We start from the raw sequence: 116,274 nt of genomic DNA, 5'->3' as shown, positions 1-116,274 counted from the left end.
GGGTGTACGGTACAACCAAGTAATTTACTCATTAATTTTTGCTCATTCAAAAAAGGAGCAGAATTTTTTTGCTCGTTTATTAAATGAGCAAAATTAATGAGCAAATTACCCGGTTGTAGCGTACACCCGGGTGTATATAACAAATTCTAAGAATGTTATAGGGTGGTCTTGGGCATTCTAGACTTAGGAAGTGTGTAGAACCTCCTTGTATGTAGTTCCTTTGGAGGTGAGAATGTTCTATTGAGTTGTTGAGAGTGGTAGCGTATAATCTTCTATTGGATGCCTATAAATAGGTCATCTCATTCATTTGTACACTTAAGCCAATATCTTTTAATTGTAAGATCTCTCAAGTAATCAAAGCTTTCCTTTGAAATCTTTTGTGAACATTTTTCTTGACTAGGAAACTAACGGATGTTGTCAACTAGTGGACCGCGTGCAAGGGGACTTAATTAGGCAAATAAGTCAGCATGTGACAACACGCATTTTATTAATATAAATTAGCTTATTTTTACTAAATTAAAGTATTTTTTATTGTAATTAAATGGAGTTAAATAAAATAAGCATAAGTAGTGAAATTTCAAGTGTAAACAATAAGTTTTGTATTTACATTTAATACCGGAGGTGTTCGCCACGTTTTGTTATTTAATCGTTTTTATTTTTATAATACTTGGGATTGACCCTCGTTAATCAGGAATCAAATTCATATTGTAATTTCATTTTTTTTTTAAAAAAAAATCCTATTGTAATAGACACGTGATGTCATATTAACCAAATAATTAAGGAATTAAGTTTTGCTAAGAAATTTATGTTGCCTGACATGCAACTAAATATGAAATTAGTTTTGGTTGCACAATAATTGATAAGTGAGAAAATTGGTAAGATTAAAGTATTGTATAATGTATATGACACTGTTATAGCAAATTAAAGTAGCGGCATTTTTATGTCATTCATGATATGAACCTATGAATCAAAGAATTTCAAAGGAATGAAGAAAGTATTATGATATAATACCCATGCTAGTTTTAAACCCATGCATCAATAAAGGAGTCGCTTTGAAATGAGGTACTGATTTTAAACATAATTAAAGTACAAATAAGATATAAAATCAAATTAAGTTCTCATGGACCCATTTAGAGAGTTTGGTATCTCATCTAGTCTAGTTCAAAAGTAGATGAGAAATTCTCAACCTCTAATAATTTTAGTAGTCAAATAACAATTGTTGATATTAAGTTATATTTAAATGGTATCATCTTAATATTAACAAAGTATTTAATTGATACCAACAAACCTTACATTTAATTATAATTATGCGTTTTTTTTTTTTTTTTTGGTGCAATATAAAGTATTTTTATAATACGGTGATATCACTTATTCACATTTAATATTAACGGACATTATTACGGGCTTTAGCTAGTTTCACTATGAATTTATTCGAATGGACAAGCAACATATTCCTCAAAAGCCTAATCTTTATTGGGAGTAAAATTGAACTTTATAATCCACTCCTCAACTAAAGTTTGCAAAAGACAAACATGACTTTCATTTAGGAACAAAAGATGTGTAATTTAATTCTGTAATCTGTAACTACACATTATAATACAACAAATTAACAACATATTATATAACTTATTATTGTAGATATTGAATTAAACACAAGTTCTAAACTCCTAATGTCTCTAAGAACTTTATTGCAGTGCTATGCAGAGGTCAAATATGTCATATGATAAAACAACTGATTGTATGCTAATCCAATCCTTAATGAAGCCATCTTTATCTCTAAATCTAATAAACAATGTGAAGTTTAAATGTACTCACTTTTTTGTTCATTATATATTTCCATCTTTAAGGGCTTTTGCAATTCTTGTAGAAATGCAGTAAGCTGTTGATTCAATAGTAATCATAGGATTAACTCCTAAAGCAGTTGGCAGAACACTTCCATCACATACATACAGTCCTTTGGCCTCCCAAGTTTCTCCATTTTCATCCACTGCCCCTTCCTCCTCGGACGCCCCCATTCTGCAACTGCTCATCTGATGAGCATTCCCATATATTGTCCACTTCTCGGTCCTAGACCTTGCACCCCCTGGTGCAATAACCGAGTCCAGAAACTCTTCCACCTCCTCGTCTTTCACCCCATCACATTTTAACCTTTGCCCATCACTTCTATATGTTCCAACTTCAACAGCTCCTGCTGCTATTAGAATCCTGATGCACTGTTTTAATCCTATCTTCAGATTTTCCTTGTCAAATTCGTTTAAGCGATACTTAACTCTACCTTCTTTTTTAACTTCACCTGTACTCTGATCTCTGACTAATGAGAAAAGTGTAGCTGTTCTTCCATATTTTACCATCCTCTCTTTAAAATCAAGCCCTGAGACCCATGGCACTAAGGCGGAAAATGCTGCAGGACCTAGTGCAGACGCTTCTATGATAGCATGAACATTGTAATTTTCAGAAACTACCTTATGTAGTGAAGTAATGATTCCTCCTTCATAGCATTTTCCTTTAAAATCCGGAGTAGATTCAGGAAAGTAACCCCAGGCTAACAGTGTAGGATGCAGGTGGAGGTTTGTGCCAATGTTCGAGTTCTGCAGACCACTACGTATCAATAGAGGGGGTGTTGAGAGAGATCCACAAGCTGAAATCGAGACTTTGGCCTCAATAATAAGCTTCTTTGATACATTATTGCTCAATGGAGTTGCTAGGACTCCAACACATTTCTTTCTTCCTCCATTTTCATCCTGTTTTAATGTGAACTTGTCTGCTTTGCATCCTGTCAAAATTATAGCACCTTGATTAACTGCATCAACCAGCCAAGTAGTATCGGTTCCTTTCTTGTCTCCGGTTCTACATCCATAACAGCATGAACCACAATAATGATCCTTGGATGAATTCCTTGGCACTCTCTCAGCTTTCAAGCCTAGACCTTCACACCCTTTTCGAAGAATTTGATTCTGAAATCCTTCTTCTGAACAATCTTCTGTAACTCCTATTCTATTCCACACCTCATTCATGGCTGATTTGTAATCAGGGCTGCCAAAAACAGGTAACTTGTGATTCACTGACCATTCTCTGAGGACATTATCCGGTGTTCTTATGGAAGCTGACCAATTCACAGCAGACCCCCCACCAACCGTTGATCCAGCAAAGATTGTCATTTTCCCATCAAGAGTCGTAAGCAATCCTCCTGACATGTATAGTTCATCGAATGATGGTCCCTCCAAAGACGAGTAATCACCTGGAGCAAAGTAGTTCCCTCTCTCAAGGACTAATACTTTATGGCCTTGACTTGCAAGAATGGCAGCTGCAACTCCTCCTCCGCAACCAGAACCAACAATTACAGCATCACATTGTATCTTTAAAACTCTCTGGCCTACATCCTCTTCAACTTTTAGGCCTTTTTCTTCGAGAGCTTTAACAAGAGTAGAGTCATTCATCTTCCTACACTCAACTATTCCCTTCTGAAGTGGTCTTCGTTCTTGGGAGTTCACCAGTGGCTCTCTAGAGTCCACCTTGTAACCGATGGCTTCCCATGTTGGATTTTCAGCCTTTTCATCAGCCTACAAAATTACAAGAAAAAGAAACGCATGGGTTCAGATACGACTTGTAAAACAGAAGAGTATATGTACACAAGGTATTAGAAAGATTAATATAGTTTCATGCCAATAAACACAATCAAACCAGTGATTTATCCAAATCTTAACAAGAAAATCGCTTGAATCCTCAAAAGAAAAATACATTAATGAGAAGTTAATCATTATTTACATTTGTTCATTTTTCTACAATATGAATATAGTCCGAGGTTCAGATGAATGGGCTGTCAGAGGATGTGATCGGAGCTTACAAGTTGCAAAGACTGCTCTAACAATGTCCTACATTTCGGATACTAATATATCATGAGAAAAATACTTCACTCTATCTGCATTTCCAACAATCATCATTATGGTTAGCATACCACATCTAAGAAGTACCAAGCCCAAAGATCTGAAGATACTATTCTCCTGTTGTTATATATTGGTTAATCTTTTCATTAGTGAGTAGTGACCTTCAGTTTGTGTAAAATAACAACAAAGTAAAAGGTTGATATAGTGTGACAACTAATTACTTCAAATGGTGGAAGATTAGGCATATAGAGGTATATAACTCGGGATTAAGTTGGCTATAAGGTAAAATTCAATGATTGCTAAAGACAACCCAATGATGCAGATGATATTTCACCCCAGTTTCTTAAGTCTCGGATACCACCCTCCAAAACTTTAACCACCCAAGCAAGTTGACAGAATTGCGTAGCATTAAATCAATCATCCTAAACTAATCAGAATATACCAAGGTATGAAAAGACAATTAAAAAGGACAATGAACCAAGAGTATAAGAAACATGGTGGCATGAAACTGTCAGTCTGTTGTTTTTAATCTCTTCAGAGCACAAAATAACAGAAGGTCCTTCCTTTATCATTCCAAACCTTCATCTTATCTTCCCAAACCCATACCCCATTGTTAATTTGTAACGATTATCAATCTTATACACAAGCGTAATATGAACTATAGGTTCATAAATTTGGCATAACAATCCTTCTTTTAGAAATATAATGCTAATGATCTAAAGTACATTAGAGGTATCTAAACTTATAATCAATAAAATTAAAAAGTCGAAATATTGTTGTTTTACACTCTTTCTCAACAAAGTTCACAATATTTTTCACTTGCATTGCTTGTTTTCATCATCTTTAAAATTCAGCAAAGAGACATAATGTTAGGTAAAATGTTTCCATTTTACAATTGATTAATAAATGTATACTCTTTTATTGAACCACCCAATAACATTAGCATAAAACCATTGATTTTCAAAACATAATGCCACATACAAAAAGTACTAATTTTTATGACAGTAGTCATTTTGGTTCATTAATTAAAATAGCAATTACACTTCACTTAAATTTATTTGTGCCAAATCGTTTTCGTGTGATTTATAAAGAAGCATAAAAACTTCATAGGAAAAAAATATACAAGTTATACAAAATAAGAAAGCATAAATTAATCTCAATTCAACATATAGACATGTTCAAACCCACATCTTTCGTACAAAATTAAGACTTTACTTGTTCAAAATCTAGTTGTTTATTGTGTTTAAGTAGACTTGCGTACTAAGTTATAATTAAACTAACAATTTCCCCTCTTTCAGAAAACATAATATGCCTACTATCAAGGGGTAATAAACTAAAAACTATCAAATCAAATCAATATTTACTAACTACTTTAGGTCTTTAGGCTTTTCTTTCGGGCTACCATTTGTTTAATTATTCTCTAGACTAATGGTATGATGGTTAGAGTTGGTTTTGCTAATTTAGCTCCATCACCTAACTACTACTCCATATGTCTCCAATAATACGCACTTATCAGCCCATCTTGTGTACCACTTATAAATAAACAACGTAACTCCTATAACACAGAGCAAATAACCCCAGTAAACTGACAAAGTAATGGTTATAACATTGACCAAGTAACCCTATAACACTAACAAAGTAACTTCTTTAACACTGATCAAGTAACCCTTATTACACTAACAAAGTAACTTCTTTAACACTGATCAAGTAACCCTTATTACACTAACAAGGTACAAATGCATGGTTCGTGCAGGCGGATGCACGATCCACATGGTGTATCTCTTAAAAAAAAACCCGAAAAGAACATTGCATAAAAATATAAAGAACATTTAGTTTAAGTGAAAAGAACATATTATAGAATTGTAAAGAACATTGTATAGAAATGTAAAGAACATTCCGTTAAAGTGCAAAGAACATGTTATAAAATTGTAAAGAACATAACGTGCAGTTGAATAATGTTCTTTATCTTCATGTTCTTTGATTATATTGTCAGAATAATGTACTTTTATTTGTGACATATGTTAATTGTTTATTTTGAAATGTTCTTTGAAGTTTGTCTTTAGATTATGGTGGTTGAATAAAAATAATGTTCATTACATTATATTATCATTAACGGTGATAAAAAATTCGGGTCGGGCTGGGCTATAACATAATATCTCGTGTCCAAAAAACCCGAAAAATGTAGTGGGCTTTTCGGCTTTTTTTTTGGACCAAGTTTGGATTTTTTTAACTAAAAATGCATTTTTAGCCTTGTCTAAACCCGCCCTATTTTCGGGTTGGATCGGGTCGGGTCGGGTTTGGTTGGGCCGAAGTTGATCACCTCTAATTATCATGTTTTTAATTAATATTACGGATGTTCTTTAGACATATATAAAGAACGTGAAGTTGGATGTTTTTTTGTACAAAATAGGTATATGTTCTTTATAAAACAACTATATGTTCATTACAATACAGTTCTAATTTGGATTTTCGACTTTTTTTTGGGTCGAGTTTGGATTTTTTTAACTAAAAATGCATTTTTAGCCTTGTCTAAACCCGCCCTATTTTCGGGCTGGATCGGGCTGGGCTGGGTCGGGTCGAAGTTGATCACCTCTAATTATCATGTTTTTAATTAATATTACGGATGTTCTTTAGATATATATAAAGAACATGAAATTGGATGTTTTTTTTACAAAATAGGTATATGTTCTTTATAAAACAACTATATGTTCATTATAATACAGCTATATGTTCTTTACAGAACAAATGTATGTTTTTTACTGAACAACGAAAAGTTCATTCCGCGTTTTTAAAGAGAAAATGGATGCACAGAGCATCGTGCATCCGCCTCCATAGAAAAAATTTCAACAAGGTACCCTTATAACAGTTGGCCACATAATATGGCTAGTCACATATAAGAATTTGTGTTCATATATTATCTCCGTTTCTTTTTAGTTGACAAGTATTCATTTTTAGGAATTTTTTTTTTTTTAGTTGACATGTTTCCTTTTAGGGTAACTTTTTTACCTTATATTTACAAGCTACCCACTTGATTTTACATTCTCTCTCACTCTCTCTTCTCTCCTTAATATATGTGCCTAAATCAAACGCGACAATTAAATAGAAACGGAGGAAGTATATGTTTCTATCGTGCTCCCATCATGTATGAGTACTATGTGGTAACATATGAGATATGAAGTACGAAGTAATTTGTAACGCATTACAACAATACTCGTGCTATATTAGGAAAAAAAACAACTAGTTACATACAGACATAGTGACATACGTCCAAAAACAACAGCTGTAGATGTAATTATCTTCTCCAAAATATCTGTTGCAATTTCACTCACTCTGATCACATTTATCACTAATGCATAAAAAAAGTACTCCTTAATTGTTATTTTGTACAGTAATATATTGTTGAATTAGTCTTAATGTCTATATTACAACTATCGATATATATTTATGGTCAAACTTATGCGCACCAACATATGTATTAATCACAGTGTTATTTTGAAACAGGGGATTGATTAATTTCAAAGATATGACATTTTTTAACTAGAAAACTACAGTATAAAATTGCAAGTAAGAATAAGGAGCATTACCCGGGAGAAGAAGACAAAGCAACAAGCAACTTTGAGGAAAAGAAATACAACTTTTAAGGAAGTCCAATAACTTTCTTTAGACCAAGTTTGTAGCAATTTCTCTCTTTTCTCCAAACTCATTTCAGTTAATTTGTGAATAAAAGGCCATTTCCATTCCAAACAAAGCCTCCCACAAATCAAAAGTGTTCCTAATCTTGTTGATAGCAATTTCATCACCAATTTCATTAGAAGTACTGCTTCTTTTACTCCTCTTTTGGTTATCAACTCAGCCACCTGCAAATTTGAATATTTGATTTACACGAATTCGCTTATTTAAAGATACTATCGCAAATTCACAATCCTTTATACTATCTCCGTTTCTTATTATCACAAATTTGGGGTATTATTTGTGAGATATAAAATATTCCAAAGTTGTAACTAATAAGAAACGGAGGTAGTAATTTTTTTGTTCTTCCCACTTCGAGGTATCAGAACATACTTGTTTAGCATAAATAATACTACATCCGTTAAATGTTATGTGCAATTTTGAAATATTTTATATTTCACAAATAATACCCCAAAGTTGCACATAATATTTAACAAAGGTAGTAGACAATTTACATTTGAAAGTGTAATGTTGGATTCTACCACCACTACACCAATCTTTATTAGAGGTAGATAAACCTGATATTTTTCGTTTTTCTCTATTAATGAATTTTTTTAAAAGGCAATCAATAACTAATTGTTGCATAATCTAAACCACTAAAAATGATGGCTCATAGGTTATCAAAGGTCAATGTTTTCTAAAAGTTGATGATTAAAGTCTAAGAACAAAGCATATGTAAAATAATAAACAAGATTCAATCTATGTCAAATAAAAATTCAAACTTTGGTACTAAGGTGTTCCAATTTCAATTTGACCACATATATTGTATTTATATTCCACTATACCGTGGTTAGTAGGGCGGGGTGAGCACCGGAGTAGCACTACGTCGCAGTAACACAATTTATGTCAAGGTTGGACCCCGGGGATATAGCCTAACGGCAAAAAACTGAATGTACATATTGTACAATAACTTTCTTAAACCAACTGGCTACTAGCTAGCATGAAAGAGACATGGAGGAATAAATTCTTCAAATAAATTATTCAACCATTATTATTTACTTTGTACTTGTATATTTTGCTGAAATTAAAATGGGAGGGTCCAAAGTCAAATTATACGGGTTAATTATTGCAAAAAAAAAAAAACTAATTTAATACCCCTAAATTAATATTACTCCGATAAAATTATACAAAGTACTATTTGTTTTTGCTATTTTTATTTTTGTTAGAGGGTTACACTAACACGGCAATCGTTCTACTATAGAACTTCTATTATTTCTTGACGCGATATATATTAATTACGAAATCAAAAGTCATCCACCAAGATAACGAAAGAAGTGGACACTTTTGTGATCTTTAATGTTTAATGTTCCAATTCCAATAGAAAAATTGGTGGTCAATAGTCAATACACTCAATACTTTCGCAAGCAGCATCACAAACATACAATTAAATTAAAATATCTAAACAGTACATAATCATTAAAAAATCCCAGAAAATATCATGCTCCCTCTTTTTAGAGGTGATCAAGATTAGTCTGACCCGTTAGCCTAGCCTGACCTGGTACGATTTTGGGCAAGTTTAGGCAGAATTTTTCGATTATCAAGTTGGGTACGGCTTGAATTTTTTTTTTTTTGGACGGGTTTGAGAATGCGTTTTTATGTATATTTAGTTGATTTTTTAAGCTTCGCCCGAAAAGTCCGCACAACCCGTCCAAAATGGACGGGTTTAGGCACCAATTTCCGACCCAAAGCTTAACCCGACCCGGACCGAAAACTGGGCTTAATTTTTTAGCTCCAGCCCGCCCTACCCAATGATCACCTCAATATTTTCACAATTTTCAACATACATATTTGAGTATTTGACCATTACTCTGTAATTTCTTAACTTGTACCCCATATATAATATTAATAAAAAAAATTAACAATTTGGATATTTGCAAAGTAAATATAAAAACAAATTCACGTGACAAGCGATGAACTATACGAGTATAAGTGAGAAGAACAGTATGAAACGGAGGGAGATATATTACCTCATCAGGCACAGTAGGCTGAGAAGCAGAGGCAGTAAAAAAGGTAAAAACCGCTTCTTCAGAATTAACAGACCGAATTTCATCAGTAACAGCGGTAGGTGGGAGTGAAGGGATAAGAGCTTCAAGCAAAGCACCCAATGTTTGGATTTCAGATGCTGTGAAACCATGCTTAAACCCACCACCACCACTGCTGCTGTTGTCGTCGTTGTCGCCGCCTCGCTTCTTCCCTCCTTTCAACAAAGGATGACAATCCATGGCAGCAATGGTGGGTGCTCAGATTTGATAATTAACAAATATGAGTAATTATCAGCAACAGATTTGATAATTATTAGTAACAGGGTTTGAATGCAGGAATTGTAGGAAAGTTTGACTAGTTATGATTTTGAGTGTTTTTTTTGGTGTGGGAGTTTGTTTAATTGGTTGGTTTTCCCTCGTTTAAATAGAAAAAAGTTTGTTCCTAAAAATAAAATTAAAAAAAAAAAATATTTTGGAGATTTGAAGGTGACGTGGCCGTTAAATAGCAGAAATCATATTCCAACTGTATATTCACTGCACTGTATGACTACTAAATAGATTAACTACTTCCCTACCCAACATTGAGATAGTGTGTTCAATTTAAAGAGCCTATTTGTAACTTGTAAATGAATAATTAAAAACCTGACTTTTATTTAAAGTAGTTTTTTTTTTAAAAAAAAATAAATAAATAATAATTTTGAGGAGTATATATAGTTTGTACTGTATTGCAGAGTAACAGAAATAGTTGGTTGAAATTAATTAGTATATGGACAAAAAAAAAAAAAAAACAGTATATTTTAGTTTTTGAGTTGTGATGGAATTTGGAGTTTTTGGATAATATTTTGTAATTAAGAGATCATAAATAAATTAGAGTTTCTTTCAAAAATAAAATAAAATAAAATAAAATAAAATAGAGTTTTAAAATAATGAAACAATTGACTACAGAGTAATTATATTGCTTGTGGAGTGTATAAGATAACACATCAACAATGTTACTGTAATATGCATAATTTCTTTGTTGTTTGGATTTTGAAGAAATAAATAGGCATAACTACTTTCCAAGATTCTAAACCAGCATAGTGTCAAGAAGTTGGGATTGAATCTCAGCAATGAAGGCCAGCAAAATTCAAATTTTAAGATGACTTTTTTATTTCTTTTACGGCCAACAAGGGTAACTCACTAATCCAAAATCTAGAAAGATGACTCAAGATCTACTTCAAATACTCCAGAATTTGTTAGGCTAACCATAATATCAATGAAAACTTTCCAGGGAAGGTAATATCTTTTTTATGCTGTATGTACAAGCTCTTATTAGTCTGTGCGTGTGGATCATATGCATCGGTGTGTGCAGTTATGACGCAATACAAGTATGCCACATAGATTGACTTACTTGACAGAGCACGAGTTGCGTTTGCAAGCAGCCAAGCAGGAGCACATAAGGGAGCGAGGGTGTAGCCGTATAGCTGCTCTTCTAAGCATGAAGAACCTCAATGTAACATCAGCAATTGAAAAGTGCATGAGCAACCTCAATCAAGAGCCACCATCTCAATAAGATAAATAATTCTACGCGCCTTAAAATTCTCATAAAGCTAGAGTTATATTACATAATGCAGATTCAACTATTCAAGGAACTCGGTTTTAAAAAAAGTAACAATTGGTAAAGATTCAGAAATCGAACCCAAAGATGTTCATGAAAACATAACAATTGTAAAAGATACGAGTGAATGAGTGATTATTGATTTAACAAATGCAGTGGCTTTCAATTTCCATAATTTCACTTATTTCACACAGATTTTTTCTGAATCCCTGTTATTATTATATGCTCATACATATCAATGACTTCACAAGTAAAAACGTCATCAAGTATCTTCTTTTCAAGCAAGGCAGAAAGTTAACAGCTACTATAGATGGAAGTTCAAACAGAAGCACCAATAGTTATCAGTCTTATCATACTATGTCGAAGAAGAACAGACATCAGCCACAAGGTAATGCAGCTGTTTTCGCACGTGCAGAATCTGCAACAAATCAAAAGCGCACAAAATTGCTGAGGCTGCCTTAGAGGATCTTGGAGAAGGAACATACTAAATAGCAGGGTCCATAAACAACACTAACAGTAATAACTGAAATATATCAAGTTAAAAGGCTTCTACACTGTTTAAGGAGATAAGAGGCAAATGACTTTTACAGCACAAATTGCCAAAATGGTAGCAAAAATGTCCTAACACAAAATATTTGTCATTTCTTATCATATATCAGTAACTAACGTGAACCTTAAACAAACAAGACATTGACATAAATTTTCAAATAGGGGTAGGGAGAGGGGAGGAAGAAGATGGATGGTGGATACATAATATTTATTTCAGGTGCAGATTTATATTTGTTTTTGTTTTCCATTTGGCAATGATAGTTGTACCCTTCTACTTAGTGGAGAATCTAATTTTATGCAAACAGCCTGATCCTGCTTTCTTAAACCATAAACTTCAATTGTATTACATACTTTCTTCATCTTCCTTCAGAACCAACAACAGAACACTACAGAAGATATGTTTTTTCGACATAGCATTACATATTTGCATGTGTTTGTGTCATGATAATGCTCCTCCTTAATACTCCCTATAATACCATGTAAACAAGCTTAAATATCCAACTCACAATTTTCATTAATTTTACTTCTAAAAGTGAAAAGTTAAAATCTTATGGGTTTTCCAAGTTCCTCAAGCCCTATACCAACTCTATATTCTCTTTTTGCATCAATAAGTCTACAGTCTACACAAGTTCCAGCAACTTCGAAGTTAAAAGAGAACACAAAATACATTTATCTAGTAACATTAACTAACCTCGTGTTGGAGTAAGTCCGGGAGATTGTTGGTGAGCACTATACTACAAAATTCTTCTCGCAGCTTTGGATTTTTAAGATGATACCATGTATCAGGAGGCAGGGTCAAAATTAAAATGGTTAGAGCATCAACCACTGATGGATGGTGCCTATTACAACAACCAGAATTTCTTTGACAGTACGGGACCAGCACTTCTACTCCACATTCAGAATTTTCCACAATCACTTTGCCAGAAATTACAGTGGTAGACTCAACAATGTCACAGTCTGAGGAACTCAATTCTGTTGTTCTACAGCAAATTGCATTGCAAGAGCCAACCTTGCCACGGAAAACCTTAGCATCGTGACAGCACACTTCGGAAGCAACTTTATCTATAGAATTATGACCATCCAAATTTGCATTGCACACGAATTCTGCTCCAGATGAAAGCCATACTATGATGTGTTTAAAAAGTTCTGTTTCCTGTAGTTGTTTCAACACCTCTTCCTGAAACCAATAAAAATCATAGAGGAAAATTGATAGACAGTGAAAGAGAGTGAAAAAGGGCAAAGGTTTAAAAAAAGTTCTACCTTGATGCTCAGCCTTCCTCGTTCCTCTTCACTAATAAAATTACTCTCATCCTCTTTTCTTCGAACTTCAGCAACCCAATGTATGATATAACTCAGATATGAAGGAGATGATGTGAATATAACTGATAGTATATCTTGAATGCTATTGATTTCTTCAGAAGTTACAAGCTGTGGGACCTCTTTAGTCAAGTACATAGCTGTAGTGTCCCAGCCATCATGACGACAACTCTGCCAAAAATCTAGATGTTTAGCGCCTCCAATACTATGATAGACCAGCAGAACACCAATTTATGATAATTTGCTAAAAGACAACATATTTCCGCTCAAATTAATCATTTTTTACACAAAATAATTACATTCTGTTGTGATGGAAACAATGAATTAGGTCATATTCGGTTCTCCTTTTTTCCACTTGTTTCAAGAAATATAAGCTAGAGTTAGAGAAAAATAAGTTCAGTTAAGTACAAGAACAATAAGGACTGCCCAATTTCAACTTAAAACTATAGTAAGTTCAAATAAATGAAAAACAGGTGAAATAAATGCACCCTTAAAGCTCATGTTGAAACAATTACATGTAATTTTCACAAAGTTCATTTATTATATTGTACATATGCAAAGAAAGTATTATAAGTTTCATGAAACAAAAATAGGACATAAAGGATGAAAAAAAAAAAACAAAACAAAACAAAACAAAAAACAAAATACCAGAGTATACAGAATTGATGATGCTCTCTCAGGCCTTGATAGAAGCATGAATCTGACAACAGTGTAAGCTAAATTTTAAAAATGCCAAAGTAATCAATCAAAATTTCAACAATGGTGAAATAACTAAATATGAACTAGAGATCCTCTTCCTTTACTAGGTACTCGTTTCCTTTCCATTCATTTCGTTTTTTGGCTTGTGTTGAGGGGCCAATGAGGATATTGAGAAGGGTAAAGTGTGAGGATAGAGGAAGGTACCAGCACATAGAGGTGAATTACCTAAATATAGGAAATGGGGAATAAATCCCCGAGACTGTTGAAACTATATACTTTGATTCAATCTCCCCCTACTCCTCATAGGTATCTACCCCACACCAATATATGATTATATGTTTCTCCATTAAGACTAACATCATACATGCAATCAGAACAAGCAGGTTATACAGCAAATAAATGGTTGATATTCATTATTATGAATGAGTCAGCAGGATTAAAGACTATAGGTTTGACAATATGACATATGTGTTCACACTTCACATACCCCCTATAAAATCCAGTAGCTTCATCAACTGTGTTCATAGCATCCCATAAAAGTGTGAGGGGAACCCAATGAGGAGGGTACTTGAATCGAGCAACATCTAAAATAAGAACCATATCCTTTCCAGCATGGTAACCACCAATTGGAGAAAAATGACCACTTCCTGTCTGCCAAACAAAATTAAGAAATGCCATTCTTTACCAAGTTCAGCATGACATCACAAGTAAACTATACAAACATGGCCAAACATGTGATAGTGAATTTTCTCCTCAAAATTCATACCTCTACTGGAAGGGATCTGCTTTGTTACAATCCCGATAACCCAAACAGTTTGAATAACCTTCCATTTGGTGTACTAGAGAGTGTAAACAATAGTGATTTATACACAAGGTCAGATGTACACTTGATGTACATTAGATTCCCTTTCTCATTATTCTAAATATACACTAAAATACTATTATCTGGCAGGGAAGCATATACTATTTCAAGGTGACATTCAAAACAGCACAGGTTCAGAAATAATTACTTCAGTTAACTAATTTAGTACTGCTTAGGGAATCTAATAATAAACATTTATATTTTATTACGGAATAATCACTTTTAGTTCATGTAGCCGACCCTACTTATGGGATTAAGGTTTTGATTGATTGATTGATTTTTTTTTCAGCTATCTCAAAGAGGGTCCAAATTCAGCATTTTTCTTCAATTGTTAGATAAAATTGGAGAATATTAATTAGTAAGAAATTCAGCACAGAGTATGAACATTAATAATAATACTTTTAGGATTAAGCCCAGAATTTTGACGATTTTATACAAGAGGGTGCTTATGATTATGCTGCAGTATTCTATGGGAAATGACAATAAACAATAAAAGAGACTTGCAGTTTATGATAGGTCAGTTAATTCGGAAAAGCTACGCTGCTACTATAGTTTATTGAACTTATTATATCTTACAAGATTGTATCTAACAACCAAATTTGATAAATAAGCTGTAATGAACCCCGGTACAAGGAGCAACAACAGAAGACAAAATTATTTAAAGAAGCACTAGGGACTGTGGCGACATAGGACTGAATTCTGATCTCTTGAGCAGTAGAGGACAAACGATATTAATGTTAGGTTACTTTGTAGTTTTGCTTGGTTATATAAGGGTAGTAGTATAGCAGTAGAGGGCATGAGATTTGTATTGAGGAATATGAGAGAGAATGGTAACTTCAAGTTACTAGGAGAGTGATAACCTAAAGTTATCAAGGAGAGTAATAGCCTAAAGCTATTAACCTATCACCTTTGTATCAAATTCTGCCATTGTCTGTCAAAATTCCAAGCTTTCATCTTATTATCCATATAATATAAAAATCAGATTAACAGTTTATTACATAAGCTTTAATCATTAGCTACATGTGTTTCAAGGCTTTAATCAAGATAGTAAGGAGTGACTATTAAATACCTGCTTCAGAATTGTTCTGTTGTAAGAGACGATCATGTGAAAATTTCCAGAAGAAGAACTAGAAATCACATAGCTCCGGAAGTTGTCTATTGCACTATCATTTGTGTGGAATGCTTCTACTTCTGCTCCATTACAATGAGCCAGGCATGCAACTTTGCTAAAAGTGATACCATTAGCCTTAATTTTCTCCACAGGCTCACAACAATCTAACATAGAATCATCAAACCATCTCCATGGACCTAAGAACATATAACCCATCTGTGAAGTAATTTAATTATATTAAAATTAAAAAAAAAAAAAAAAAAAAAAATTTTGAGAAGTTCACATCAAGAAAAAGCAAAAAAAAACCGAAAGATGATTCACGAAAAGCAGCATCTATCTTCTTAGAAACTTATGTTGGTTATCACTTATCAGATACTGAGAATCTGAGATACAACAGGATCATTAGCAAAGCAACATAATGTAGTACAGTCACTGACATAGCAGATGTATTATACGAAGTATCGTGTTTTTAAAAAGTGTACAGGTTGTCGATTATTTGCTTTTTGGGAATTAATCCAAAAACTCCTTATGAAAGAACAATGTTAGAAAGAACTAGTGAACATAGATCATCTCAGAATGCCCTTAGCGCCACAAGTGGCCAATAATTATGTCAAGAGTCGAACAAGCCTTTAATTGGAAAGGGAAAAATAATTCAAATTCAGTGCAGTGAGTGAGTGTAGCTGAAAAGTTGAACGGAGCAGATTTAGAACATTCTCTAAGCCCACAAATTCTACTCCAAACCAGTTTTAGAATGTAAAGTTCACCTTTCCACTTCCTCCTGGGGTCAATTGCAAGGGCATTTAAAACCATAGCAAGGGTAGCCAGCCCACAATATGCAGGTTCTGATTGAGTCTGGTAATATGACACCAACTTAAAAAATCCTTCCATATTTCTTTCCAGGAGAGCTTCTGAAAAGAGAATCTGCAATTTTGAATAACTCAATAAAGACAAAAATGAGAGGAAAAAAAAAAAGACAAAACTTAACTAATACAGGTATATGAGGAATTTCATGTAGAGATAGTCAGATAGCCAACATTTCTACAATTGCACAAGTTCTTACCAATCAATGCAGTGAAAGAACGACTATTGACATGAATGATAGCATCAATGATATACATCACAAACTCAAGCACCACCCACTGTGAGAGGCTATGAGCTATTTCCCAGGACAATCTTCAGCACAATGAAGGTTAATGGATAGCAAATATATGATTAATATCTAATTTTACCCTTAAATGATCAACCAGTAAGGATTTATACGTTGTATGAATTTTATACATATTGTACATTTGCAAAGAATACGGGGGCAAGTTTGCTAAGTTTACAATAATTTATTCTAGAGCTTTGCAAGCTGTATATCAAATTTGTACAGATGAAACTATAAGACATGCTTTAATGAACTTTAGCTTACATTTTCAGCTCTAAACTCTACACAGGAAACAAGGAGAGATCCTCTCAATTCAGCAATTGCACAAAATGAAGGTGTAGGAAACAATGCAATCAAGCATTAAAAATGATATGCAGTCTCTAGTCCACTTACTTCCCAATTTCACCTATCTCCCAACTCTCTATCTGCTTAATAGCTGACATAATCAAGCAAATATCTTACAACATATTAGTGTTTGTAACATCATATAAGACCTTCAAAGTCAACATCATAGCGATTTGGAGAGCTCATTCTCACCTATGGGTTTTTTTATTTACTCCATACAAAACTATCTTTTTTGTTCAGAAAAATATCATGTCTACTCTCTTTTATAATTGCTCCATTTATTTTACAAGTCAATTTGTATATAGATGGCCACACCCAAATCGAATTGTTCAAAGGAACACGAGCAGTAACAATATGAACAAAATAGGTTCATTTTATTCACCTTTCCACATACTCTCTTTATGAGTTGAAGATCAAGGCCCTTAACAACTTGTTATTATTCAAACCCTAGCCAAATTTAGCATGTAACCTTTGAAGACCTAAGGTCCGTTCTGATTTAGTGAACTAAGCTGAACTGAACTAAACTGAACTGATTAGAGTCGAAATGAACTGTTTATGAGAGAAGGAAATTAGGAACTAAACTGCAATGATTGGAGCTGAGCTGAACTGAACAAAACTGAACTGAAATTAAACTGAAGAGAACAAGCCCCTAGACCCATCTAACTAATTAACTATAAATCTATAATTATAAACTAGTTTTCATTCTCCCATTAAATATTTATGATATACAAAGTTATACCACAATTAGGAAACTATCCTAAAGATTATTAGAAAGACTATTCACAAAATTAATCTACATGGATGACAACTAGCTTAGTTGCTTAAAAAGTCTTAGGGTTATATACAAAACCCAAGATCAAATCACAATTGACCAAAAATTTCATAAATGAGGGAGAAACTAGTTGTGATAAAAGTGATCATTTACATAATTTCAGAGTCACTCAATCAAAGCAAATTCCACAAATAATGATAAAAATTAACGAGAAATTGTATAGAGGAGAGAGAATTAAACCTTGCCTTCTGAAGAAGCAAATTCAATGGCAGGTGAAGGAAGCGATCTTCTGTAAAATCCAGCCACTGCCGCCATTAATTATCAATTTTTAATCGGCAATTGCAGTCCTCACTATTAGTTTCTAACTGATTGAATTAGAAATTTGAAACAATTTTGAATTTAGGGTTTTTAAATTGGGGGATTTGATCAGCTTTTGAATGGAAGCTTGTTCAATGTTCACTTTAAAATGGCGGGTAAATGTTGACTTTTTATATATTTTTTCCTTTTTTTTTTTAAACTGATTTTTTTGAAGTAAAATGTACGAAGTTGATCAATTATGGGGTGATTGAATCAACTCAAACAACAATTAGGGCACAAAACTTAATTTTACTAGTAGGACTCTCTCCAATGGTTAGAATTTTTTTATGAAAGAGAGTATTTTTTGCAATGTATACCAATAAGTTGGTATCTAAAACTTAGCAACTCCAAACAGTTTTAGATACTCAACTTTGAGTATGGTTTTACAAAAATGTGGGACCTTGTCAATATTCTAATAAATTTTATAATTTATTTAACTTTACTTTTTTTTATTATATTCTAAATATTACAATACTTGATACTGTATTTAAAAAAAAATGGATTTAGTGGACTATGAATTGAAAGTAACATTTGTATATTTTAGAGAGTCTCACCATTGGGAAATTAGACTTCACATGAGTTGCTAAATTGAGAAGTGGGTATGGTATCACCATTAAAGGTAAAAAACAACTCATTGTGTATTTCAATACTCAAACTTGAGTCTCACCATTAAAGATGGTCTAAGAGCATTCTCACTATTAGACTTTCCTAACTTTTCTCTCTTCTAACCTCCTTTCTCGACATTATTTTTCACTGGTGCCTAAAATTGTCATAACACTATTTTTTCTGCATTATGCACCACTAAATATAAAAACTATTACTACTTAGACCCGCCTTGTAAATTTAATTTAATAATAATTCACTAAAAATGTAAATACAAAATAAACAGTTTCAATGCAGTAGAATCAGTTGAAAAAAGCGTTAATAATATGTGAATAACATTGAAGTGAGGTTGAGATAGTGGAGGAGTGATATTACATAATATTCGGAAGCAACACCACGCGATTAACTTTATGTTGCTTTGGATGATCCCAAAACATGTAGTCCAAAGATGTTTTTTTGATAATTAATATAAGCCTATTATCACCAACTCAATTAGATTATTGTATTACAAGTGTAAGATGGTTCTGATTTTTCGCTAATACATACATAATCTGTTTAATTGTTTTATTCTTTGATGGATGTGGAAACTGAAGCATCTGCATTTAATCAGCTGGTGAGTACTTGGCGTTATGTTAGCAGGATATGATTTCACAATAATCAATCAATTGGTTGTGAAGAGGCTGGTATCAGCGGTGGCAGCGGTCGTCGAGGTTTGCGTTCAACAGAGTCTGCCATATTGAAGAAAGAAGCTTATACGATGAGGTAAGGATCCGAATGAGGAGGAGAGAGAAAATGTGGGAAAAAAAAATGGTGATGAATGAAGGATTGTAAAAATGGAGGAGAGAAAAAAGGGAGGTGGTGTGTTCGAAGGGATAATAAACTAGACTCACGTGAGTCCGTTCTACTCAAAACATTCTCAAATTTTATTAATCTATATTGAAAGTAGGGTTTAATGGTTTATGCGAGGATAACAAATCACTAACGCTTCACTTTTAAAGTGCCACATCAACAGTAGCGTTATACCATATAAGAAACAGTTATGTTTATTACACTTTGAGTAACATACCAATCAACAAGAATCAAATAACAATCATCTTCAATCAAGTAACAAGATTTCAATATTTTTCCTTATGCAAATTGGTACATTTCGTGCATTGACACATATGTAATCTAGTATTCAAGACCAAATTGACAAGTGAAATTTGAATATTTTGATACTCCGTATCAATTATGCTAGAATGGAGGTAGCAGAAAATGAGGCAGTGAGCAAACCACTTGTCAGCAAATGAATGGTCAGTAAGTAAAAGGGGAAAAAAAAACAGAATTAGTTGGGGGGCTTTTGTTATGGAAGGGTGCCCCATAAATTCATAATCTCAACCTCCCCAATCATTGGAACAGTTTTTGAGTATGCTCTTAATGAGTAACTGCACCTGTTTTACAAAATTTATGTCATTATGAATTTGTTATCAATTATAAATAATTGAATATAAATACATGTCCACAAAAAATTGTTACAAAAATAATGTTGAAATAGCATATTCAAGAAGCAGTTAAAGTCAAGATATCCATTGATGGCTTGTTAAACCATTTAATTGTATCACTATACTAGCTGCCCCCCCCCCCCCCCCCCCTTTTATTCATTATCGCACTTCGTATTATGTTAATTGTTATGGTTTTAATTTGTAACACGATAACAATTACATGTTCGAAAGAAAATTTGGAAATAGACAATTTTCCATTGTTATTTTCTTAGAATAATTAAAGACATTAGAAAGATCAAAGGGAGAAAAACGAATGATCGAGGACCAGGGTATAGGTGTTCTCATATTAATGAACAAATTTCATACTTTTACTTCAAAATATTTGTTTAGAGAAAAACCCTATTTTATTGCGAGGAATTGTAAGGAAAATCAGATGAAAATATCCCTCCACATTTTACAGCTACACCAATTTCAAAACCTCAATTTGTTGCGAGGTATTGACAGGACAATCAGATGGGCATTGCACCAGCAACTTCAATACATTTTGGAGCAGATGAGTATCTGTATACAAAGAGTATGCTTCTTGATGTAACAGTGCTTCTGAAGTTCTTATTCTTATTATGTCCTGCACTTCACACAAAATGTATACAGATGCTTCTCCATGTGATTTAATGTGCAGCGATATCAGTATCTCCAAAAGCAAACTTCATCAACTCTCAGTTTCTATCATGCTAATTGCCGACTTAGATGCCAAGTTTATGAAATCCCCAAAACTCATCATATCACGTCGAAGAACAGCAGACATCAGTCACAAGGAAATACAGCTGCTTTCGCAAATGCAGTATCTGCAACAAATCACAATCACATAAACACTGTTGATACTGCTTAAAAATGAACCTGAAACCTTAAGAAATCAGAAAGTTCCAATTACTGAAAATTTTTAAAGGAAAATATAAAGCAGCCATCTTGCAAGATCGTAGTTACCTCCTGTTTGAGTAAGTCGGGAAGATTTTTGGGGGATATTATACCACAAAATTCTTTTAGGAGCTTTGCATCTTTAAGACAAGACCATGTATCAGGAGGCAAGGCCAATAGTAGTACAGTTAGACCATCAACCACCGATGGATGTTCCCTATCAGAAGTATTCGAACCACATTCACAAGGATTACCAGGGCTCTTTTGGCAGCTTGGGACCAGTATTTCTGCTCCACACACTGAATCTTCCACAACAACATTGGCAGATACTACCGTGACAGACTTAGCATTGTCACAGTCAGAGGATCTTAATTGTGTTGTTTTAGAGCTTATTGCACTGCAAGAGCCAACCTTGCCGCAAAACAGTTGAGCACCTTGACAACATACTTCAGAAGCAATTTTTTCTAGTGAATCTGTACCATCCAGAATAGGTTTGGGCATGCAAGATGATCCAGATATAAACCATCTGGTTAGGTGTTTGAAGAGCTCAGTCTCTCGCACTTGCTGCAACACCTCTTCCTGGAACGAAAATAAATATATAAAAACAATTTTTAAAATTAAGGAATAATGTATGGGGAAAAGCACAAAACTACAAAGGAGTGAGCAAGGGCAAAGGTAAGAGAAATTGTCCAACCTTGGTAACCAACCTTCCCTGTTCCTCTTCACTCACAAGATTACTCCCATTCTCCTGTTTTCGAACTTCAGCAACCCAATTGATGAAATTACTCAGATCTGCAGGAGCTGATGCCAGAATAACAGATAATATATCCTGAATATTGTGAATTTCTTCAGAAGATAGGAGTTGTTGAAGTTTTTTACTCAAGTACTTAGCAATAGTGTCCCAGCCATCATGACGACAACTCTGCAACAAATTGAGATGTTCAGCTCCTCCAATGCTACAATAGGCCAGCAGAGCACCACAAAAAACAATAGACTAAAGTCACAACATAAGGATAACAGTGACTTTAGACTGTTAGAGAAGCTATGATGATTTTCAATATACTATATTCATTGGCTTGAGCCTGAGCAGAAAAATTAAAAAATTATACCTATTGTGAATGTGTGATGGACAGTGAATTAGAGTTTCTGTTGAGCTAACTACACAAATTTTGCACAATATCCATAGTTTGTAGTTTAACAAACAAGAAAGTTGTAAGAGATTCATGAAATATTAAAGGAGAAAGATTATAGAGACAAGATTAAAAAAAATATACCAGAGTATATAGGATTGATGATGATGCCTGAAACCTCGTTAGAAGCATAAACCTGAAACAATAATATAATATTCATAAGGTTTCAAGCCTTTGAAATCAAGCTGAATTAATTATATTTCAATAGTGATAAACATTGAAGATATCCACTCTTTTACTCTTTTTGCTTATACTTGGCTTGGAATGAGGGACATGGTGGGTAATTAAGAAGGCAGAGTTTGAGGGTTAAAACATGGTACTAACACTAATATGGGAAGAAAAGGGAAAGAAAAACCCCCAAAGACTTAAGTATTCAAAGGGTGATCAAATCAAATCAAAGAAATTTCATACAACCAGTTAGAAACTTCCATCCATAGATAATGAACATGGGTATGACAGCTAAAACCTTGCTATTGACCAAACGAGAAACATTCCGCCAAAAGAAAACCTCTTACAAAGGACATTGTGTATGACCAGTAATGAGCTACGCCTTTTCATTTCAAGCATAATCAAGATTCTGAGAAGAGTGAGAACATAAGCTTAAGTCCTATGTCAACTCATCAGTAGGATGAGGATTGGTTTGTGAAAAAATTAGCAATAGACAATTACAGCAAGAGGACTACTTACAGAAACAGCCCACTGGTACAGTATGTATTTGAATAAATAATATCCAACAACACTGATGTATGCAAGTGTAATATATTAGAGCAATAAATATAGTGAATTGAAGAAGAATAATATTTAGGAGAGGGTATATATTTGGTTGCAATTTAACGCAGTTAATATCATATTGGGTATAAAATCCCAGATCTTCAATTGCTGGCCACTACCAACTTACCAAGAGTACCAACTAGAGCTAAAACAAAGTAAATTCACACAACAATTTTCTGATAAAATTTTCTCTCCCCAATCCCTCTATATATAGATTCCTGCATTTAAGCCATTAAAAAACATAAAGAGCAGGCATTGCACATACCCCCTGTAAAATCCAGTATCTTTATCAACCGTGTTCATGGCATCCCATAGAAGTGTGAGGGGTACCCAGTGAGGAGGATACTTGAATCGAGCAACATCCAAAATAAGAACCATATCCTTTCCAGCATGGTAACCACCAATTGGAGAAAAATGACCACCTCCTGTCTGCCAAAAGAAAAGTATGAATTGTTATTATTATTATTTTTTTCAACAGGTTCAGATGAAATCACAATTAAACTGTACAAAGATGGCAAAACAACTGAATATTCTTAGTTTTCTTACTCCAGGCACAAACCTACCTTAGCAACAATCTGATCCATCATAATTCCAATACCCTACTAGACTCGACAAATGGTGCTTCACAAAATATATTATGCACACAAGAAATTGGAGCATACAAAAGAAAGCCATGACTCAAGCATGCTCTTGGGTGCATAAAATCAGTAAATAAAAAAAAAGGTGGGTCCAAAGTAATGTCAACTACATTTGCATCAAAATGTGTAATAGAGACAGTACGGATTGAGTACCTGCTTCAGAAATGATCTGTGGTATGAGACGATCATGTGACAATTTTCTGAGGAAGTACATGAGATTACATAGTTTCAGAAGTTGTCCAGGGTACTTTCATTTGTATGATATGTGTCAACTTCTGCTCCATTACAATGAGCCAAGCATGCAACTTTGTTAAATGAGATCCCGCTGACCTTAACCTTCTCAAGGGGCTCACAGCAGTCCAACATAGAATCATCAAACCATCTCCATGGACCTATTAATAGTTTAATATGTACCCACATGATTTGGTTTATAGTAATTATACAAAGCAGGAAATACATATCATCTTATAAACTTCAGTAAATTATCAGATATGACAAGAACATCAACAAATAGTTACAAAAAATGTGACGTGGAAAGAAAATTTCACAAAGCAGCAATGCATAACCACTGACATAACAGCCGTATCATTTCATATTTCTTTAAAATAATAAAGGTTGCCAATAAACCAATAGCATCCTTTGCTTTGTGGGTTACAGTCCAAAATACCTTGTGAGACGACAAAAAAAAAAAAATGAAACAACCAGTGAGCGTAGGTTATTTTCAAATGCCCTTAGCATCACTAGCAGTAAATTGATCATGTCAAAGGTCAAGAGTCTTGAGCAAATTAGCACTAAGTAACTAAATTTCTTTCAATGGAGTGTATTGAAGTAGTTGAAGTAGAAAGAACATTAAACAACATTTAAGCATTCGGTCTTTCATAATTTCACTTCTGGAATACAAAGGTCACCTTTCCACTTTCTTCCAGGGTCAATTGCAAGGGCATTTAAGACCACAGCAAGGGTAGCCAACCCACAGTATGCAGGTTCGGATTGAGTCTTGTAGTATGAAACCAACTTGAAAAAGCCTTCCATATATCCTTCCAGGAGAGCTTCAGAAAAGAGTTGCTGCAAATTTGAACTACTGATGAAAGATATACCAAATTTCTTATAAAAGCAGCATAAGAAATTCCAGATAAAGACAACCATGACTTTGCTGTACATTGCACTTAAATCTTAACTGTCACTAGTCACTACAATGACCAGTGAACCCCATAATCAAATGAGATATGTCAGACTCATACAGCATCTCACAGATTCAGATATATATTAAACACACAATTGACTAGCAAAAATAAAATAATAAAATAAAATTACTAGTTTTGAACCATATAATCAAATGCTTCATTAGTAGTTCAGCTTTTCTCTAGTAAAATTTTAATTTCTTCCACCATTGATAAACAAGGCACTTAGGGTAGATTGCACATCTATTAAGGCAATCATGACATTGCTCAAGATGCCATGAACCCCTTTTTAAACTTTGTACTTGTAGGCGCCATTATTTGTGAATGCTCCCTCCAATGATTGTGCTCCTTAAGTTACACCTATATGAATGGAAGTAGTAGATTCTAGAAGCCATGAGATGACTCAATAAAGTCAAGTACGCTCCCTCCACCACATAATCATTCATCTTCATCATTGATTTGCTTAAATCAACTTCAAAGATGTCCAAGCATAATGTATCTAATGTTAATAGCATATCTAAAGATAACGTTGGTAATGTCTATTGTGATATGTGTGGTGCATATTATCATCCCCTCTTCTCAATGCTAATTGTTAGAAAATGTCCCTCCTAGATCCATGAACAATGTAAAAGCTTTAACAATAGACATCATGACCTTTATTCCAACACTCTATATCAGGGTAGGAGACACCACCCCCACCTCGGTCGTAAAATAAATCATCCTCAAAAGTATGGGGATTTGCAAAACCAAGGGAGTTTCTTAGGAAACACCCGGAATCATGCAACTTTCCATAACAAGGGAACTTTCAAGCTCAAATTGGGCAAGTTAATTATGAAAGTCAAGCCAATCTTAATGGCCAAGGCTACCACAATAACCAAGGCCTATTTATTCTTTAATCAAGAATTCCATAGTCACAAGAATTTAGAGACCAAATTTGCCCAACAAAGCACATCTCATTCAAAGCAACCCGGATTGTATCGTAAATAAATAACATTCATATATTAAGACTCGATTTGTTAGTACCCTTGTGAAAATTCACCAAGGCTTTGTTCTCCTCTACTAATCTAGATAAGTTTTAGCATAAATAAGTTAAGTATCATAAAATTAAATTTAGTTCAACAAAAATAAGTTAAATTCAACCAAAAACATCAAATTTAAGTTAACTTCAACAAAAACAAGCTCAAATTAGCAAGTATCAGGTCATGGATTCATGGTGACATGGTAACAACGACCAATTGGCAATTGCCAATTCAAGTATAATTTTTTAATGATGATCAAAGCATGTATCGGGATTATGGAAAACCCGCAAATAAAATGGAGGAGAGAGAAAATCAAACCTTGCCATCCATAGAAGCAAATTCAATACAAGGTGGCGAAGGAAGCGCCCTTCTGTAGAGTCCAGCCACTGCTGCCATTGTTGTTTTAGCCAGATAAAAGTGTCGTAGTCGGTCGAATACTAATAATTCAAACCGATGAAAAACAAGAAGGAATACTATTAACTCCCACTTTCTGTGGTAATATGTACGCATGTATCTTGTATTCATGTACGATCTTGACTTTCTGGTAAATGCTTTTTATAAGCGGACTTGTAGACTTGGCTCCACTTATGGAAAATAATTAAAAACAAAAAACATGTGTTTTTTTATTTTATTTTATTTTATTATTTGGCGGAAAAAATAAATATTCATATTGTGTATTCGTAAGTTTTACGGGTTGTACGATTTTTTGAAAGTATGAAGAATAATCTTGTTGGATCAAAACTCATGACTTTAAGGTATAAGGTGAAATCCCTATCAGTTCAATTCAATTCAATTCATTTTAGTTCTGTTCAGCTTCCAATTTCCTTCTATTATAAAATATTCAGTTCAGCTAAATTCAGTCTATGAGAATAGGCCCTAAATAATAAATCCGTAGATGTATGAATACAGTAGACAGTAGGATTCAAACTTTCAAAGCAAGAGGCAGGAACATTGAAATTTGAAAGGTAGTTTAGGTGTTGAACAAATTGTATAATCCCAAGTAGTATTAGACAAGCAGTTGCGAAAATGCGTCTGTATATGTTCATCAGAAAGCTTGCCTTACTTTGTGGCATGATTGGATTCATCATACATGAAATCTTCCTGCTTGTCATATTTGTCATAGGACCCCTGGAAATGCTTTATGGGAATGTATCTAGTTGGTTTTGGCAATCAGCATGAGGGTTTTGATGAAGAAGTTTAGTCAGTTAATAGTCTCAGCACACAAATTCAACTCAGATATGCGCGTCTTGTTACAATTAGTACCTGCTTACTGATAAGTAGTTTTTGCATCCTACTAATTATTGTGCAGAGCTTTACAGCATTAGCGCTGTAAAGGAAAAAATAACAAAGAGACAAAGGCAGCAGATCAATATTACTCTCCTTGTTTCAAAGCATCAAAAAGTAAAAGTTTTGTTGCTCTCTTTGATGTTATACACCACCACACCCAGTAACAGGTATAGGCGTATAGCGAATTCTATGATAAAGCGAGTTACTGCAGGTGATGAAACCATTTCACTGAAAAGAAAACAATGATGCATGGCCTTTCAAATATCATCTCTTTCTCATAAATTAACACAAAGTACTTTACAAAGTTTCAATCAGCACTATGACTTCAGCTACCTGTGCTTAATCTCATATAATGATCATTATGAAAGGGATTTCAACCCATAGAGACCACCTAACTTTAAGAGTCAGATGAATAAATACCTATTCCCAAGTTCAATAATTTATAGACGTTGTTTGCTTTCCAAAGTAAATGTGAGATGTTAGAGAAGAATGTACATTACACGGTAGATACACTAAGTTGGCCATCCACCTCATTATCTTGACATTGCTTGAGAAGAATTAGCTGACGTCGCAAGTGCAATACCTAACATACCAGATAGCAAGGATGAGATTCTTTAATTAACTGAAGCAATTAAACTTGCAAACTTGTAAGGAACAGATAAAAAGGGTAGCTGGTCTTTTTCATGAATTTACCTTCATTTCAAATTAATAGGCTATTAGAATTCTGTTATAAAAACTCGTTAATTTTGACCACTAAAGGAATACATAATTTACGAGTAAAAATGTAAAGGTGTCATTGATGCAATTATCAGAAAAATGTGTTCATAAGATTGTTATTAATTTATACTCTGTAGTTTTTACTATAAATTACTGCTCACAATTGACTAGGTTTTCACCATAAATATCAGATGTTGTGCAATTTTTTGAAACTAGGGGTGATATTAAAACAAACCAAAGTAGCTATTAATTTCATTGTACATACAAGGATGCAATCCTGCATCATCAGATACCCCAAGTAAGTCTTAAGTACTGCTCTTCTACAAGAATTGAGAACAGCACAAAACATATACATGTAGTATAGCTGATATTGTTTAAAAATAAGAAATATACTCCGAATGCACGGGGTAATATCAAATTTGCAAAGTTAAACAGTGTTGGCGTGGAATTGCACAACAATTAAGGTTATGGGTTTGGAGACATTCGCATTTATATAGGATGTCCCCAGCTCATGTGCGATTGCTGGATAAACAGATTTGGAGATATGTCTCCAGACTATGTGAGACCGACCATAAAACCATGAAGTTAGAAATTTGCTAAGAGCCTAGGATAACACTTCGATGTTGACCTTCATAGTATGAGAAGACACATATAATACCAGCACTCCAATGAATAGTGGTGATTGGTGAATCAAATGGTTGCTCACATGACTCATCATTAAGAAAAGTAGTAGAATTAAAAGATTATATTTCTTACCTCCTCCTTGAGTAAAGTGGGAAGATGTTCAGTAGAAACCAGCCTTGTCAAATCTTGGACAAGCATTTTATCCTTGATACCAGACCATGTTTGCATTGGTAGTGCAAGCAAAAGTACAGTTAGAACATCATTTCCAGCAGGGTGCATCCCAGAACAGTTTGGGTCAGAGCAGCAATTGGATTGTTGTTGAGTTACAGGGACCAAAATTTGCAATCCTTGCTTGCTTGCACCATCCTTTACTGTTCCTGAGACAAGAGTCACAGGCTTGCCACCATCACCCCTTATCTGTTTCACACATGTTTTCTCACAACAAAATCCACCAGAAGATCCAGGCTGACCAGTTAAAAGCTCTGCTCCCTCGCAACAAACAGCCGCTGCAACATCAGATAAACTGTGCTCATGACCCAACATGTCACTTTTTCTGGAACACATAAATAGTGAGGCTAGAAATTTAGTCACTTGCTTATATAGACCAGTATCGTGAACTTGTTTGAGTAGCTCTTCCTGCAAAACGAATTTTCAGGTCTGCAGTAATGCAATATGAAATGGGATGTAAATTACATTTTAATGCTGCAGCTACAAAGTACAAACCTTTAGCAAATGCCTTTTCATTTCCTCCTGGCTTAGACTTTGACCATCATCTTCATGCCTTCGAACTTCAGCTACCCACTTAATAAAGTCCCTAAAGTTTGAAGGTAAAGACATGCAAACAGCAGAGATGGCACTCTCTATGTCCTTCACATTCCCTAACTTTAAAAGAAGAGGTACATCCTCCATTAAGTACTTCGCTATACTAGCTCTGTTTTCATGCTTACAGCTCTACAAAGAGATAATCTGAGTAAAATTTCTATATTGGCAAATGATATGGTAAAAGAATTAAATTCTATGCAGTGTCACATTGTGTTTACCACATCTGGAATATTTTTGTGATAAACAAAATCTGTACAAAAAAACTGTATTTCATGCTATCTAGAGTTCTAGGAAGAGGTATCAATAACTAGTGTTGTTACTTTTTACACGTTTCACAGCACAATTTATGAGCAGGTTAATGAATTAAGCAACAATGTCACAAAGCTTTTTATCGAAGTGGTTGTTTAAGAGGGCATGAATGTAATGTCTAATAAGCTTGTAAGAAGATCACATTTAAACTTGTAATACTAGACACCATAAAGGAATTCTCCAGTGCTTTCTTAGTCAGATGTCCTCTAAAACTCTTGCATATTGTAAAGTTAATATATCAGTAATGTGTGGTGTTGTCTAAGAACAAGACATGAAATTAGTGCTAAAAATTGTAATAATCTGAAACAAATTATCATTCAGCAGATCAGACATGGAAAGACAAAGGGGCATTTAACATTAAACAGCATTTAGCCATTAACTATCAGGCAACTAAAAAAAATACCACACGTGGTCTACAAACCCCACTACACTATAGGTATATCTGGTCAATTGTCTCTATACAGAACCTAACAATCTCATGCTGAAAGAGTTCCTTATCTTCACTATATACAAGGACAAAGGGTGCAAAAGATTTATTAGCACAGAGCTAATTTGTTATATCCTAGTGCATAACATTGTTAGCTTAGACCATCATACGCACAATATCAGAAGACAATTTTCAACATAATTCTAGGAAAGAGAGTTTTCCTATAAATCATCTTTCACAAGAAATACTCACTGATGTGAATACAGGCATCACGAAGTCAAAACCCATGGTTCATAGTATATGCAGCCAGCATATCATACCAAGGTATAAAGAAGTCCTGGCTCATGCTGTTGTCTTGATACGAGTACATACCTGGAAAACAAACACTTCAATAGTAAGAAGAAAAGGTTACTCAAGGGTTAGGGGATGAAAAAAGACGAATGCGCCAAAGTACATCTCGATAATTATATTTTAACAAAAAAAAAAAAATCCTGTTGAAAAATGACTGTTGGTAGATAAAACATTATCATCCTCCATATTAAGATACATGTAACATTAGAGAAGGATTTGATATGGAGGATGACAATGTATCAACTACCAACAAAATTTCAGTAGGAAATCCAACGTGAACAACAGGCAGTGCATTTCCAGTCAACTATCTCTAGCTTTCTTTCCCAAATCAAGTATTAGAATAACCTTAAATTGGTTTGCCCCTTAAAACTACCCAGCATAAGGAGTCTTATTTCCTAGGTCATTAACCAAGCCTACTCATATATGTTGTATTTCCTTAAGATCAATAAAAACAGACTCTGCATGTGCTCAAAGCTAACACATTTTTAGTGAACCACATAAATCTGTGTGTATTGTGCGTCTTCTTTGTTGTTCTTCGTCAGTCCTTTGCATCTGCTACAACATCAAAATTAGACACTAGCAATACAAAACCAGCAACATTATATTTGCTGCTTTAATTTCATAAGCCTATTTTTATTTTAGTAGTGGCTTTTTAACAATAACTATGTCTATATTGAAGAGAGATCAACAACCTTAAAGTCTCCTCCTATATAGTTACTAAGAATATATTATGAGACCCCTTAAAAATACATTAATGGATCGAATTGTAGAATGTCATACATTGATCAGTCTCAATGTACATGATTCATTCTAAAAAAACAACCTAGTGCACATATTGTTCACCTTTGTAGGCTATTTCCACTATATTCTATTTTCTTAATATATTCGTTTCTTTCTTACTTGTGTCAAATCCTTTATCTTTCTGCATGAGTATACAACTAAGGGTGTGTTCTTTTCGCCTCAAATTTACTCAAATTGAAGTTATTTGAACTTATTGGAACTCATCTTAACTAATCTGGACTTATTTGGACTTTGGCAGCCCTTTTTAGAATTTATATAAACTTTATTGGCCCTCATCTGAATAATTTCTTCTATAATCAGTTTTTGAAGGTAAAAAGAACAGAGCCTAAACTATAGACAAAATCAACAGTACCTTATCTGTGGAAAGCAGAATGAGTACAAGAATGCAATTTGTTAATCGATAATCTAATCTGAAAGCTTTAAGCCTTTAGCACTGTGACAAAAATAATGATTTATATTGAATCATATTTTGAGAGGGGGCAGAGAGTTGGGTATAAAGTATTTGATAAACAAGTAGATTGTGGGGAAGGAGGGAAGTACAGACAAATTCCTACCCTCTGCGTTGGCCACTTGCTTCAACAACCGTATCCATGGCTTCCCAAAGAAGAGATAAAGGGACCCAGTGAGGGGGGTACTTAAAACGTGCAACATCCAGAATCAGTGCCATGTCCCTTCCACCATGATAACCACCAATAGGAGAGAAGTGACCAGTTCCAGTCTGAGATTGTTGAGTAGTATGATCAATTACAATTTATACATTAGAGAAAAAAGAACACGTAAATCTGTAGAAGTCATATCATATATTCTTATATAAAGAGAAATAAAAAAAAATCCTACTTCATCGCTATGCTGACATAGTGACATGAACAAAGTCAGTAAGTAAAAAACTGAAAATTGGTAAGAAAAATTAGAGGCCATAATTCTTACTCCGTACTGTTTATGCAATTATGCCACTGAGCTAATTTTAAATACTTGGTTTTTACTTCGCTTCTTATGCTTCTTTTATTTTTATTTTTTAATTTGTGATGATCAGTTTGTTAACAGATTGGTTTAAATTGCAGATGATTTCATAAGTAAATAGGCATTCTTCTCTTTTAGGGGAGGATTAAGAGTTGGCTATCAAGATCATCCCTAGAAAGCCATGCAATGTTGAAAGACACATTCTACAACAATTAAATAAAAAGTTTTATAATAATCATCAAGTGACATAAAGTCAGATAAACACACACGCACGCACAAGCACACCAAAAAAGAAAAAAGCAAATAACAACTCCTTGATATGAATCCTGCACCAATAGCAAAACTAAGCCATCAATAATTGCAAAATATGTAGAGAAGCACACTTTGAGTTTATTATTTTATTAATACCTGTTTGAAAATCCCCCTATGGTAGGATGAGATGACATGACACTCATCTGAGATGGAGCATGCCTTGACGTAATTTCTAAACTCACTAATTGAACTCTCACTCGTACGAAAAGCTTGAACATTTGCACCAGCACACTGAGCCAGACAAGTGAGTTTCCCAAAGGGAATCCCTTTAGATTTAACTTTTTCTAGAGGCTCGCAACAGTCTAGCATTGATTCATCAAACCATCTCCATGGTCCTATAGAAAGAAGAAATAAAAATAGATTTGGAAGTTAATAAGAAGTGAAAAGTTTAAGTGTCAAAGCTTCATTAAATTTTAGAAAAATATGGATTCCTTATGTTGAAACCTATGACAGAAAATCTATCTTTTCATATATGATTTTATGTTAAATAAAAGGAAATGAGAAGCACACTTTCTTTCTATCCAATAGTTCATCAAAAATTCAGGGGAGACACGTGAGTTCATAACAATACCATACCTCATTACATAATACTGAATCATATTTACAAGTTAGAACAATAGAGAAACTAAAGACAAACTACCATGTAGTAGTAAAGTAATAACTTTGGTTCAGCTTCTACAACTGTGCCCAGTTCTAAATAACAAGACACATATTTATTTCAAGACATCCTGAAATAATACAAACTAGGCCACTGATTTTTTAAGTTGAATTTGACAATTTTCTCATAATAGTATAATACCCAAGAATATATAATTCATCATGAATATAATTGGGAACTTCAAAGAGTGAAGGATTACCATATTCAAATTATTAAAACTAGCCCTAGATCAAATGTGGCCTGATTAGAGACATTCCATATTTACATCCGATTTTAAGACCTCCTTCCGAGTTCCAATTTCCATATTTCACATTTATGCTACTCAGATAAGCCTTATGTATTTATTCTAAGATAGTCTGATATCATAAAGCTACTGCCTGTCTGACTTTGAAATGTTCAGCTTACTTTAAGGAATGTATTCATCTTACTTTAAGGAATGTATACTAATAAATGTTCAGATAATCCTCATTCAGCAAACAATATAATGCTTAAACAAATTAACCTTGTAATTTCCCTTGTGGGTTAATGAACCCTTATAAGATGTTGCCTTCAATCATGCTTCAGATTTTCAAAATTCTACAGTATATTTGTATTCACCACAAATGACAAAAACCTTAAAATCTAAATTAAACATCAACTGCAAGGCAACTACAAAGACAAAGAGGAAACGAGGGTGGTAGAAAATGTATCTACTATAAGTTCAAGCAAGTATGCAAAATGTAATTCTAGTAATAGTATTGCACCTTTCCAAGTCCTCCCAGGATCGATAGCCAACGCATTTAAGACCATCGAAAGGCTAGCTAATCCACAATAAGCAGGCTCGGACTGCGTTTGGAAGTAAGAAATCAATTTGAAAAAACCTTCCATTGTTCCATCTTGAACAGCTTCTATGAAAAGTTTCTGCATTACCATATAAATTATAAGGACAAGCTGAATATACAAAGGCCCAAAAATCCTATTAACATTCAAAACTAACAATCATATCCACTCGAGTAATCTAACACGACGAAACAGCAACACTTTAGAGAAAGGCAAGCCCTTGTTTCTAATTATGCACTTCAAATCACTAAAGAAAAACATGTAAACAATTTCTTTCTGATTTTCTGAATTTAGGGCACAAAAATTTGCAAAAAAATTAATCAAACTAACACATTGACTACAATTTCAGGAATAAAGGGCTTCAATTACAGGATCATGACCCAATAAATTGACAAAAACTTAGAATTACATAAAAATCAAGCATCAATTTAGCCAAATCAAACACAATTTAACTGTGATTGCAACTAAAAATAAGAATTTTGAAGATGAAATATTGAGCACAGAATTAGTGAAAAACCTAACCTTGCCTTCAGTAGAAGCAAAATCAATGGCGGGAGGTGATGGAAGAACACGACGATATAATCCAGCTGTCGCCATTGTTGTTGCTTGTGAATTCTCTCCCTAATTAGGGTTTAATGCGGGTTTAAGAAAGATCCCCGCCAAATCTTTTGTTTCGAAAAATACTGACTTTTTTTTTTCCCCAATTTAAGAATTTAGCCATTCTTACATTACTTGCTTTTAGTTACTTACCATAGTTTGAAAGTTATGTCGAGTCAAATTTTTTCGCGATATCCGAAAATTATAGTGTTTTTGGAGAAAATAAGTACGGATTTTAATTTAAGTTGAAAGGTAAGTAATTGCGTAATGTAAGATATACAACGGTTGTATTGGATATTTTCTATCACACAGACCTTGTTTGGCAATTAGCTTTTAGCTGTTAGTTGTTTCGTTGTTTGTATGACTTTTTTTATTAGTTGATTGTAATTAGTTGTTTTGCATAATACTACCTGTTTTACCATTACTCCGTAGTTATTAGATGTTTTAGTGTATAAAGCACAATAAAGCTAAAAAGCTTTTTTTTTTCTCTCTTTCAAAATAGCTCTTAACCAACACCACTAATAGCTTTTAAAATGGTTAGACACCTCTTGTTACCATAGAAACTATTTATTTTTCCCAAAAAAACTCCTAACTAAACACTCCATAATCTTATTTTAGTTTGATAGAGTCGAATTGTCGATATTATCACTTTTAATCGTCTTAATATATATGACCAACCACGTCAGTTGAACTGATGTAAAACATATTCCGTGAAACCGTCTCATTATCTTTAAAAAATATATATATATATATTACTCGGAGTAGTAACAATATTATTGTTACCTTGTTGCTTAAATCCCTTTAATACCAACCCAAACTCCATTGTACTGTATACCATAAGCAACAAGCCAAAAGAAGTGAGCAAAGATCCATCCTAATTCCCAAAGGATACCTAACTAGCAACATTTATTGAAGTCTCACATCTTCACCACAGAAAAATAGCACCTAAACCATGTAACACTAAACCAAGCTAATTGGCAGAACAACAGTTCTGAATCCAGTAACTTTTACAAAAACAAAATAATTAAATTTTACTCCATTTTCTTAATATGGTAAAAAAAACAAAAAGAGAAAAAACAACCAAAAATTACCCGCAGAAGGTAGACACTGTAACCTGTACTCATAACATCCTCATTATTCTCTTTTCCACTTTAGTCGATTACTTCCAACATTCACCAAAAAGTTAAAAATAAAATCAGAAATCCTACTATAAATATAATATAAAATGATAGATAATTTAATAAATAAATTCTTTAGAAATGGGCCCCACTAAACTTGTTTGGTTGGTTGGAAATTTTTTTCAAGTTTTATGTAAAAATGAGAAATTCCTAAGTCACATTCTGTTGAGATTTGGATTAAAAAAACAAAAACAGATATCTTTGCCAAAATGTACGTTAAGATTTTTTAAACCAGGTGAATATCCAATTAATGAATTACACATTTTATTATAATTTTATTTAGCATTTTTTTTTTAATTTTGTTTTTAAAATTTTATTATTTGTGTGTGTATGTAGGTTGGTCGCTTTCAAGGAGAGTAGACAGAGTGACAAACCGACGGCGATGGAAGTTTTGTGATTGGGGTTAAAGGTGTTGTTTTTTCTTTTATTACAAGGTTGTCTTGTCACCACCGAGAGTTAGCTCAAATAGTAAGCAACTTGATGTCGTTTAAGGGAGGTCTTGGGTTCGAGCCTCACCGTATATAAAAACTCTTGTTGGGAGACTCACCCACCATAAGTAAGGTGTATTACCCGAGTCGAATCCGGATGTAGTCGGAGCTAAACTCTGGTGAACTGGGTGGGCATCCTAAAAAAAAAGGGTTGTCTCATCGATATGGTTAACTTTAGGTGTTCCAATTTGATCGGCATATATTTGTTAATGTATAATTTTAATTAATGATATTATTAATTATCAATATTCATTATTTATATTTTATCTTACATAAGCACAAACATTGGTCAAAGCAGTGTATATAAATAGTACCAAAGTCAAACCAAAACACTTAAATAAAAACGAACTAATTAATATAAATATAGTTTGTTTTAAAATAATTGTACCATTTCTCTTTTTAAATGTATGGTATTAGTAAGATTTTGTTAAATTTTCCTTACACTTTTTGTTTTATTTTATACAGTACTTCGTAGTTAATAAGTTTTGACTTTTAACACTATTTACTAAGCTCTACTTTGATTAGCTTTTGTGATTTTTTAGGGTGGTAAAATATACAAGTATCTTATTAAAATTGTTTTAATACACATATTCATAACTAACTTTTATTTGGAGTAATTTTTACTTATTAAGAATAATTACAAATTAAGAATAGTTGAACTTGTGTGTTTACAAATGTGATAAAAAAGACCTTTGTCAACTAAAAATATATGGAGGAAGTATATTTTTAGAGTCAAATTAATACATTATTGGAACACATACATTTAAAACAAATCTTTGGTAGACTACGTAAAATGATCTTCTCAACTAAACATGTCACAGGTCAACTCGACTCGAGTTAACTAATAAGCATATATCTCTTCAAGTTTTGTCATTTTTAATTGTCTGATTTGAAAGCAATTTAATTTCTACTTAAATCATAATAAAGAAGATGCTTTAATTTAATACGTGAGAATTATGTCATGAAGTCACTCAAGTCAGTTATGATGTTGTTATAAATTGGAATTGGTGACGTATAGGAATAAAATTTAGATGTAAGCCTATAATATGGGACTTCCATGAGTTCCATCATGTAAAGCGATTACCCCTCACAAATTCACAATTTAAATGCACTAGTCACGAAGGAAGGACTTGAATTTGAATCAGAAAGTAGGTTAATACACATTTATGGCAACAATTATATGCATGCTCCCAGGGCCGTAGCAATGATTTTGGGGGCCCTGTTCCAAATCGAAAAAGGGGCCCTTAATAATGTAAAAATTATACAATTTTTTTAAATCTATAATTTAGACAATGCACAATTTTCCTATATATACATTTTGCAGTGATATATTCAATTGGAGAATTGCTCCATATCGTTGATTATCAATCTTTGTTCAGAATTATAAGAACAATTTCGACCTTCAAAAGAAAAAAAAAATACTTAGATACAAAATAGTATAAAGTATAAATAAATCAATTTGTGTTAAAATTAAAAATTACTTCAATTGACATTATCAAAACAAGAAAAAAATTAATAAAAAAAAATTATAAATTGATTCAGTTGACATTATCAAAACCAGAAATAATTATACTCTATCAGAAATCATCAACCAACATTCTCCCTCCTATTTTTTAAATAATGTGCAAAATTGCAAATAATACATTAATACCGATTACCGAGCAAGTGATAAGATCAAATAAAAACAAAGATATTACACATATTAATGTCTGGGAAGATTGAATGATTTGATGAGCCGACGTCATATTTTCATACTTCAATTATTCAATTGCTTAAAAACCAGTAATAATTTTTTTAAAAAATCAAAAATTACCTTAAATCGATTCCATGAACAACCGAACAAAGAACTGAAATTAATTGCTTCAATTATTATTCCTTCAAGCCTTCCAATTGCTTCAATTCGTTCCCCTCAAAAAGATAAAAAAAATTGATTCAAGCCTTCGATTCGTTTTTTGTTTTGTATAATTGTATGATTTGTATTAATTGGGAATAGATGAAGATGATTGAATATAATTATGGAAGATTGATATTGATTTCTCATTGTCATTGTTATATAACAAAAATAACTTGAATTTGACTGAATTTATTTCTTTTTCCGTTGAAAATTTTTGAATGGAAATTATGCTATACAATTTTCCATAGAATTGATTGATGTAATTATGGAGAAATTCAGGAAATTGGAGCAATTAATATGGAAGGTTGAAACAAAGAGGAAAAAATGGAAAAAATTAGCGTGATATATTCGTGATTAATATTACTGCTGCTTGATTGCCTGCTTTAGCCTTAAAAACAAGAGAATTTACTTTTTTTTTTTTTTTTTTGAACAAAATTGGGCCCCTTTAAATTGGGGGCCCTGTGCAAGAGGGCACCTTGCACATGCTATTCTACGGGCCTGCATGCTCCTATTACTTATTAAACTTATGCACTTCAAAATTTCAATTTATTAAATTTATATATTAATCAGATATATACTTGTATATATGTTTCTTAAAGTATCTAAACAATTGCTCAAAAATATAGATCAATTATTAAGAGGCAGATGCCAGAAGGATTGCCAAATACATGGTCAAATACATATGTGTTCATCAACGAATAAAAAACGAAAGTAATAATGAAACTAAAGTCTTAAATTTATGAACCAACAATTATCCAATAATATATCTTTTTTTCTACGAGTACTCAATACTATATCCTTATTTCTACAAAGTAGTACATGCAATATGCGTAATTCACTACTTGTTAATTTAATTAATTTACCACAAACCCAATAAAAGAGCTACCAAAAACAAGGACAAGAGGATGGCAACTAATGTATACATCATGCATGCGTGAAATGTGGTTAACAATGCACAAGACATGTAATTACCCTAAGTTTATTACTCCTACTCGTACATGATAAATCCAGTAACTAGTTTCTTTGTAACTTAATTGGTAAGAGCTCTAAAAGGAGGAATTAATTGAGGAGACAACAAGTAACTAGGAGCAATAACTTGCTTGCATCAATGACCATGCTTAGATTAGCTAGCTAAAGGCCTGTATTAGTTTTTTACTTTACCTTGTTTTTCCTCATTGTAACAAGGTAAATGCCTACTTGCATGCTGCTACGTTATTGATGTCCATTTCCTATAAAGTTTTACCGCTTTGTTAAAATATAATACCAATAAAACAATCGACTTCTTTTGTTTCTATTTGTTGTTTTGACTTTTGCTGTCTTGCAAACTTGTACAAAGGGGAATATGGCTAGGAGTTTTACTTAAGAGGAAGTTTTTTTTAAAGAGAATAAATAGATAGCAATGAAAAATAAGAATAATAATTGAATTGGGTGAACCAGGTTAAACAAAAGAAAATAAATAGATAATAAATAAGTGAATAACATTGAATTTTGGAGTGCTAGATTTTGCAGAAGAGAGTAGCATTAAACAAAAGAAATATACAGTAGATTAATTTTGATTCCATATCTTGCAATTTAATTATTATTAATGGTCTTACCAAACACATTTTGGTTTGATTAAGTAACTTTTAATTTTTACTTTTCACCTCCACTTTTTACTTATGACTAATTTTTAACATTGAGCATTGTTTTTTCACTTTGTCCTTTGTAATTTTTAAAATGAAATGAAAACATTAACTCTCGTTAATCTATCTTTATTTCTCACTTATAAGCAATTAATCGTATACAGTGAAAATAGTCTCTCTCTCTTTTTCTTTTTTTTCCTTCCCAAAATTGATGCATATTTCTATTTGGAAATTTTGTGAAAAACTACCTATTATAATCCAAAATTTGCGAGAAACTACCTATTAAAAAAAATGTTGTAATTAACTACCTAAATTTTTTAAAATGTTGTAATTTACTACCTTTACGCCGGATTATGAAGAAGTTTGACGAAAATTCTCCGGCATTGACTTGGTCACGTGACACTTGGTGAAAGAAAAGGGTCATTAAGTGTCACGTGATGGTCACGTGACCAAGTCAATACCGGAGAGCTTTGGTCAAACTCCTTCATAATCCGGCGTAAGGTAGTAAATTACAACATTTTTGGAAAATTAGGTAGTCAATTACAACATTTTGTTTAATAGGTAGTTTCTCGCAAATTCTAGACTATAATAGGTAGTTTTTCACAAAATTTCCTTTCTATTTCTATGATCCTTAAAACCCCTTCCAAAGTTCCCAAACAGCCAAACTACACAAACTTTAAAAAAAAAAAAAAATCCTTACCTTGATGAGACTAACCAAAAAACCTTCGGACAATCCCCTCCCATCTCATCTTCCTTTCCCTTTTTCCAATAACCTCCAAAACTTGGGTCAAATCATCAACTCAAATCAACATTTTTTTTTTTTTTTTGGAAACAACCCAAATCAACATCTCACCCCAACCTTTAAAAAAAAATACTCCGTATTTATTATGATATATTATTTTATTTTTACATTTTTTTTAATAGTTTTATTTTTAGATCTTATGTAAACTATCAATTGTAACATTTTAAATTTCATATTTGCTAACTAGTAATTTAAACCCCATGTTAATTTTTAATTGTAATGTTTTAATTTCCAAACTTGCTACGTAATATTAAATGTTGAGGCTCAAATTAAAGTAAACAAAGAAAGTACTCTTATCTATGTCATTATAAAAAAAAAACAATTACTCATACAAAACTATACTTAGCTTGTATCTATGTTAGTATGTTATTTCCCTAAAAAAAAAAAAAAAAAATGTTAGTATTTTTTTTTTCAATCTAAAATTTTTGATATTTTAAATATAATCAGAGAGATGAATCAAACAACACACCACTTCAATATGATTTTCTTAAGATACTTTGTATAAAGTTATACCCTCTCTATTCTGGAATAATTGACACGTTAATATATTTTTTTTTACTATTTATTTATTTAATAACTTTGACTATATTTTTTTAATATTTTAATACAAATATATTTTTAATCATAAAATATATTGTTAGATAAATATAAAGTTTCATGCTGTAAATTTTTATAACTTTCATTAATATTTTATTTAAAAAAAAATGTGAAATTAGTGTATTAACCTGTATAGATTTTGATTATTACTTTCATTAGTATTTTATTAAAAAAAAAAAGGTGAAATTAGTTAGTCAATTATTTTGGATTAGATGAGAAAGATTAGCCCTGTTTTAAGATTAGTCAATTAATTATGTTAAAACTTTTAACATTTAACTAAATTTAGATCTTCATTCCTCATATTTATTTAAGATTTTTTAAATTACGTACTATTTTTATTTTTCTTTTTTATATATATATGATATTTTAATACTCCGTGGTATAATATGCAATGGTGTCGTAAGCTACATGTCTTACATAGCTGAAAAATAATATCAAACCAATATATATATATATATATATATATCAAATTCCATAGCCGTAAGATTTACATTTTTTTTGTAATTTAAATTTGTTGACGAAAATAATAGCGAATAATAGTATACTTCAGATTGAAATACAACAAAAAAAGAAATAAAAGAATAATTTATATTAAAATACAAACAAAAAATTTCATTAATAAAAATAAATACAACAACCAATTGCAATTAAATTTACACTTTACATCTTTTTAATAAAATTAAATGAAATTATTGTTAACATAATGTTTTTGAGAAAAAACAAAAAAAGGTATAGTTTGGTATCCGTAAATAGGCAAAATAGTTAAAACTTTGCTTCATAAATGCATAAATTTAAATGTGATTTGCTTAATATGATAAAAAAGTCTACCTTTTTTTTTTATTAAAAAAAAAAGGTCTAACGAGTATAATATAAAAACAAAACCAAAAACCCAACTGTCTTACTGTGCACCCTACTCTTCTTCAACAAACCTCCCTCTCTCCTCCTCTTTAAAAACCCTCTCTAAACCCCACTTTCTCTCTCCTCCTCCATTTTCCACAACAATGGCGTTTTCTCTCTCCTCCTCTTCTTCATCTTCAACCCTCTTCCTCACTCTCACACTCACCCTCTTCTCTCTCCTCCTTCTCTCCCACCAACAACAACTCCCACCACTCAACTCAGTTACTCAGCAGAGCAGGAATCCGTCTACCTCGCTCTCGAATCAATCAACCCAGAAATTCAATGGCGAACTCTCTATCCAGATGACCTCTGCCTCTCCGCCCCACACGGCGTCGTTTGCGGCTATCTCCCCAACCCCAACTCAAACGACACCGTTTTCACTCCCCACATTGTCGAGCTCAATTTCGGGTATGTTCTAGATTCTTCTGATAATCCTCCTTGTTCTTCCAATTCCTCTTTCCCGCTTTCTCTCTCTTCTTTCTCTCACCTCCGTAAACTCTTCTTCTACCGTTGTTTTACGGGTTCCCCTGTTTTGATCCCTTCTCTTAAAACGGTGTCGTCTGAGCTTGAGGAGCTCGTTTTCATGGAGAATCCCGCGCTTTTTGGGTCACTCAGTGGCATTTTTGGTAATTTTACTTCGTTGAGGAGGTTTATTTTGACTGGTAGTAACGTCTCTGGTGGGGTACCTGATGAAATTACGAAATTACCCTCGCTTGAGCAACTTACTATTTCTGGAAATGGGAATTTGGGAATGATGGAAAAGGGAATGATTCCAAATGATTTGGGATTTTCGGAGAAATTAAGGGTACTTGATTTGAGCAGAAATGGGTTAACGGGTACAATCCCAAATTCTTTGGGTAACCTCAAATTACTGCTTAAACTTGATTTGAGTTGCAATAATTTTGTGGGTAAAATTCCAGAAGATTTGAAGAATTTGCAAAACCTTGAATTTCTTGATTTAGGGTTTAACAAATTTGGGAATTTTGGGATTCCTTTGTTTTTGGGTAACATGCCCAGATTAAGGGAAGTTTACTTGAGTGGGAATCCACTGGGAGGGACAATTCCTGAGATATGGAAAAATCTCAGGGGTATTTTAGGAATTGGACTTTCCGGGGTCGGTCTTGTTGGTAATATACCTTCTTCTATGGGGGTATTTTTGACAAATGTGAGCTACATTGGGCTAGACAATAACAAACTTGAAGGAACAATACCAAAAGAATTGGGGTTGTTGGAACATGTAAATGAGATGAATTTGCAAAATAACCAATTAAGTGGTGGAATTCCCTTTTCTGCCCCTTTTGTTGCTAGAATTGGTGGGAAGCTTAAACTTGAGGGTAATTCTGGAATTTGCTTGGATAAGAGTATGAAATGGTCTGTTGATCAAGTTAAGGGTAGTTTGAGAAATTTGAAAATTTGCAGTCCTACAACTGAAAATCCCAATGCTGCCCTTTTCGTTGATGGCAATGGCAATGGCGGTGTCTCTCTCCGTTGCAATTGGTATTTGGTCGTCGTATTAGGGGTATTTTGGTCATTTAATCTTGTGGGATGTTAGTGTACGTGACTGACACTTTACTGTGTTAGTGCACACCAAAATTTTGTGAAGAGGGGAAGACTTAGGTCATCTTCTGTTTTAGGCTAACCTTGGGTAGAAATGAAAATGTAAATTTCAGATTTGCATTTTGCTGTAATTAAAGGGCTAACTAAGCTGCAAATCTTTGTAATTATCGAATTTTGCAATATTATCGAATTATCATGTGTTTGAAAATCATTTGCTACCATTAAATTTCTAATTATTCCAAACGTGATAATAAAATTATCGAAAGGTGCTTCATTTTCATGTACGGGTGCTAACACTTTGGATGGGTTATGACTTATGAGCTATATAGCACCATGTATAAATTAATACTACTAGCCGCTAATTGTGGTATTGTCATAAAAGTTTTTACGTGTCTTAACAATTATAAGTACGTAATACTTATCCATATGCCCGAAATTAGTTATCATATTAGTACGACTCCACGAGTAGTACTCCATTAACGGTACAAAAATTTTCAATGGGAGGAAATAGGAAATTACATGTTGACGATCTTGTTTGTGGGTTGTGCAAATGAAAAAGAAAGGAGATGTAGCATGAATTTCAATTGTCATGAAAATCAGATAACAGGACTTTAGGATGCCTAAGAAGGTATATAGCCGTAAGAGTAGGTCTGCTGTAGGCTGGATTATGTCGATAAAAGTTTGTAAGGCTAGACTAAAGTCCAAAGTTATAAATGTTGGGGGCAAACAGCAAAATGTGTGTGTTCTTTTCTGCCCACTTTTTCTTTTTGTTGGGAGTGTGGTGTTTCTGTGAATAGAGATGGCTTTTATTACTACTGTCAAACATCAATTTTGCACTTAACATTATTTAATTTTTAGCTTACATAAAGTGGAAAGGTTACATTTTTTTTTTTTTTTTGAAAAAAGAGTGATTATATACATAAAATGATTTAGAAAAAGATTTCACAATTTTTTTTGGATGATCTACCCTAATATAAAGGGTTTCAAAAAAGAGCTTTTCACAAATTTGCATTATCTGACATATTTTGTCATAAAGTAAATCATTTAATGGGTAAAAAAAAAAAAAAGATTTCACAATATGCATTATTTGACTAATTTTGTCAGAAACTAAGGGCCTGTTCACATTTACTTAATTTCAGGGTTTGTTCTCTTACGTTGAAATTCAGTTCAGTTCAGCTCATAATTTCCTTCTCTTATAAAATATTAAGTTCAGTTCAGTTCAGCTGAGTTCAGTCAATGAGAACAAACCCTCAGTTCAGTTCAGCTCCAATCAGTTCAGTTCAGCTTCAATCAATTTTGTTCAGTTCAATTCAGCTCTAATAAGTTCAGTTCAGTTCAGCTCCAATCAGTTCAGTTCAGTTCAGCTCAGTAAATGTAAACAGGCCCTAAATTGTCTAAATTTATTTTTACTGGAATATTATCTAAACGACTAATCTTGTTTTCACTAATACATCAACTTACCACTGTCTAAACTTGTATGATATTTTGTTAATAAAGGTGAAATGTCAATAAACATAATATAAGCCCTACTTCAGAGTTCTTACTTGAGCTCCATTGTCGATTCATCAACTACTACAGCATGGCCTTACAAGTTCTCCCACCTCCGAAAAAGACAGGCTGTTTGACATCTCTAAACCAAATTCAGACAGACTTCACTCAGTTAATTATCATCAATCATAGATGTGGAGTACGAAAGGTTTAGTTAGTCCATTCAAATTGGCACAAACTAAGCTCTATTTGAAACTGAATTTTAAAAATTAAATTCAGCTAGGAACCAACGCAGTATACACAAAACACTATATACAATACGAAGTACAATATTACTGGTCCACTGAATACAATTTTTGTTGTTAAATAGTAACGAACTCAAATCAGAAAGATGGCTCAGGAAAACAATTCCTTGGTCATTAAAATGCATATGAATTATACAAATGACAACTAACGAGAAGAAAATCAGCTCGTTAAGCTTCCTCCCTCACCGTAAGGTATATCCGTAGCACATCGGAGTAAGTACTAGTAAGCATCAATTTGCAATAACCAATGAAGGCTTGCACTGAAAGGTTCATGTACCCCTAAGCGCAGCCAGTCTCTCCTCTAGATCATCAATGCCGGACCTGAAGAAAGAGAAAAGGAAAATGCCACACAATTGATAGATATAGTTAATCAATGTAATGTTCCACAAGAAGTTAAATGATATATAAGAACAGGTCACACAGAACTGGCACCAAAATGCCCCAAATAATAGTGAATCCCTAGCTAGAAACTAAAACCATACATTGCTATATAAAATGATGAGGGTGATGACTGACAAGAACTAAATATTCAATTGCTTGAAATTCACGGGTAATGAAAAGATACCCAGAGACAAATATAAGGACATAAGGTCTTTTTCTTCCTGGTCATTTCAACATTTCACTATATGTATCAAATATGCATGTCCTGCATTAAAACCCTTTTTTCCAGTAATCTACCACAACATAAATAGTTCAGCCAGCAAATAAAGCAAGCCATAGTTTAGGATCAATTGCTTCCATGTAAATGAAGATACCAGATTCTTGAACACGGAAGGAATGTTCACGTAGAGCAAAGTCAGCCAGGACATCTATGATTCATCAGCTACATTAAAAACTAAAAAGCTCAGAGACATGAGCATACATACATATAAGAGAAACTCAAGGGCCAACTTTCAGATGATCAACAATGATGCTACTAAAAATTTAGGCCCATAGGCTTACAATCGTCAACATTGCCATCTCATCACCTTAATAATAAAACACTTCAGCTCAATTTCTAAAGTAAAGTTCACCAAAGAGAACAGCATTAAAAGGGAAAGGAAAGCCTGTGAACAAAGTTGGTATAGCCAATGATTACGGTAGGCCTGTAGTAAGTAGTGATTGTAAAAAGGGCCAAAGTGAAAGTGATGAAAATCTTAAGCCAGATGCAGCAAATTATCAAGATGGTCAAGGCTAAAGAGCGGTCACAAACTCATTGGAATTGTCCACACATCAGTAGCAATCAAAGAAACATAGAATGGCAGTATCAAGTAATAAAACAGCATTTGCTTTATACAAGGAGCTAAAAGTTTGTTTGATGCACTACCTAAAGCAAATTTTTAACAAGGAAAAACACCACTGCTAGATTGCTACAACAGACGGAATTTTTTCTTAAGATATTGTCAAGTCTAAACATAACATGCAGAAATTGTTTTTAAGGGAGGGGAAAAAATGATGTTTTGTATTGCCGAAATGAGGATACAATTATAAGGATATTATTACCCTCAATACAGTAATTTTGTTTCCCAGCTCCCCCTCCCCTACAAAGTAATTTTTCCCCTTGAACAAATAACCCTCTTATCCTATTTTTTCCCCAATATATCTCACCCCTCCCCAACCTTACTCTCCTCCACCCACCACCACTACCACTACCCCTGCTTTTGTCTTCCTCTTACTCCATTTATCTCTTATTCACTCAGTTCTTGATGATCTTGCCTCTGCCGTGATTTATGTGGGTTAAATTTTAAGCCTAAGGTAGCTGAAATTGACCGGAGATGATAAAAAATCTCCATTGCCAATTTAACCACCATGGATTTGGATTAAGCCCAAAGTGGTTATAATTGGATCTCTGTCTTATTTACTCTTTCCTTTTGGACAACTTTGTAACTTAAGGGGGAAAAAAAAAATCTTTAGTTGATCCTTCTAGTGAAAGTTACCCTATCAAATTTTGCCCCTTTATTTTAGGGAAAGCAGGCATGCCCTGAATAAGAAAGATCAATAAAACAAGTGTACGCATTTTGAATGATCGAAAGGAACACATTGCTCTCTATGTTGAAAATATTTATCCAGGTACAGTTATAGTTGAACACAATTGACAGAATGTCAGTAAATCTAAAAATTTCGTCATGTAAAACCATAATAAACGCATGATATGAAGTCAAGGCAACTCGAGAAATCTAACTGTTGCCCCAAAAGTATGAGTCGAAGAGGTATAAAACCAGACGAAAGGCTAAAAGAAGAGTGAATATTTTGTGAGAATATAATGTACCATAATTTTTATACATAAAAAAAAATAGTTCCATTAGGTTGGTGTCCTGGAGTGCAAGAAAAGTAGGAAGTATATCATGGAGGGATGAAATGAGAGAATTTGATTTTAGTACAAGAGTAAGCCTCTAGAGAAAATGGTACATAGTACCAGCCAACCATGGGAGCACACACTTCTATGTCCCACAGTCCCACCAATTTGCCTAAAGAAGACCATATCTTCCCATCCTCTACAACTACTACGACTCTACGAGACAAGTAGGTTGGACTACTCTACATTACAATACACATGATGCTATTCCATCACCATTTTTGGCTTGTTTGTATGGTAGCTAGTTATAAAAAAGCAAAAATGAAATGAATATAAGTGTAATTTGACAAGCAAAATAACCCCCTAATATCCACATATTTGCAATCTTATCCCCAAACTTGTGTTTTTCTTCATAAATATCCCTTACTATCCACACCACCCCCAAATGGTAATGGATGTTAATGAAATTTTGCGAAGAAAAAGTATAGTTTTGGGGGTGAACTAGCATTACTATGGGAATGAGCATTAATTTTCTTACAAATTTATACAAAAAATCCATTTTCTTTACCACTATTAACAATTACTTAACAGATGGGTAGTTCTAACTTCTGAAAATTTTCATGTTTTAAATCTCCCCTTCTGATATCATTATCATTTGCTGCCATTATCCACCATCTTACCACATCCATCATACAATCCGTATATGTTGTTTAGCCACGCCTCAACACATGAAACAAACACCTCTAGGTCTTCAACTCTTCAGCGAGCCAAAAAATTACACTTCGTACCAATTTTTTCTAAAGTAAATAAGGAACCTATATAAGTAATGTAAGGAAACCCTAGTTTATCATCATGATAAGCAAAGATCGTTTATCTAGTGGCATTTTGGTAAATAAATCAACAAAAAATCCAAGTTATGGCATTTTCGTAATAAATCAACATTTGTGGGCCCACATGTAATAAAAAGTTGTTCATTTATTTACAAAAATGCCACTAAATAAACAATTTTTTTTGTTTATCATGATGATAAAGTTGTATTTTCCCGTAATGTATAAGCAGGCACAAGATTCCATATTTCCATCTGAGTGGAAATTGGCAATGCTGATTGTTACATGAAAACCAGTAAAAAGGGGAAGATCAAGAGTCTCATAGATAGATTTTTGAAAAACTGAAAGATAGACACAAGGCTAAAATAGGATAATACTTCTTAGCAAGTTAGCAATGGCAGTATGTCAAAGCAGAGAAAGAGTGACACTGTGACAGGCAAGTTTTGTTTATGCTGCCAGATTGAGCTTGGGTTGTGTGCCGAAAGTTGGGATACGTGACTGAAATTAAATTCAACGAGGCTTGCCCAGTTGATCTTTATGATTGATTTACATTGTCAATCTTTTTAGCCAAGTAAGCAAATGCTTGACAAGGATGGGGAGTCATGTGCCAGTTCGGCCCACGTAGGCCAAGCTAATTTTAAACCCCGTTATGGAGCATTTACTAGTGCGTGTTACTTGAATTTGAAGCTTGAAATTAAAAGCCTGGAAATCTTGAAAAGGAACGCGTTGGACATTATTTCTTGCTTACCAAGTTTTGTGGGAAAATAGATCTGGGTAAATAAAAACCAAGCACAAGGGCAAAGCTTCATCGACTTTTGTCATGGGTTGTTACCACCAAAGGATATCTCATACGCCCATTCTTGTAGTGAAATCCCAACTAACCTCGTATTCGTATACGGCGACACTGATTCTGATTGAACCCCAAAGATCCAAATGACTTATTGGGGAAAAACCAGGAGTAGTCGAACACGGTGTTTTAATTGAAAATTGATTGGTCGGATGGAATCAACTAATTGGGGAATCAATTGAAACTGCAGTCACAATTCTTGCAATTGTGAGAGGGGAAAATGCAATGAACAAAGAGGATCCATTACAAAATTGAAAACGTAAAAAACGGAACGGTACTGGTAGTTGGGAGAGAAACTACTGTTGATGGAACGGGGTGTGTGAGCTGTCTCGTATGATGTGGTATTTGAAACAGCTAAGGTTGTTTTTATAACAGGTCATCCGTATGAATTGACATGAATATCCCTCAGTATGAAGGGTGAAATGACGAGTATGGGTCTAGATGCGTGAATTAGAGCAATCATAAAGATAAACTGGGAATTACCGAAATTCAACAATCTGATAAAAAAATAAAGAAGTAACCTATGCAGTTCTTGTGAGGGTGATTGAAAAGTAAACTAAGTGCGAGTATCTGATCTCAGCTCTATGTGAGGCTAAATAGTTAGCAGAAGCTAACCAACTACTAAAATTGACTTGTTGAAAACAAAGCGAGAAAAGGAAGCATATTATATCAATCTAATGAAAGTATAGTTGAAATGTGTGAATTTGATGAACCAAGAGCAGTCATGGTTGATTTTCAACTTTTCAAGTTATGTAAAACATGAACAAGACAAAACTTGTGTTAGAATGTCCCAAGGGACGACAAATTCTTTTCTAAAGATATTAATTTAAATCCTTTCACTTTAAAGTTCTAAGTGGTTTTCAATATGTTCAGGCCATTAGTTAAATCTTGATGAGTGCTCTGGAGCATTGCTTGCAATTGTTTCAAAGTTTATAGGGGAGGAGGGGCTGGGGTTGTGTGTGCCAACATTAGGTTACACAAAAGTACCATCTAAAGTTGGTTGGGTAAAAACCCAATATGGAAGTTGTTAGGGTATAAATAATGGATCTCGATCAAAGAGTTGGACCTGTTAGGCTTGAGGGGAGGATTTTATGGATATGGCAAGTTCAACAAGGTTAGTGGGGTGACTGTTGTCAGAAGACACATAGGTTAAAAATTCTTTTGCAAAAGAGGTCAAAGAACATAGCAAGTGAAACAAGAAACTGAAGCAAAAGCATTACGAGTACAATCATGGTGCCACAACTGAGACCATGGCCCATGTCAATGAGTGGAGAAAGGAAGAGTTGGTTATGCAGGTTTTGCTTGCGGACTTAATTAGTTTCCTTAGCTTGGTTGTTTTAGGATTCTCTAATATTTATGTTCCTATTTCATTATTAGGAAGATAATATTTAGTATCCTGATATCCTTCTAATATTCTAAACGTAGGATAAATTTTAGAATATTGTTTACTTAGAAGAGTAATTCTATTTAAAGAGGTTTTGAGGTTATTGGATATTTGGATGTATAATAAAACAGTGAGAGAATTTGTAAACACTCTTAGGATACAAGATATAGTCTTGAAAGAGGGGTTGTAATGTTTGGGATTGGTTTTGGGGTCATTGGATGTTTGGGATGGGTGTCAAACACTCGAACACGCATAAGAAACTGGATTAGAGTTCTTGAGATGCGAATGGATAAATACGGGGGTATTGAGAGGGGGTTACAAATATTCGTTGAAGGATTAGTGACATTGTGTAATGGACTAGATAATCTGCTAACTAGTGAACTATCTAAACTGATTTTAGTAAATTGATTGAATATGAAGAAATAATAAAGATGGAAGCTTGAATACTGATTGATAGGTTAATAGCTTTAGGATATTACTCTCACAATAGCTTGAGGCTATCACTCTCACAAGTCACAATCACTTGACGCTATCACTCTAAGAAAAACTTGAGGCTATCACTCTCTAACAATGGTTTATGCCATGACTCTCTAAGATTTCCCTTCAATACAAATTTCTGCCTATCCTTCTCAATATCTATCTTCCAATATATATTTACATGCCAATGTTTGAAAAAGCGCGCCTAGGCACTGAGGTGTTAGAGGTCATGCGCTTTTTATGGTCAAGGCGAGACGACTTCGAAGAGTCGCAGCTAAGGCGCGCCCCTGAGGCGCACAAAGAGTTTTTTTTCAGAATTTTTTTATTGCTCATTATACGCGCCTCGCTTCAATGAGGCGCACCTCGCTTCAAAACGCCTTGGTGCGCCTTGAGCCTTTTTATACATAGTTACATGCTCCATCCCTAGGATGATTCTAGAACAAGTTTTTGTCTCATGTGCACACGTGACATCTTTGATTCATTGCCTATTTTCCCTTATTATGTACTACATTTGATGACTACTAACATACTAATTACCTGTAATACCCTCCCCTAAGTCAGTTCATTACACAGTTGATTTTTCCCAACTAGCCATGAATGGTTTACCACGTACTGATAGCGTTTTTCATTTTTATCTTTTGCACCTTTGTTTTGTTCATTGATCTTGTTTACTTATCGTGTTTTGCTTCTGTTAAGCCTAATAAAGTTTAGATTGAAATCAAACTCAAAATCGGGATGCAAAACATAGTAAATAATGGGTTATTTAGATACCATGGATGAATCATTGAACCAATTGAAAAATAGAGAAAATTATTAAAGACTAAATATTTTTTCAACTATTATTATTCTGTTAGTGCTAACTAATACAGAATACTATTAAGACTACCGCTATTAATTTTTCTACAGCTGTGTACTATGATGATGAACATTAACTTTTTTTAATCTCATCAGGGTAACTAATAGCTAATGCTACCAGCTATTGATGAACATGTTAGCCTAACCTAGCTTCCAAAAGAATTTTAAGCATAAGCTCAGAGCTGGGAACAGGGCCATCAAGTCATCAACCCTAAACCATTATTTTTTTAAATAAGCATTTTTGAAGCACATTAATAATTAAAAATTAGCCCTATTGCAATTTTGTCTTCATTTGTTGTTAGGATACAAGGAGAATCTAGCTGAATCTGCAAGAAACCCTACATATTAGAGGATCACATGACAGTGTTTCTGATACCCACATAATCAAGCAAATAAGCAATCAACCAATCAAATAAGGTAGCTAGAGAATCAGTATAAGGCCAGCCTAGAACTACCTACTCCGGTATAAGATACATGCCATGTACAAACCCTTTGCGGTAGTTACATAATTCGTAAATAGTTAAAAGTAGCTAATGCTACCAGCTATTGATCTTCTGCTATGCTGGAATTACAAAATAAATAATGCAAGTTCCTGATACAAATGAATTTTGATATAAAAGGGGGGGCAGAGAGGTTTACTTACGTGCTGACTTCTTCAGTTTTCTTTCCAGCAATTTTCCCCTTTGGAGCTGCTGACAACTGCAATAAAATCAAGGGAGATAGCCATCAATATTGTTTCAACATAGCTTGAGAATTTCAAAAAAAATTGGACCAATACCAACCTGTGAAGCAACATCAACTCCAATTTCATCAAGCACCTGAACAGTGATGAACACGTTATTAAATCAATATACCTATACTAAAGGCGAAACCAGAAATGACACTTGTCATAACCTGGTTAAAAATTTTCCCTCCAAAAGATGTTTTTTTTTTTTCCCCAAAGCTTCTTAGAGAAGTATTTAATTTAATACTTACTTTACAATAATATTTCTTTTCTATTTGGCAAGTATATTCATTTTTACACATTCAACAAAGATTTATTTATTTATTTTATGACGGGAACAAAGTCATATAATACAATAATGTAATCTTATCTATAACTTTGTAATGTAATCCATAGTTATTTTTATTAGTCGTGCATGCATTTCTTCCTCCGTTTTCTTTAATGATTTAAAAAAATCGTAATTACAAAACTTTCATCCTATTTAGCAATTTGATACTTCCTCTGTTCTTTTATTATTGCACCACTTGCCTTTTTAGGAAGTTTCACAAATATTGCACCATTTCCTTTTTAGGAAAAAAATTATTTGTGTTCACACTACAAATACCCAACATACCCTTACTTTTTACACTTACTTTTTAGTTTATCTATATGTCACATGGGCAATTTTGTATTTTTACCTTTCTCTCTCTTACTTTTTTCCACTATCAAAATATTTGCACCCAACCCTTATGGTGCAATAATAAAAAAACGGAGGAAGTATTATATTTTATAGTAAAATAATTGTATTAAACTAATGATAAATATTGAAATTACCGTGCATGGCACGGGATCTAACCTAGTTAATGTATAAATGAGAAGATGAGGCACTTTTAAGTCTGTTTCATCTATATATCACTAACTCGCATGAAAATCAACAAATTCAGTGTTCCCATGATAGTAGAATGCAGATTATTTGAAGCATTTTCTACAATGAATTCTAATTTTTGAAGTTTAAACTCATGTTCCCTTAATATAGCAACTAACATAAACCAAACAATGAACAAAACATTTACCATACATATCATGTTTATCAGTGTTTTCAAGATGATGGACGAGGATACTTGAGAAGGTTAAACCATAAACTATAAGCAATCTGATACACTGTAATAATTATTTATTTGGCACAAGATCAAAATGAGTTAAAAGAACAAAGCACAGTCCCAGTTGTCAGATGATGATATAAACCTGATTTGTTAACTCGTCTGTTTCCTCTTCAGCCTCATCATTGTCTAAAGCATCGTCAATTGCATCAGACATCATTTCAGTCTGCAAAGAAGATTGAAAATCAAGGTCCATACTTCCCTGTCAAAAAAAAGGATGCATACTTCACAGAGGAATGCGGCAGCATTGGTAAAACTTACTGTCATGTCCATCTGAGCGGATTGTTTCTGAAAATCTTGCAATATTTTCATTTGTTTTGCAGGTGCCATTTGCTGACAAAATAGAAAACCATTAATCAATTTAATCAATTCTGATGTAAGCGCACTTCTTTTTTTTTTTTTTGGGGGGGTGGGGTGGGGGGGGGGGGGGGGGGAAGGGAAGGGGGGAGGGGGACACAATAATTACTTATCAGTAATATTTTTAAGAGTTTATAAACAGATATATACAATTGAACATGAAAATATATCCACTGTACGTAAAATTGTAAATGGTGTGTGTTCAAACCTTATTCATTGCTGACATTGCTTTGGTGGCACCCTTCAAGCCAGTAGCAACAGAGGATTGGGCATGCATGGCCTGTAGAGGGGCAATACAATGTCAAGGTCAGAGATTTGCATTAACGGAAATTTTAATTACCGACTCTCAGACAATAGAAGGGAGTTCGAAGGTGCACCTGTGTGTGTGTCGCTATACCCCTCATTTGTGCTCGACTGCCTTGCAGATTAGCAATTTGTTTTCTAAGTCTAACCAGCTGACGGGCAAGAATTTTAGTTGCAGCCTGCAGATTAGATACTTTTAAGTAAAGTTATCAATTTTAAGGCCAAAAGTTGGAACATGGAGATGGATGTATTCCAAGATAAGTGTTAGCAACCGGAATACACACACTTCCGACATTCCCATATACAATTACCATTGAGAGACTTTTTCCTTCCATTTTAAAGTGTTATTTTTTTTTGGATGGGGGGTGGAGTATGCCCTACCTCATTGCCTGTTTTTGCAGTTTTTTTAATTTCAGCTACCAGCCTCTTTTCCTGTCATCATAGCATATTACATCAGACATATATACTCAAGCAGTCGAGCCTAATAAAAAAAGTTAGAACCATAACACAATTGACATACTTCCACTTGTAGTGCAGAAATTTCCTTTTCGATGCCTGAAATAAGGGCAAGTACACCACACAAATCAGCATAGATTATTACATGACAACGCCAGCACAATATATTGGGTGATCAAACCTAACAATTGAATTATAATCATTAGCAGTTTAACCCAATAGCTTAATTAAACAAATCAAGTATCAAAATCGCGCAAATAATAATTCAAAAATCTAGTCGATCAAATTTCAAAGTCTGTAATAATTAAGAAGTTTTGTCCAATGAAACCCCCCAATTCAACAATTACCCACTCATGAAGACTTCCCTAGGTAAAGTGATGAGCTTCAAATGAAGTTTAAGTACTACAATTGAAAGTCCAAACTTAAAACTCATAACTTCATAAGAAATATACTACGTATGAGAACTAATGTATTCCCATTTCACATACAATAATATATTAAACTGAAGTATGATTACTATAATAATCACTTGATAATTTACTAGTAAAAATTAAACTCCAAAGTAGTATATAACATCAATAAATAAACAATTCAAGAAAATCAATTGAGTAAAATTAAAAATCAAACAATACCTCGGGTAGCATTTGCCATTTCTCTCTTACTTTCCCGAAGTGCCTCTGTAATTAAAGATCACAACAATTCCATAAACTTAGTAAAATTAAAATAATTGATCAAATATCAAATTTAGCTTAATTAAATAAAAACCCAGAAATTGCAGTAATTCAAGCTTTAGAAAAGTGAGGAAATCAATCAAAAAATAGGAAAATTAGGGCAAAAATTAAGTACCTTTGGCAGTAGGTTTCTTCTTAAAGATGTTCATGGTGGGTGAAACCTGTAAAATTGGGAATTTTTGAAATTTGAATCCCTTTTAAGGGTTATTGGGGAGGAGAGAGAAAGAGTGGAAATCGAACCGTTGGAAGACTTTTTGATGAGTTTGGGAAGAAGAGGTTTTTTACTGGGTAGTTTACACGCTCTTCTCTCTAGTTTTCTTCCTATCAAGGATTGTTGCTTCCTCGGTCGTTTTTCTCTTTCCGGTTCCCCTTTTTTAACAATTAATTAACTTTCGATTACGAGTACTCGCTCCGGATGTAGTTAGAGCTAAACTCCGGTGAATTGGGTGGGCAAACACAATGAGTATTTACTCCGTTTTTTGAAGTGTTATTTATTCGTGTTTAAATGAGTGACTACTTTTTTTTAAAAAAAAAAAAAAAAAAAAAAAAAAACTATTTATCTAATAAAATTTGATTAATGTTTGTAATTTATACACATTAATATACTTGATCTATTTCTATTTAATTGACGCGTTCAAGTTAGACACGCATTATTAATATACTTGATCTATTTCTATTTAATGTACATGTTAAAAAAAGGAGAGAGAATGCGATGAATGAAAAAGCAAGTAGGATAGACTAGTAAATGCAAATTATTAAATTTTGCAACTTTAGCAATGCTGGAAGAGCGGTACTATTCAATGCTATTCTGGTGACTCTTACTATGCACATACTGTCCATTTATCTGTGCCCTTCCATAGTGGCACAAAAGATAAAGTCAGCCATGCTAAGGTTTTGGTGGAGTTCCAAACATGGATGCAAACCAATATACTAGAGGAAGAAAGAGTTGTTGTTGAGAGTTGAGGAATAGCTCAAGTGGTTTGAGCTTCTCTCCCGATTTCAGGAGATCTTGGGATCGTTTCTCACCCCGCCCTTGTGGCTCTCTAAACACCAGAAAAAAGGAAAAATAGTTGTTGTTCACCCGCAAGCATGCAGGGGGTCTCAGATTGCGTAATCTAACTTCTCTCAACACAGCTTTGGTGGCTAGGTAAGCATGGAGACTTCACTAAAACCGAACTCGCTGGCTAGCAAAATGTTCCAAGTAAAGTATGGAGCTTCTCCGGTGACTCTTGGCTATGCAGGTGGCACACTTATTAAAAGCTGGATTGTCCTGGCAGCCAAAAGCATGGTAAGAAGTATTAGTACCTTGAAGGCTGGCATCAGAAGAACTTTAGGCAATGGCTCTTCAATAAGCATTGATCGGGACGTTTGGGTAGGAACAAAACCTATCTCTTCCAAACAAGAAATCCCCAACACATTTGCTCTACCTATTTAGGTTGGAGAACTGTGGAATGATGACAGGACTTGGAATGTTCCTTTAGTCAAAAGCTTATTCAATGTTGATACAGCTCAGAATATTCTATCTATGCCCATTCTTGTAGAAAATAAGGAAGATGGGTATGAATGGATGCACACCCAATCTGCTTCTTATTATGTGAAAACCGGATACTAGATGCAAGAGATAACAGAGGAGCTAAATAAAGATTTGGAAGACTTCTGGAAGACACTTTGGAAATCCAAACTCCTTCCAACGTGGAAATTGTTTATATGGAAGATTTTCACAATGCAATTCCGACAGCAGACAACCTGAAAAAGAGAGGCATTATTGTGGACCAACTGTGTAACCTATGCAATCATGTAGAAGTGTTAGGAAATTAGGGTGTAATTGTGTTTGATTAATGCGGAACAATTCAATGAAATTAAGAACGAGAAAAGCAATAAAGAAGATAAACAAAGAACACAAGGATTTACGTGGTTCAGTCAAAATAGACCTACATCCACAGGTGAGGGATTCGAGAGCTTCTTCACTATAATGGAGAAAGAAACAAGAGAATAATACAAGGAGTCCTAAATCTAATGGCTCAAAAAAGGTATGATCTAATTGATCAACTAAAGGGTCCTTTTATAACACAAGGAAACCCTAAGATTGTTCCCCAAGTATACTCAAATAGCCGTCATAGAAAAGATATAATTTTAGGAAATATTCCATAAATTATCCTAGAATAACCTAACTACCGAGCTATAGCTCGGCAACTAGCTCATACCTTCTGCAAGTCTTCATAGGGCCGAGCTATAGCTCACAGCCTCGTTGCAAATTTCCAGTTTCGTCAGGTTTTCGTAAAACGGTCATAACTTTCTCGTTTCTTATCGGAATTGGGCATATGACCTATCGTTGGAAAGCTGAACCAAGCTATCACCTCCAACTTGAATCACCTCAAAATCAGTTGTAGTTTGAGAGATATAAGCGTTTAAATTCAGCCCTACTAGATTTCAAGTCACAATTTAACAAGAAGAAACTCAACAACATCTTTTCAAGGAATGCACATTCTCTGCTAGAATATGGGCAGCTAGTTCATTGGGCTTAAATTCTAACCAATGCCAGGATCATAGCCTACAATCGTGGGTGGTCTATCTCATTACCACTCTAGGAAAGCAAAATGGACAATTAGGGACAACTATGGTGGAGGTTTGGTTTTTTTTTTTTTTTTTTTTTTTTTTTTTTTTTTTTTTTTTGCTGACAAAACTATGGTGGAGTTTGTCATATGGTTGTGGTCAATTTGGATACATAGAAACCATATCAGGTTCAAGGGAGCTTGCCCAAATCCAGAAGCACTAATCTAGTAAAAGCAGAAAGAAAAAGAAGAACAAAGGGGAGCACTGATGAGGCAAAAGAACTAGATTTGGAGAAGAGGACACTTGATTTCCACCTTAATTCTTCATATTCAGGTTGATGCAGCATGGAAGAGAATGAAGAATGCATTTGAAAGAACAAGGATAGTTGTTGAATGGTAAGCAAATCAACCTACCCATCGTCAAAGTGCAGGTGCAAGCTCAGTGGCAGCAATGGATGCTTTACAGGCTGAATGCAGGGCTATTGAGTACGTGCTAGTTTTATCCAAGGGTATGTTTCAACATGTTATTGTTAAAACAGACTTCTAAGAAGTCGTTCGCCTGATCAAGGATCCAGACCTAGCACCAGCATACATTAGGCCAATTATTGATCAAATTAGAGATCTTGCTGGTGCTAATGTATGCTGGTGCTAGGTCTGGATCCTAGCAAAAAGGGCATGTAGGCGATGATTTGTGTTTGTTTCCCTGCTACCGAAAAAAAAACCCTTACCCATAAAGGGTCAACTAAAAATAAACGAGTTGTACCCAGTTAATTCCCCAGTTAAACAAAATTTGTTTATCTGTGGTATAATCGTCTTTTCAAGTACTAGTGGAGGGGTACATGCGTCTTTTCATGTACTAGTTGAGGGGTACATGTGTAATTTCCTCACCAAACAGTAAAAGCAAGTTGCAAACAATAATTGGACAGCTCACCAAAAGTACTGAATAAATGACCACGTTTTTTCAACATATTTACAAAATTGTCATCAGATTAACAAAAATTCGTTTATGTGGCAGATAAACTTGTATTTACCCAAAATAAACATCCTAAAAAGAATATATACTCCTTAGAGCAACTCCAATGATTGTAGCTAGGGACTTGCTTGCAATTTTCAAAACTCTAAGCTAATTTGTTAGACAAAGAAGTTTCCAAAGTTATTGGAGATTAATATAATAAAATAATTAATTTCTAGGGCTAATTGAAAAAGTCAAGCTTATTTAATTCGCAAGCTAGTAGCTAACCATTAGAGCACAAAATAGCTATAATGAAAGTTCGCTTGAAATCATATGTGGCATGACAAGCTAATTTAACAATTAGTTTACAATTGAAGTTGTTCTTTCGACCCACATTAAAGTTCCCGTTTTCCTATTTTAAAGGCCCAAAATGTTACTCCCTCTGTTTTAAAATACTTGCTCCATTTTTCATTTGCAGCCGTTTTTTAATACTTGCTCCATTTCCTTATTTGGAAAGTTGTTACAATATTTAAGTTATTTTTCTCAATTAATGGACTCAATATAAATTATAGGAAAATTTGTCAAAAAAACCCTTTATTTAAATGCACCATTTTGCAAAAAAAAGAAAAAAAAAACTTTTAAAACCTTTATCATAAAAGAAAACCCGAAGTTGAATTTTTTTTTGTGTAAAACAACCTAATCCCACTAATTCACTGAATTAACCTCTAATTTCTTCTAATCTACCTCTAATTCTCATTTTACTACATAATTAATAATTAAATTAATTTATAGATTAAAACAATAAAAAAAATTGATTCATGCTTGAATTTAAGAGGATGGTATGGATAGTGAAAATAAATATTGTTGATTATATTTGTCCATGATTTATGCTTGAATTGGCTTGATAATTGATTCAGATTCTCGAATTTTTCAAAAATAGCCCAAAAAAATCAATTTGGGGCTTTCTTTGATTGTTCTATGTGATTGTATGTTGAATTGTGAGCGTTTTGATAACAAATGCATGTATTTTGGTTGAAAAATGAGCATGTTATGTTAATAGCCATGAGCTTAGTACGGGACCTTCAATGGTGATTCCACCATTGTTTTTAATTATTTTTATAAAATAAATTCTATTTTCTTGATTATATCATATATAATAAGTTGGATGGTATCCTCTATAAGTTGGATGATATCATCCATTGTCCAAATGATATCATCTATAAGCTGGATGATGAATCTATTGCCTAGATGATATCATTTATTGCCTAGATTATATCATTTATAGGTTGCATGATATATATATATCCTCTAATGGCTATGTAATATTATTTGTAGGTGTAGACACCAAATTTTGATCCTATTTTCCATAAAAAAATTTTAAATTCAATTAACTAATAAATTTTGTGTAATTTCATAATTATAATAACAAAATTTAATTTTGCTAACGACAACCGCAATAATTAGACATAAGAGACAAGTTCAAGTAGTGTTTATTTATAATTTCGGAGTATACAAAACCCTTACAATTTGTACCCCTAATTTACGAACAAAACACGAGGCTAATTTGTAGCGTAACTCGAACCTTGTACACTCCGTGCCGGAAACTTCAAATCGTCATTTATTCATGATTATGAAAATCATTAACGCCATTAGTAGCACCACTAACGCCATAATCAAAGCTAAATATAAATTTAGCACTCGAAAATGCTTGTCGAACGGAGACGGAGCTTGATGGTTTTTGTTGTCGGGAGCCATGGAAACCGAAGAGGAAAAGGCAAGGGGTGTGTTTTTTTGAGTAAAGGGTGATTTCGGATAAGGGAAATCTCCCTTTTATAGGGGATAAATCTTATCCGTATTTTTATCATATCCTAATTGTGTAATTGTTTAGTCTAATAATAGTAGTAAGTGTATCTTTTAAAAATAACATAAAATAAAAATAATGTGTTACCACTGACATATGTAACAATTATTCCGTTTGACATATCCGGGTCGAGAATATCAAATATTGACCCTTTAATCTGTACAATTTAAAAACCGTGACCGTTTCTATAGTATCACTTTCTTACCCCGGATAAAAGTTTAGTACTACTGATTTTATGTATCCTATTGTTATTATTATTATTCTAATATTTTCAATCATCCTTTTCTTTTAAAAAAAAAAAAAAAAACGGAGATACAAATCACAAAAGACAATGTAGCATATTTTGATAAATGGAGAAACATGCAAATCATGCATTCATGCATTCATGCATGCATAAAAAACAATTCCAATGCATGCATACTAAGTTAATATCAAGGCAAAGTCACGGTTTCCCCCTTTTTTTTTATTTTATTTTTTTGGTTTTGTTTAACTTATTTAATTTTATCTTGTTTTAATCCCACCACTTTACTTTGCTAATAACTTACTACGACTTCATATTTCATCTTCTTCCTTCCTCACCAAAACACCATTATAGCTATACCTTCATGACTCATTTTTTTCCCTCTGTTTTATACACTCAGAAATAACAAGTGTAAGTATGCATGCTATTTCACTTCCGGGTTATTGTAATGACGACAATATTTGACAGTAAAAGAGTGGCTCTAAGCAAAGATACCTCTGCTATTACCACTCATTTGATATGTCAAATCCCTACAGATAAAGAAAATGGTAAGCCATGGTTGTAATTTAGCAACGAAGATCAGAAAATAGTGCGATGTGACAATACGTTGTATCACTGAGCTGTGTTTCTTCCCAAACGGTAAGGTGATATGACCATCCACAATTAATGGCAAACAACATTTTTCTCCTTGTTATTTTCCGATAAGTGGGTTTTGTAATAGTTTTGTTTAGCTATGGTAAGTTTGAAATACGAAGAGTAAATACGCTCTTCGAACTTCGAAGGAAGGTAGTACTAATTAACAGTTGTATTAAAATTATATTAGTACTTTTGATTATTTTTAGTCATTAATAATATTGTTTTTTGTTCAGTCAATAGTAATTAAGTTTTACATAGAGTAGTAGGCTATTCTATTTCTCCTCTACCTCATTAAGACAAATTTTGGTTACAATTTCTACCTAACTCTTGTATTCGTACGTATTTATTTCGTATAACAATATATTCTTTGTATTTTGTATTTTAGCTCCCATTTGCTCCCATATATATACCACTCCACTCTTCACGAAAAAGGGGGGAGATCGAAGAAAAGAGCTAAAAAAAAAACTCATAAAAGAAGTCTAAATTATTTCAGCACTATAATTAGATAAAAAAAAAAAGGTAATCAAAATTTTTATTTTCAGTAAAAAAAAAAAAAAATATAAAAAAATTGTAGAAGGACTTGGCCGAAAAATTAAATTTTAACACTACCTTGACTAATTCCTCAAGATAGCTACTCAAAGCCAAAGGTAATATCTTCTTTATTTTTATTTGTGATTTCATATAATTTTTTACATACATTTACTAACTTTCCTACTTTTGTGTGTTCCATAACCTCCTAGGGCACTATACGTGCCGATTTCCTAATTTGGAAACCAAGTAGAATTTGACCGACCGCGAGCGAGTTTGAGAGTGCGTATACATGGTTTGTTTTTTTTTTTCTTGTATGTATCATCCTTATGTAGAGTATGAAATGGAAGCAATGATAATTGTACAAAATGCATAAGGAAGCTCCAAAGAATGAATGATGGAATTAGCACTTTCGACTACTTTATTTTTTTATTATGTAAAAAATCGTTTTTCATCATAAAATTAAAAAATAAATTTTTACAGTAATCTTATGTATTTAGGAGTGTATGAGACTTGGAATTTTATAAAAATAAATTTTAACCAACTCACAAAAAATCAGACATTAAGACATAGTAACACCACAAATTTCTTACTACAGGTCTGTCCATTTTCCAATTTCGACCAAATTCCTTTTTTAATAATAAAATTTTAATTGACTAAATAGAAATTAGATTCCTTAAGCTTTGTAAATTGGGGTCACACGTTTTCGTAGGATGAATACTCTATTTTTTTATGATTTTTACAAATCTAAATATTAAAATGTCAAACTGATTTGAGGCTGTTTTTCCCAACCAAGAATACTTTTTTATTTGACATATCAAATGACTTCTAAAAAAGGAGAATTTTCTACAGAGCATCTAAATGCTTGTCCTTAACATACCATTAAAAGGACCATTCCAATTTCGAAGTACTTTGACCATTATCGCCCAATTCCCCATGAACGTCGCAAACTAGAGTGTTGTTAAAGAAAATTCATTATCTTTCATTTCAATAGTTAGATGAATCCCAATTTTTGATATGTTATATAATACTTGTAGACATTTCCAAAGACCTATCATATGCTCAAATCCGACGGTTAGAACATGAGTTATGGTGTCCGAAATATTAGAGACACTTTAAACTCTTAAGCTTTTTAAGGAAAAATGGAATGAACATTATTATATAATTTGTGTCACCCTATTATATATGTATACCTCTGGTTTTTTTTAAGTCATTTGACGAAGCTATAAATTACTCATGCCTCAAGTTGATATTAATCCAAAAAAGAGACACATTTTTATCACTTTAAGACTAACACTATTTTTTTTTTTTAAAAAAAAGTCTTCTTCATCCTATGGCTATATGAAAGGAGCATTATAAATAATTCATTTAGTTTGGAATAGAATGTCTTATTGTAATACCCCGTATTTTTAAGTCGTTTAATAATTATTAAATATGGATTTTCCGATATATTTTATCATACAAAATATTTATATGATAATTTTATATCTATATTTTATGATGATTTTAATTATACGAGTCAAGTCAAAAATTTGTCGTACCCAAATAAAATTTTCAACCGTTAATAAATTGTACCCGATTCAGACGACAAAGTACAAAATTCGCTATTTATATACGAGTTCAACTCATATGTATAGTACGCTAGTACTACACAAAAATATCTACTTCAAAATATATATTAAAAAAAAAAAAAATTGATGTCGGCAAGAGAGGGGAAAAACCCACCCACTTGCATGCCCATTTGCCTCCTACAATTAAGAATATGGATGGCATAATATCAAGTCACTTCTATAAATAGCCATGACTACCTCACCCCATTTCATCCTCCAAGCTCCCCTTCATACTCCTCTCTACTACTTCCTCTTCTTACTTTCTTCCTCCTACTAGCTTCTCCCTCCTCCATACTCACCTCCTTTTTAGGCTTCATCCGTGGTCTTGGGCTCCTCACGAGCACCCACCTTGCTGCCACCAAACTGCCGCCACTCGACCACCGTCGTGCCGCCACCTCCTTCCTTGTTGTTGTTGACCGTAAGTCCCAAGCTATTGCCATACTTCTTGAACTTCTATTATACACTACTATGTCTTACAACTATGTCTTACTACTAATTACATACTACCTGCTAGGCTATTACTACTCACGTATTACTACTACTTATTTTGTCACTACTATAATCAATGATAACTATCAACATTCACTACTACTACTCACTACTACTACTACTACTACTACTACTACTACTACTACTCCTCTTATTCCACGTACTACTATTACTACCTTTCCATTTATTATTATTATTATTATTATTATTATTATTATTATTATTATTATTGATGTTAGTATTGTAGTTGTTGCTGCTGAGTTGCTACTACTACAATTACTACTATCATACTACTACTACTTACCTACGTATCACTACTACTACTCTTATTATTATTAATAGTATAATTATTATTATTATTATTATTATTACAGATAGTTAAAGATTATTTTATAAATACAAGTGTTAATAAATTGGTCATGCACAACAAGTCAAAGTCGGTATTTTAAGTCTTCGTGTCTATAGGTTGAAAAGTATTTGATTAGGATTATTGGTTTGTTATAGGAGGAATTTCGGGTTCGAAAATAAGAGCTCCGTAATTGTGTGCAAAGATCGAGGTACGTACATGTGGCTAGATCTTTTAAAAGGTGGCTTTTATATACAACGTGTTTTACATGTTAAGTGATTTCGAACCATGTTTAAATAATTGTGAAATATATTTCGGTGAAGCATGTTTTAATCGTTTAATCTCAAATGTTAAAATATTTTATATGGTTGATTATAAACTTGTATTGATATTCAAGGAAGTTTTATTGTTTTAAATTTATCCCGAGTATGGGATATTGGAAAGTTATTTATCAGGATTTATTCCTTGGATCTTTGGATTTTTAACTCCCACTACGCGGAGTAAGTTGAAGACTATGGACTTTGTATGGCCTAGTCTTTCCCCTTGATAGCACTATGTAAAGGAGTTACTAGCTTGGGGGGTGTGCACACTTAGGTGGTAAAATGATTTACGAAAATAAGGATTGATCCATCCTATTCGGAATTATCTTTGGAAAGTTGGTTATTTCGGAAATTGGTTCTTTTGACAAGTTTTTATACATGAATTTCTATTCAGGAATGGTTTGGAAAAATTATGATTTATTAAAGTTAAATCTCTTTGAAAGCATGTTTAATTAATTAAATTGATTTTACATGACTAGCATTTGTATGTACTTAGCATTTTGGCTAATACGTATTTGTTTTGTTTTGGCTTGGCCCTACTTATCATTTTGATAAGTAGATAGGTGATGGCGATCGGACAACGTAAACTATATGCTGCATTGGGAATGATGGGCGGTGATCACCTAGTTTAATTTAGTATACATAGTATTAGTAATGTAGCTACTTTAAAAGTGTATCAAACTATTATTATTACTATTATTATTAATAAAGGTTAAGTACTATTTTCCGTTGCAAAACTTTGTTAAGCCTTATGTAATCACGTGGCGGTAATAATCTCATGTTACTCCCTAAAGTTGGATTATTATTGTAAATATTAGAGAGTAATTTGGGGGTGTTACACTTATAATTTTTAAATAAATCTTGTTTAAGTTTTAATTCCATCATCGTTCGGAAGAGCAAAATTTCCTTATGCATTTCTTAATAAAGAGACAACTAACTTTTAATTAAGCAAAATATGGCCTTGCATGCTTGTATCATTTCATAAAAAAATAAATCTTTCGAGTTATGGTTTATGGCTTATATTTAAATAAGAGGGTAAAGTTGAATATTCAATCATGATAGGTTATAAGATGATCTATTTGCCGCAGAGAATTATACTTTTAAAGTTTTATTATCTCTGATAGATCGCTTACTTAATCTAACATGATTAAGGTTTTCAACATATACTACCTATCATTTAGATTTAAGCCATATAGAATGTCCATTCTGCATAAGTCAATTTCATACAATCCAAACACATTTCCTTCATATTCTCCTCAATTCATACCAAATAAAATTCCCTTTTTAGCACACTCAAATAAGCCCACACAATCTCTTTTTGGAAGTTGGTCAAACCTAAATAAAGTCGTTAATTGAAACGCATCTTACAAACAAAATCATTCTCCTCAAAGAAACTCCTATGGTGTCGCTGATTCTAGTGACTTCCTCAACCTTGATAAATTGACCTCCACCTTGAAAGCAATATTGCTCAACCTCATTCAAATGACCCTATATGGATCGACTACCTCTCCCAAAAAAAAAATATATAAACCTTCTTGAAACCTCGTATGAAATTTCGACCATGTATAAATGGACGTTCGTAAGAATTACGTAGGGTTTTGATCCGGGAATGGATTCAAATCCCATAATGAACGGTACGTAGTGCAACTTTAATGCTCAAACCCACCATATATCGTAAGGTTTAATTCACTTTTATTTTACATTTGAGTGTGATTGACAATGTAGAAATTTTCATGTTTTTATGCATTAGTTTAAGGAAAAGTATGTGAATAATCATAACCAATTAACAACGTATTAGTAAGAGCCTGTTCGTTAGAACAGAGGAAGAGATGAGTTCCAAATGTTCGATCTTCCTAACTTATACCTCGTACCTAGATCTCTAATTTTCCTAAGACCATACTTATATAGTGCCTCATCTAATGGAGTCAATGTCGTTTTCTATTTGAAAACGATCATAAACAAAAAGACTGTCTCTATTCGGGCAAAAATAGAGTGGCGACTCTAATTTTTTTTTTTTTTTTTTGTCAAATTATCGACTTACGTGGGATTTTGACTTCTAATTTTAATTAGTCAAAAAAATGGGTACCACAGTAGGCTGGATGATATCCTCGATTAATTATATAATATCATCTATTGTATATATAAGAATCCTCTATTGATTCTATGATATCTTTTATTGGTTCCATGATATTATCCTAGATGATATCATCTACTGTGTATATGTATGATATCATATTGCCTATAGATGATATCATGTACAAGCTTGATGATATCCTCCATTGGTTATATGATATCATTTAGAAAGTGAGATTATTGTTTTAAGATTTGACTCACCAAACTATTGGTTATATGATACGGAGTATCATTTATAAAGTGGGATTATTGTTTTAAGACTTGACTCACCAAACTATCGGAGTATTTTTTTTTTTTTAACTAAAAACTAATACTATCTTCGTTTTTTTAGTTGACACCATTTGACTTTTACAATATTCACTAACTAAGGCCCTGTTTAGTTCACCTGATTTAAGCTGATCTGATCTGGTCTGATCTTATCTTATCTGATCTGAACTTATATTTTCTGATGTGATCTGAACTTAATTTTTCTGATCTGATCTGAACTGAACTTATTTTTTCTGATCTGATCTGATCTGAACTTATCATTTCTAATTTGAACTTATTTTTTCTGATCTGAACTTATTTTAATTATTTCAATATTCTATTTTTAATTTTAATCAATATTAGTGTTTTATTATTATTTTTTACGATTATTATTATTATTATTGTTATTATTATTTTTATTATTATTATTATTATTATTATTATTATTATTATTATCATTGTTAGGAAAATTATTATTATAATTATAAAATATTGTAGATCCCTTACAAAGTAAAGTGTTGCCATTATTATTGATCTTGTAACGTAGTACATAGTTACATACATAGTAAATCCCACCAAATAGACCAACAAGTGAGTAATGTACACTTCCTTCATAGTAATTTTGGTCAATGCTCACCATCTCTCCATTTCATCTACCCACTTTATATTAAATTGATTTATGTTATTTATATAATCAACCAATTAGTAATTAATCATTATGTGTAATACCTAAAGAACAACTTGATTTATGTTATTTTTAATCAACCAATTAGTATACGTGAAGAACAAATTGATTGTTCAACAAGATCGAGATGAGATAAGTGATAAATTGATAATAAGACACACTTTTATAATATGAAAGACTCCTTGAGTGCAATTGTAATTATTTGAATATGTGCACACCCGAATTATTATGTGTAATCCCATTTGCTTTTTATCTTCGTCTACTTTTTTGAATATCCAATGTAAATATATATTTCCAATGTATTTTTACTACTTATTTATGGTTATTAATTCCCGTGAAAATTGCCCATACATGGCTATTAATAGGAGACGGAGAGAGTATGTTGTTATATGAATTGGCAATACTTTTTTATTCACGTAAATAATAAATTGTTTTAGGAAATGATAATATAACTCTACCCTAGGAAAAAATATTGTCCTAAAAGTTGTCCACATGCAATATTGTTTTAGCCAAATCATAAAGGTGGTTGAAAAATACAAGCACTCTAACATATTTTCTAATTAAAAAATACATTATGGTTATAGGAAATGAATCAGTGACAAATTTTTAGGAAAGGAATTCACTTTATACTAGGAATTGACTACGACAATTAATGACACAGACCAAACCTCTGTATATTTGTACTAGGAAATGACATATACAATTTATGTTTCTAGGAAATCCCAACCTGGATGTCTTGCATGTTGCATGGTTGGGTAACTTTGGCAGCTTTTTCTTTATACATGGTTGACCGACAATTTTATTGAAGGTGAGGATTGGTAGTTTGGCAGTACAGTTTGTATATATAATCCTTCAGGTAATGCAATAATTCTCACACCACAAATTCTCTCAAATATTTTGTTTCTGTTGCTCGTATACAATAGCGTCGGCTGGTAATTACTTTGACTCTTTGTTTTTATTTTTATTATACTTCATGTTTATCATCAATCAAGTATTATTATTATTGTATAAAAGTTTTAATTATGTATGAATCATGTTTTATGTGGAGTGTACAAACAATATATATATTTTTTTATGAGCAACATGTATATATTGGGGAGTATCATCATGCAGTACTTGTTTGTTAACATGTGGAGGCAGAATCATATAGTGAACAGTTTTACAAAAATAAATCAGATAGTTAACAGTGGAGGGGGAAATATATTGTGGAACATAATTGATTGGCTAGAATTATTATTATAACATAAATTACGTTACATTATATTTTGTTGTATACTTCATGCATCAAACTAATAATTTCAAAGTGCTTTTGATCATAGTGTAATGGCTGGTAGGGTAGCATGGTCTGATAATAGTACATAAATTTTTTTGGACATATGCTTGGAGATGAAAGCTGGTGGACTATCAAAGGTTAATTGGGATAGAATAGTGAGTACTTTGAACGTGAAAAGTGGGAAGAATTTCAATACCAAACAAGCAAGAAATCGTTGGGATGATTTAAGGAAAAAGTTCAAAATTTGGAATGAAATAGAACTCAATTGGACTGGTCTTACATTTGATCCTATTACTGGTTGTCCTCTAGTTGAACAAAATGATAGGTGGAAGATATTTGTGAAGGTATGATATTTTTCTTATCCATTTTCTTGCATTATAACCTCTACAATGTTTATTTTTAAATTTATTAAATCGAAATCTTGTGCATTGCAGAAACATAAAGATATACCAACGAGATTCCTAAGGAGGCCATTGCCTCATCTAGAGAAGCTACGAGCACTTTTTTCAGGGTCTTTTGCTACTAGAAAATGGAGTTTTTCTCAGGATTAGGTGGGGAACAAATTGGTAAAGAAAATGAGGAAATGTCTGGGTATAGTGATGAAAATATAGGAGCTTTGAATATGAGTAGGGTCATAATTAATTCCGGTGATGAACAGAGCATTTCACCTCCTAAAAGTACCTCATTGGGGAAACGTAAGAGTGATAGGTGTACTAGTAAACTTAAAAAAAACAAGAGTAGTAACATTGACTCTTGTATAGAGTTATTGAAAATGTCTATTGAAACTAATTGTAAGCAAGGGAGTGGTAATAAGTATAAAGATGTCTCGGAAGCTCTATACAATATTGAGGTTGTTGTTCAACAAGGAGAATGATTTATTTACCAATGTATGAATTTTCTTCATCTTGGCGATAATGCAGATTATTTCTTCTTAGGTCTCCGAAGTGATGATCAGAAGATCATGTATTTGAAGGCGGCATTTCAAGATCCATCATTAGGAGGTCCCTAATTAGGTTTATCGGATTGATGAGTTTTCGAAATTAACTTTGTCTTATGTTTTCCTATGACTTGTTTTGCAGTTTCGTATGTTCTTTGTTAGTTATTTGATTTTGTTCTAGTTTTAATTAAGGTTCTACATAAGAAGCTACTATTTTTTCTGACCTTTAGGTTTAAGTAGCTTCATATGATGTATTGCATTCGAAATTAGTCTTTATTTAAAAAGTCATTGTTGATTTTATTTTAGAAATTGAATGATGTTGGTATTTTGTTGATTTATGTAATGGATAACACACTTCCACTGTGCTTAACAATTATCGCATTGGAAGAGCTAAAGAGACTTCTTACACCAATTGAGAGATTGCCTTTAAGGTTAGGTGGAGAATCTGGTAGCGAATACGTAAACAGATTACTACATGCCCATCCTGATTTATGCAAAGAACAATTGAGATTAGATAGAAACATATTTGTGGATCTTGTTACTTGCATGAAAAATAAAAATTTATTATCGGATGGTTGTCACATATCTATGGCTGAGCAAGTAGGAATATTTTTATATATCATGGCTAAAGGCAGCTCTTAACGTGATGCTGCCGGTCGATTTCAACACTCCGTTGCAACAATTGGGTTGTACTTTAAACAAGTATTGCAAGCAATTGTTCATTTGTCTACCGAGATCATAAGACCATACCAAAGTTTGAGCGAGGTGCCAAAAAAAATAAGTGAAAACACAAAATATTGGCCATATTTCAAGGTATTAAGAAACATTATTATAATCTTGCATTGCCATTTGATCTTTTTATGCATGTGCAATATATAATTGCTTATAAAATGTATCATTAAATGTTTATGAACTATTAGGATTATGTTGGAGCATTGGATGGGACTCACATAAATGCAGTTGTGAGTGATGATGATGGTGTGGCATATCGAGGGCGTTCAGGAAAAAAAACATGGAATGTTTTGGCTGCTTGTTCCTTTGATAGACTTTTCACGTTTATCAACGTTGGATTTGAAGGTAGTGCTCATGATATTACCGTATGGAACCATTGCTTAACTATACCAGAATTTCGATTTCCCCATCCACCTCCAGGTATAATTTAGAATAGTGTATGTTTTTACTCCATACAATAACACTATACTAATATCCTATGTAACTTTATTTTGTAACAGGAAAATATTATCTAGTAGATTCTGGATATCCGAATACCGTTGGATATTTGAGTCCAATAAAAGATAAAGATATTAGAACTCATATGCCCGAATTTCGAAATGGTCCGCCACCTCAACGCATACTTGAACATTTTAATTATCTTCACTCTTCACTCCGAACAACGATCGAGAGATGTTTTGGACAATTAAAATCTCGATGGAAAATACTGACAATGATGCCAAATATGGACACTAAACATCAATTGACGATTATGGTTGCTGCATTTACACTTCACAATTTTATTCGATTACATGAGTTAGATATACCCATTGATAGTGGTATAGAAATCGAACCAAGAGCAGATTATGATTTGTTTAACGAGAATCGTAAGGCTGTAATGAACGAAGTACAACTTAATATAGCGAAGGAAATTTGGAACTTCTTGTAATGGAAATTATATTTGTAAACGTTTATGATTTGGAGCTTATAATGAAATTTTAATTATTATCGTAATATATTTGTGTTATTTTTTTATAATGAAATTTTAATTATTATGGTTTATTGTTTGTGCAATAATAATAATAATAATAATAATAATAATAATAATAATAATAATAATAATAATAATAATAATAATAATAATAATAATTTGTATTTAATCTGAACTTATCTGATCTGATCTGAACTTATTTTTTCTGATCTGATCTGAACTTATTTTTCTGATCTGATCTGATCTGAACTTATTTTTCTGATCTGATCTGAACTTATTTTTCTGATCTGTTCTGATCTGAACATATTTTTCCTGATCTGAACTTATTTTTTCTGAAATAAGTAAAAATAAGGTGAACTAAACAAGGCCTAATTTTGGCTAGTTTTTGTGATTTATAACTATGATAAAACACAATTAAGTGAGATCTTGTTTGAATAATTTTAATTTATATGTATTATTAAAATTCATTTTTTTTTAATAATATTACAATATCGAGGTTAACAAATATTAAGCGTTAAAATTATGCATTGAGCCCATTGACAAGCATAAAAAGAAAAATGTGTCAACTTAAAAAAATAGAGGTAGTACTCTCCGTAAGTAACCTTTGAAGCCATGGCCCACACACGTTAGACCCCACCCTTACCGTGGCGGCGTGGCCTTACAAACAAACAAAATGGGGGTCTATTAAGTTTATTAATTAACAATCAATAATTTAATTAATAATCAATTTTGATTGTTGTTGATTATTGATAGTTCAAACTGAGGAGGGAAGAAAACCGTTAACAGTACAAACAACAACCTTCTCATTTCATTTTCTTTCATCTTCCTCTTTCTCCTTTCTCCTCTCCCTCTCCATTTTCTCTCTCTTCCTGCTTTTTTCCAGATCATACAAAAACCCTATAATTTCCAGTATCCTTCAAATTTATATACTCAAATTCAAAGAAATTTGAATTATTCATTGAATCGAGTCGAGGATTATGTCCATTTAATTCAAATCCAGCCTTACATTTAAGGTTTCAATTCATTTTCTCTCTCATCCTCTTTTTTTCAATTAAAACCTTAATTAATGACATGTTTTAAGGTAAGAGAAATTCGTAATATTTTTCCAATTTTTTTTTTTTGTTTTGATCTGCTTTTTTTTGCAATTTATTAGAATTGCTTTTTAGTTGATTTGAATTTATTTCAATCTGTTATTTGTAATTTTGTGGATGATGAATGATTGAAGTTAGGGTTCATGCTGTAAACAGTATGTTTGTTTGTTAAATTGTATTGTTCTTGTGACTAAAGGAAGGTTGCCTTTAGGATTGTTGGTTTAGTTGGTTTGTTGTGAAGTAAATATCATTATTTTGGGTTTCAATTCGAATGGTTTTGGTTATTTGAATTGATTCTTTAAGCTATAGAGCTGATTACCTGTTGTTAGAGCAATAAGGATCCTTGACTTTAGCTCCATGATGCTCCTATTCGGTATTCACTAAGTATGGTATCGACATTGGTCCATTACATCGATTTTGAAATCGAAATCATTATTTTGATTTAGTTGCTCGAATTTATCCGAACATTCGGAGGCAAGAGGATCCTGGAATGTTGGTCTTGGAGAGGAACTGAGCTGCTTAAAATATTGAAAATTGAACTATTTAAGACATGGAGAAAGGATTTTGATGATGTTAATATAATGGTCTATAAGTTTAAGTAATGCTAGGTTACGTTATATGTAGTACTAGTTAAAGATTTTTTATGTGTTACTTTTGTTAGTTTGATTGAATCTCTTATATATAAATTTGAAGTTTGGATGCTTTTGGTACTGATGCAGATGATGTTTTTGAAAAGAACTACTCAAGCTGAGTTGGATGCATTTTATCCAATTAGACCAGAGTGCCAAGACAGTGTCCCGAAGCCCCGATTCAAATTGAGGGTGAGAATATTGCTTTTTTGTCTTGTTTAGTGAGGGGGATTTTCATCTTTTGGTATATGAAAAGCCATTATTGTGTTTATCAAGTACTTTTCCCGTCAACATTAAGGCTAGAATTTGCTGCCCCTTGCTATTCAGAAGTAGAGCATTATCATCACCTTGATTCATGATCCTTTATGCTCACAAACTTGGGGTGGAAAGTTTATAGCTATCAGTTTTATGGTTGAAGAAAACTGCGTTAAGATTTATCTATTTTTTTCTGTTCAGATCGATTTTTTCCATCTGATTGTTATGTAATTCTGCAGACAGGAAAAACTCTTAGCGCAAGGAGGTGGCATTCTTCATTCTCTGAAGAGGGTCAGCTGGACATTGCAAAAGCTCTAAGACGGATTCAACGTGGGGTAAATTCTTGATGTGGTGTCATTATTGTTTTTTCTACTTGAGTCCAGCTTCTTTTGTTAGCCAGCACATGGATTTTAATTAATTAATTTATTTTTTCTTTTGTGTGTATCTTACTTTAGCTAGTGGAATTTTGTCCGAAAGCTTATGCTATCACTCTAGTTATTTTCTTGCCTTTCACTTCATTGATATTATTGGTGATGATGCATAAAAGACAGATTTTTTTTGTTGATTATTGAGTTGATCATTGGCTATGTGAATGCTACTGAGTACTGATTATATGTTGTTTTTCTTTTCAAATTGTGTAGTAGATAATTGGTGCATATCTCTTTTTAAAAATTAATTCTGTTTATTTTCTTTACACTTTTATTTGTGCTAGGGTGTCCACCCTTCTATCCGAGGTGCTGTATGGGAGTTTTTGCTGGGCTGTTACGGTCCAAATAGTACTTTTGATGACAGAAGTCTAATCAGGCAACGCCGCAGGTAGTGGTAACTTGCAATTGTGGTTACTCACTTGTATCTATTTATATATTTATCTATTTATTTTTGCATGTTTGAGTGTGACCATTGGATTATATGAATGAACTTAAGTTGCATGTGATGTGACTTTTGAATTATAGCTCTTAGTCCCTAGTATCTATTGCCCAATGGCCAATACACCCTGTTTTTCCAAAATATTTTTATTGCTAATAGCTGATTGGCTGCAACATGGTAGACAGTGATGGGCTTAACAAAAGCTTGATCATGGACTCAAATCATGTTAGATAACAACTTTTATATCTGCATTGTGTGCAATGTGCATAAAAATGTTTTTTTTTTTTTTTTTTTTTTATTTAATTTTTTTTTTTATTTTTTATTTTATTTTCTCTTCAGAAAAACCTATTTATAAATTCATTTGGCTAGTGGCTGATAATCTAGTATATGTTCTCTTGGAATCTTAACAACAGTCGCTTATTGTTTAACATTATGTTCTTTCTGTTTGTTATCATGTAATGGTTGTATGTGGATCCAAGTATTCGTGAAAATATGTTTGTGCACATGAGTTGACAGTATCTACTATATTATATGCACTTAGAGAGCAATATGATGAATGGAAAGCAGAGTGCAAGAAGATGGTGCCTGTTATTGGCAGTGGAAAGTTTCTCACAACACCAATCGTAACTGATGATGGACAACCAATAGAAGGTGCCCCTGGCGCACAAGGTGATCAACAACAGAATAACGATCCTGTTTTTGAGAAGAAAGTGATACAATGGAAGCAGGTGTTGCCTCAAATTGGTATGCCAAAATTGGTACAAAAAGCTGCTTTTTTAGATTTATTACCTCTTCCAACACTTAGCAAATTTATAATTATCTGTCTCTAGTTCATGTTTGTTCTCTAATTCATTTTGCCATTGTTTTTACTATTAGTGTTGATATTGATGTAGCATGTGAGAACCTTAGTGCTTGTAGTGAACTTTTCTTTAGAGAGAGGTAAGGGGGTTAAAGGCAAGTCTAGCTGTCGTCAAGCCTACCAAAGATAATCCTATCTTTTTCTTACTAACTAATAGCAAGGGTAAGAAAGGGTCGAGCCTAAGAGAGACATTAGATCATCCACCGCTATACTATCGTTTAAATAAGCTAAATCAAGTGGGTTTGGTTTTAAGTAACTTCTACTAGTTCAAATCAATTAAAGATTAAGGGGAGTTTAACAATACTAAGAGAGATTTAGGGCTCGGGCTACACCACTCAATTTCATCACAAACCACAATTAGCATGCAAAATAAGGTAAATTGGGGGGATAAATTAGGGGAAGTCATTAAAGACACCTAACTACTCTGTTGGGGAATTTGTGTATGAACAAGGGTCACAAAAATAGCAAACAAATTAGAACGGAAAAACTTCGAGGCGTGAACGGAATCACTTTCCCAAAAGTATAATTCCGACCCTATACTACAACCGGGTTTTCACGGAAATTTACTTAGGAGATACAACGAAGAAACAATTGTAATCACAAGTAGGATGATTACAATTCAATGTATAAAAGCTTTTGGATTTATGATGATGATAATTGGAAAATTGCAAAAGATTCACAAGAAAAATATCTTTGGTTATTTTTCTCACTCCCTTCAACATATGTTTCAATAACATATATATACTAAAGCATAAATCTCAGCCAATAGTCACGAAATAACTGACGAAAACCGTCAATCTCATCTCCTCCCTGAACACGCGCCCGATCGGGCGGAAACCAACGTCAATTCAAAGAGTCTTCTCGCGCCCGATCGGGCGGTGGTGGCCCGATCGGGCGGCTGCCCCAAATTCCAGAAAACATTTTCTGTCAATTTTGTTCCCTTCACGCGCTCGATAGGGCGGCGGCTGCCCGATCGGGCGGCGATGAAGACGTTTTTCCAGATCACCCTCGCGCCCGATCGGGCGAGCACCACCACGATCGGGCGGCTGACCGGGCGAACATCAGGGGCAGCAACTTTACATATTCTTTTTCGTGAGCTCTTGATATTCCTTCAATACAACTGCTTTAATAATCTTTACTAATTAAATTACAACACCATAGCCTAAGTAATTTAATTATTTACTTGAAATTTGTCTCAAATTCTCAAAATTATTCAACATACTCTCTCAAGCTAGAGGGATTACTTGAATCATGAATATAACCTACTCTTGTGGTTAAAAAGCATAAAATAGGTGTTAAAGCATAGTCACGATGACATTAACATTTCCTTGACTAGAAATTCCTATTTCATGGTATTTTAAGTCAATTAAACATAAGGGAGCTAACTCAACTTCATCTCTCAATCCTTAGTTGAGAAAGCTTAGATAAATAACTCTAGCAATGGTCGTATACCCCACAACAACCATATTAGCACATGCAACAAGTTATTAGTGACTACATTGGGGGTTTTACCCAAACCCTAGAAATTAGACTACTCACAATCCAGGGAGGATAAAGAAATTAAAGATTTCAAGCAATTCATGAAGAAATGCAAACTAAATATTAAACTAATTAACAATCTAAGCCAACAAGAACTAAACAAGCAATGAACAATAAAGTAGAGAGAAAATAGAAGAAAAAGTGAGAAATAGTTACTAAGAAGCTTCAAATTGATTAACAATGGTGGAATTTGTCTTTTACAATGATTTGGATTGAAATTTCCAAGATTTAGAACTAAAATCTAAGTACTAATTTGAGATTTTTTTGGAGTTCTAAGTTGCTAACTAAGAGAAAAGACTCTAAGAAATACAAAAGAAGCCCCAAGAAGTAATAATATCCCTAAAATTACATAGCAGTCTCCGCTAAAAGGTTCGCAAGAAATGACGGGCGCGGCCGCAACATGCCTTGGAGAGGCCGCGCCACTCTGAGTATAAGGCAAGAACTCCAACGCTGGGGAGGAGAGGCTCTCCAATTAGGTGGAGAGGCCGCGCCCATGTTGGAGAGGCCGCACCTCCATCTTCTTTCAAATATGCCTAAGGGGGTAGTAGCTACAACAACAAGGTGGAAAGGCCGCACCACCTAAATTCTTCTAATTTGCAAAAGGGAGGCGGGAACTTCTGGTTGGGTTTGGAGAAGCGGCCACGCCACTTTTTAGAGAGGTCGCGCCACTTAACTTCTTTGAATTCTTAGCTAAAGCTTGTTTTCTTCTGGCTTCTTTCCTTCATCTCCTTGCTTCCAACTTCGGTTCTTTATCCATAGGTATCAACTGATCGTCTTTAGACTTGCAATCTTAACAAAAACACGAACAACCCGTGAAGCATAGGATACGCAGAAATTGTATAAAAATGTAGTAAAAATGAACTAAAATGCCAATGTATCAAAGAACAAGGTTCAATAAAACCCTAAAATCATATCAAATAACAATTTATCACATCCTAACCAGTGTAATTGCAAAGAGGTTTATCAACCTTAGTATCGCTAGTGCAGAAAGAATTTATGTAGTGTCGCCGTTTCAAAAGGCAACAACCATACTAGTAATGTAAATTTCATAAAGAGATAGTGACTAATCATCTTCCTAACTCTAATATACATTGATATTATGTAAATTAGACGTGGAGTATAACTGGACTAATGTATTTCATTCAAAGATTGTTGATGGGATGTTTGGAAGTAAAGAAATTGTATACCTCTGGGAGAGCAACATTAAAAACATTAATATTATCCCCTTTTTAAATGGATGGTTTTGGTTTGAGCTTGATAGCTATAGGCTCTTACATGATTTTGATTGGTTTGCTTGGGTAGGGAAGACGGAAGTTAAGGGAACATATCTCTTATAGCAGGAGGGGAATGAATTGAGCCCAATCCATTTATAATCCTTACTTGAACCGTCTCTGCCAGGCCTCCTTGCTTTCCTCCATTTTCTTCCCCTCAAACTTAAATAAAGTGAGCCTCTATTTCCAAAAACTAATTTTGTTTCTAAATAAGCTTAAATAAAGGCACATCAGCTGTGTAATAGATAAAATTATTCAAAGCAGCATGTCAAACACAATTTTCAAGTGAATAACCTGTAAAGTTCATTTTTTCAAGGAATTTCTGTAGTTTCTTCTGTACAAAAGCTAGCTGTTTGTTAGAGAAAACCTGTGGAGACCTTACTTGAGTTTACTTTTTGCAAATATGAGTAAAAACAAATGTCCAATGCCGATCACTATGGATTAAGGTAACTTGGATTTTAATAGAAGGCAATCTGTATAGTTTATATACTCTATGTTGCTAGTGTGATCTGCCTCAGATCTCATCATAAATTGGGCATAAATGGACCTTTATCAAAATGCTGCTTTCATCTGAGAATATGTAGATTAGCAAGTCTGTTGCTTAAAGGTCAATTGTGAAAACCTGTGTTTATAATTTAATTTATTTTTCATTGCATTTAAATATTATGGTATTATGGTATCTGCTTGTTGATCATTACTGTAATTGTTGTAGGTTTGGATGTAGTACGAACAGATCAGCCACTTGTGTTTTATCAGAATGAACGTAACCAGGCAAAACTCTGGAATATTCTTTCTATATATGCTTGGGAGGACAGTGACATTAGTTATGTTCAAGGTACAAACTCTGATTTTCAATCTCTTTTCACGATGCCTAAAAATGGGTAACCTTATTGTTAAAATTTTTCTTTCCATTGGCTTATCTATAGATTTTTTGCATGAGACACTTATTTGTCAAACCAGTCTAGTCATTGACAAAGGTCAATAACCCTCCCTGCCCCTGCATTTATAAAGTTAATTATGCTTGTTTAACTTGATGTAGTACTGTATGAGATTTGCTACAGTGAATTACTTTGACTTGTGTGCAGGGATGAATGATATTTGTTCTCCAATGGTAGTACTTTTTGAAAATGAAGCAGATGCCTACTGGTGCTTTGAGCGTGCTATGCGTAGATTGGTAAGAATGCTATCTGTGTTTACTAACTTGTCGTTTGTCAAAGTGTAGATTATGTAATCTAGAGTTCTAGCTTTTTGCTTCAAAGTTTCGTGCATAAAACTGTTGAAATGGCAGACTGGTTGCATAATATGCTCCCTTAATTGTATTTTGGTTTTACCTATTTAAAAAGAACATGCCTCTTAACACAAAATCTGTTTGACTTCTCACCAACTTGTAGCAGTTGAGGAACAATCATTTTGTTTTGTTTTTTTTTTTTGTTTTGTTTTTTTTTTTTTTTTGTTTTTTTGTTTTTGTTTTTTTGTTTTTTTTTTGTGTTTTTTGTTTTTTGTTTGCTTTTAGCTCTTGATTTTTTTTAATGGTTTTCAATTGAAATGAAGTACCATGAAACATTAGTAGTTAAGCTACATTCCATTTTATTTCTTATAAACTTGTTAGCTAGTAAGCATTGTCACATTCATTAGTTGATGGTGGCGGAGATGCATGTTTTATGTTGGATCTGTGGCCATACAAGAAAGGAATGGTTGAGGAATGAGATAATTAGGGAGAAAGTAGGAGTTACTTGAAAACAAGATGAGGGACAATTGCCTATGGTGGTTCGGCCATGTAAGATAGAGATCGATCGAAGCTTTGGTAAGGAGGCTTGACGAGTGGCACAGTGAAGGAATCGTGAGGGGTAAGAGAAGACCGAAGAAAACTTGGTGGAGGGTGATTGAGAGTGATATGAGTCTTTTAGCAAATGAGGAAAGTATGGTGTTGGCTTAGGTGAGGAAGAAAATTTACGAATTTGGTTGGGTATTTGTGATGTTATAAGATAAACCACATCTGGGTTACCTAATTTCAAATGGAAGTCAAATCCATGGTTATTGGGATGCTGTCATTTGTGTAAGCAATGGAGTAAGTGAACTTTTTAGTATCTTTTATGTTCGTACACGATTAAGGCATTGGAAAACAAGCTCCAATATGGTCTGGTGGACCTTGGGTTAAGTCAGGGAGAGATGTGGAAATGCAAATACGCAAATCGTTGCTTGCATATTTTGTAGTAAATGTGTGAAGATGGACTTCATGCACTATCTGATCTGATTTGGTGCTGGACTTGTTTCCTTCTCTAAACGCAGTGCCAAGTGCTTGGTTTGTGTTGGTTGGCGTGCTAAATTTTGTTCCTACTTAGGGCCTCAGCTATTAATAGTAGTTTTTCTGGGCTTTATCTTGTATCAGTTTGCTAATTTACTTGAGCAATGATGAGAGTTAAGCTAGAAGAAAATAAGGAGACAAAAGTGGATTCACTGTGAAAGGTTCTGGCTAATAGTTTAGGATTCCTTTCATCATAAACTATTAAAATTTCGTCAAGTTTTTTTTTTTTTTTTTTTTTTTTTTTTTTTTTGAAAGGTTTTTTTTTTTTAGAGCAAAGTAAAAAAAAAAAGTGGATTGACTGTGAAATGTTTTTTTTTTTTTGAGAGCAAAGTTATTAAAGATTTTGAGAGCAAAGTTATTAAAGATTTTTTTTAAAAAAAAATCTTTAATAACTATGTTATTTCTCCCTCTGTGTCTAAATAAATGAAACGTTTTCACTTTTTGCACTATTTATCTAATTTACTTTGACTAATGTTTGTGACATATACATAGGAAATAAATATTGTCTTGTGGATACTTGTTAGAATCGTTTCAAAAAATAGTTTATTAATATTCTTTTTTTTTTTTTTTTTTATAATATTTTCTTATTGATAATTATAGATATTATCAATCAAAGTATTGCATTGGCATACATGCACAAGGGAAATGTTTCATTTATTTAAACACAGAGGGAGTATAAACTCAGGACCCAGGCGGTAGAACATAAATTTAGATTCTTTTTCTTGTCATCATGCTGGGTATTTCTTTTTAAAATACAGCATACTGTGACTCTTCTCCTACACAGCATGCTAAAAATTCATATTCACGAGTCTTTGAGATTTATTTGTCAAGCTCTTTACTTATTGTGAGAGACTGAAAGCTAGTAGCTTATTTAAAAAACGCCTTAATTTACATTTTAGGCTACAATACCTTGGAGTGAAGAAACTAAAAAACTTGAGTGAATTCTGTTTGGGCCTAATCATTAAGTTATCCTTTCAGTTTTAACAGTACTTGATTGCTCTAACATCTCTGTTCATGTGTGTTCGTGAATAATGTTAGGAATATTTTCATCCTCAAAGACGGTACCAGAAATTTATCTGGATTCCTGAATAATATTAGTGTAAATAAATATAGTTTCTTAATGTAGTTAGATGGAAGAAATTAAAAACCTAATTGGATTTGACTCTGGCTAATAATCAAGATATTTTTACTCAATCTTAAGCTGACAGCCTGACACCATTGCTGTTTTGGTTCTGTTAATGCATGTACTTGGAAAAGAGGGATAATTTCAAGACAACTTCAACTTCAATTGGAGTGCAAACTCGACTCAGTACACTTTCAGCAATAATCAAAGTTATTGATCCAAAGCTGCACCAACACCTTGGTATGTTTGCTCTGTTATCCTTGATGTCGTTCATTTAGTCCATGACAATCTGTTTGTGTTTAATCTGCAGTTCATGGTATTTATTTTGGGTTAAAATGAAATTTCTGTTGGACAAAGCTCGCTCAAGATGAGGCCTGTTACCATTTTAATTTCCTTGTCCCCTTACCTCCTTCCCTTCCCCCCACCATCCCAGAAAAATAAATAATAATAATAAATAAATAAATCATATGTCCATTGATTACACTAATAGCTTCCTCTTTAGTTGCTCCACTCTAACTTTCTTGTTTGCCAATGCACAAATCTGATGATCAATATGTTTACTAATTGTTTACTACATATTATTAAAAGTGGTAAGTTAATATTTTGAATATATACACTGTGACCAAAAATCCTTTTTTATTTTTATTTATTTTTATTTTTTTATGTATTTATAAAAATATATAATTTTAAAAAATGGTGAAAATACAATATATAACTTCACTTTATGATACCAAAACAAATTAAATTAAATTTAACTAAGTTTCTACTAATGTTTGAAAATTGGTTAGCAACTTATGTTTTGGATGAGTAAGAGTACAAGCTATAATAACCTTCCTTTCCCTTCTGGATGTAAGAAAGACCAAGACGAGAAACCTTGTGCTTAATAGACTTTTTAGAAGCCTGTGCTTTTAAGTTTTAACAGACTAGTTTTAGTCTCAGTGAAGCTTGATGCATCTGCATCTGAACAAGATATCATGTGGTGGAGGTTTCTAGGAGTTCATACTTCACAAATTCACAGTTCGGTTCATAAAAAGAGGAATGTTATGTAAGAAGAAATTTTCTTAGAGTATGAGATAGTTGAATAGTTATGTTGGAGATTTTGAGTTAATTGAGTAGAATGAGAAATGCATGGGAGCAGCAATTTATGAAGATTTGAGATTCACAATTCCACATTTGATTTTTGTGTGTGCAAGAATAATCAAAAGCATAACATTATTAAAATTTAAATGTTAAATACTTTTGGTTTGATCTAATAATTTTGGTTTTACAACTGCTACATTTTGCAGAGGAATTAGATGGGGGCGAGTATTTGTTTGCATTTCGTATGCTGATGGTGCTTTTCAGAAGAGAGTTCTCATTTATGGACGCTTTGTATCTTTGGGAGGTAAGAGGATTTTTACATTTTAATTGCCTCATAGCTGTCTTAATTCTTAAGTTGCTAACTAAAGTAATGGGCTTTGTTAGATAAAGATGATCTTGGTTTTGAAAGTTGTCTATGTGTGAGGCGCATTGAGGGATTTTTGTTTTCAGTCTCAACCAATCCTAGGCAATGATAAGACAAGAAGTTGCACCCAAGGAGCATGAGGCGCTCCTCTCATTTCATTCGTTTCCTCCATTCTCTTTCTCTCTCTCTCTCTCCTTATAAGTACCTATTTTGTTGAAAATTTTGAGGGCATATGAAACAAAAATAATTTATAAGCCTTTTTTTAAAAAATGTGCCTGTGTGATAACATCCACCTTTATGCCGTGTCTTACACTGAAATTTTTTCTATGGAGGCGGATGCACAGTGTCTGTGCATCCTTTTTCTCTTTAAAAACGCGGAATGAACATTCCGTTGTTCAGTAAAGAACATACATTTTTTTTGTAAAGAACATATATCTTTTTCATAAAGAACATCACATATAACTGTATTGTAATGAACATATACCTATTTTGTAAAAAAAAAAATCCAACTTCATGTTCTTTATATATATCTAAAGAACATCCGTAATATTAATTAAAAAGATGATAATTAGAGATGATCAACTTTGGCCCGACCCAGCCTAGCCCGATCCAGCCCGAAAATAGGGCGAGTTTAGACAAGCCTAAAAATGCATTTTTAGTTAAAAAAAATCCAAACTCGGCCCAAAAAAAAGTCGAAAATCCAAATTAGAGTTGTATTGTAATGAACATATAGTTGTTTTATAAAGAACATATACCTATTTTGTAAAAAAAAACATCCAACTTCACATTCTTTATATATATCTAAAGAACATCCGTAATATTAATTAAAAACATGATAATTAGAGGTGATCAACTTTGGCCCGACCAGACCCGACCCGACCCGATCCAACCCGAAAATAGGGTGAGTTTAGACAAGCCTAAAAATGCATTTTTAGTTTAAAAAATCCAAACTCGGCCCAAAAAAAAGCCGAAAAGCCCACTATATTTTCCGGTTTTTTTGGACACGAGATATTATGTTATAGCCCAGCCTGACCCGAATTTTTTATCACCTTTAATGATAATATAATGTAATGAACATTATTTTTACCATAATCTAAAGACAAAATTCAAAGAACATTTTAAAATAAACAATTAACATATGTCACAAATAAAAGTACATTATTCTGACAATCAAAGAAGATGAAGATAAAGAACATTATTTAACTGCACGTTATGTTCTTTACAATTTTATAACATGTTCTTTGTACTTTAACGGAATGTTCTTTACAATTCTATAATATGTTCTTTTCACTTAAACAAAATGTTCTTTATATTTATATGCAATGTTCTTTCCGCTTTTTTTTGAAAAAGATGCACCATGTGGATCGTGCATCCGCCTGTACAAACCATGCATTGGTCTTACACCTCTAGAACTCATTGTGTTTGTGCCTAGGAATGCATCACCTTATAAAACCAAGTAGATGGCTATATGGCATGCATTTCGTGCTAGCAACTGACTGGTTAATGATAAGGATTCATGCACCTTGATGCTTGCATGCCCCATCTACAATGGTATTTTTGTTTACATTTTTTTTTCACTGGATGAAGCTTAACTTAGTAATGAAGATTGGTTACAGCTGATGTGGGCCATGGAGTACAATCCAAATACTTTCTTGTTATATGAAACCAGTGCTGCGGCGGAAACTACAGCTAATATAAGTGAGAAACTGCTGAAGCAATATGGGAAATATGAAAGGAACAATGTCAGAACTGGGTTCAAGGATTATCAGAGTGGATTAGCTGTGTTTCTTGCTGCAAGCATCCTTGAGAACAAGCACAAGCGAATCTTGAAAGAAGCGAAGGGTCTTGATGATGTCGTCGAGGTTTCTCTCTCACTTTGTCCCTTTTCTTTTTATATCTACTGGTACATATGTGCGTGTTAAGAGTTTTTGTTGTTTCTACAGATTCTAGGGGATGTAACAGGGAATATAGATGCAAAAAAAGTATGTAAAGAGGCATTGAACATCCAGAAAAAGTTTTTTAAAAAGGTGAGCTTCATTCATATGATCATATCTAGCTCATATTTGTTGTTTTAACAATCAATTTCATCAGAAAGTCTTTCCTAACTCATGCAGGCGCAGCTGCAAACACAATAGGATCTTACTGTACCTCCGTTTTGAACCCAAGATATTGATACTTTGTGAACTATATATCCAATCAGTTTAGACTTTGTTGTAAAAAGTTTTTTAACATTGTGTTTGGATTAAACAAAAGCCGGAACTCAGAAAAAAGAAGAATTTCCGGTCTGATTATTGTCTGTAACATTTTTGTCCTTCTCTTTTGTCTGTGGGAGGTTAGAGACAGGCTAAATGTAGCCTTATGTTTTATTCTTTTGTTGTGAGGCGTGTTGTAAGTTGTAGCAAACCAATGATTTTTTGTAATGTCAGGACATTTTTGCATAAATGTAAAGGAGAAGCAATTTTTAGATGATTTTTTTTTTGGTGTTTAGAGAGCCACAAGGGCGGGGGTGAGAATCGACCCAGGATCTCCTGGAATCGGAAGGGAAGCTCTAACAGCAATTTTTAGATGATAATTGTTCTTTATGTTGATTTCTTGATAGATTCCATATTTCTTTTGATTTTCAGTTCCTTATTGGTACATTGTACAGACATCGCTAGTAAGTTGGGTTATTTTTGTTTTCAAATTAAATTCTCTTTGAAAAATGTATTCTGAAATTAATGTCCAATGGTATGAGTAATTGAGTAATGATTAAGGAGCCACTACATTCACACTTAGTGTGTAAAGGGATCTTTCACACTCCTTTTTGATTGGGTGAAATGACATCTTTTTTTTGTGGACCCAAATTTTTTCAATTCAAAATCAAATGAAAATTTCAGAAAATTTTGAAAGGGTTTTAATTCAAATTTCAAACTAAACTTGAACTTCTTACCAACTAATTAATTGTTTGGGTTTTTCTACACAGTGCCCTTGTATGTGGTATTGACTTTTTCAAAGTGTGCCCACCCAATTTCAAAATTCTACACTGTACCCTCAAGGTACATTTAGTGTCTACATTGTAGCCTTCCATTAAGTCGTCGTTTGCCAATTCCGTTAGTTTTATTTATCCACACCTAGCAACCACCGCACCCAGCAACCACCGCACCCAGCAACAACCGCACCTAGCAACCTCCACACCTAGCAACAACCGCACCCAGCAACCTCCACACCTAGCAACCGCCACACACCAACAACCACCATACACCAACAACCCCATCATCGCATATCACCTCACCTACACCAAAGAAAGTGTTCGCAAGAATGGAGAATTTGTTCGAAAATTTGCAGAAACTTTCAACAAATTAGTTTAGAGCTTTAGTTTCATCGGATTCGGATTGCAAAATTAAGTTGTTAATTGTTGTTTTTGTTTTGAAATCAAAGATTTGGTTCGAAAACAATTGAAAACCCTAATTTTTTTCCCCAATTTGATTTTCATTGTTAAATTCATCAATTTTGGTTTAATTAGTTTGAGGATTAAATACACAAAACTTGTTTTAATTGTTTTTTTTTTCAATTAAAATCTGCACGACTATGCATTTAATTTTGGTCGAAATTTTTCCAAGCTAAGAAACGACGGTGGTGCGTGGCACATTTAGTTGCTAGGTGCGGTGGTTTGCTAGGTGCAGTGGTTGCTGGGTGCAATTCGTAGGGTGGGTGCGGTGGCTTGGGTGAAGTCCGGTGGCTGGGGTGGGGTTCGCTGGGTTTGGAGGAGAGAGGGGTTGGTGGTGGGTTGGTTTGGAGGAGTAAGGGGTTTATTTTTAATTTTTAACAGATTTTTTAGCAAAAGTTAACGTTGTTAACTTTAGGATTAGTGGAGGGGTTACATTGTACACACTATAGGTAATTTGGGGTTACAACGTGGAACTTTGAAAATGGGTGGGCAAAGCTTGGAAAAGTGAATACCTCAAGGGTACTGTGTAGAAAAACCCTAATTGTTTTTTTTTTTCATCTAACCAATTCCCACCGTAGTATACGCCGGAAAAGTTTGCAATGTTGGCCAAAAAACTTCCAGCCATAGTTGCATGTGCTCCGTCATCGATGTTGCATTTTTTTTAATTATCGTTGCCGGCGATGCGAATATCAAACGCAGAGTCAGTAGGTGATTATTGATTTTGAGTTTATTATAACCATGAATTCTGATTTGGTTGAGTACCTTGTAAATTTACAAGCACCGTGATAGCGAAAAATAACTCAGTGTTATGAATTAGTTTATAGTATCATTTTTGTTATTATGGTATTGGAAAAGTCGACCCACGCTTTATTTGTTGTTAAGTAGATTTGTGTTATGAAATTGTTTGTGTTGATACCCTTTACCAAATTGATATTGATAGCGGTCTCCATTTTCGTAGTGCTAGGTTCGATCCCTACATCCCAAGGAAAATTTTCAAATATTTATACCATTATAGTGTTCATAGCTATAAATAATACATGTTTTGTATGTCAAATTAGCGTGCTGATACCCCTAGCTTAATGGTTTGTTTGGATAAAGAAAAGGGAAGGAAAAGAAGGGGAGGGAGGAGAAGAGGAGGGGAGGGAAAGGGAGGGGAGGGAAGAAGGATGAGTTTTCCTTCCAAATCTCTCTATTGTTGGAGGGATCAATTTCCTACGATTTAATCCTTCCATTTCTCTCCCCTCCAATTCCCTCCCTTCCTCATTTGCTATCCAAATGAAAGACACTCCATTTCTCTTCCCTTCCTTTCCCTCCATTTCCTTCAATCCAAACACACCGTAAATGGTTATGTATGTTGTTTACTTATCCCGCGTCCTTGAATGATGAATTCTGGATCTGGTGGATGGAGATGGTTTTAACCAATTAAAAGAGGTGGAATTCACTAGTAGAATGGTTAATGTATATATCATACATAAACAACCATTGAAGGCAGAGGTTCGTAGAAGGAAGAAGCATATGACCTGGCATAAAAGGGTAAAACATGTGGTAGTAAATCAAATACTAGAACACTTAGAAATTGATGCCGCAACATTACCAAAGGTACACATTTTTTGTAATTGCTTTGTGTGGAATTTGTTAATTTGAGTTTTTATGTCAATGTATGTAGAAGAGGGATTTATAACAGATTATTTTTGTTACTGTTTATTTTAATATCATATTGTTATTATTGATCTAATTCTAACAATAATTTTTTATCCTAGACATGTGATACTATAAATTATGTTTTGATTTCACCTAATAGTTTTAGTTCGTTTATGTAATTAAACTTGCTGCTTGTGACAGCCAAGTGGTGTCCACAAGAACCTTAGTTTTTTTGTTAAACTAATTGGAAAGTTGAATGAGGATCAAAGAAGTTGGGTTGTGGAAATGGGTTTTGGCAATTTGTTGTATCTGTCCGTTACAAAGATTGATCAATCCTTTATTATTTGGACTGCTTCAAGGTTTGATCCTGTAACCCATTCACTTAAAATAAGGGAGGACTTGACAACTGTTGTGGATAGTGAAATGGTGGGGACATTTTGTTTTATCCAGAAAAGGCTTACTACGAAGAATTCAAACAATTGAAAAAAATTTACAAGGAGAATTCGCTGCGTGGTGCCATAAAACGTTCTAAGGTGTATCATAAACTATGTTTTGAGAAATATAACAAGTCAATGTTCAAGCAACTCTTTCTGTTGTACACACTAGGCGTATTGCTTTGTCCAATGGATAATAAAACTTGGATAAGTTCTTCCTATGTATATTATTTGAATAACGCAAGTAATGCGTATGAATATAATTGGGGTAAGTACATGTTGGAGTGGCTTACCAAGTACAGTGATAATTGGGAGGTGCTAGATTGCGGAACACTTTTACTCGCGGTAAGTTTCCTTAATAAAGAAAGATATGTTGTACAATTAATGCTTCAATATAGATACAACAGATGATTTACTTTTGTTATATGTTGCAGATTATTTACCTAGATTGGATAAGGCATGCAAGTATCGTAGACTGGAAAGTTAATGGATGCAGGATTTGTGAATGGACACAAGACAGTGTTGATAAGGCAATAAAATCTGACCACAGTCACCAAGGTCGCTATGAAAAATCAAAGGTATTACAAGATTATTGCAACCTAGTTATATTACCAAATAAAGTTGTTGATTAGTTTCATTTTGTCAGTTAACAAATTATTAACCATACACCTTTGATTTCACATGACGTTGAAGGTGTTGTTTATGGAAAGCCATACCCAATGAATTATTGGAATTACACACCACAATGTTGATTACGACAAATTTCTTTAATTATGTGTAGGTGAACTTTCACAACAGTATACCCTTAAAGTTGTAGTCTATGTTGTTGTATAAGTTATATCAAAACTGTGTACACTAATGTATTGTATTAGTTGTATGTATACTGTAAACGGTATAACAAACTATAAATGATAAAATGACACTTTAAACATCAATTTGATTTGATGTATCATGGGAATAAAATAATATTTTTTCCAACGGTCACTTGTTATATTTGAATCATCAACGGTCAACATGCTTGTCTATAAATTAATTCTTTGCAACAATTCAATGACATTCACATATTAAGTGCTTTGAGACGAAGCTTCAAACACATACATATAAAAATTGAATGTTAAGATGACTTTGGTAGAAGAAACTTCCTCCAATAATGAATCATTCACTTCTTCTTACCACCTCGATGACTCCGGCTTGCATTCATGCAAGCACAATCTACCAGCCAAGAAACTAGTTTGCAAAAAAACATCTAACGCCGGACGGAAATTTTACCGCTGCTCATATTGGAAGGTGAGGTAACGTCCCAAATGTTTTTTAAAATAATTTAGTTATTTTGTATTCGCATAAACTTGAATTTATTTCCATGCATAGAATGATGATCGTGGCTATTTTTGCTGGGAAGATGAAGCAAGCGAGGTTGAATCTAATAATTTAAGGAGTGCAGTGACACAACTAAAAGAACGAACAATGCATGTTGTTGAAGTGCGAGGTAGACAAGTTAAAGGTAGAAAACAACCTATTACGGGAAAAAATATTTGAGTTGAAGAGTTATTCCGACTCATTGGTTCTCAAATTTTTCAATAGTGAAAAGGCAAAAATGGATTTGCAAATCAAGGTCATGGATAAAACAACTGTTGATAGGTGGATGTGCATAATTTTAATTTTTTGCATTTCATTGTGTATAGCTTATGCAACCAAGTGGTAATTTAAAGATGTTTAACATCTAATTTTAATTTCAATAAAAATGCGATTTTAGACATTATTGCTGTTTTATAATATGATTCTACAAATAAAAATATGACTCCAAATATAATAATATGATTTGTGGAAATTCATAGTGAGGCTGTTTAATAAAGGACAGAGGAGAACATGTTAAAAAGTTTAGACTACTCCCTTGTTAAAAAAAACTGCAAAAAAAAAAAAAAAAAAAAAGAGTTTTTGCTTATAGCAATTACCCAGTTCGATTTGACTTAAATCATAGAAAATAAAATGTTCATACTTCAAATGTGCCGAAATCTACATAAGTAGACCATCTAGGTTGTTAATAATACGAAACCTAAATATGAATTTTTGAAACAGGACATCATTTTTTTTTCATACATCTGCAAATAAGAGGACCATTTCGATGTCAATATTGTTGTTAATAATACGAAACCTAAAAATTTTGTTGAAAAAAAAAACTTACACGAAGCCATGAGAAAGCAGATTGAGTTTGATTGTATAGGTGCAGGATACAAAGCATGCCCGTGTTATGGACTGATGTTACCGTTGGTACGTCCTCACACTTGACAAACTTAAACGTTTCAACGTCTGGTGTTGGACCTTCCAAGAGTGCGTCGATTGTCAGTCCAAGAATCTGCTTATAGTATTTTCCCTACTCACTTTTGTTTAAACAAAAAAAAAAAAATTGCAATCAATATTGGGTGTCAGGAGATTATCCAAAAACATTTACATGAATCTATTACTGGTTCACCACATTATTAGTCTGCTTACCAACACCAATATTCTTTCCTCATGCCTTTTGTCTTCTTCATCCTCATCCTCTTCACTCGTGTTTTGAAAATCAATTATAACGATTCCCATTGAGATTGCCACCATCAAGCTCTTCTGATCCAATTTCTTCATCGTCATCATCAACCTAAAACGATACACAATTTTAAAAAATTGGGTTAAAGCAATTTACTCAAAGTCATTGTTACAACAAACAAACTGGAAATAATAGTTATTTTTTTGGTAAAAAAAAAAAGTTAACACAAAATGAGACTTACGCTTTTCTTCTTCTTTTTACGAGTCCGTTTTTCTGATGGATGTTTATTTCTCTTCGTAGGAGCCCTTCCAGTGCCTCGTTTGTCAACCGCATTCTAAATTTGACTTTCACCCATAGGCTTAGCCACACGTTCAAGATGCCTTTGATTATTCTCCTTGGGCCTTAATGATGTGTCTATTTTATATAGTATTTTACCCCCGTCCCTTGGTCATAATTAGTAGTGTTTTTGGCTCTTTCGAGCCACTTTTATTACTAATTTGTGTTTTCTAGTATTTTCGTAGTCTTTGTTGAGTTTTGTAGGAAATTGCGCCTTTGGAGCATTTTCTCGGGGTTTTCATGAAGCGACTACGGGAATTAGAGGTGCACGACCATCTTTGAAGCCCAAGGCCGGTTAGAGTCATCGAGCCGGTGATTAAGGGCTCGGTAATTGGGATCCCGAGGTATTTGGACCGAGTATTCAAGACCCGAAGAGGAAATCCGGATTGGGCCGAGAAATCAAGCCCAATCGAAGTTCAAGCCTCAAAGTGAAGCAAGCGCCCGATCGTGCGAGCGTCTAGCACGATCGGGCGATGCTGCTGAGAAGGAACGCGAAGAAAAAGGCGGGCCCGATCGGGCGGCCCTTCGCCCGATCGGGCGCGCGTTTTTATGGAGCCTGATTAGTTTAGTTTTAATTTTTTGTTTTAGGAAACGTTTATATACGAGTTTTGTACGGAATTTTGATTATCTTCTTTTCTTAGACTTTCTCTCTCTACTTAGGATTTTTCTCTCTCTTAACTTTTCTCTCAACTCTTGTTCTTAATTATTTCCATTAATACAGATTAGTTTGGTAACGATTTCTAGTCTCTTAATCTTAGTTGTTTATTTTATTCCTTTAATCATGTCTTGCTTTATTGCTTTGATTAGTTTAGTTTCTAATATGTGTGAGTAGTTCTATTTCTAGGGTTTATGGGGATCCATGAATAATATGAAGGGGTAATTTATTGTTGTTAATTGTCAATGCTAGATTAATTTCCTATTGATTGATTTAATGCTCTGTGACTAGATTAGGCCTGATCTTTTATGCATGAGTTTGACAATGTTGATTCGAGATTCGACAGATGAGAATTGATGTTTAGGTCTAGTTTCAATAGGCAGATTAATTTATAAATGGTTAAGTCGAGATTCGAGAGATGAGATTTAATACCAGTAGATTAATTCTGTGATTGTAATACGTAGCGAAAGCCCTTTACGATCTGGTTAATTGATGCATTGATGATTGACTATTATTGATTTTTGATATTGCGTGATAATTTCTTATTGAATTGTTTTAACGCTTTACAATTGCGGCTTGTAAAAGTATAGCAATATTGAATTGATGAATCGAGCAGATGTTAATTTGATATTAAAGGCTATTTTCAATAAGAACTTAGATCTAGTAAATTGCGAGAGCCTGTTAGATCTATGTTGATTAATAAATTGCGAGAGCCTATTAATCATGTTATTTATGCAATGTCAATGATTGATTACTATGTTTTACCCTGGAGTATTATTTATTGGTGAACCTATGCCCTAGATCCTTTTATATATTGTTTTCTTCCTATTCCCAATCTTAGTAGTTTAGTTTCTTATTCAAATATAAATATTGGTTACTTCATAATCTAGATTATTTTAGTTAATTAGGAATAGAAAGACTTGTTTCCCTGTGGAGATCGACCCTACTTCCCTATCTGCTTTAGTTAGAGGACTTAGGAATTATTTTTGATTAGGGGATACGACTTTACCCTGTCACTTAACCTACACCGGCCAAAAACTCTATTCATGGAGGGGGTGACTCCAATAAAAAACATCTACTTCATCAGTCCTACGAATACCAATAACATCTTCAAGAGCAGTACGAACTATGTTAGTTGCTTCATAATACATTGAGAGTGTCTCATCATTGTGCATTGCTAACGTTGAAAGGTATTTGTGCCTCCTTTGAATTTCATTTTTCTAAGCTATGTTAACTGAATCCTTAGGGTCGTAATAAGACATCTTTATGCCCTCGTAATCCCTAACGAGATCCTTCCTCCATCGATTCAAAATGTACTTCTCTGGGATGCACTCGATATCTTCAGTATGAATCACCTGGATAATGTGCCGACATAAGATACCCTAAACTCAAAAAGCTTGCAGCTGCAACTAAATTTGCCTTTTTCTTTATCAACGGAAACCTTAAACGTCTGCCTTGTTGCTTTCCATACTGGTTTGGGGATCTTCTCATCTGCATCATACAAAATCATTGATCCTATGTTGCCTGTTTTGACTATATTGGTGTGCTTTAGCCCTATCACCTCGTCCCTCACCTCCAAAAACTTATCATTTGTGTAAGCCTTGCTAAACACCACCTCGGCTAGTACATTGTTGTCATAGAAAAATGGATTACGCTTTGTTTTGTAATTTAGGTCCTTTTCCCTTTCCACTAAGCCACCACAATACGCATTAAATTGATTCATGAATTGCAATCAGCCTAGTATTCAAACACACGTACACTTTTACACCACGGTTCGTGCTTTCACTACGTTGCGTTGATGACATGCAAGCCCAAAAAAGCCCACGCCAATAGCCAGGAGCCACCGATGCCTATTAGCATATGCGTCACTTAACCAAGTGTTCTTTTACAACTTGTACTTTATAACCATATCCTTCCATGCATCCTCAAACTCTTCTATGCAAAAATTATCGTGCACAACATGATTCAAATTTGTCTCTATCTCCTTTCATCTAGGTAACTTCCCCTAGTTCCTTGCTGTGTTTTGCTTAATGTGAAATAAACATAGCCTATGCGACACGTCAAGAAACACAATTTCCCCTGCCTTCCCTATAGCCTTACACTGGGTCAGTCAATATTCCTTTAGGAGGTTGGCACATACATTCAAGAAATTGTCTAAATACCCATTCGAACGACTCGAAATCCTCATGAGTGATTAAGGCAGCTCCAAAATGTATAGTAGACCCATAATGATTGCAGCCTACAAATGGAGCAAATGGCATTTTGTACCTACAAAATTCATTTTTTGAGAATATACATGTGAAACCTTTAATAGATAAATGATTCATGTTACAAATTAATGATTATGTAAAACAAACATAATGTGCTTATGCAACGTTATTATACCTGTTACATAAGAAGGTTGTATCAAATGACACAATATCACCAAAATCTCGGTACATTGCACGACCCCTAGCATCAGCCCAAAAAACATTTAGAAGTTTTCCTTCTTGATCTTGTTGAATATCACTATAAAAATTAGGATCTTCTTCGGTCATCTTTGTAAAGTGTTGTTCTACGGCAAGTGCATCCCCTTGAAATAAGATAAGGCGGCGTTGCACGTGCACTGCATTTATCATATCTTGCTTGGTGAATGACAATTTCGAAGGTCCTCCTTTCTCAATAACGAACGAATTATAGCTCTTACCCAAAGAGATCCCAGCAGAATCATTTAGAGCCATTCTCTCATAGCTATCGTCTTCTATACCTCTATAGTTCACCATGCGCCTTGTACAATCCGGCAAACGAGGATGATTGTGATCCAACACACATTGTGTGATTACAAACCATCCCCCTGACATTCTTCCATCAACATATACCTTACATTATGTACAAGATTTTTTTTTTTTTTTTTTTTTTTTTTTTTTTTTTTTTTTTTTCCGTTTGTGCTCTACATTTTTGCTCCTATCTTTGACACTAAGCTTACAATCCATTCTAATACGAGACATCATATGGTACTTTGGCTCCTTTTCCCCAACACCTCTACGATTGACATCTACTACTTTGTACACCTTCATCAATGTATCTGTTCTAACATAAAATTCAAATCCTTTCTCATAAGCGTACTTATGGCAGCATTGGGCAAATTCTTCACCCGATTGAAACAACATCCCAACAGCTAGGGCTATGGCAGCAACACGATTATTGTCATTGTCTACACTGCTATTAGTTTGGTTAACAGGAACATGGTCACCTTTAGATGACGAACTAACATTTTCCTCTGGCTCTTCATTAAGATTAGGAATTATAATGTCGTCATTCTGACCGACTTGGTTCATCTCATCCAACACATTGTGATCAATGTTCATAGCTACACCAGATAATTGGGCTTCGCTCTCCATTTACTAAAACTATACCTCAATACAATTACATAATTAACATTTTGATACTAGAAAATTATTAATGACACAAACATTAACAAAGTAATTCTGTAAATTTAAAAATGTTATATAATATATTTAAGTGACTTATTATAACAGGGGATGTGAAGTCCTAAGAAATTCTTAAACTGTCAACGAACTCCTGAAACAGTCATCACAAGTTGGAATTGAAAGACAAACATTCTACCACAATCCGAAAGAATGACGAGCTCGACTGCAAATAACTTAATTGGACATTTAAACATAAAATCGTAATAACCGTCTAAAATTACAACGAGAATGGAAATATTACCCATCAGAATGAAGGGGAAATCAACAATCAATAGGGAAAAGTTTTGAATCTTCAAATATTAACAACGAAATTAGATTGCAGAAGTGGGGGAGAATTGATATTATACTTACGTTAGTATAGTTGTTGAATTCTTTGTATAGAATTATTTGAATGCTAAGTTGCTAACTATGTCAATGGCAGCAATAAAGGATTGCATGCTAAGTTCCTAATTTCCCATTTAAAGACAACGATGATGAAATTAAGTGGGACCCAAATTCACTTTGGCGCTCTATCACAATATTCCCGCCTTAGAACAACATAACACCGCCAATAGCCCAGAAAAACTAGCTACCGCTCAGTTTTTCCTCCCATTATTTTCCCTTCTCTCTTGTTTTGTGTGGGACCAGCTGAGTTGTCATTAATTTATTGGTAGTGTGTAAAATGCTCTTACACACCAAGTGTGAATGTAGAGTTTTCGTAATGATTAGCATATCTTTTGAGTTTTTCTATGGTCAATTTATAACCATACAAAAAGACATTACCATTTGTTACCTTTTCTAGGGAGAAAGAAAACCGTTGGGATTTAGAGCATCAATAGTGGATTAGTAGAGAATATTTTAAAAGGAGGTTCTTAATTACCCTCCTATTCCACATTATCACTAGCTTCTAGTCTTCTACTAACACCCTTCATATAACCTTCATGACACTCACTTTGAGATAGAAATAAGTGTAAACGTACAACTTAATCAAAATAATGTATACCTGGAGTACCTAAACCGTTCTCTATTCTCGGTGTGAAAATAATTTGGATAAAATTGCTCGTTTTCCTACACTAATCAACTCCTAAAAAGCATGTCCAAAAGATGTTGAATTTTAAAAAAAGGTTTATACTTCCAAAGCAAGTAATGCAATTTTAAGTAGGTAATTATAAGGAAAATTTGTCAGAAAGGCCGGTACTTATATGTCCACTTATTTGCGAAGAAGGACCTTATATATTTAGAGTGGTGAAAAAGGTAATTATAAGTCACTTTTGTTGTGATGAGGAGGGACCTTGACGCCGAAATATGGCCGTTGACTAAACTTTTTCGATGTTGATCATCACACTGTGGCATGTGATGTTTTAAAAGGCCCTTCCATTCTTTTTTCTCCCACGTTTTCACTCTCTCTATCTCTTTCTATCCCCAAATTAAATTTTCTCTCAAAATTCCTTCTTTTTCCTCAAAATATCATGAAAAAAAAGAAGAAAAAGACATTTTTTTTTTCTAAACATCACATGAATTTCACATGATGATCAATGGCGGAAAAGCAAAGTCATTAGCCATATTCTGATGTCAAAGGTCTCTCCTCACAACAAAAGTGACTTAATTATAAGTATTTTTTTTCACCACTTTGAACATATAAGACCCTTCTCCACAACAAACAAACATATAAGTACTTTTTGGACAAATTTTCCTAATCATAAAATACATTTCTTTTTCTTTTTTGAAATACATAAAATATATACATTTCTTCATTATAATCAAATTTAAATTCTGGGCATTTGCTCGGGGATTATTTAGGACAAGTATAAATTACTACATCAACTCTAATACGACATTGATTATTTGATCTCTTTGCCACATAAAAACTTCCCTTAAAATATAAATAAAAAAATAATAATAAGTATTTAGATTATTCTTCAAAAAAAAAAAAAAAAAAAAAAAGAAGGTATTTAGACACCCAAAAAAAAAAAAATTAAAAAAAAAAACCCCTTAAATTAATATAAGGTAACCGATTATCTCTCCTTTTCTTCTTCTTTGGTTGCATTTCAACCTTGAACAACTACCCCTCTCTTTCTCCCATTATCCTAACAATTTCCATCGTCCTGGTAATGCGTGATCCTTTTCTTTTCATTTTGCTCACATTTTATTCTTTTTTGCATGATCAATTTATGCTATAACAATGATTTGAATCACATGTATGATGACTTAATATTTTTTGCATATTTCTGTTTCGTGCTATAGAATCATGAATATCCTCATCAATCTATCTTTTGTATCTTTTTTAACACAAGAAGATTGGGTGCATATTGTTTTTGCGTCTCAATTTTATTAATGTTTATGGGAAATGCAAACTTTATGAATTGCTTAAATTTTATGAATGTTTTCATGATATGATATATGTATAACATAGGTTCATCTCTTAGAATTAATACGTCCATTCATATTTTCATCATATAGTTTGGCTTGTATAAAAAATAATTGATTGTTCTTATGCATTAAAGGTTATAATACTTTTTTTTTTTTTTTTTGAAACATTATATTATAATACTTAATTTAGTGACTAAATTTGACATTTTGCTTAACAATTAGCATTTTGTGATTAAACTTTATTCATGCAATAAAATTATGCAATATTTAGTTTCTTATATTTTTCTCTAACTAATATGTGGATTTTATGGTGCATGCAGACTATTGATGTATGGTTGTAGTCACTCCTTCCTCAACATCTTGCAAATAATCTAGAATTGCTATTCTTTATAATTACATGTTAATGAAGTGAGGTGCAAGCAAGAATAATGGAAGGAAATGTGTTTACTCGCGCAGTTGAAGGAGTAAAACTTATTAGGTCCGAAGAGGGAATTATTCTTACTAAGCCCTTTTTGGATTTGTGCAGATTGTTACTACCCCTTATAGGTATGGCAATTAACTATCTTATTTACTCGATCTCTTGTACATAGTCGATGCTTGCTAGCTAGTTTAGTTTGTGACTTAATATCGAATCTTTTTTAATTTACACACAATTATTGCAAGTTTTTAATAATAATAATAATAATCTCAAATGCGACATAATGGTTGTAGTCTCACTCTATTTTATCTTGTTACAGACAAATTTGGCTCACAAATGTCTTGTATAAAGGCCGATGTCGCATGTAATGTCACGGTAAGACACTTGATGTCTTTTGTGTGTGTTTGTGTACAAAATTGAAGTTTAATTTGATGTATGCATATATAGCTTCAAATTTGGCTACCTTTGATCACATAAAGTTTTAGTTGTACATATATCTATATTGTTGTTGTTGTTGTTGTTTTTCTTTTCTTTTTTTTTTTTTCAAAATTTTAGTAGTCACATTTCTTACTTCTTTTTTGCAGAAATTGGAATTGAAGTATGCCTCTAATCCTTCAAAATACAGTAACTTGTGTACTATGACAAAAGAGGAGGTTGATTCCAAGATAGCAAGGAGTTCATCAAGTTGCACTCATGCACTTGTTTGGTTGAACAGGTAATACTAATTGCTAATTTGGAAGTTCAATTTCATGGATATACTTCGTATATAGTTAGGTTATTGAGTTATTTGTCGATAATATGATTTATTCAACCATATGACTTAATAGTGTTAGTATCTAGCTAGTTAAGTACAGTTACTTCTTTTTTGACATTTGTAGGGCGATGGATTTTATGGTACAATTTTTTCGCAACCTATTAGAGCATCCGGAATGGTCCATGACACAAGCTTGTACAGATTCCTATAAGAGAACACTAAAGAAATGGCATGGTTGGATGGCTATCTCAACCTTTAAGGTATATATTACAATACATTATATTAATTAATTTGGATGACCTTTAATTTAGTGTGCAAAATTAATTTTTTCCTACTCATACAATATTAAATACTTTTGCACAAAGGAATTTTGAATTTATCAAATTTCTTATATGAATTTTTGCAGGTTCTCATTAAACTTGCTCCAGACAGAAAGAAGTTTATGTGTTCAATAGGTGGTAGTGTCGAAATTAATGCTGAGATTGAGAAATTATGTAGAACTTTTGCTTCAGTACTTGAAGAAAATCACAAAATCTTGGTAAGTGCATTGAAAACATTAGAATAACATGCATGAAAAATATATAAACAAACTCATTAAAGTTCTGTAATTGCTTATGATTGTCTTACTCTTGTAACAGGCTAGTTTTGGAGTTGATGATATCAAAGCTCCATGAAGCTAAGTGTACATACGTTATACAAGCAAGCGCTCGCGTTTGATAGTTTAGCAGACTTAATTGCAAAACTTAAGCTCAAGCTTAAGCTTAAGCTCTACTGCTAGAGTTGAGTAGCCTTTGTATCATTATTGTAACAAAAGAACGAAGAGTAACTATTATTAATTAGTTGCTCAACCATGCATCATGTAATTAGTTGCTCCACCATCATGTACATGATTCCTCCCTTTTTGAACAAGAATTTGTTTCTCAAATCCTACACTTCTAATGAAGGATAAGTTTTTGTATGATGCCATATATGTGACAAAAACATGATAGCAATGAAAAACACACACATATATATATAATTTAGAACATACGAGTAAAAATTTAGAACAGGTTCATATGTGAGAATTCATACTTATATGAGAACTGATCTATTTTTTAGAACATACGAGTAAAAATTTAGAACATGCAACTCAAATTTAAATTTAGAACATATGACTAATAATTTTGAACATGTGTGTGGGCAATAATTTAGAACATCTGATTCAAGAATAAGAACATGATAGTAAAAATTTTAAAAATTTGCTTTGTGAAATTTAAAACATATGATTAAAATTTAGAACATCTAATTTAAAATTTAGAACGTATGAATAAAAATGTAGAACACTTGGTATAAAATATAGAAAATGGGAGTAAAAATATTGAACATATAAGTAAAAATATAGAACATGTGAGTAAAAATTGGAACATATGCTTTCGAATTAGAACATATAACTAAAAATCTTAGAACACACGCTCGTTTTAAAATTTAGAACATATAAGTTAAAATTTCGGAATAAGTCATTCGAAATTTATAACATCTAACTTAACTAATTTATGGTTTAGAACATGTGAGTACTAATTTAGAATATTTGATTTAATTTAGAACACCTGGGGAAAATTTTTAAACATCAGATTTAAATTTTAGAACATATGAGTAAAAATTTAGAACATAAAAAGTTTTCTCACATAAGAACTATTCTCACCAGAGCCTCCTCCCATATATATATGTATATATATGTATATATATATATATATATATATATATATATATATATATATATATATATATATATATATATATATATATATATATATATATAAATATATATATATATGAATAATTTTTCTTATGTTCATTATCTTAAATCAGATGTTCTAAATTTTACTCATATGTTTAAAATTTTATAAAGAAAATTTATAAATTTTTAATCACTTGTTCTAATTCTTAAATCAGATGCTCTAAACATATTACTCACACAAATGTTCTAAATTTTAACTCGCATGTTCTAAATTTTTACTCATGGAAAAGTATTGTGTAGAACGGACTCACATGAGTCCGGTCAATTATCAGAGTAGAGATATTATAGTCAGGAATTGATATATTATAGTTGGGAATAGAGTATTTTTATCAGGAATAGAGTACTTTTCATCAGGAATAGAACATTTTTCATCATGAATAGAGTACTTTTCATCGGGAATAGAATAATTAATTATCAAATTTATCAGGAATTATTAAATTATAGTCAGGAATAGAGTACATTTCATCAGGAATTGGGTAGTTTTCATCAAGAATAGAGTATTTTTCATCAGGAATATACTAATTTTTATCAGGTCAAAAACATAAAAATATTATAGTCAGGAATTAGTATATTATAGTCAGGAATTGGACTATTTTTATCAGGAATAAGACTATTTTTATCAGGAATAGACAAATTTTTATCCTGACTAAAATTTTGTAATTCCTGACAAAAAATCTCTAATACCTGACTAAAATATTCTTATACCTGATATAAAAAATACAATTCCTAAACATTACCTGACTGGTAAAAATATTGTTCTGCTTCACATTTTATCCAAACACATCGATCATCATCACCATCATCCATGGTGAAAATCAAATCGAACGGCAATCACAACTCCTCAATTCCTATCTCAAATAATCAATGACAGTAGCAACCCTAGTTTGTTGCAGCATCACTTCCGAAACCCCCCATATGCCTTTCTCTCTCCTCCATCATCATCATCTTTCAAATTGATTTGCGGGCTTGCCGTGGTTAGTTTTGGCTGTCGGCGGTAGATTTGGAAGGTTTTCATTGCTTTTGGTGGTGGTGGGACGGCGACGATGCGTCGGAGGCATGGAAGCGAGAGAGGAGGAATCGTGCAGTGGCTCTGTGGCTAGGTTTGCTGTGCTGGCTATGTTTGGTTGTCGTTTGTGACGGTGGTGGGTGATAACAACAAGCCAACAATGGTGGTGCAGCCGTGCAGGTTGTTGCGTTGTGTTGTTATTGTTGTTGTATATTTTTTGCCGTGTAGACTGGACTCACGTGAGACCGGTCTCACGCAAAACCTTCTCTTTACTCATATGTTCTAAATTTTAAATCCGTTCTCATATAAGTATGAATTCTCACATATGATATATATATCCTGGAATCGGGAGGGAAGCGCTAACCAATGTTATCCCTCACACTCTGAAAAACATATACTACGGTATTTAGTATAAAGTTCAACCAATAAAAGAAATTGACACTCAAATCATATGATGTTTAGATTGTGGAACAGAGGATTTGAATTCTTTATCAATTCATCATTATATAGATATAGATTCCTCCTCTTACTACTCATCTTTGTTCTTCTATACGCTAATATATTCGCCTTGCTTTGATTTGATGCAAAGATGACAAATTTTGTAATTTGGCATAATATGAAAGCCATTCCTAATCAAAAACAAAATAAAACTTAATCAGATCAAATCGGCCAATTTCACTTGAATAACTTACATGATGGACCTCCTTGTATCCAATGCTAAACATTATTTCACTTGAAATTAGGACTGGATGAGATATTTGATAGGGTTACTGTCATTATCGGCTGATACTAAGACCGCATAGATAACTGGTCTTCTAAAAAAACTAACTCAAACAAAGGTCTAAGCTGATGGTTTAAGCCTAAAATTGGTTTTTAATACTCGATCAATATGTAAGCATACGTGCACCCCACTAAAATAGGGCTCCACACATTCACACAAAGGACTAGGGTTCCTAATATCGATTTGTTAGCTACACTAGCTTTTAAGCTAGGCTCTTTTTTCATTGCTAAATGCGCGCTCCAGGGATCATCATTAATTATGTGCGTAACTTCAGCTTTTCTAAGCTAGGTTTTTGAGGTGTATTTTAACAGACTTTCAAATTCTCTAGACTTTTTGAGGTAGTACAACTGATTCCTTGTCTTAGCAGTTAACGAATGGTAAATGTTTGTAGTTTGTTTGTTTGACAGTCTCTGGGCAAAATGATCCCGATTATTAGCTACCACTCTCAAAACTTTACCAACTATATTAGCTAATATTCACAGGAGGTGCCGAGGTGGGCTATCCGTTTATGCGCATTACACTAAGATATATTGTTATCGTAACCTTATTCAATAGATCAAATTTTACAACAATTATCCATAGTTAAAACATTATGAAATCCTTCTCCCACATTAATATTATTGCATGTTGGAAATAAAAAATAAAAAATACATAATAGTACCATAAATTATTTCTCTTAGTTTGCCAAGCGAACAATAGAATCACCTAAGATAATGCTATTAGAATTAACCAATATAAGGTAGTCCTAATTTCTGTTAACTATTAATCTGCTAAATCCTAGGATATTAATGTATATTTAGTTAAAAGAGAAGGATTAATTTTAACATGCATAGAGCCACTGACTTATTAAAAACATACTAATAATAGGTGATGAAAGAACTTGCATTTGCTTCCTTTCTTCCTTGACAAAATGCTAAATTTTCGATGATCGAATGGCTTCCTTCCATTAAGGTTTATTAGCAAGAGTACATTAGCATTTGTCCATGTAATTAGCGAAAGCTTAGCCTTCCTATATACAAAGCTTTGCTTCCGTTAATTTCCCTTTCTTTCTTTTTCTAAACCATTTTTATTTTATTTTTGTACTATATTCTATCTAGTATCGGCAAAGGAAAGGAAAAAAAAAAAAAAAAAAAAACATATCTACAAACTAAATAAAATTTCTCTTTGCAAACCTACAAAAAAATTATCAAATTTATAATATTTTCTTCTAACTGTTTCATTACATCAAATTTATAATTTCTCTTTGATTTACTCCTTATTTTTCCAGTTGCCTATATTATGAGGGCAATGGACACGGAAGATTAGAAAGAAAAAATAGATTTTACACAAATAAAGTAGCATTTTTCTAGGTTATGAGCATAAAAATGAAGGGCCTATTGAAGGGCCTCAGATACATTTCCCAGATATTTGGTATGTCTATCATCTCACCTCTAAGAAATAACTTAAATTGGTTGGTTTTATGATCATTTTAGGATCTAAATTACGACGATTAACAAGATCTTATGCATTGATTTGATTAATTAGAGGAAGAAGAGGATGACAAGGAGATGCAAATAGGTTTTCCCACAGATGTAAAACATGTAGCTCATATTGGATGGGATGGTCCATCTGTTAACTCACCAAGTTGGGTATGTTTTAGGTTTAACCCTAATTTTCTTTACTACGTATAATTTCATCACTTAGAAATTTAATTCTAAGAGTAAAGTTTATTTATTTTCTTTTAAACTAAGCCATTGATGTATTTGGTTGTTAGATGAATGAGTTTAAAGCCCAGGGAGCAGGAAATCCAGCAGATCCATTGCAAAATGGAGTTGAAGCAGAAAACCCGCCGGTTTCACAAGGTACTAACCATTCTTACTTAACCATTTTTTAGGCGATGAATAATTCGTTTCATAGTGGTTAAGTCGGTTTTTTTTTTTTTTTTTTTTTTAAAAAAAAAAAAAAAAACAAGGTTCGAGTCATTTATAAGTTTATTATAACAATAATTTGTTTATAAAGTTGAAATATACCTCGGTAGAATTTGTACAAAATTAACTTATTACTTGAGAGTAAGGGATATCCCAAATGGTTGGAGCTCCCCTCCTGATTCTAGGATCAATTCTCACCCCGTCCTTGTGGCTCTCTAAAAAAAAAAAAAAAAAAAAAAGCCTATTGTGGATAGCATCGATAATTTGGAACTTGGAATGGATCATCGGGTACTAGTTGAGTTTACTAGGTCTAGGATTGACGTACAAAAACCCGTAGAGGGTTATGTTCTATTGATGTCTTATTCCTCACCATAGTGTGGTATTGTTTCCCATTTTTACTCAACCGTGTATTTGGCTGCATGGTTTGATTTAACTTTTTACAGAATCATCTCCCAAGAGAAGTTCTGTAAAGGAATCTCCAGCGCGAGACATGCCAGGTTTGCCAAAGTCATCAAGACGGCAACCATCAATGGACAGCATAGGATCAATAGACTCTCCAATAGGGAGTCCAAATCACAAGACCAGATCCTCCAGGAGACGCCAAAAACAAAAGGAAACCACTAGTCCCCGAGTTGGTGAATCCTCCAGCGCTCAAAGCCTTCCTAACATACCCAAGAAATCTCGACGAAAGAAATCCAAAGACGTTGACAGCTCACTCAAGTCTAGTTTGAAGCCGAAAGATAAAGGTTCAAGACATGGGTCTAGGCATGGTTCAGATGATGGGTCATTGACCAAGCAGTACAACATTGAGGCAAATTCTAGTGCGAGTTTAGCTTCATTCAACGAAGAGGAGATGAAGGCATTGTAAACTCGAAATTTTGAGGGATGTTAGAGAGCCTATTCTCCTTACGCAAAGGCTGGTAGTATCATCATTTGCCCTAGTAGGTGAATGAGAGATACCAGCAACTAGCTTCTTAGCGAAGAATATGGCTTCTTTTTGTTTACTTTGTTGAGTTTTTATTGGTAGAGTTCTAATTTCTCAGAAACCAAGATATTGGAAAGCTAACGATTTGGTAGAGTTCTAATTTCTCCTGTAAAATCCATCATTTCCAATATTGATGGGTAGGAAGAATATACAGGAGAAAACAAGAAAATCACAAGATTCCTGTAATTTTTGCATGCATATAAAAGATCCCATACAAATTATGTACCGTAGTATACAAATTTAGGTTATAGGGAGATCAGAGTTATATGCAAAGAGTTTGCAAATACACAGATAAAATGTACATGATACTTGAAAATATTAATGATAATTTCATCACCTAAATGGGACAAAAGAAAATATTGAAAATTTTCCGCGAAAGATGGTGTGAAAGTAAGAGGCAACGATTCTTTTTTTAGTACATTAATCACCTATCATTTTAATTATGGGCATGCCAAAATCAATATAAACTTGTACCCAACCCAAACCAGTCTCTTTACCTGAAATCTAAAATCCAGACTAGCAAAAAGTATGAAAACTGAAAGAATATCTAATTGGAAGTTGTCACACATCGAGTTAATCACTAGGCAAAGTAAGCATGAATTCTTTTAGCTCGGCGAGCTAGATTTTAATTGTGTCCACTCTCAACCTAAAGTACTTACGCTCTATGTAGGCTAAAGCATACAGAATGTGAGGACAATAACTAGCAGCATAAGCATTCAGTCCAATTATGGTTCATTCTCAACAGCCTTTTACAAAAAAGGTGACACTCCAGCACATCATATATGCATCACATCCTCTAGCGCTGTCAACCACACACGTGCATGTAGTTCAGTTGGACATGCACTGCACATTCCTTTTAAATTAATACAACACACAAATCATCACCTATGGGGTCTATTGAAGTAGATTTTGCTTGTTCCAAGCAAACATTATGTACGTTAAAAGGATTCTATTTACAGTTGTCTGAAACAAGAATTATATACAGGGAGGAGGGTGGCAGTTACGTGATACCTTCATTTTCTCGGTTTGATATTCTGTGGTATTTTGAGTGAACATATAACCTGTGCTAGTAAATTGCCATATTGGATGCTAGAGTTTCACATATATGCGCTTCATATGAAGTAAACCAGCAACCAGGCCCCAAAAAAGAATCTCAAGCAAGACAAAGGCTAGGGTCCCCCAATTCTTTGAGTTTAATACATCTTGAAAAAATGATTCTGTCCCGTCAACCTGCACAACACACCACTTTCAGGTTTTTCTCAGAGAAGGCAACATTTTATTGAGAGGTCTAATTTTCTTTTGGAGTAAGGATAACGTTGACTTAAACATGTTTATTTAGTAACCCTTTGTACTATCTCTCCCTATTCGAATTACTGGTGAGTGTTGCAAGTAAGATTGAGGGTGCTACTGAAGTGACAAATGGCCGTCCCTGGAAATTTATATAACAGGTTTTCACTTCATTCTCCCCTTTAGAGAGGATTAAAGAACACAAGATAGGGGATGGTCATCAGTTATCAAATTCGTTTTTAGGACAGATGTTTGGAGAGGATCAGAGAAGAGCAAAGTCGTGTGATTTCCTTGATTATGTTGTTTGTCTTCTCTACACAATGCCCGTGTCTGGTTATTATCTAGAAAAATTCTAGGGATCTACATTTTCAGAGGCCACCGTCCACAAGAAATATTGTTAATAGGAACTTTCCGCAATTCCGCTTGAGGTTCTGAGCCTTTAATTGACTGCAGTAGAGGTCTCAAAGGTGTGGACAGCGGATACTTGGAGATTGTTGTATGAAAATTTCTCTGTTGGAAAACTTGACTTGGAAGGAGAAAATCCCTTTACAAATGAGGGCTTTGTGTGGACGTTGGCATGGGGTAGGATAAATACTAATGACATGCTCCTAAGGTAGGTAAGGGCTAGTCTGGTTATTTCACTAAAGGTATGTTTGTTGTATCAGTATACTAGAGAGTGAGTCTTGTTCATATGAATCCCTTTGCTATGAAATGGCAAGTTGCCTTAGGAAGTGACTGTTTGGTTTGCATCAGGATTACCAGGCTTGCCCTTAAATGTTGAAGAATGTAGTACAAGTTTGTTGAGGGTATTTACTATTTTGTAAAGAGAAGAGACAGAAGCTGTTATGGGCCTTATGGCACGATGCTTTTATGGAAATTTTGTGGTGTTTGTGGTTGGAATGATATCCCTATGTCTTTAGTTGAACATCCTCATTTAATTGGGGCAGTTAAAGGAAATTGGTATATTCTGTTTCCTTGTTTTTTTGTTCCAGCTGATAATGTATTCTATATTCTTGTCAATGAGAAAATGTAGAAGATAAATCCTGAGCACTGTCTAAAGGACATCTTGTGATGTTTCTATATTCTTGAATTCTTGTAAAAGATACCACTCCTAACGGGTATAAAATCCCAATGAAAGTGCTCAGGTAAATATGTACTCTGTATTCATACTTGCCCCCAGTCTGTAAAAACTATTTCAGGGCCATTATGGCCCATTAACATATTAATTTTGGGGTACCATTGAATGCATAGTATAATTATGAACATAAATAGAAAACGAAGGTAAGTTACCAAGTTATTTTCAGGTGAACCCCAATAGAATCCTTGCAAGGCAATCGAAAAAATCTCACAAGCAGCAAGAGCATAAATCAGAAGAGCATTCATCCCCATCCATTGCAGTAGTATGACAGGCTTCTTAAGATGTTTGACATCAACCTGAAAGGTAGGCATGGGAAATATCTATAACAAACTTATATAACAGACCCTCTTAAATCAAACTAATAAAAAGTTCTAGATAGAAAGAAATTTTAACAGATCTATTTCCATTTGTTCCACTCTGTCAATCTTATAAATATTCTAAGCTTAAAAATTGTGTAAAATGGAAAAAGGAGGGAAAAAAGGGAAAGGAGGTAAAGGAGAGGTAGAGAACACGTAATTTTATCCATTTTTGGTTCATGTCAAAAACTAAACCAAAAAATATACAATAGCACACTTTTCATTAAGGATTCCTGTGAGTAACATAAGACGGTTGACATGAGGGAACTGTAATGTGGGAAAAATAACTTACTAGGTAAAAGATGACGGTGAAGATGACGCCTGAAGCACCAGCTGTGATACACATATAGCTTAATGTGTAAAGTGGTTTAGAGAGCGGCATCCCTGGAAAAGATAGCACATTACAGGTTCCTAAGTAATTTACAACAAGGGAATGCTATGGTCACTCTTCTCAAACTGTGCCCATCTATGGTCCACATTACTATATATAATTATTATGTATGTGTAGAACATTGTGCTTATCTCAAAAAGTAATTTGTTAATCTGGGATAAAATTGTTGATGAACAGCATAGAAGCAGACATAGGGGGTAAGGTGAATGACCATAGCATTCTGATTGTTGAGTTTATACATAATGTAGATACAAAGGAAAACATACCTAAAATCAGCAAAACATACCCTGAGATTAAAAGAGAGAAAGCAGATACAGACCACAAGAATATCCTCTGCCAGTGATCCTATAGCAATGAAACAAAAAACATGAGATATAACATGAACAAAATTGGCTATCATCTTCTTCTCCCTAAATTTAAAGGTGAGAAGTATTAAACCTTGAAGTGTGCAATTATTTGTCCAAAGTGCAATCCCACAAAACATGTAACAGCAGCCATTAATGAGCTGGACCTCGTTGATAAGAAGAAAGTCAGCATCAGAAATCGAGGAAATACTAACTCTAATAAGCTGCAAATAATATCTATAAGGATCAACAGAGTAAGCACTCATGTGACTTATGTGAGTGTCGCAAGAAGAGTCCCTCAAATGGATCAGCATATCCATAATGTTTACCAAGTGATGTATACTTGCAAGAAGTACTGTAAATGCATCAGGCAAAGCTAAAAATATTGCGCCAGTGAGCCACACTGAATGCATCAAAAGAGTACCAACAGAAAATGGAGTTTCAAGAAGGTTTTGCTTCTTTCCGGCTGACTTATACAGCATATAACAGAACTTAATACTTACGCAACAACAGAGAGTAGAAGAAAAAAAGGTCAGAAAGATGGGCAAAGAGAAGATAGAAAAGTAGAGAAGCTGCTAAACTTTTACAAGGGGGTGGGGGATTTAAGAAAATATAGCACTGTTCTTTGGCCACAGAGTGAAGTTGAAATAGAGATGTGAGGGAAGGGCTACTGAGTTAGCCTTTTGCAGTACACTTCAATGATGGAAGCTCCAGAGATGAGTTTTCCGATGGGGTGCCTAATAAAGATGTTTTTTGTATGCCTTGTGCAATGTCCTCCTAGATAAGAGGAATGGAAGCAGAAAAATCTTTGCATACAATATTGAAGCTCATAGTTGGCTGTGATCGGCAGTCTTATGAGTGTTTCTATCTTGTCCTCTATTCTTTCAGAATATGATAGCAACTAATTAACACAGAAATAAAAATAAATATTCTTTCATTATATTTCCTTGCAATAGTTGTTATGAGGAATATTTTTCTTGGGGCGAAGGAGGGAAGTGTGGGGGAGATACCTTAATATGCCTTCTGGATCAAAAGGAGCAAGGCACCATCCAGGTGAATTGGCTGGCAAAGGTCCATAGTCTGGAGAATTTACACTACATTCCTGTAACAGCAATTATTTATCATTTAATTACCCATAGAGGAAATCAAAAACAGAAGAAAATATTAGTACAAGAGAAAATACCTTTGCTCTTCGGTATACAGGACGCTGGTACAGATGGTTTTCACCAAGCAAAAGTCTGTCAATGAAGCCAACAGAATTGCAAGGCGGGTCAAGACTACCCCTTACTTCACATTGAACCTATTTTGCAAGTTTGAGATGTTATGCATTGTTTAAAGACATGAAAAGCATGCATAATCAACACTTTTTGAACTTCCTACAAATGATAACTACAGCAAATTCTTATTCTGTCAAGCCAAGCTAAGTGGATGGAAGTGTACTAATGGACTCAGTGATCAAGATATTTCAACATGCAATACAGGATATTCAGACCGCCCACAAACTTTCAATCATATATTAAGTGAGAATGATACAATAAATACAAAATTTACATGGATTATAAATACATTCAGAAGTGATTCCTCAAGTAAAGCAAGAATAACTTTGCTGATAAGAACCTTTAGCACCCAATTATTAGAGTGGACAAGTATTCCATGCTGGTTGTTATGTAGGTATAGTAGGCTAATTGCACATTCAAAGATGGTACACATCATGCTCTATTACTTTTGGGCCTTTGGGTAGACTGATCAGCTTAAATAAAATAGCTTTGTTCACCGGACAAAACACGAATTATTTCGGCATTATACACTTAGGCCCTGTTCTATTGAGCTGATTGAACTGAACTCAGTTGAGCCAAACTGAATTGAAAATAAGTCCAAAAGAACAGGGCCTTAATGTGTAAGATAAATCAAAGTTATAATAACAAACACAGGATTAAACTGGCACCATAGTAGCCCAATATTGAATATCCCATACTGCTAAATTCTGTTGTTGAGCCTTTCCCGTGAGGCTGTGTGGCACTTTTTTATAAGCATATGCTAACCTCATTGCATCAACTTTGCTTCACATTCCTAATATGTGGGTTTATAGAATTTTTCAAGTACATGAGAGCTGAGACTAATTGTCACACACATATAAATAACAAGCAAGAAAAAGATGTAGGTTTTAATTTAAGTGGTAAGGCAAAACAGACAAGATCATTTTTTGTATGAGATATTATCAAGTGCAAAATAGTCTTCATCATTGAAGAATTAAATTGCTTTTTTCTGCGTTCAAACTTCCAAGATACAATAAATACAGTAGAATTTTAAAGTTCTATGCATAGCAATTTGCATGCATTTTTTTAATAGTTCAAATGTGCATACCAAGTTACAAAATCCTCAAGTGCCTTTTTTTTTCTTCTTATTATCTATTCTACGACATTTGACTTTCTAATTGATCCATCAACACTTCTTTATATTCCATTTATTGGTATCGATCACAATCCATACTATTTAAAGATGGAAATTCAATTACAAAAAATGATCACAGTTTGGCAATATTAAACTTCAAAGGGGAAGAATGATCAAGAATAAAGACTTAAACTTACAGTCTGAAGGTTTGAAGGCAACAGTGCTGAATTTGCTCCGTGAAGCTCATACTCCCAGCTTGGAACTTTAAGGCCATACAGCAAGCAAATATAAATAATGCACAATAGCACAGTTACCATCCTACACATAGAATCATCAAGCACTTAGTACATGAAATTTTCAGCAACAGTCAAGAGAGTTTAGCTCATAAAGAATATCTTTGAAAAAATAAAAAGCTATAATTCAACCAGAATAAGCATGACGTTGACTCATGAACAGCAACACATACTGTTGCCACTTCATCAACATTGCAAGAGGATTAGCATGTGCAAAACGTGCCAATTTTTGAAATCGCTGGGCAGCCTATGCTTTTCCCTCAAATAAGAATCTAAAGATAAAATCTGATACAGTGAATTTGGGTAGTAAAAAATGGATTAATGACTGAAAATGTTTTACACTAGCCCCTAAATGTTGAATGCATTTTGGCCAACTCTTAATTGCTTCCTGATTTCCTGAATCCTTAATTATGAGTTCATTCTTTCTGATTCTAAAATTTACCTCATAAAGGATAGTATTAACTCTTGTGTACACCTTTTTCTTTCCATTAAACATCATGCAAGGTTTGTCAAAAAAAAAAAAAAAAAAAAAAAAAAACATCATGCAAGGATTCCTATACAACTGATTTTTATTTCAAGAATGAAGCGCAATAAGTTTAAGTTCAATCAATACATTTGAAAACCCTCACCAATATATCTAATACACCACTATTTTACTAGAATTAGGAGGGAAATTGTTATTTTAGTGTTGAGACAACTCTCAATAAACATAAAACAGATGAGGTAGCATATCTATATAGGCTAGTGTGCTCATAGTCATAAAACAAATATTTGTTGCTCTGAGTTTCTGAACCTTTTGATAGTGGTTCACATTTGCTTCACTTGAAACATGTGGACTCTTACCCAATGAACCACCTAATTTACCTAAAGTAAAACTCAGCCCAGCCTGATGATGCCTTGAAGTGAATAAACAATGATGAGCTTCAAACTCTTTCCAATAAGCAAACTAATTTAAATTATAAAAGCATAAATGTCTGTTGCTGCAAATGCCAGTAGAATAAACCAACCTCACCATTGGATGCAGTATTTTCGCATAAATGCAAAAGGTGTGTCCACCACCAAACCCTTGACGAGCCAAATTTCAGAAACTGAAGCCAATAAATATCCAATTGATATCCTCTGTAATTGAAAAGGCTTATATTCAAAAATATTTGAAGAAGAATCCAAAGTATATAAAGGAAAATGACTTTCAGTTTTTGAATTCCAAATCATAATGAAATGACATAAACTTGAAAAATAAAGTCACATAAGCAATCAGATTTTCTAATCCACAGATGAAAAGCAACTTGTTTAGATGTTACTTAAAGTCCTTAATTTCCTTGAATATGCACCAACATATTCATGACTGCATGAATATTCAGGTCTCACGCTAAATCTTTTAGGAGAATATTTTGCTCTTAGTCTCTTACTATAGATGATAGATACACTACGCAAATTTTAAAGCACATTACTGAACATTAATAAATCCATTAATCTACCTGCAGTACACCTAGCCAACGTATTTTCTCCACATCAACACCATAAGTCAGTGTTTTCCTTCCATGAAAAAATCCACCTACACTTACAATCACCAAGATAATGTAGTCAGAGTCTTTGTTACTTCTCACGAGCCCAGAATACTAAGGCCACACAATATGCTCATGAAGTACTGTAGACAATACATTCAACAGTTATATGTGTCAAAGTAAATGCCATTCCTCGAACTCAGAGCTTGAAGGAACAATATTATGCGTAAAGAACTTATAAAAGCAAAACTTGTGAATACAGAAGTGAAATTCTTGATTAAAATTGTCCACCTAAGCACACACCTTGCAAGAAGATACCCAAAAGGAAGAGCTTGATTACCCGGACAATAACTTTCTTTGTAGCTGTAGACTTATTGTCAACTTTCTGAAATTGAGATAGATTGAGTTACACAAGGCCATCATTCAATACAAATATACAGCACACACATTATACAATCTACAATAATCTTCTGCAATGCATTAAGAGAATTAATTTGACCGAAGAATTTTATTAACCACTTTCAACTAATCACTTGTCACCCATATCTTCCAAGATACATATTATAGACAATGCAAACAAAAAAACAGACCTGAGGTATAGCACTAAGAGAAAATAAAGATTTTTACAAAAGAAAGAAAAACAGAGTGAAATGATACCGAAGACTCAAAACAATGGTATATTGGTCCAAACTATCCGAAACATTATGTCATCCTATCAATGTGGAGCATTCACCAAAACTGCTCCTGTGCCATTAGATTTGTTCAAAAACAATGCTGTTTTGGTCTTATTGAAGGTCAATATTTGACTAAGGCTACTCTTCCTGAGGATGCCAACAATATGAATAAGAGCTGGACAGCATATTGTAAAATAAATGCACTTTCACAAGTTCAACGTAATCCATTCACCAAATCTGCTGCTGAACCATAAATGTTGTTTTAAAAACGCAGTTTTAGGCTTGGAAATCAATATAAGACTAAGGCTAATCCTGAATTCTGAATTGCCTTTTGCAGTGGTCTTACAAAAACGAGGTACGTTGGATAGGCTTGTAGACGATGGTACATCCCGAATTCATAACTAGCAATTTAAAGAGATCTTGTAATTGATAGCTAAGTAAATTAAGGCTAGAGAAAAAGAAAATGAATTAACTGTTCACAATTGCTAACTGATACAAAGAGAATTGTGCACACAATAATTAGTCACACATGATCAAATTTATACCTTATATACCAGACCAATGGAAACTCCAACAATGAAGAGGAAAAAAGGCATCACAAAATCTGCTATTGTCACTCCAAACCAAGGAGAATGGTTTATGGATGGAAAAGCTCCTCCAGCATCATCAACCAAAATCATAAGCTGTAAACAGAAAACAATGAAATGTGGAGGGAAGATGTAAATATTACGAAATAAAAACTTAGCTATCCTATAAAATGATTTTCACAAGCTAAGCCACTAACAACAATGAAAATACTAGCAGTGGAATTCAATGCATATCAAATACTTCGTACTATAATTCCATCTAAACAAGAACATAAACTTTCAATTCATGTTTAGCAATTGGCCAAACTTTTGCTTCTACAATGTCACAGTTTAGGCACCTATCTAGCACTTCACATGAAGACATGATAGCGTCAACCCTTAATGAATACATAACATGATATGCATATGTAATCAAGGTGTGATACATACATTATTAGAATTTATCACATATCCATGTAAGGTCTCATAGTACATGGACCAAAGAGGCTATATGCATCAACGTTACAATGAAATCATGTTCTAGTAATAACATATTCTTCACTACATTTCTCCTCTCCTTAGTTTTTCCATCACAACTTAGCACAAGGCACCATGAGAGGCGATAGGGAAATTTCTAAGCCTCGGTGAAGTGAGGAGCACTTACTAAAGTAAATTTTAGCTGAAAATTAAGTCCTGCTGCTTAGATCACCTCACCTAGGCACATGACCCTTGTTGCACTCGCGCCTTTATCATACACTGCATTAGAAAAACGAAGATCCTTTTTTACCTATAAACGGTCCTCAAATCAATTGCCAATTGAATGAAGTCTAGATTGAATTCACAGCCTTTCACAATAACATATTCACGACTCACGAGCCATACAATCAAGTGACAACATACTACAAATCAAGTCCCAAAGACTTGGCTAAGCAACA

At 33.5% G+C, this 116,274-nt stretch overlaps 9 protein-coding genes, 1 long non-coding RNA gene and 2 pseudogenes across 17 annotated transcripts in view; 5 read left to right on the top strand and 7 right to left on the bottom strand.

Moving 5' to 3' along the window:
- Positions 1–1,487: 1,487 nt before the first annotated feature.
- LOC145624127 (long-chain-alcohol oxidase FAO2-like) lies at positions 1,488–10,166 on the bottom strand. Its single transcript, XM_081677088.1, has 3 exons — positions 9,581–10,166; positions 7,469–7,741; positions 1,488–3,560 (listed from the first exon to the last, which is right to left on the bottom strand). The coding sequence occupies exons 1-3, from the start codon at positions 9,833–9,835 to the stop codon at positions 1,827–1,829; spliced, it is 2,262 nt and encodes a 753-aa protein (XP_081533214.1). The 5' UTR covers positions 9,836–10,166; the 3' UTR covers positions 1,488–1,826.
- Positions 10,167–11,279: 1,113 nt separating this feature from the next.
- On the bottom strand, positions 11,280–18,502 carry LOC145615992 (glutathione gamma-glutamylcysteinyltransferase 3-like). 2 transcript variants are annotated; one of them, XM_081670791.1, is made up of 8 exons: positions 18,235–18,502; positions 16,495–16,651; positions 15,689–15,927; positions 14,245–14,408; positions 13,707–13,758; positions 13,002–13,229; positions 12,433–12,918; positions 11,280–11,610 (listed from the first exon to the last, which is right to left on the bottom strand). In XM_081670791.1, the coding sequence occupies exons 1-8, from the start codon at positions 18,307–18,309 to the stop codon at positions 11,548–11,550; spliced, it is 1,464 nt and encodes a 487-aa protein (XP_081526917.1). In that variant the 5' UTR covers positions 18,310–18,502; the 3' UTR covers positions 11,280–11,547. The 2 variants fall into 2 exon arrangements, with proteins under 2 accessions (XP_081526917.1, XP_081526919.1); XM_081670793.1 differs by lacking the exon at positions 18,235–18,502 and having other exon boundaries at positions 15,689–15,946; positions 16,495–16,646.
- A 2,234-nt stretch (positions 18,503–20,736) lies between these two features.
- LOC145615976 (glutathione gamma-glutamylcysteinyltransferase 3-like) lies at positions 20,737–26,649 on the bottom strand (annotated as a pseudogene). Its single transcript, XR_014107549.1, has 8 exons — positions 26,468–26,649; positions 24,858–25,014; positions 24,103–24,341; positions 23,577–23,740; positions 22,625–22,676; positions 22,045–22,272; positions 21,420–21,929; positions 20,737–21,280 (listed from the first exon to the last, which is right to left on the bottom strand). The product of XR_014107549.1 is annotated as a glutathione gamma-glutamylcysteinyltransferase 3-like (transcript).
- A 1,125-nt stretch (positions 26,650–27,774) lies between these two features.
- LOC145615960 (glutathione gamma-glutamylcysteinyltransferase 1-like) lies at positions 27,775–34,932 on the bottom strand. Its single transcript, XM_081670790.1, has 8 exons — positions 34,759–34,932; positions 34,161–34,317; positions 32,856–33,094; positions 32,042–32,205; positions 30,656–30,707; positions 29,501–29,728; positions 28,910–29,413; positions 27,775–28,019 (listed from the first exon to the last, which is right to left on the bottom strand). Exons 1-8 carry the CDS (start codon positions 34,831–34,833, stop codon positions 27,933–27,935), a joined length of 1,506 nt encoding a protein of 501 aa, XP_081526916.1. The 5' UTR covers positions 34,834–34,932; the 3' UTR covers positions 27,775–27,932.
- Positions 34,933–42,415: 7,483 nt separating this feature from the next.
- On the top strand, positions 42,416–43,863 carry LOC145625310 (uncharacterized; annotated as a pseudogene).
- A 1,790-nt stretch (positions 43,864–45,653) lies between these two features.
- LOC145615933 (vacuolar protein sorting-associated protein 2 homolog 3-like) lies at positions 45,654–56,419 on the bottom strand. 2 transcript variants are annotated; one of them, XM_081670789.1, is made up of 12 exons: positions 56,277–56,401; positions 56,152–56,197; positions 55,938–55,982; positions 55,370–55,404; positions 55,231–55,281; positions 54,924–55,028; positions 54,755–54,826; positions 54,451–54,522; positions 54,275–54,355; positions 53,109–53,144; positions 52,970–53,025; positions 45,654–45,982 (listed from the first exon to the last, which is right to left on the bottom strand). In XM_081670789.1, exons 2-12 carry the CDS (start codon positions 56,183–56,185, stop codon positions 45,931–45,933), a joined length of 639 nt encoding a protein of 212 aa, XP_081526915.1. In that variant the 5' UTR covers positions 56,186–56,197; positions 56,277–56,401; the 3' UTR covers positions 45,654–45,930. The 2 variants fall into 2 exon arrangements, with proteins under 2 accessions (XP_081526915.1, XP_081526914.1); XM_081670788.1 differs by having other exon boundaries at positions 56,152–56,419.
- An 8,200-nt stretch (positions 56,420–64,619) lies between these two features.
- LOC145615922 (uncharacterized) lies at positions 64,620–66,354 on the top strand. The gene is made up of 3 exons (XR_014107500.1): positions 64,620–64,834; positions 65,410–65,462; positions 66,131–66,354. It is a non-coding gene; the product is annotated as an uncharacterized LOC145615922 (long non-coding RNA).
- Positions 66,355–73,227: 6,873 nt separating this feature from the next.
- LOC145624126 (uncharacterized) lies at positions 73,228–86,394 on the top strand. Of its 3 annotated transcripts, none has more exons than XM_081677083.1 (12): positions 73,238–73,628; positions 74,358–74,459; positions 74,762–74,857; positions 75,235–75,338; positions 75,931–76,133; positions 79,771–79,893; positions 80,144–80,232; positions 82,621–82,726; positions 83,773–83,870; positions 85,547–85,792; positions 85,874–85,957; positions 86,045–86,394. In XM_081677083.1, exons 1-12 carry the CDS (start codon positions 73,614–73,616, stop codon positions 86,063–86,065), a joined length of 1,287 nt encoding a protein of 428 aa, XP_081533209.1. In that variant the 5' UTR covers positions 73,238–73,613; the 3' UTR covers positions 86,066–86,394. The 3 variants fall into 3 exon arrangements, with proteins under 3 accessions (XP_081533213.1, XP_081533209.1, XP_081533212.1); XM_081677086.1 differs by having other exon boundaries at positions 73,239–73,560; XM_081677087.1 differs by lacking the exons at positions 85,874–85,957; positions 86,045–86,394 and having other exon boundaries at positions 73,228–73,628; positions 85,518–85,654.
- Positions 86,395–94,167: 7,773 nt separating this feature from the next.
- LOC145625309 (protein FAR1-RELATED SEQUENCE 5-like) lies at positions 94,168–96,327 on the bottom strand. Its single transcript, XM_081678368.1, has 5 exons — positions 95,913–96,327; positions 95,333–95,780; positions 95,088–95,215; positions 94,389–94,636; positions 94,168–94,302 (listed from the first exon to the last, which is right to left on the bottom strand). Exons 1-5 carry the CDS (start codon positions 96,325–96,327, stop codon positions 94,168–94,170), a joined length of 1,374 nt encoding a protein of 457 aa, XP_081534494.1.
- A 2,867-nt stretch (positions 96,328–99,194) lies between these two features.
- On the top strand, positions 99,195–100,612 carry LOC145615906 (glycolipid transfer protein 1-like). The gene is made up of 6 exons (XM_081670787.1): positions 99,195–99,312; positions 99,504–99,559; positions 99,769–99,899; positions 100,063–100,198; positions 100,345–100,476; positions 100,577–100,612. Exons 1-6 carry the CDS (start codon positions 99,195–99,197, stop codon positions 100,610–100,612), a joined length of 609 nt encoding a protein of 202 aa, XP_081526913.1.
- A 4,254-nt stretch (positions 100,613–104,866) lies between these two features.
- Positions 104,867–106,277, top strand: LOC145625308 (CRIB domain-containing protein RIC6-like). The gene is made up of 4 exons (XM_081678367.1): positions 104,867–104,912; positions 105,027–105,130; positions 105,256–105,343; positions 105,853–106,277. The coding sequence occupies exons 1-4, from the start codon at positions 104,867–104,869 to the stop codon at positions 106,275–106,277; spliced, it is 663 nt and encodes a 220-aa protein (XP_081534493.1).
- A 530-nt stretch (positions 106,278–106,807) lies between these two features.
- LOC145615870 (uncharacterized) overlaps positions 106,808–116,274 on the bottom strand; it is a 10,284-nt gene continuing 817 nt past the window's right edge. Inside the window, exons 2-14 of one of the 3 annotated variants that reach the window (XM_081670786.1) lie at positions 116,004–116,095; positions 115,319–115,456; positions 114,391–114,484; positions 114,073–114,149; positions 113,607–113,713; positions 112,499–112,619; positions 111,094–111,210; positions 110,921–111,012; positions 110,005–110,077; positions 109,833–109,911; positions 109,468–109,559; positions 108,972–109,115; positions 106,808–107,624 (exon numbers count right to left, since the gene is read on the bottom strand). In XM_081670786.1, coding sequence (XP_081526912.1) covers positions 107,484–107,624; positions 108,972–109,115; positions 109,468–109,559; positions 109,833–109,911; positions 110,005–110,077; positions 110,921–111,012; positions 111,094–111,210; positions 112,499–112,619; positions 113,607–113,713; positions 114,073–114,149; positions 114,391–114,484; positions 115,319–115,453 — 1,272 coding nt within the window. In that variant the 5' untranslated portion in view covers positions 115,454–115,456; positions 116,004–116,095 and the 3' untranslated portion in view covers positions 106,808–107,483. The remainder of the gene's footprint in view (positions 107,625–108,971; positions 109,116–109,467; positions 109,560–109,832; positions 109,912–110,004; positions 110,078–110,920; positions 111,013–111,093; positions 111,211–112,498; positions 112,620–113,606; positions 113,714–114,072; positions 114,150–114,390; positions 114,485–115,318; positions 115,457–116,003; positions 116,096–116,274) is intronic. The other 2 variants (XM_081670784.1, XM_081670785.1) reach the window with 2 other exon arrangements.

The sequence above is a fragment of the Chenopodium album genome, chromosome 3 (genome assembly GCF_948465745.1).
Source record: "Chenopodium album chromosome 3, dcCheAlbu1.1, whole genome shotgun sequence".
NCBI lineage: Eukaryota > Viridiplantae > Streptophyta > Magnoliopsida > Caryophyllales > Amaranthaceae > Chenopodium > Chenopodium album.
Note: the sequence above shows the minus strand (reverse complement) of the source record. Positions and strands in the feature narration are given on the sequence as shown.

What these genes read in the sequence shown, in the direction of transcription:
- LOC145624127 (XM_081677088.1), bottom strand. Translation starts at nt 9,835, where the DNA reads ATGGATTGTCATCCTTTGTTGAAAGGAGGGAAGAAGCGAGGCGGCGAC. An exon ending in AGCCTACTGTGCCTGATGAG is followed by an intron (nt 7,742 to 9,580) that starts GTAATATATCTC and finishes TCAAATTTGCAG; the next exon opens with GTGGCTGAGTTGATAACCAA. An exon ending in GCTTTGTCTTCTTCTCCCGG is followed by an intron (nt 3,561 to 7,468) that starts GTAATGCTCCTT and finishes GTAATTTTGTAG; the next exon opens with GCTGATGAAAAGGCTGAAAA.
- LOC145615992 (XM_081670791.1), bottom strand. Translation starts at nt 18,309, where the DNA reads ATGGCGGCAGTGGCTGGATTTTACAGAAGATCGCTTCCTTCACCTGCC. An exon ending in GCTACTGGATTTTATAGGGG is followed by an intron (nt 13,759 to 14,244) that starts GTATGTGAAGTG and finishes CACTGTTGTCAG; the next exon opens with ATTCATGCTTCTATCAAGGC. An exon ending in CGGACTTACTCCAACACGAG is followed by an intron (nt 11,611 to 12,432) that starts GTTAGTTAATGT and finishes GATTTGTTGCAG; the next exon opens with ATTCTGCACGTGCGAAAACA.
- LOC145615960 (XM_081670790.1), bottom strand. Translation starts at nt 34,833, where the DNA reads ATGGCGACAGCTGGATTATATCGTCGTGTTCTTCCATCACCTCCCGCC. An exon ending in TCCTGGGAGGACTTGGAAAG is followed by an intron (nt 33,095 to 34,160) that starts GTGCAATACTAT and finishes TTCTTTCTATAG; the next exon opens with GACCATGGAGATGGTTTGAT. An exon ending in ATAGGGGGATTTTCAAACAG is followed by an intron (nt 32,206 to 32,855) that starts GTATTAATAAAA and finishes CAACAATCTCAG; the next exon opens with ACTGGAACTGGTCACTTCTC.
- LOC145615933 (XM_081670788.1), bottom strand. Translation starts at nt 56,185, where the DNA reads ATGAACATCTTTAAGAAGAAACCTACTGCCAAAG. An exon ending in AATGGCAAATGCTACCCGAG is followed by an intron (nt 55,405 to 55,937) that starts GTATTGTTTGAT and finishes CCCTTATTTCAG; the next exon opens with GCATCGAAAAGGAAATTTCT. An exon ending in CAGACGAGTTAACAAATCAG is followed by an intron (nt 53,145 to 54,274) that starts GTTTATATCATC and finishes ATCACTGTTCAG; the next exon opens with GTGCTTGATGAAATTGGAGT.
- LOC145624126 (XM_081677083.1), top strand. An exon ending in CTAATCAGGCAACGCCGCAG is followed by an intron (nt 75,339 to 75,930) that starts GTAGTGGTAACT and finishes ATATGCACTTAG; the next exon opens with AGAGCAATATGATGAATGGA. An exon ending in AAAGCTGCACCAACACCTTG is followed by an intron (nt 82,727 to 83,772) that starts GTATGTTTGCTC and finishes TACATTTTGCAG; the next exon opens with AGGAATTAGATGGGGGCGAG.
- LOC145625309 (XM_081678368.1), bottom strand. Translation starts at nt 96,327, where the DNA reads ATGGAGAGCGAAGCCCAATTATCTGGTGTAGCTATGAACATTGATCAC. An exon ending in GTCTCGTATTAGAATGGATT is followed by an intron (nt 95,781 to 95,912) that starts GTAAGCTTAGTG and finishes GAAGAATGTCAG; the next exon opens with GGGGATGGTTTGTAATCACA. An exon ending in ATTTAGACAATTTCTTGAAT is followed by an intron (nt 94,637 to 95,087) that starts GTATGTGCCAAC and finishes GTGGTGGCTTAG; the next exon opens with TGGAAAGGGAAAAGGACCTA.
- LOC145615906 (XM_081670787.1), top strand. Translation starts at nt 99,195, where the DNA reads ATGGAAGGAAATGTGTTTACTCGCGCAGTTGAAGGAGTAAAACTTATT. An exon ending in ATTGTTACTACCCCTTATAG is followed by an intron (nt 99,313 to 99,503) that starts GTATGGCAATTA and finishes ATCTTGTTACAG; the next exon opens with ACAAATTTGGCTCACAAATG. An exon ending in AAGAAAATCACAAAATCTTG is followed by an intron (nt 100,477 to 100,576) that starts GTAAGTGCATTG and finishes CTCTTGTAACAG; the next exon opens with GCTAGTTTTGGAGTTGATGA.
- LOC145625308 (XM_081678367.1), top strand. Translation starts at nt 104,867, where the DNA reads ATGAAGGGCCTATTGAAGGGCCTCAGATACATTTCCCAGATATTTG. An exon ending in CTGTTAACTCACCAAGTTGG is followed by an intron (nt 105,131 to 105,255) that starts GTATGTTTTAGG and finishes TTTGGTTGTTAG; the next exon opens with ATGAATGAGTTTAAAGCCCA. An exon ending in AAACCCGCCGGTTTCACAAG is followed by an intron (nt 105,344 to 105,852) that starts GTACTAACCATT and finishes AACTTTTTACAG; the next exon opens with AATCATCTCCCAAGAGAAGT.